This window comes from Camelina sativa, chromosome 19 (genome assembly GCF_030686135.1).
Source record: "Camelina sativa cultivar CO46 ecotype springtype chromosome 19, ASM3068613v1".
NCBI lineage: Eukaryota > Viridiplantae > Streptophyta > Magnoliopsida > Brassicales > Brassicaceae > Camelina > Camelina sativa.
Genome location: NC_141898.1, coordinates 17,870,097 through 18,014,275, shown reverse-complemented (window position 1 = coordinate 18,014,275; position 144,179 = coordinate 17,870,097). Strand labels below are relative to the sequence as shown.

At 34.7% G+C, this 144,179-nt stretch overlaps 13 protein-coding genes, 2 long non-coding RNA genes, 1 other non-coding gene and 4 pseudogenes across 17 annotated transcripts; 11 read left to right on the top strand and 9 right to left on the bottom strand.

Moving 5' to 3' along the window:
• Nucleotides 1-139, bottom strand: part of LOC104767994 (laccase-10-like) — a 9,312-nt pseudogene extending 9,173 nt beyond the window's left edge.
• Nucleotides 140-8,981: 8,842 nt separating this feature from the next.
• Nucleotides 8,982-10,557, top strand: LOC104766708 (uncharacterized). The gene is made up of 2 exons (XM_010490646.2): nt 8,982-9,320; nt 10,092-10,557. Exons 1-2 carry the CDS (start codon nt 9,069-9,071, stop codon nt 10,425-10,427), a joined length of 588 nt encoding a protein of 195 aa, XP_010488948.2. The 5' UTR covers nt 8,982-9,068; the 3' UTR covers nt 10,428-10,557.
• Nucleotides 10,558-18,950: 8,393 nt separating this feature from the next.
• Nucleotides 18,951-20,422, top strand: LOC104767995 (F-box protein At2g21930-like). The gene is made up of 2 exons (XM_010491948.2): nt 18,951-19,960; nt 20,056-20,422. The coding sequence occupies exons 1-2, from the start codon at nt 19,321-19,323 to the stop codon at nt 20,169-20,171; spliced, it is 756 nt and encodes a 251-aa protein (XP_010490250.2). The 5' UTR covers nt 18,951-19,320; the 3' UTR covers nt 20,172-20,422.
• Nucleotides 20,423-30,607: 10,185 nt separating this feature from the next.
• On the top strand, nt 30,608-32,776 carry LOC104766709 (reticulon-like protein B10). The gene is made up of 6 exons (XM_010490647.3): nt 30,608-30,828; nt 30,944-31,124; nt 31,336-31,480; nt 31,576-31,645; nt 31,793-31,965; nt 32,495-32,776. The coding sequence occupies exons 1-5, from the start codon at nt 30,789-30,791 to the stop codon at nt 31,963-31,965; spliced, it is 609 nt and encodes a 202-aa protein (XP_010488949.1). The 5' UTR covers nt 30,608-30,788; the 3' UTR covers nt 32,495-32,776.
• A 28-nt stretch (nt 32,777-32,804) lies between these two features.
• LOC104766710 (protein TIC 21, chloroplastic) lies at nt 32,805-34,772 on the bottom strand. The gene is made up of 4 exons (XM_010490648.2): nt 34,390-34,772; nt 33,857-34,114; nt 33,174-33,377; nt 32,805-33,062 (listed from the first exon to the last, which is right to left on the bottom strand). The coding sequence occupies exons 1-4, from the start codon at nt 34,702-34,704 to the stop codon at nt 32,949-32,951; spliced, it is 891 nt and encodes a 296-aa protein (XP_010488950.1). The 5' UTR covers nt 34,705-34,772; the 3' UTR covers nt 32,805-32,948.
• Nucleotides 34,773-36,964: 2,192 nt separating this feature from the next.
• LOC104766711 (receptor protein kinase-like protein At4g34220) lies at nt 36,965-39,610 on the top strand. Its single transcript, XM_010490649.3, has 2 exons — nt 36,965-38,754; nt 38,897-39,610. Exons 1-2 carry the CDS (start codon nt 37,059-37,061, stop codon nt 39,445-39,447), a joined length of 2,247 nt encoding a protein of 748 aa, XP_010488951.2. The 5' UTR covers nt 36,965-37,058; the 3' UTR covers nt 39,448-39,610.
• A 10,802-nt stretch (nt 39,611-50,412) lies between these two features.
• LOC104767997 (uncharacterized) lies at nt 50,413-53,298 on the top strand (annotated as a pseudogene).
• A 5,486-nt stretch (nt 53,299-58,784) lies between these two features.
• LOC147920738 (small nucleolar RNA R71) lies at nt 58,785-58,891 on the bottom strand. Its single transcript, XR_015591811.1, has one exon. It is a non-coding gene; the product is annotated as a small nucleolar RNA R71 (small nucleolar RNA).
• Nucleotides 58,892-70,673: 11,782 nt separating this feature from the next.
• Nucleotides 70,674-72,293, top strand: LOC104767998 (D-3-phosphoglycerate dehydrogenase 1, chloroplastic pseudogene; annotated as a pseudogene).
• A 217-nt stretch (nt 72,294-72,510) lies between these two features.
• On the top strand, nt 72,511-74,317 carry LOC104766712 (putative ADP-ribosylation factor At2g15310). The gene is made up of 5 exons (XM_010490650.3): nt 72,511-72,904; nt 73,219-73,289; nt 73,444-73,563; nt 73,654-73,772; nt 73,879-74,317. The coding sequence occupies exons 1-5, from the start codon at nt 72,757-72,759 to the stop codon at nt 74,039-74,041; spliced, it is 621 nt and encodes a 206-aa protein (XP_010488952.2). The 5' UTR covers nt 72,511-72,756; the 3' UTR covers nt 74,042-74,317.
• A 1,130-nt stretch (nt 74,318-75,447) lies between these two features.
• LOC147920737 (uncharacterized) lies at nt 75,448-75,789 on the top strand. The gene has a single exon (XM_087501204.1). The coding sequence runs from the start codon at nt 75,448-75,450 to the stop codon at nt 75,787-75,789; it is 342 nt and encodes a 113-aa protein (XP_087357330.1).
• Nucleotides 75,790-83,121: 7,332 nt separating this feature from the next.
• Nucleotides 83,122-84,116, bottom strand: LOC147920736 (uncharacterized). The gene is made up of 3 exons (XR_015591190.1): nt 83,855-84,116; nt 83,706-83,761; nt 83,122-83,615 (listed from the first exon to the last, which is right to left on the bottom strand). It is a non-coding gene; the product is annotated as an uncharacterized LOC147920736 (long non-coding RNA).
• Nucleotides 84,117-94,503: 10,387 nt separating this feature from the next.
• LOC104766714 (uncharacterized) lies at nt 94,504-95,897 on the bottom strand. Its single transcript, XM_010490651.3, has one exon. It carries the CDS (start codon nt 95,734-95,736, stop codon nt 94,567-94,569), a length of 1,170 nt encoding a protein of 389 aa, XP_010488953.2. The 5' UTR covers nt 95,737-95,897; the 3' UTR covers nt 94,504-94,566.
• Nucleotides 95,898-102,146: 6,249 nt separating this feature from the next.
• On the bottom strand, nt 102,147-104,510 carry LOC104767999 (uncharacterized). Its single transcript, XM_087501203.1, has one exon. It carries the CDS (start codon nt 104,508-104,510, stop codon nt 102,147-102,149), a length of 2,364 nt encoding a protein of 787 aa, XP_087357329.1.
• A 6,967-nt stretch (nt 104,511-111,477) lies between these two features.
• LOC104768000 (NAC domain-containing protein 1-like) lies at nt 111,478-112,591 on the top strand (annotated as a pseudogene).
• Nucleotides 112,592-119,770: 7,179 nt separating this feature from the next.
• LOC147920735 (uncharacterized) lies at nt 119,771-120,831 on the top strand. The gene is made up of 3 exons (XM_087501202.1): nt 119,771-120,360; nt 120,469-120,614; nt 120,725-120,831. The coding sequence occupies exons 1-3, from the start codon at nt 119,771-119,773 to the stop codon at nt 120,829-120,831; spliced, it is 843 nt and encodes a 280-aa protein (XP_087357328.1).
• A 611-nt stretch (nt 120,832-121,442) lies between these two features.
• Nucleotides 121,443-123,335, bottom strand: LOC104766716 (putative fucosyltransferase 10). Its single transcript, XM_010490652.3, has 2 exons — nt 123,145-123,335; nt 121,443-123,043 (listed from the first exon to the last, which is right to left on the bottom strand). The coding sequence occupies exons 1-2, from the start codon at nt 123,293-123,295 to the stop codon at nt 121,590-121,592; spliced, it is 1,605 nt and encodes a 534-aa protein (XP_010488954.2). The 5' UTR covers nt 123,296-123,335; the 3' UTR covers nt 121,443-121,589.
• Nucleotides 123,336-126,772: 3,437 nt separating this feature from the next.
• On the bottom strand, nt 126,773-127,293 carry LOC147920734 (uncharacterized). Its single transcript, XR_015590467.1, has 2 exons — nt 127,160-127,293; nt 126,773-127,063 (listed from the first exon to the last, which is right to left on the bottom strand). It is a non-coding gene; the product is annotated as an uncharacterized LOC147920734 (long non-coding RNA).
• Nucleotides 127,294-130,501: 3,208 nt separating this feature from the next.
• Nucleotides 130,502-132,503, bottom strand: LOC104766717 (putative fucosyltransferase 4). Of its 2 annotated transcripts, XM_087502528.1 has the most exons (3): nt 132,118-132,332; nt 131,603-132,016; nt 130,502-131,294 (listed from the first exon to the last, which is right to left on the bottom strand). In XM_087502528.1, the coding sequence occupies exons 1-3, from the start codon at nt 132,281-132,283 to the stop codon at nt 131,221-131,223; spliced, it is 654 nt and encodes a 217-aa protein (XP_087358654.1). In that variant the 5' UTR covers nt 132,284-132,332; the 3' UTR covers nt 130,502-131,220. The 2 variants fall into 2 exon arrangements, with proteins under 2 accessions (XP_087358654.1, XP_087358653.1); XM_087502527.1 differs by having other exon boundaries at nt 130,502-132,016; nt 132,118-132,503.
• A 3,376-nt stretch (nt 132,504-135,879) lies between these two features.
• Nucleotides 135,880-137,998, top strand: LOC109124654 (DNA-directed RNA polymerases II, IV and V subunit 3-like). The gene is made up of 3 exons (XM_010490657.3): nt 135,880-136,492; nt 136,713-136,950; nt 137,513-137,998. Exons 1-3 carry the CDS (start codon nt 136,044-136,046, stop codon nt 137,783-137,785), a joined length of 960 nt encoding a protein of 319 aa, XP_010488959.1. The 5' UTR covers nt 135,880-136,043; the 3' UTR covers nt 137,786-137,998.
• Nucleotides 137,999-144,179: the final 6,181 nt, after the last annotated feature.

The window sequence follows — 144,179 nt, the reverse complement described above, 5'->3', positions numbered from 1 at the left end:
CTATGGCCAAATGACTTGTCTTATATGGGTTCTATTCTTGCAGTAAGGAAGCACTAAGAAGTAAAGTTTACCGGACCATTGAACTACCTTGTACGAAAAGGTGGTCTTTGGATACAAAGTAAGAATCAGATGATGCCATAACAGAGCGCTTGATCTGTATTTTAGTCTTGATCAGTTATCAACCATTGACATTGTTAATTTAGATCCTAGTGTCTTGGAAATCCCTAAGGAACTGGTCGCTGCTTTCTCGTAGACTTCCATATGAGACTGAAGAAAGTGTTAGTTGATTAGATGTTGAAATGGTTTTTAGTTCTCTTTCTGCTTACCAAACTTGATGTCTGATTGTGATCCGTTTAAAAGGAGTGTTCATCTGACTTTGTGTTTTTGATTTGGCAGATTGAATCATTCCATACCTTTTGCTACCGTAGATGCTTTATCTGGTGTTCATCATGCTGAAGTACCGAGCTTTGGTGCGTGTTTACTTCTCAGATTGAATTTTGTATTTGGTATTTAAAGCTTCTTACTAAAGCTGCTGATATGTTAGTTTGATGAGTTAATTGTTTGATACATTTTTCAAACATAATTACGAGAATGATACATTCACTATTTATAATTAGAGAAACCCACATGTGACACTGTTAGTCTGTTTTTCCTTCCTTTTTTTACATTCAACAGTCTTATTAATTACATTTGCTGCCATTATACCTTTTTCTCCATATTTCTTGATTTCTCAAATAATTATTGATAAAATTTTTTTAGAAATCTTCTTAGATACACAAAAATCTATATTTTTTCTTTATAATTTGATATGAAATTTGTTTAATAATTTTTAAATATATTATATACATCTTTTGTATTCGTACACATTTTTAAGTGTACAGATGTGTGTACACATAATTAAGTGTACAGATGTCTGTACACCTTTTAAGTGTACAGATGTTTAGACACAAGTGTACAGATGTAATTTTTACAAAACCATTGCAGTACACACATTTGAAACCCTAATTATCAAACAAATTACATTTGTACACTTAATAATGTGTACAAACATCTATACACATTATAAGGTGTATAAACATTTGTACACTTAAAAAGTGCACGGATACAAAAATGTAAAAAATATTTAATATTGTTAAATAAAATCATCAAATAAAATGCATATCAAATTATAAAGAAAAAACATAGATTTTTTTATGTGGAAAAAATTTGGAAACAAAAGATATATTAATAAATATTTGAATAATTAGGAAAAGAGGAATGTGATGAAAAAACGAAAAAAAATAATCATATACAGAAAGAGAAAGAGAGAGAGAGAAATAAACGTAAAAAGAAAAAAAAATCCAAAAACAAGGAGACCCTTACTCGTAATTTTGTACATTTGAACCCAACCCCACATTTTGTCTATCTCACACCATTTGTATTACACAAACAGTACATATGGGGGATTTTTCTAATTTTAAATAGTAATTGTACTTTAAAACCTATTATGTTTCCGAAATGTATTGTTTTGATAAGAAACCCTAGTTTGATTTGGGGTAACTATATATTTTGTGCTCTATAGGATATATGCATCGATTAAAAGGCTTAATTCTGGATTAGTACTGTTGGAGATCAAAATGTGAGGTGTTTCCTACATCAAAGGAGATCTATAAGATGTTGGGGTGTAATGATGCAACGTCGAAACTCTTTGCTGCGTTCATGGAATTGGTGGTGAGAAACACAAAGACACTAGAGCGGATGGTGGTTGTATGGTAGTTACTTTAACGATGCACAGTGGTTTGAAGAGATGCTTCAGATGGTTGAAACGATTTATCACAACAATGTCTCCATTGTGCTCAAACGAAGCAATTGCTAAAAATATTTGCATCATTGTGTGTTGTTATTTAGTCTTTAGTATTCATACAACATTTTATAATATACTCATGTGTCTAAGTAACCAAAATTTACAATCAAAATCTCAAGCATTGAAATTATTGAAATAAGTGTACCAGACCAAACCAACTGATATGATGGATATGAAGTAAGAACCACTTGATGCAATCAACTAATCTACTTACACTTATACTTATATGCAGCAACAACTTGGTCTCATGATCGGCATTCTATTGTTAATCAATTGTTTAAACCATAATGTACAATGTTAGAAATACAAATAAGAAAACAACATTAACAACATTGATCTTCATCAAAACTATAGTTTCCAGTACGCAATTCGCGAAGAAGAGAGAGTACTCGCTTGGTGACGTTATCGAATAGGAATGATCGAACTGAGAGCAGTTGCGGAAGGTGCTGACTAAGACGCTGAGATGGCAAAATAAGTGCTGACTTCAATAGTTATATAAATAATTGGCAGCTAAATTATGTAAATCTTTGGTAGTCTAGTGGTAACAACCTCGAGATCGAGCGAAACCCTAGATTATGCATCCTCAATTCCAACTGTGCTGACTAAGACGCTGAGATGGCAAAATAAGTGCTGACCTCAATAGTTATATAAATAATTGGCAGTTAAATTTTGTAAATCTTTGATAGTCTAGTATCAACTATGTCCTTTATCTATTCACCTTCCGCAACCGCTATTTAAGTTTTCATTTAGTATTTAAGATATAAAATATAACCCGATAATTCATTTACAATGTCGCGAGTATTTCTAACCCAAATCTGAATCCCTGAATTTCAAGGTTATTTTTTTAATTGACCCGATTCGGAAATAATTCTGTACTTCTCTTTTATTAATATAGAGATGTAGACTCTACCCTTGTATGCATATAATTGAAAAGAAAAAAAAAAGAAAAAAAAAAAACAAGAAACCAGAACGAAATCAAACCAGCTTTCAATTAGACATAAAGTACGAGAGTATCATCAAATTAGGGAATGGCTAAGAAAAGCTTGATATATAACAAGTACTGGCTTTCAAAAAGCCTTACACATAACCAACAACCAAATGAGAGAACCAAACTATATAAGACGAATTCAAACGCATCTAGTTCCAAAAAAAACTAGACTTATTGACCAAACAACAATTAGAAAGTTATTATTGTGTAGATAGTTCCAACTTTTACTGAATAAGCTCTTCCGGATTGATGAAACTCACGGTTCCCAAGAAATACTGCACATCAACACAAACAGAAGTATAACGTTCATATGGATCGAATACGTCGGTGAAACTGTCGCATTGAGGACTTAGTATCTAACCAGAAAATCTCCTTCCCTCTTGGGCTTGTAGGAACGAGTCTGGGTTCCAGTTTAGCTTTCCCCAAGAAGGGCCATTCGCCCTTCTTTTTTTCTCGTCTCAGTGAAGGAGGCCGTTACGCGTCCTCGTGCGAAGACCACATCCCCGATACTCTTGCAAAAAGAGAGGTCTGTAATATGGTGGTAACTCATGAATAATAAAATAGTTATAGAGTCCCATCCTTGTTCATTCTTCATGATACAGATGTCGAATCGAGAGCCATCGGTTCTATTGGGAGATGAAGAACCGGAGATCGACCGAGATTGACGGTCGAGATGACAAACCCGAATATGGAAATCAAGAAGATATTATTCTAGAAGAATCTAAAACATATTACAAATAAATGTTAATATTGGCTTAGGAAGTTTAGCATTATCACAAATGTATAAATATATATAGTTTACATTTATCCTTATCTTAGTTTAGGAAACTTATATCTATATAAGAGAATATATCTTGTACAATTATGATTATGAGAGTCTAATATAATTCTTCCTTTTAACACATTATGTGTCTTTACTCATCAATTTATCAACGGATTTTAAATATGAATCGATGGGATTTGTTCTGTGATGGTGATTCTTAAGCCGATAACGTATGGCTCATCGCGTGTATCCATGGTGTTGAAGATTGATGGTGATGATGTTTCACCAAGTTTATCCTAATTATGGGTTTATTGCTTAAGCGAGCACAACCTAAGGAATTGAATCTATGACTGAGTATAAATGCCACGAAGATGACTCTACGGCCGAGTATAAACATTGTTGATGACCCTACGGCTGGGCATAAACATCGATGATGACTCGAAGGACGGGTATAAAGCTGTTATTTTGAAGATATGTCCAATCTCATCCGTGTTACCATGTATGAGCTTGCCGGGGATATTGGGAGATGAAGAATCAGAGATCGATGGTCGAGATGACAAACCCGAATATGGAAATCAAGAAGATATTATTCTAGAAGAATCTAGAACATATTAGATAAATGTTAATATTTGTTTAGGAAGTTTAGCACTATCACGAATGTATAAATATATATAGTTTACATTTATCCTTATCTTATTTTAGGAAACTCATATCTATATAAGAGAATGTATCTTACACAATTATGATTATATGACTCTAATATAATTCTCTTTAACACATTATGTGTCTTTACTCTCATCAATTTATCAGGTTCCCTCAGGAAGTGGTTGGCGAATGACAAGAGAGACATCACCATCATAATTCATCATCTGAATGGACATATGGTCCACTTCTGTGATTTGGTCTCCAAGGTAAATTGGAGAGAACACTTCACTTTCCAGATTTAAGCTCATCACAAAAAGCTCTCGGTTGACGTTCCAAGCCGCATAATAGATGACTCCATCTTTGCACATCCCTGATTTACTATTAATCGGCAAATGAGGATCCCCACAACTTATCCCTCTCCATGAGGGTGATTTTCCTTTAAGTGAGAAAACTTGAGGCATTACAAGAACTTCACGAAGTGTCTTCTCCACGTGCACACACAAGACCTTAATCTAGTGAGAAGATTTTAGGCATCCCAAGAAAAACGATGTATCTTTGCCGCGGAAGTTCTTTTGTAGCTCTGGTAACCTCAGAGACTTCCCCGTGAAGAAGTTACAAATTTGGACTAAGTCGTACTAAGCCTTACTAAGCTGTACTAAGCATTTTTTTTTTTTTTGGTGATTTTAGGAAACTTAAAATTGTGTTTTCAGTTTATATTGGTTAATAATTGAACTTTTTGTTCTTAAACCGGAGTTGTATGGTTCACTCAGGGTTCTTTTATTAATTACTTGCCATATATTATTCTCTTTATAATAAAACAGAAATACACAACATTGTTTTGTAGACTATATAATTTTAATAAGTTAGTTATAAATATGTTATAAATTAATTGATTACAAGTTAAATAGTGGGTGCAACTTTAATTTATTTCCAAAAATCATAAAGAAAATATTCTAAAAAATCATTTAATATCATCTAACTTGCCATATTAATTTTCTTTATTAAATTATTCATATATATTAAAATCTTTTGATATCTAACTTAACATATTAATTTGTTAATTATCATTATACTTCACCTCTCATTTTTATATATGAGTCTATTTTGTGAAACAAATAAATTATCATATTATTTATTATAATAAAAAAATAGTTTTATTTCCGAATATAAAATAAGTTGAATTTTTAAAAACAAGTATAAATTGTTCAATCTATAAAATATTCAAGCTTTAGTAATATTATTCTTTAAAAATAATATCTATTGAATTAAAAATTTTACTGAGTAACGAGTCAAAATTTGAATATTTAAATTCAATTTCATATTTTTTTGTTGAATTTTATAGTTTTATATAATATAATAAACTTTAAATAATTTATTTTGAAATCTTTTTAAAATATTGAAACTTGATATAAAAGTTAGAAACTATAAACACTTTAAATTGATTTGTTATAGAAATGACAATAATATGTCACTATAATTTGAAAGAATTAAAAAAAACCAAGTATATTAAAACAAAAAGTATAATAACTCGCTTTTTAAAAACCAAATTTACAAAATCATGTATTATAATGACATTCAAGTCATGATGTAGAATATGCATTGTTGAAATAACTTCACATACATAAACTAATACAACATATTAAAATTTTATTTTAAAATATAAAATATACAAAATTTTGTATAAAATAAAATTTAACCAGTGTTATAGCACATGTACTTATCTAAAATCATTAACAATATAAAACTTACAAAATATGTGTCTTTTTTCAAGCCATCATATTTAGCAAAAAATCTTTTTAAAACAATCACATAAATTATAATATATTTTATATAAAATTTATAATATAAATAAAATGAATTTCAACCCGTGCTCTAGCACGGGTCTTAATCTAGTATAGACTTTATACTAGAAGTCAAAAATGGGGATGCGTACGTACCACATAACATTTTTTCTTTGCTTGTCCTTGTATGTTATCTTATTATATAAAATTTAGTTTTCAATGTTATTAATTCATATAATCGTAACATTTTTCAGATTATATCCATAATATTTTCACACGTGTGAAAATAAATTTTATTTAAAAATTATAGGAAAAATACTAAAAATTCTAAAAATAAAAATATTGCAATTAATTTTTTTTTAAAGTATATAAAACCAAAAGTAATCTATTATATAACTAAATCTATTAGAAAATTTTTCTAATAAGAAAAATATGCTAAATTTAATTGCAATTATTATTTGTTATAAAGAGATTGTAAAACAATAAGTTTATACATCCATCCATATTTTCTTTTTACTTTATTTTTTACAGCATATTTCTTTTTACTTAAATTAAATGTCTCTCTCTTTTGTTTAAGCACCAATTTAAATTAAAACATGTGTTTTAAACAAAATTTTAATCTGATTTTTTTGAACAATAATTCAGGATACACTAACAAATTTCCCAAATATGGCAAAAAATGAAAATAAAATTAACATAAATATGGCATAATACCGGAACAAGGTGTCCCGAGGAGACATTTCCGATACGAAGAGTGGCTTCCCATAAGACCAGAGATGCGGAGAGAGTTATAGCATAATATTATTTAGAACATTTTTTCTAACCAATATAATTAAAAAATGCAGAATATGAATGGTCATAATATACTTAATAAACAGAAATCATGCATAAATATTTGATAAAATGAAGGGAAAAAAAAAACCTAGAAGATCTAATATATTGACAGATTAGTGAGAAATAAGTACATCTTTCAAAAGTGTCAAAAGAGTGTGACAAACAGAGTAAAATTTTCTGTAACATCCGTCTATATAATCATGATATGTATGTTTTGGATTTTCATACATTTTATCAAGAGTTGAGCGATAGTCTCTTCTTCTTCTTTTGTGAAGAGTTCTTGATTTAAAATAGCTTGTTATGATTATCTAATTAAAACAAAATCTGAGATTGCGTTGGAGTTCTTTTGTTGTTTTTTATTTCAATTTTGAGAAAAGAAAACAAAAAGCTATTTAGAACTTTGAATCAGAGAGTGAAAATGAGAGCAAGCAATTGGGGTTTGACCTCAAAGTCAAAACGGTTAATGATGCCAATTGTGATTCTCTTCTTGTGGGATCAGATTTGTGTTCAGTTTGTCTCGAGTCGTTAGTTAACAATAATGATGATCATCTAACATTTTTAATACTTAAATATGATCACAAGTTTCATTTTGGTAATCTCTTTTTTGTACACAAAATAATTTTATTTTATTTTCTGAAATTTTCATTTGAAAAAGGAAATAATTCATTAATGTGTAATATAAAATGCCTCCCTTTTTAGTTCGTTTGCAGAGCTCCTTAATTTCTCAAGTGTTGAAGATAGCTTTTTCGGCTTTTTGTTGTAAATAATACGTACTTTGAAAGAATTAATTTTCAGGGATTGTTATTTATGATGTGATATGTTAGGCCATTTTTTAAAAAAAAAATCTTTCATTTCTTTGTATGTTCGAACAATTATATACGGGTTTTAGACGACCTAAATTGTCTAAAGATATTTTAATTAGGATTATTTACCTAATCAGTGTAAGCTAGTTTGCAGCATAAGTTAATAGTACTTTTAATTTCATTTTATATCATAAATCATTCAGTATCACGAGTTTAATTAGTTTTGATGTTTTATGTGTTATTGTTTTTTCATAAAGACATCTAAAATTTTTTTGTGTTCACATGGTTTCTTTGTGTACGTATTGTATTGGATCAGCTTTCAATGGAAAGAGTTAATGCAATACCCAAACTGTAGGAAAATAGAACTAGGTCAATGGCGTTATTGCAAACGGTAGTGTTCGTTCGATCCCAGGTTTCAATGATGAGGATTGGATTATTGTAGAAGAAGAAGAAACTGATCCAGGATTCTTCACTGATTTGTTAACATTTGATTATGGTGTTAAACTAGATGAATGATGTCATTCAACAAAAACGATGCTTGTCTTAATTACAATTGACCTCATCTAAAATATTTAACATATCGTTTTTCTTTAATGCTAAAAGCCTAAAACCACATTTTCATGGATGTTTGGTTAACTAGGTCATGTGTAGAGTATTCTTTGTATCCTGTTTCGTGTATCTTGTAGACTTTATGAACGCTTAGGACAGCTCTATTCTTTCGGGTAATATTTACATCAACTGGGGCTTACATTTATACTCTTTACATATGTTCTACAGATGCAACGGTTCTCTGTTAGTTGATAATCAGAGGTTTATATGGTTTCTCGACGTCACAACTTAGAGTGACCATTCAACGACTAAGAGTTCAAATCTACAATTAGAATTTTTAAAAATCTAATGTATGTGAGCGTATAAACGTTTAGAAGATACATATAAGGGTTATATTGCATATTACTTTTGAATTCATATGATTAATCTGCATTTTTTTAGAAATAGAAGTTAGAAGTTGCCAAAAAATGGTATTTTGCGCAAAATCCTTTCTTTTACGACAAAAATTAGCTTTATAAGATTAATTCAAAATAGGCAATTCTGAAGAAGACATATCTTGGGGAAAATATTACATTTTCTTTTTCTTCTTTATTGATAAATAAAAATTCACTTATTTTTCCAAAAAAAAAGGAAAAATTATACATGTTTTTTTTCTCAATGACAAAAATAAACCATGGAGGGGAGATAAGTCCAATCCACCAACCCAAAAAAAAGAAGATAAAGTCCAGCCCAAGCCCAAAAAGCCCTTCTGATATACTCTTATAGACATTAAAAGCAAAATTATCTATCGTCCCCACGTGAAGTCGCAAACAAACAAACAAAAAAAATCCCCAAATTGTGACCGGAATTAGGGTTTTTGACGATGTCGTCCGGGAAGCCAAAGCAAGGCGACACACGATTGGTGGTTGCTGCCACGACGGCGTCGGCATTGATGGAAGCGAAGAAGGCAGATCACGGAGGATCTTCATCTATCGTTGAGTATAAACCGCCGGTGATGCTTGAAGACGAAGAAGATCTAGAAGTAAAGCTCAGACGAATCCTCGAGAACGTTCCTGTTCGCGTTAGCAATACTTCTGGAAGTTCCGCTGGTTCTGGTTCCGGTGATTTTCACCAGGTAATTCAATCTTAGCCCTGTATAGCTTAAATCGAAAAATTATGATTACTTCTGAAATCGAAGAAGGTATTGCGAACATGGCCTAGTCTTTTGGTTCTTAGGCGTACTTAGTTGTGTGTTTTGTAGCTATTCTCACTCAATTAGGATGAGTTTGTTGTTGGGATCTGAATTTTCTTAGTTATAAGAATTTGATAGAGCTATATATGGACTTTTGAGTATTATATGCGGGATGCTCATGTGAGAGTAGCTAAACACACAACTAACTACGGAATGAATTTAATTACTTGAATCGGCTGTGATAGATTTCAACTTCTAGGATCGAAAACTGTAAAAGTTAATTCAAAATTGTAGGTGGTTAAAGACGAATCCTGTTCTTTCGTAACTCAAAATGGCTGGATTCAATGCCTGGTCTTTTGTTCTCGGCATGGTTAGGTGTGGTTTTGAAGCTACCGTTGATTAATCAAGAGAAGTCCTTGTTGTCATAACAGGAATCTGAAATTTCTTAGTCGAAATGTGTGTTTCTGACTTTATATTCTTCACAATCTCTTTATGCCTTGTTAAAAGTTTGATAGAGCTTGAACTCCAGAGTATTTTTTGCGGGAGGCTCGTGTGGTTTAGTAAATCGGTGCTGATTATGTGAATTATATAGGTTATGGCTTGAGTACTTTCTGATGTTTGGCCCTAAATATTGATTAGCGTGTGTACATCCTTTGCATAATTTACTAGATATCTTGACTTGTGTGATAACGATGAATCACTCTCTTTTTACAGTACCGGCAAATGAGGCGAAGAGAACAAGACCGACTAACAAGGATGGATATTGACTACAGCAAGCGGTTAAAAATGGCTGAGTTTACTATAAGAAGAGAAGAGAAACTGAAAGCTGCAGAGGAAAAGACATCAAAGAAGCGTTTGAAACGCCAAAAGAAGAAGCAGAAAAAGCAGGAGAAGAAGATAAAACCAAACACTACAGCTGAGGAACAAGAAAGGCAACCTAGAGAAGAAGAAATATCATCTGACAATGGTGGCGATGAAGAAGAAGAAGAAGAGTCTGTGGTAGAACCTTTACGTCCGATGTTTAATATCAAATTCCAAGAGAACCGTTAATAGCTTTTCTAATTGTAAAACATGTTGCATGAATCCAAAACTATCTCTTTGCAAGATGAGTTTCTCTCTTTCCTTTTGTTTTCAATAATGTATTATGGGGAAAAAGAAATGGAGCAGGTTTGTTTAGTCAGTGTAACTAGATTTTAACCGCGTTCATATAATTTTATTATCATTTAATGAATGTTTTCCAAATAGAGCGATAACTAATTTATAAAGATTTTTGAAGAGTTTAACAAAATTATTAAAAATGAATAAGTGAAAGATTGTTAAAGATGGCTAGAGAGTTTTGTTGATTAGTTTTCTAAAATCTTGTAAAGTTTTCCAAACAATCCTTGTATTTTTCTGATACTTTCGATGACTTTATTTTGTAAAGAAAGTGTCTAAAATCATGAACAATAACATAATAATTGAATTCATTAACAATCATAGATTTTTTTGTTTTAATTGAATAACACAAAACTTTTAATGACTTTATAAAAGTTTGAATCCAATAACCCAATTTTTTTAAGATTTTAAATTACTTTTTACAAATCACAAACTAATAACACTAAACTTTAACAAACTTTAACAAAATCTTGATATAATAACAATAGATTCTACATAACTTTTAAAATCTTTAACACTTTTCTCTCAAAAACGGCTAAACCCGCCGAATGAGACAAAAACACGACTTAAAAGTATTCCCTAACCCAAAACGCAGCGTTTAACTTAAACTTGTTCGCACTTAACCGGCCTTGCATCGACCGATGCACTAACCGGGATTGCATTTTGCGGATGTTACAATTCTCCCCCACTGTAACACCCCCGACCCGTTCTAGGCCAAGAACAGACCGAGAGCATCATGTATAGGACGCCCGCAGCCGGCCGACCGAGGTTCCCGGAACGCATCCGATCGCCCAAGTCGTCCAACCGCAGATGTCCGTTCCTCACGAATCATGGCCTAAGGCTTTGCAACCCGTGCCGCGATGTGCGAGTTGTGATTAGTCCGGACTAGACTAATAAATATCAATGGGAGACACGGGGTTTTAAGAAAACATCGCTTTATTGATAATGTTAAATCGAGTAATACGTAATATATACAAAAACTACATCTTACAAAGGCAAGGAAATCTACACCGGTTGGCCTAACGTCCTTTACTACCCCTAAGGTCTCTCCCACTAAGGTTACCTGTAAAACAAATTGGGTAGAATCCTGAGTAATCTAACATTACTCAGTAAGTCCGTAATTCTAATGAACTAACCCAACCCAACCTCAAAATAACAATCAACAAGCAAACAGCGGAATAAACAATCAATCACGAAATAAAAAATATGCAATTCTTATCTCCTAAGTTGGGCCCCTATCGAATCCATGATATCCCAAGGCAATGCCTCACACCCCTAGACACAAAGTCTAAAAAGGATACACATCCTTTCATACTACATCGTCATGTGGCGTCCGGCCGGGCATGACCTGCTTCGAACCTTCGTAAGCCTTCACGTTACGGAGTTACACGCAACGCACAACAGAAGGCGGGATCCTCATGATTTGCCTAATGCAATCTACCTAAATGATACTAACTAACATGCAGGCAAGCAATAATATAACAATCGGATAACATAACCGCAACACGACTAAACGTCCAGCATCACGGTTATACCATCGCGACGCTATATCGACAATCACACAAGCAGCATAACAATAATGCAATACAAGCAATCACACAATGCAAGCAAAACAACCCAAGAATAATACCCCCTATTATTCTAAGTCTAAACTCCTAACCTCTCTCTAATTAAATAAATAAATAACTAAATAACTAAATAACTAAATAACTAATTAATTATTTAAATAAATAAATAACTAATTAATTAAATAAATTAAACCCTATCGCGGACTACCTTACGCGCTTCAGAAACATACCTTAGCCTAGCGACTAAGATTCCTAGACTCTCGACTAGACTCCCTCGGACTTCCCCCGGACTATCGCTCACACCCTCGTCCACTAAGGATTTTCTGTTTGGTTTTGGTATGAGGAACAAATGAAAGGGGGGGGTTTGGGGGTTTATATAGGTGCCCAAGGTCGGTGGTCGAAGCATGAGGTGGCGGATAGGCATCACCGTACGGCGACACATGTGCGGACACTAATCACCCTCCGGGCAGCGACACATGGCGAATAAGCTTGGGCGAGCTTATCTCTCTGTCCATCCTTATCCAATTCCTTCCTTATCCATTCACGTCAGTAGAGCTGCCTGCCTGGTAGCTAACGAACACGGACAGTACGGTACATGGGCGGACGCGTATGGCCATCGGCCAAAGACTGTACCACCGTACCAAAAATCTGATTTCTCCGTTCGTCTTCAATTTTCCTTCGACCAAAAGCTTTGTATTCGTCCTTAAATACTTAGGCTTAGCTCCAAAAATTAATTTCCCTTCGTCCTGATCGACTCTAGCATGATAGCCGTCCCTCGGCCATTGCGCATAAATTTTAGGCCCCGGGGAGGGGTATTACACCAACATAGATTCGTCCTCGAATTTCAAATATCCATCAGCCAAGGAATCCCGTGAGACCATCTCCACGGCCCGCACTCCTCCGACCGATCTATAGAAGGTCACCTCTAGGCGATAGACTCACGCTCCAGACATTATTTGCTCTCGACTTTTGGACTTTCCTTTTACCCATAGGTCTAAACCTTGAGTTTTTATTGGATCCTCATCAGACCTAAGTCTACATGCCATAAAGTTGACTCCTCATCGGGCCTAAGCCCGCATGCCATAATATATAAGGAAATCCAATATTTATCAACTTCATGTATTGTACAGACAATGCGACACATCCCTACCTATAAAAATATATTTTCATACATGGATTCTTAATGTTATAACAATGCAATGGGTAATAGACTGTTAGATGAATGTATACTTCAAAGGCATTAAGGACTTGTTCTATAGTTTTAACAGGATATTCTTCTAATTCTTCCTTCTTAGGTTTTCCCCAAAACAATTTCTTTTGCAAAGAATCCATAATCGTCAGTTGCAAGCCATCATTGGAAAGCCTAAGTTTGAAGTAATACTTTATACAATGAAAACACTAAGCAATAGTATACATAAAAGTAAATGATAAAAAAAAAAACTAACAGATGCCTTTGAAGTATACATTCATCTAACAGTCTATTACCCATTGCATTATTATAACATTAAGAATCCATGTATGAAAATATATTTTTATAGGTAGGGATGTGTCGCATTACACCAAGTGATTTCTTCAACTTCAAAAATTACTGGATTGATTATAACTTGTGAACAATCCCACAAATTTTGAACACTCCAGACATCTGTAATTATGGTTATACGAATCAAATATATAATAATTATTTGTAATAATGTTAATATGTAGTATAATGGAAAAAGAATTACCGTTGTAAAGATTGACTTTAGCAAACCTTAGTAAGCAGAAAACAATACTATCAGTAGACTCTTGGCAAGCTTGATTAATTATTTGGGCGTAGTTACCCCAAAGAGTACACAAAATACGTGTATCCCTATATAACAAAGTAGTATACAAAAAGATAAGTTGGTGTAATGCAACATTTGTTGTAATTATAATAAATAATATAAAACAGATTGTAAGATCATAAATATAAAACTTACTCAGAATTTCTCATGTGGAAGTCGATTTTGGTAGTTGGTTTGTTAGTTGTAGTTATTTTTTTAATTTCACCACAATCCACAATTTGACCAAAGAAATCTGAGATAAAACATTGTGAATAGATTAGAGGAAGAAATAGGATGTATCCTTATTAAATGTAATATGATATACGTACCAAATAAAAAACTTGAGTTTTGCTCCCCCGCTAGTACAGCATCATACTTAGCTAATGAATGAAACATATCATCAGATATATTATCAGATGGATTAACACTTGTCTGGATGTGAACCCAATCTTCCATTTCAATTCAGATAGCTTGACAGCTCCATAAGTAGGAGCTAAATTAATGTTGAAATTAGGTTCCAACTGCCTATTTTGAGTTTGTTCTCAAAGTTCATGATCTGGTCTTTTTTCACATTAGCAGCTATCTTATCACCCTATAAAATATTTAAATAAATTAAAGAATGGGTTAAATAAAAATATATGAGATCGATAAGAATTTTATTTAAGATTACTGACCGCAGAATCAACCAAAAACATCTCAATGGTTTCTCCGATTTTAACGTTGTATTGTCTCCACATATGCAAGATCTTGACCTGTAGAAGCCAGTTGGCTCTATAGGGTCTGAGAGACTTTAGAGGAGAAATGGGGAGAGGTGAGGCTAACATTTTGACTTGTTAAGCTATGGTTGTGTATGGAAATGTATCTCTTTGTAGAATGAATATGTTCTTATATAATATTTATGATAGTGTATCGAATACTCACACCGATAATTAAGGTGGTATTGGTTTAATGATCCGATAATGTCAAGAGGAATAAAGATCTCTCTACTAACAGAGTTTAAGGTATATTCAGTCTTTTGAGAGAATATCGGTTACCATATATTGTTAAAAATTAAAAGTAACATTATGGATATATGGTAATCAGTGGCGGAGCTAGGAATTCAATTCATCAGGGTCAAAATATAATTTAAGATGGTCAATTGTGTTATTAATTTTTTTATAGGGGCCAATTCTGCTATTTTATCAGGGTCAATTTGATTTTTTCTTAAAAATTCAACTAAATTTAAAATTTCACCAGGATCAATTGACTTACATGCTTCTACCCTAATTCCGCCCATGAATGTAACTCTAAATATTTCATTACTGTACGGTTTAGATATTTATGGAATTGATTTAATGGTAGTATATGTCGATCACGCTAAATACACAAAGAATGCGGGATTTTTTATTAGTTAGATCTCTAACAAATATGGTATATTTTAATAATTTATTTTACTTTTTTTCCTTTATTAGTGGAAAGTAGTTATCATTAATCAGCGTGTTTATGTTAGTATTGATTTAGCGTGTTTTAGTTTTTGGATATGGGCCGCATTACCCAATGATATATGTAAACAAATAGGTTTCAAATGAACGGTTATGATGTTTCTTACTTGAACGGTCAGGATCAAATTATAAGATCCGAAATAATAAAACGGGTCATACAGACCCGCGTCTTTATCCGTTTAGAGGAAGGGTGAAATTTCGTGTGTAATCTTTTATTAAATGGAATATTTGCTCATAATTCCAATGGCAGTCAGTTTAATTTCTTACAAAGCAAAGGTGAGTTAGTTAAACGACTTTTCTTTTAATAGTAGAGATTAAAGGAACTCTAACTTTTGTTGATATTTGTATAAAAAAGCTAAAAATAGTTTTTAAGAATCTATTTAGTATAAATTTCCGAATTTTGTTTGTACTATTATATATAGTTTTTTATTATTAGTGTTTAGTAGTGGTGAAACGTGTACCTTTTTAACTCTTCCACACCCGTCAAAAACCCGTCAAAAGGAGTTTTTTTATCAAGAAAACATAATATGGAAAAAGGTTTTCTTGTTTTATTATCAATGGTCATAAGGCTCTATATATACACAAAGATATATTCGTAAACAATATATGTAAATCTTCCTAATCAATATATGCAATAAAATTACATATTAAGTGATTAAGATTTCTTCTTGATTCCCAAGCTAAGAGATACGATTTGCTACAATCATATTGTAACGCCCGAACCGAGTTCCGGTTTTGGAGGTTGGTGTCGACCGACATAAAGGGAGTGTCGCTCGACACCATATGGTTTAAAAGGTTGCAGTTCTAGTTAATCTCTGGTTTAATGTGGTTTAACGGTTTTAGAGAACCCCGAAACATTTCCTGTAAAAGGAAAGCACTCTCTTCATGTGAGGGGTTCCTTCCAAGCCGTTTTCCTGCCCTATAGAAGAGAAGAGGTTTTTGGGTATCCTTGGAGGTTAGGGAGGTGAGGAGATGGTTTTGGGATGGGAATGAAGGATAGTGGCGATGATGTGGCGTGGAGGAGGACAAGGGAGCATTGGTGGTGGTTAGTTGTTGCTCCTTCCTCAGATTTCGTCTCTAAACCAAGGTAAGTGGTTGATGTTAGGCTTATATAGAGTTTTGGAATGATTGTGATGGATTTGTGATGGGTAATATGGATTGAGAATAATCCATGGGTTGTTTTCATTAAATGTTGCCTTGTGAGGCTATTTTGTTTGTGATTATTTGTATGGGAAGCGAGCATTGTGGAGAGTCAGGGTTTTGCGGCCAAAAGGGCTGAAGGACAAGCCTATATGTGGTTGCAGGCTTGGTGTCGTTCGGCACCATGGTGTTGTCGGTCGACACCAACACCCGCGTACGGACAGCGGGAACTGGTTCGAGATGGCTACTTCAGAGCAACGCTTGGAGGATGAAACGGAGTCCGATTTGGTTGAAATTTGGTAGGTAGCTTTATGGTGCTACAAGCTTCATATCCAACGGTGGGTTTGTGAAACGAACGGTTGGTTTGTGTTTTAGTTAAGTGTTTGTATTGTGGCCTGACAAAGACGGTTCTGTGGTAAGCACGCTTAACTGTGGAGTTCTCTCAAAACCCTTTACCGAAAAGATAAGTGCACTTTAATGACATAGATGGCCAAATCAATTCTTAAACTTCTCCTCATGTCCCTGAAACCGAGGTGTCACAGACCTGACCCTTATGTGCATCCCAAGCAGACCCGCTAAGAGGGAAAGCATGTAGTCTTGTTCTCTCGAATTGCTGATTGTAGAATTAAATTGTGGGTTCTGGAGGATGCTGTGAGACATGAATGGTCTATAGAATACCTTTTATACATATCTAATTATAAGTTGATATGGAAAGTTACTAATAGTAATTTTTTGAGTATTGTGCTTAATGATCTAAGGATCCTTTATACGTGTAACGGATCAGTAAATATAGCAAACCATCACAATTTCGAGTGAGCTAACTAAGTTTGAATTGGTAGCAAATTTATCTTTTAAACTAGTATGACTTGCATAAATTCTGTTTTTGGCGATTTAACAGATTTTTAATAACCGTTGAGAAAAAGTAGCATCAAAACTAGTATTTACTTCTTTCCAATGTTTTTCTGAACGACTAAGAAGTTAAGCTTGTTCAACTTCCCTCAAATTAGGGATCAGAGAATTTTATATGGTATCTCAAACATGTAACGTGGGAGATCACTTTAATTTGGTGTCAAACAAGGAAAATTTTATCTCCTATATATGATCGAAGAACACTTGGAGAAAATTTAGAATAGATACTGCTTGATCACGTTATAGAAATATCTCAAGGATTACATGTTAAAACCCTAGCTAGCGAGGTTCCTCTGCGTATTGAGGCAATGTGCATCCTTCATTCACAACCAAGACTTCGTGAAATCGTATGTGACCAAACCCTCGACTCGTATGCAAAGTTTCATATCATCCAATATGAGAGCTAGCAATTAAGAAACTTAAAAAGCATTTCTTCTTCTCATCGATTAAGCCTCAAAATCGAGGTGAATCCTCATCATCATCTTCCATAGCAACTAACCATATGAATAATCATTGTCAACCGTACACAACCCTTGCTCCATCTGTTCATGATTTGATTTGCTATGGACCTCCTTATAAACTCCTGATATATAACCCTATCACTAGACGATGACTTTTGCCTTTGCTTATATGATCTTTTCTCTTAGGATAGATACGTACATTACTTAGGTTATGTTCCCATCGATGGTGATTATAAACAGTTGTGTATAACCAAAGGAAAGGATCATCTAGCTCAGGAGCTTGACATTGGGAAATGGGAATAGGTAGCGGAGAACCATTAAAGATTGTCCTCCTCACTCTTGTGAATCTCTTGATATATGCATCAATGGTGTGTTACACTGTCAAGCTATTTTGGACACAAATCAAGCAGTCATGATCAGTTTTGATGTTAGGTCTAAAATTTTTGATGATGGAACTACCAAAAAATTCAAGGTTCACACACAAAGCTGATCACAAGCTACAAGGAAAAGATTGATATCATCTAGTTGTAGAATGGTGAAAGGAGGTTTCCGTTTTGCGGTGTGGGAATCATGTATTGAATTTTCAATTCTATTGTCTTACAAATGCAGGTGAGTTTGTTTTGGCACCAGAAACAACTTTTCATGAACCACCATTTTATGTCCTTGGCATAACTCCCACTTCAGATTGGTCTTGACATGGTGAAGTACATGCTCAGTCACACATTTTGATTCTATTTATTTTATTACATATTTAGACTTCCTTTCCATACAAGTTTATATTTCTTACCATGTAAATATTTATTTTTGTTGAATAATAAGTTTCACATTTTTAAAAAGGATTATGTAAAAGTAATCTCATTTGCATTATTTATAAGAAATTTTGGTATTTTTCTCAATTGTTTTATAAATATTTTTTTTACTGTCTTACAATAATCCGAATTGAGTTATCCCGCGTGTCAAATTTCCTACTGGTTTAATTAAAAGAAAGCAAAACGCGAGCCATTAGATATATCATACTTCATTTCCTTCTTCTCTTGGTTTAGAAGATAAGATTTGTGGAGTGAGAGCACTCAACACCGTTCGTTGGTATCACCGCCATGGAAAGACAAGAACAATAACAAGAGGCGAACAAGGAGATCTCCTGTGATGTGAGAAGCACAGACCCGATTCCAGATGATGCCATAGAGGAGATACTCAAAGCATCAAGTTTTGAAACCCTAGCAAGGTTTCGCTACATATCGAAGCAGTATGCATCCATGATTCGCAGCCGAGAGTTCATGAAATCGCACTTGATCAAGTCTTGTACTCGTCCTCTCAGAAGCCTCATCTTCACATTCATGGAGATGGACGGTTTGGGGAATCAATTCGTCTTCTCAGCCAGTTAACCTCAAAATCAAGGTGAATCATTTTCTTCAGCAACTTACCATATGAGTTGCCAAAATCAACTGCACACAACTTCTTCTGCTTCTGTTCATTGTTTGTTTTGCCATGGTAAGATGGAGATATATAACCCTAGCACTAGAAAATCCATTACTTTGCCTAATGAGAGTTCCGCGGATTACATTTACTTGGGTTATGATCCCATCGATGGTGATTACAAAGTGTTGTGTCTGGTAAAAGCACAAGACTTACGTGTTTTGACTGTGGGAAAGGATACTTTTTGGAGGAAGATTCAAGATTTTCCTCCACACTTTCGTTGTTCTCCTTATTCTCCTGATCTATCTCTAATTGGTGTTTTGTATTATGGAGTTTATCATCATCTCCCTGATGGGATTCTTCTCCACCCTGATCATTTGATTCTTGCGATTATGAGTTTTGATGTTAGGTCCGAAATATTTGATCTCATAAACCTACCAGAGTTACTAGACAATGTCATGCATCCAATTCTGACAACCTACGAGGGAAGGCTTGCATTCTTTTGCAATATAAGACATGGTGATTCTACCTTCATTTTGTGGGTTCTAGAGGATGATGTGAAACATGAATGGTCCAAACACTTGTACGTTCCACCTCCATTAGATGGCCATACTTATGATGATTTTCTTGCCTTTTGTTTTATTGATGGAGGTAAGCTTCTTTTTTCTTTGGCACTTGAAACGTTTATGTTTTGGTTACAAAAGATGTCATGGCTTAACTTTGACCCCATTCTCCCAATGATGCAGGTGAATTTGTTTTGGCACCCCGACCGTTTCGTAGTGAAGAACCATTTTATGCTGTCTATTATGATATCAAGAAAAATGCTGTTGGAAGAGTCTTCATAGAAGAAATATTCACATAACTGGATGAGGAGACACTTTATATGACGCAATCTATCTTCCCTGGTCAGATTGATAATCCCATGTTTCTCTAAGTTTGCTCGCTCTTATCTCCATTATTGAAATGTTTGTTCTTAATTAAGTTGTAATAATTAATTGGGAGATTTCATGATATTTTGTTTCTTTGTTTTTTTTTTTTTTTGGCAAAACTTTGTTTATGTATTCATACTCTCGGCATTGTCTCTGGTTTTGCTTAATTAGTGTTGCATCTTTTGAATGTTTATCTGCCTCTATGTATTGAACTTGTGTATTGCTGCCTCATCTCATTTAATTTCTTGGCCTCATGTAGTTTTCTTTTTCATCTATATGTCTTATTTGATAGAGAAAACTATGAGCTAAAAGTAAGGGGTTTCTCTTTAATATTGGTAGAGATATGAATATTAAAGAGAGGGTAGGTTCATACCGAATCTGTTAGATTTTGTAAGACAATTTTAAAAGGTAGATCGGACTTGGTAAAAGATCATTTACGGATGCTATTGGAAGTCGAGATGGGGGTGTTTGGTTCTATGGGTTCACTAGCTAGAATGACTCGATTTTGTGAAGAGGCGACGAAAACGTAAAGATGAGGAGGAGAAGATCTGAAAAAGATCGACTGAAAAGAGGAGGCTTACGGTGGTGGTTCTAGAGAGATGAGGGGGAGCGAGGTTTAGTTCATCCAATAATCTGTCATGCATTGCATATAAACATTTAAAGTGGAAAGCGCAGATCAGACTTGGTAAAATTATCATTTAGGGATGCTATTTATTGGAAGTTCCAGAATGGTGGTCTAATTGGTTCTATGGGTTCACGAGACACACACATGACTTTTTCAAGATTAGAATGACTCGATTTGGTGAAGAGACAAAAACGTTATGGTGGATGAGAAGATCGAAAAAAAGAGAAAGAAAAAAGAAGGGTTACGGTGGAGGAGAAGATCGAAAAAGAGAAGGGTTACAGTGGTAGTTCATGGTTCTAGAAAGATGAGGGGGCAAGGAGAAGGGTAGAGAGAGGTTTAGTCGGTCGAAATATGAGGAGAGCTTTAATATATATACGCACACACACAAAACGAGAGAAAGAGACAAATGAGGGTTTTGTTCACACATAAACAAAAACCGAGAGAAAGAGACAAACGAGGGTTTTGTTCACAGGTCAAGATTCACACAGTACTTACACATGCACATTTCATAGTCATATGTCATGCTTTCTTAAATATAAGATAATTAAAGGTATCTAATTAACTCTAAAACTAGATTTGGAGGCGCACATATATGTGCGGAGTATTTGATATTTAATATTAATTTATACTGTTAAAAGGGAAGCATTATTTATAAGGCAAAATAAAACTTGAGAATATATGACATAAAATGATCTTAAATAAATTGAAAAGCATACCAAATAATAAGGACATTGAAGTAATTTTGGCCCTCAAAAAGCGTGGATCCTTCTCTGACCTGGGTTTAATTAATTTGGGTTATGTATAATGTGTTCGGATTCAAATTAATTAATAATATAAACAAACAAAGTCTTTTTCACAATAAAAGCTCGGTATTTGAATTAGCGGTTACATAAGTGGCCCAAACGTGTAATATCCAATAACCTATTATCAAGATGCGTAATAAATACATTGGTCCAATAAATCTTTCCACACAGAACATAATTCTCTAAATAAAAAATATTAACTACTACTATATTTACTAAGATATTGTATACATTACAAAAAGAATAATAATAATAATGGAAAACAAATATAAATTTATGTCTTCATACTCACGCAAATTAAGCCTTTAATAATTATGTAAAATATAAAATTAGCAAAATTTCATATATCACTAATGTTGAAAAAGGGAAACTATCCATATGTCCGAGTCACACAAATTAAGGCAATTCTAAATATGAAATGATAACAAATTAGCAAAATTCTCGGATGCAATGTTTCCAAAACTAACAATAAAATATTACACCAAATAACTCCTACTTATCATTCTTATTTGCTCATTTACTCGCAAATTAATTGGAAACTGTACAACTATATATAATTCGTTTGGCGAATACAAGATATCGTAAAACAATATCAATGATAACCACTTTATACGGAAAATGGCTGCAAGTAATGGAATCACGAGTCTTGCTAACATAAAACCTTTCAAGACGAGTTGGAAGATCCAAGTGCAGATCGTTCATTCGTGGAGACAATATACGATTTACACTGGGGAAACCTTAGAAATGATTCTATCAGATGTTGAGGTGAGATTCTATTCATTTACTCTAATCTACTTATATTTGTTAAACCAATATATGATTATGTGACTAATAATATATTATTTGCTGACTATAGGGAACTCTAATCCGTGCCACTGTTAAAAAAAATCATGTCAACAAGTTCCATGAATGTGGTCTTTGAATTACTAAATATATATATACATGAAGAGTCCAAAGTTAGAATGTGGCCTTTGTTAAACCCATTCTAGCTATGGCCTTTGCAATGACGATTAATAAAAGTCAGGGACATTCGTTGAGCAATGTTGGTTTGTATTTACCCCGACCATGTTTTACACATGGCCAGCTCTATGTTGCTTTATCAAGAGTTACTTCTAAAAAAGGGCTTAAAGTGCTAATCGTTGCTAAAGATGGGAAACCACAAAAGAAAACCATGAATGTGGTGTTCAAAGAAGTTTTTCAAAACATATAGGTAATTTCTGGACACGGAGTAACTTATGTTACTTAGGTATGTATTTGTTGAAGTATAACACTAATTTGTAGAACTTATGGTTTACTTGATATTGCTTTAGCTTATTCTCGGTTGGCTGAATTACAGGTAGCTATTGGTGAAGGCGTGAGTGATGATTAAGGGTGGATTATGCCTCAAAGACGTGAAACCAAATAGTTTAAGTTGCTATACATTCTTTTAATATTTTTAAATCTCGGCAAACATTACACTATCTATCATGTCGAAATCTATATAGACTTTCAGTTGGGATCTATTATTTCGGAAGATTTGTCTAAAATTGGTTTTACGCAGTTTTATAAGGAAAGAATCTAGAATAAGAAATTTAATCCTACAAATGTCGCAGAGGCTTCAAGATTATTAATTTGAGAAACCTATTTGGATATTTCCTTAATCTAATTTGCTTCTTAAACAAATTCCACAAAATTTAAAGGGATAACGAACCTGATAAATGATGGCGAACTTTGCTTTGGGCGTTGATCGTGAACTACCCATCTCAATTTGGATCCATTAATCACTTGCAAGAAAAATTGATTTATAAAAGAAGAATGAAAACCTGATACAAATCAAAAACCCAGCTTAAATACAAATTGTGAAACTAAAATTGCTTACCTTGCACAATAATAACACACATAGTGTTGATCTCACTGGCTTCTAAGCAAATTATTGATGAGCTTCCATGTCGCTTGATATTTCAATTGATAAAAGTCGCTAAAGTCCCAACAATCGAGAACCAGAGAAGCTCCCAAAGAGAAACATGCTAAAATCTATTTGATTTTTATTTTTGAAAAAAACTAAGTGCAAGAGAAAACAAGATCAATTTGACTTCCACTGTCGCTTTATGTTTGTTTATGTGGAAGAAGAAGGTAAAAGCGCCTCTTACAGTCGGACTGTCACCAGAATTTGTTTCGGCTTTCTTTCTGTGAGTTTGTATGGAAAAATTAAAATGCTTCTCGATTACTTTGTTTTATTGGCAATTAGAAAGAGATTTTTTTGGGGGCTTAATCGAGCCCAACACATAATTGTTAACCCGTAACTTTTATGTATGAGTTAAAAAAATACAATAGATATAAATTATAGGATTTGTAGTGTAATTAATCCATTATATGTATCTTAATCTTTTCTCCAAAAAAAAAATTGTATCTTAATCCTATGCTCTATAAATTTCTACACTAACTCAGAGGATAATGGAGAGTACAATATGCATGTAATTTTCGAGTTCGAGTCGCTATAAATTGATACAAGCCGACTATTTAAATAGTATAGAAGATGGAGAAAGTTATGATTTTCCTCAAACGAACAAACTATATTACATCCACAACAAATTTTCTATACTACACTCACAACACATTTTCTACTCTCCTTTATTCTCTATAGACAAATTATAAACTTTGTCTAAATAATTATAAAGAATAACAGTTCTTTTCTTTAAAAAATTAACAACTTTGGTCTAAAGCAATAATATTTATATTACTGAAAAATATTATAAAAAAGAAAACTTAGATTTTTCAAACAATATTCGGATCTAGTATAAAGTTAAGTGGTAATACATAGGCTCCGACTGGTAACAGCGTATTTGGTTGTGCGGGACAAATGATTTAGTAGTGCGGTACGGTTCAACTCCGGTTCATGCAGGAGAAATATATTTGCGGAACAAGTGCGGTTAATACAAAATAAGCAGTACATAATAATGTTTGATTGGTAAAAATAAATTTGCGGTTCACAATAATATCATATATATATATATGTTAAAATACATACATATTGCTAAATCAATTATATTTACACATAATTTTGTATTTATTATAAAATACATATTACTGAAAATTCAGAATAGTTATAATAATTATTATTATAGATCTAATCTAATAAGCTATTGATTGTTTGTTTATATAATGAAATCTCATTTATTAGACCATCTCCAATGTATATCTCTATTTTTCCTCTAAAATAGAGTAACTCTATAATAGAGTAAGTGTTAGTGTAAAAAAATAGAGGTGAGAATAGAGTTGCTCTATATAGAGTAATATTTGGTCCAGATTGCTCTATATTGCTCTATAATAGATTTTTGACTCTAAAATAGAGTGGGGTTGGAGATGCCCTTAGTTATTTGCTTAGACTTAACTAAATTACATAACTACACATTAAGCTCATAGTTTTGATCTAATAATAATAATAAGTCAACTATAAAAAAAAAACACTTTCAAATAATAATGGATACATGAATGAAAAAAGAAAACTAACTTTTTTATAAGTGATATGAGAGAAATTGTGTATGATATTAATTTGTGTTTTATGTTTAAGTTTATTCACATATTTTATTATTATTAAATGTTTTTTCACACACTGGGTGCGTATTTGCTAAAACGCTGGGTATTGTCTACCTTGAAAAATTGAAGTGCGTTTTTGATCTTTTAGGTATAATTATGGTTGTCTACAATAACGCACACTGCACAATTTTTTTAATGAGGAAAAACGCAAATAAAAAAATGAAGTTGTGAATGGTGACTTATTAGTGGTTTTCTATTTTTTGTTTGAATTCCGCAAATAATGGTGTTACCATTCACTACCATAATTTGGTTGTAAAAATTATATGACATTAAGTGTGTATGTTCCAAACTTTTCCAACAGTATGATTAGGAGTGTTAAATTTATTTGGATTTAGTTTTAATTTGGGTTAGTTTTGTTTATAATAGGAGGTACAATAGCAAAATGAGTTTGTTGAATAATGACATTAAAGTAACCATAATTTGATTACAATACCTAAGATAAATATATTTTTGAAAATGAAGTACTTAAAAATAATAAATTTAATTATAAAAAGAAGTGAAGTGACCTTAGTGTAGTGGCCAAAGATAAGTCCTTAATGCACAAGACACCATCACACCAGAGATCGTCTCCCGCTCCCTACGAATGTAGAGATTAGGCTAATGGGCCGGCCTGTTGTGGCCCAATGGTTGACAAAAAAAAAGAAAAAAGAAGTTAAAACATAATATTTATGTTCATACTATTAAATTCGGGTCTGTGGACTTGTAACTCAAAACCAATTGCCAACAAGTGAATTGGCCCTAACCCCTTATATATTACTTACATCTCATCACATTTTCCAATGTTTGATCTTTCTCAACACGCCCCCTCAAGATAATGGATCTTCTAGCCATTAATCTCGACATAAACCAACATGCCCCTCGAGATAATGCCTTTTTTTAGCTATCTTGATGGAATTGAGTCTTCTATTGGGTCATCAATTAATGGGGTGATCGGGCCTCTATCCGGGCTAGATTAATTAACGGACCAGTATGTGTAGGCTCTGATACCATGTTAAATTCGGGTTTTACTGTGGGCTTCCAAATCAAAACCAATTGGCACGAATGGATTAGCCCTAACCCCTTATATATTAGTTAAGTCCCATCACATTTTCTAATGTAGAATCTTTCTCCACATATACCATTTAATATCTAATTTATCCTGACCTGCACGTTCATACATGGTAATGTTTGTAGACGTATTTGTTTAGTAGAGCATTCATAATCTCAATTTCGAGTGATCTAACCAATTTTGAATTTATATATACATTTTTTAAATACATTTTGGGTTTTACCTTTTTATTTGTACTTATTTAAAAATTTATTTACAAATAAACAATTTCTAAAAATAGCATTACTTCATATTTTGTTTCCTAAATATTTTACATTCTATTCGAACCAAAAAATTACAGCAAAATCAATATGAAAACAGACACTATGATATATTTAACAACACTTTTTATTGTGTTTTGAAGATATTCTATCTCTGAATCCTTTGCAAATAAAGAAAACAAAAATTTGATTCCTATTTTGTTTTCCAAAAACTGTGAGCTTTGATTTTTAATGTAAAAATAACTTCGATTCACATTTATTTAATTATTATAATTAATATATATATAAACTTATAAAATTTCAATATATTATGAATGTGTAAAATTAAAAAGTTTAAAATACTATATAATATGGTTATATAGTAGATGGGTTATAAAGAGAACATGTTAGAATTAATAAAATATCATTAAATTTGTGTTAACACGGATGAAATCCTTATTTTATTATTTGTTAACACTATTAATATTAGAATATTTGGCATATATATAAAATTAAATTGATTTAACTAAGATTTTGTAAAACAATTAAATCATTAGGAAAAATGTGAATTAATCATAGTGTATAAATAATTTATTATGTATTTAGATCTCCTATTTTTTGTTATAATAATTAAAAATCAAAACAGAATCACAAACGACCGAGAAATTTAGTTATTCTTGATAGATAAGGGAATATGTAATATTCACTTACCATCTATGTATCGCTAAGACTTGGAGAGCACTCTCCTATACTTGTATATATGCGTAATCTCTAATGAATAGAAGGGAAACTCACATTTACTGAGTAACATGGTATCAGAGCCTTTATTCTAAAAACCCTTAAAAAAATATCACCGTCTCCTTCTTTCTCGATCCCTCTTATCTCCCTTCTTCTTCTTCTTCCTTCTCTCATCTCTCTATTTTGTTTTTCTTCCCCGATCTTTCCAATGGCCCAACCACTCGACAAATTCTTCCCCGATCTTTCTTCTGTCTCTGCACCTTTTGAAATTATTCATTCCGATGTTTGGACCTCTCCAGTGTCCAGCGTCAGTGGGAACAAATACTATGTTATTTACCTTGATCATTTTACACATTTTCTTTGGGTTTTTCCTATTCGCAACAAATCCGATGTCTATTCCACGTTCTTAACTTTCATGGCTTATATTTCTAACCATTTTGGCCGCAGCATCAAATTTTTTCAATGCGATAATGGTGGTGAATACCAAAACCGGCAATTTCTCAATTACTTCTCTTCTCACGGCATCTCATCTCGGTTCTCCTGTCCTCACACTTCTCAACAAAACGGGAAGGCCGAGCGAACACTCCGAACATCAAACAACTCTGTTCGGTCGTTACTTTTCCAAGCAAACATGCCTAACACATATTGGGTGGAGGCACTTATGATGGCAGCTCATATCTTCAACATTCTTCCTTCCTCTGCCATCAACAATCAAATTCCATTCACTAAACTGTTCCACAAGCCGCCCACTTACGATCACCTTCAGGTATTCGGGTGTGTCTGTTACCCAAACCTCCTCTCAACTAATTCACACAAACTCGACGCTCGCTCCACTGTGTGTGTTTTCCTCGGCTACCCTTCCAATCATAAAGGCTATCGTTGTCTTGATCTTACTAGTCGCAAGGTAATTATCTCCTAACATGTTATTTTTGATGAATCAAGCTTTCCTTTTTCACACCCTTCTCCACCTCCAATCTCTACACCACCCGCCGAACAACCACTTACACAAACTATCTCCCCTATTCTCCGCCAACAAGCTTCTATCACCCCACAAACTACCGCTCCTCTACCAACTCTACCTCTCGCTCCGCCGGTGGCACCACCTCCCGCTCCGCCAGTAGCACCACTGCCTCCACAGGTCGTCACTCACTCTATGAGGACGCGTAGCAAAAGCGGAATCACAAAACATAGACAGCCCCTTTCACTTCATACTGAAACTCTCTCACCTCTTCCCACCTCTCACTTAAAAGCTTTAGAAGATCCTAACTGGACAGCGGCGATGCATGAGGAACATGGAGCTCAAATTAAAAAGAGGACGTGGTACTTGGTACCACGACCCCCTAACACTAACATTGTGCGCTCTATGTGGTTGTTTCGACATAAATTTGGTGCAGATGGGAAGCTCTCTCGCTACAAGGCTCGGTTGGTCGCAAATGGAAAATCACAAGAAATAGGCATCGATTGTGAGGAGACTTTCAGTCCTGTCGTCAAGCCAGCCACCATTCGTCTTGTCCTCGAGCTCTCTCTTTCTTGCAAGTGGCCTATCCATCAACTTGATGTCAAGAATGCATTCCTTAACGGCACACTCGAAGAGACGATTTACATGCACCAACCACTGGGTTTCCACGACCCGGACAAACCCGATCATGTTTGTTTACTCAAGCAGTCCCTCTACGGTCTCAAACAATCCCCACGCGCATGGAACCAACGCTTCACTCAATATGCTCGTAAAGTCGGTTTCGTGCAAAGCAAGGGAGACCCGTCCTTGTTCGTCTACAACAAACCACATGGAACCTTATATCTCCTCCTCTATGTCGATGACATTGGTCTCACCGCATCCTCCACTACGCTACTTACCGCCATCATCGCCTCCTTTCACAGCGAGTTCGAGATGAAGGACTCCGGTTAGCTTCACTACTTCCTCGGTATCGCCATCAAATGCAATACCTCTGGCTTCTTCCTCTCACAACAGAACTACGCTACGGACATCCTACACCGCGCCAACATGTCTAAATGCAATTCCTGCACCACGCCGGCAGACCCTCGTGCTTGCTTTGCCGCCGACGATAGCCCACCTATCTCCGACCCTACACTGTATCGAAGTCTCGCTGACGCCCTCCAGTACTTAACTTTTACACGCCCTGCTATCTCTTTCGCCGTCAAGCAAATCTGTCTATACATGCATGATCCCCGCGAATCTCATCTCAAAGCACTCAAACGAATCCTGGGCTACCTCAAGGGTACTCTTGATCACGGCCTCCAACTCTACCCGACACAACCTACAGGCCTCATCGCTTACACGGACGCCGACTGGGCTGGCTGTCCCTCTACTCGTCGTTCAACTTCCGGCTACTGCAATTTCCACGGTGACAACTTAATCTCTTGGTCCTTCAAACGTCAACACATTGTCTCCCGCTCAAGCGCCGAAGCTGAGTATCGCGGCGTGGCCAACGTCGTCGCTGAAACAACATGGCTTCACAACCTCCTCCTAGAATTACATTGTCCTCTCATGAAAGCAATTATTGTCTACTGTGACAATATCAGCGCCGTCTACCTCTCCACAAACCCTGTTCAACATCAACGCACAAAACATGTCGAGATCGACATTCACTTCGTTCGTGAACGTGTCGCCCTCGGAACAGTCCGTGTCCTTCACGTCCCCTCGTCACACCAATACGCGGATATCTTCACAAAGGGGCTTCCCACTCCATTGTTCAACGAGTTTCGTTCCAGTCTAAGCATTCTTCCGAACGATGCTACGACTACGGGGAAGTGATAGATAAGGGAATATATAATATTCACTTACCATGTATGTATCGCTAAGACTTAGAGAGCATTCTCCTATAGTTGTATATATTTGTAATTTATAATGAATAGAAAGAAACTCACATTTACTTAGTAACAATTCTTTTATTTGCAAAACATCCAATATTATTAAACAAATACAATATGAAATATATATAATAATAAAACTTATATTCGGTATACCGCATAAAGTTTGAGTAATATCTTTTCGAAACAAAAACTGATTTAAGTAATCATTTGTAACGTACTAATTTCATCTAAATATACGAGTGGGTTTAATTTAAAACCTACAGTAACTATAATGCCAAACCGCATTACAAATGATTATATATGATTACAATTGTATATAAAAAATAAAAAATAAACAGAAAAATCTAGAATCGAAATCGAACCATTAGTCGGATTGTCTATCACTATATACAAGAAAATAAATGGATATTTCCACAATAAGAAATGGAGACTGAAGCTGAATGAAAAAAATAAAGGCAAAAAGGTAAGTATATATAATCATAGTTGAGAATGGTTTAAAAGAAACATCACTTTTTACCTTACTTTTAAGGGACAATTAGATTTCACCTTAATCGTTAATTAAGAATGACTTAAAATTAATAAAACGATGTGCGAAGAAGGAAGAGACTCGAGGAGACAGTTTTGGGATTGGTGAGAAAGAGAGAAAGAGAGAAAGAGAGAGAGAGAGAGAGAGAGAGATCGCTCCAATGGAAGAATCTGTTCATCAATCTATTCGCTTTGGCTCAGGTTTCTCTCCACTGTTTTCATTCTTTATCGACTCCATTAACATGTAGATCTCCCCTTGAAATCGCACCGATTCCATTTCGATTTTTGAAAATTTTGTCTCAACTGATGGATGCAGTTGCGGATTTGATCATGCGGAAGAACCGACGCGGAGGGTATCTCCTACTCGGATCAACGACGCTTTTATGGTTCCTTTTCCAGAAATGTGGATACAGCTTTTTCCCCTTTGTTGTTAATACTCAGCTGCTCCTCGTCGTTATACTCTTCCTCTGGGCCAAATCTGCTATTCTCTTCAACAGGTAGCAGAATCTCACATTCGCTTCATCTACTCTAAGCTATGTTTTTTGGCTAAGTATGTAGAATTAGCTTGTTTTTGTGGGATATAGAGTGGAGAATTTCACATTTTGACATCATGTTGTAGATAAAGATATGGTTACAGGACAAGTAGGTAGAAAAGTTATGCATTAGTTGTGCTAAATCTGAATTGCTCTCTTTGCTTTGTTTGAGTAGACCTATGCCACAACTACCTAATCTTGAAATCTCTGAGGCATTTGTGTTTATGGTGGCTGATGGTCTACGAGTGTGGATTAATAATACCGTGCTCGCTGTTGCTCGTGAGATTTACGTGGGAAGAAACGCAAAGCAACTCTTTCGGGTCAGTAAACTGTTTTCCAAGTGATTTTGTTCTTTCGTTTCTTGATTCTTAGAGTGTAGCTTAGGAAATTGAAACAGTGATATTGCTATTGGCAGGTCAGTGTTGTGTTGTGGACAGTATCATTTGTTGGCAGTTTCTTAAACTTCCTCACAATTCTCTATCTCGGTGAGTAGATTTGTTTTCCTTTGTCCTTCATTATTGATTATGACCTATATAGCTAAGTATCTCTAGAAGAGAAAGGGTTTATGTTTTTGCAATCAAGACTGCTCAACTCACCTAATTTACTTTCTCTGTGTGATTTAATTTGGATAGGTGTTGTTCTCAGTCTGTTGATCCCCATTGTGTACGAGAGGTACCAGGATCACATTGATGATAAGCTATCTTTAACACATCGAATCATTCAAACGCAGTACAGGAAGATCGACGAAAGATTACTACAGAAGATTACTGCTAAGCCTTCAAATAAGATAAAGAAGATGCAATAGGCAAAGCTTACTGACCCTTGTTTAAGCATTTATCTGCTAGCCCTTTGATATATTTTTCAATTTCGTCACAGCTATGTTCCTTTGTTATGCCTAGCACATGACGATTGTAATTAGCCTGGGGGCTAGGTGTAATTTGCAATATAGACAGTTTTCCAGGAAAGAGATTGAAAGTTTAGACTGTAGAAGCTCAGTCAGTCAGCTTAAAAACAGAGCCTACATAGGGAAGTTGAGAGCTGAAGGTTTAAAAGAGAGTGAGAGGATACGTTTGGGGGCGCATTCTTGATTTTGGCATTGGTCGAGAGTTTAGAGCCCTCATTAAACAAGTTTTTCTTTGGTGAATTCAGTTAGAGGAGTTCACCGCTTACCATTCTATCAGCCAAATAGTGTATATTTACGACACAAGAGTGATATATGCATGAATGTTAAGTAGATTAGATAGACATCAATGGTATAAATATTTTGCATGATATGTGTGCTGACAGGTGGATATTTTTTAACGTCTAATATGTTTCCACTCTTTTTGTTGCAGGCAGTGAAATAAACAAGACATAATACGACTGAGTTGGGGATGTAAAACTGAGGTGCAACAGAGCAACGTAACAAGCTATGATGAGTATACCAGATGAGACTTGAGAGTTTGATTGTGGTTTTCACACTCGAATCAACCTTTAGTTGATAGAGACAATATGGATGAAGAAGTCCATGTCTATGTGTAACTTCAGGAACAAAACGTGGTTGGTTCTAATTGGAATATGGGACAGTTTTTTTTGGCAAACTATTGGTTATATAATGTGGAATTGTGATTTTATTAGTTATGTGTTGCAGTTATACGACCTGTCTACGTAAGTGATAATTTATCCGATAAATCACAGTTGTAACTCAGGAATGTTACCAATGGTTTCGTTCTGAAGTTTAAGAGGAAACAAGCCACAGATTTTAACGTTTTTATGATTACAAGAAGTGAGGCCACAAAAGGCAGAAACTCAAGCAACTTTAGGAGCCAAGACAGATTCCGAATTGGGCACTGTCACAGACCGCAACAGCTCCAACGAGCAAACAAGGCCTAGGAAATGAGAGAGTAAGGTGTTCGCCGATGCCTGCAAAAGCGGCTCTCAAGTCAAACAGTGAAACTTGCACAAATCATTTCTGCAAATATTTAAGTAAAAGCTTTATAAGAAAACAGCAATATATTAAAAGCTTTTGTTCACCTGAACTAGGAAGACATCAAGAGCAAGAACGGGGCTGTAACCCTGGGAGACTCCCTGGTAGAAAGGGTTAGCTGAGGTTGTTAAAGCCTTTGCAACTAAAAATCCAACCGTTGCTTGCATCCCGAGAAGTGCTGCCCCCATTCCCAAAAGATTTACCATAATCCCGCTCCTCAAACCTTTCACAACATCAGCACGAGGTGGAGCCTGAAACAATACAGCCTTTATTAAAAGTTGGATTTCTCGCTTTCATACACCCAACTACAAAACTGAGAAAACGGGACCCAAGAAGCAGTAGCAGCAATTGGGAGACCTTTTGCAGCTTGACTTGATCATACAACCAGCTTAAGAACTTAAACATGATCAAAGGTTCAACAGCTACCACTAAATATAAGGTTCACAGACTGGTTTTGAGAAACAAAGTTAACACAGTTTACACATATAAGAACCTACAAGTGCTATTGTATGGGCAATGGCTTCCACACAACGACACTCAGACCAAGAGAACTGAGTACTTCGACTAAAGACACATCGTAGGATCCTTACTGGTTCTACTTAGGTAATTCAATCTTTTTCACGTTAGTGTAGTCATTAGCAGTACATAAACCTTTAAAAGCATTATTTCCAGAGAGCATCAACCTTCAGTGAGTCGAATTGAACTACTATAAAGAGGGAGACATTGTTACCTTGGCAGGGTCAATGGCAGTTCGACGAAGCCTCTCTGAAAGCCGGATATACCCAAAAGACCAGAACACCGAGACAAACGAGGCAGCAATCCCACTTGCAGTAGCATAAAAGGTAGCAGGTGAAGTAGGTTTCCCTGTAACAACAATGGAGAAGGATAGAATCACAGCCGCCACAACGGTTGACACAAGCTGCCCCCAGAAACCAATACTCCCTAGCCTCTTGAAGTACCTTGACGTCTTCTCCAACCTCTTTGCTACCTGTGAAAAACCACTCATACTCATATAAAACTCTCTTTCACCCCAATACAGTTTTTACATTACAATTCTGAAAAACTCAAATCCAAATTGTTATCTACTTCCTAAAAACAAAAGCTGATTCAGGTGGAAGCTGTGAATTACGAGTTTTCATTTTCGATTTTCCCAGACATGATCGTCAGACTCTCATTCCACCACTCGATCTAGCTAACTTAGTCAAAAAGCAAGACGAGAAACTAAGATTCGAGCTGGAAAAAGCTAAAGAAAAGGAGAGAAACCTGAGCGAGCTTTGCCTTGTCGACCTCATTATCACCGGAAACGGAAGAAGGAGAAGTCGGAGAGGAAAATGCCACCGTGGATGGTGCGAAACTAGGTTTAGATCCTCCGATTTGGAAACCGTAGACGGACAGAGACGGTGGCGACTCGTGTGAAGAGACGGTGGCTTTCCTCTTCGGAGCCAAGAGAAGTGGATTGAAAAATGGTAGGGAGCGAGTAGAGAGGCGTTGGTTGTGGCACAAGTTCTGAAAACCTGGCCGTAGAGTGACGGCGGAGACGCCGGAGGAACTCACCGGCGGCAAGAGTAGTGACTGCATATTTTTTTTAGTTGAGAGTAAAAGTTGTGAATTGGTTGCTTTTTAGGCTTCGTTCTATCTTAATAGCTGCAATGGGCTTTTTGCTACCTAACGGCCTTTTAGAGAATATTTTTTTCTTTTTCTTTTCTTCTTTATTAGCGGTCCAACAGTATTTTATTTTCGTATTTCTTTTTTATCATTTGTAAAATAAAAAACTCAATCCTCAAAAATACTATTAAAATATATTTTTGTCTCAAAATATCATCACTAGTTTTTTTTCCCTACAAATATCACTGATATATAAATCTTATATAATAAATCTATGACCGCAAACCCAAAATACTAAACAAAATTATAAATAATTAACTTTTTCCGATTATTTTTAAGGTGTGTGCAAGTTTATCTGTTTTTGCAAGTTTTCTAGTGGTGAAGGTTAAGAAATTTGAATAATCAAAGTTTTTCTTTTAAATGATAAATTTTAAATTTTCTATTTGATTATCTGTTTTTGCAAGTTTTCTCTACCAAATTATCATAGTCTCTAACACTTTTTCATTACTTTTATTTTCTTGTAATAATTTTATCTGAAAAAATGATTTTCACCTATACAAAATATAGCCAAACACATGACCATAGAGCTAAACTATCTATCAATATTTACATGGAAAATTGATTTTGCATCATACCATGCAAAAACAAGCATAAGTTATCTGACCATAAAAATCTTTTAGTTTTTTCTTGATTTGATATGACAATTTCCCTTTGCAACGATTGATATCAAAATTAGTGCAGAAAACAAAACTAATAAAGAAAGTATATATTTCTTGCAAATCTTATTTTTTATCACATTATCTTTTGCCACTCATGTAAACATTAAAAAGAATATTTATCTAACATAAAGAACTATATCAAATATATACTTCTTCTCGGCATGTCCTATTTTCTTTTACTTTAATATCTAATAAACAATCCAGTGAAAACATGTAAGTCTAACTGAATCTTCAAATTTATTAGGATACATCAAAAAAAAAACATCACACTAGATAAATTTGAAAATGTGGTAAAATTGGAATAAGTTCAAAATATCTTAAAAATCAAACATGCAAAATCTAAATATCCTTAAAAATCAGATTTGTTTTACATACTAATGGCTTTTTGTTTGCTGAAAATTTATTATTTATTTGCTGAAAATTCACCATGAACCTACTTCTGGGATTTCTTGATATGTGTCACACCATTATGAAAACCTTGTTAGTGGGGGAGTAGAAAAAAAAAATGGGAGAAAATATCTTCGATTTAGATCAAGGTTTTGGAAGATTTCGATTGAAGTTATGTTGATGTACCTCACCGGTTGTAGATACTAATCATGTTTAATATGGTGTTGAATGTGATGTGAGTATGGAATGTCCATTTCAGCTCATTGTTAATTTTCTCTACCCATCCCTTTTGTAAAACAACAATATTCAAAAAACCACTTAAATAAAAATAAGAAATTTTGTAATATATCACTAGTTTTTTTTTAATGTCATTGTTAAAATATGTTATTTTTTCTAAACTACCACAAAAACTAAAACTAAACTTTAAACTTTCAAAACTAAACTCTATATAATAAATTTTAAACTCTAAACCCAAAACACTAAACAAAAATGTAAAAATGATTGAAAATTTTTCATTTCTAAAGGTAACGTTAAGTGGCTTTGTTTCACTTACTACAATTTTGGATTAGATACATTCAGTTGTACAAAAACATATAAATAATAACAAACTTTTAATAGTTTAGGTCAAAGGTGTTCGTTTTTTTTTTAAAGGCTTTTCAACTACAATAGAATAGAATAGTTTTTTTTTTTTTTTGACAACTACAATAGAATAGTTTATTAATAGTGAATTTATGCAAATTATCCAAATAATATTTTCTTGTTTTATTTCAACTTTAAAATAACAGTGTCACGAAGGAGAAACAATCGTAATGTACGCAAGTTTTAAATTCAAATTTTCGAATCTATATTCTTTTTTCTGCTAAGAAGAAACAAAAAATAAAGATTATTATACAAAATTTTGCGGACATTTTTACGAACTTCGAAAAAAGACAAAGAACTAAATGAGAAATATCTACGACAAAAAGAATAAAAGAATAACCTGTTGACAAAAATTAAAAATAAATAAATGACCAACCCCTCTTTTTATCTCTTATACAACCTCACCCTCTCTAAAGCAGAACCTCATAGTTTTGCTTTGCTCCAATATCTTATAAATTTGGTGAACAGAACAATCATTACTTGCAGTGGTTCACCCTCTCTCTCTCTCTATCTCTCTGTCTCTCTATCATAAGAACTCATAAGCATTACTCACAGAAAAGAGAAAACCTAAGAACTCAAACCATGACTTCCATCAGAAGCAACCTCCTCTTCCATCTTCTTCTTCTTCTCCCTTCACTACTCCAAGCTCTTAACACTGATGGTGTTGCTTTACTCTCTTTCAAATATTCCATCCTCAATGACCCTCTCTCAGTTCTACGCAACTGGAACTACGACGATGAAACACCATGCTCTTGGACCGGTGTTGCCTGTACAGAGCTTGTGAGTCCCAAAACCCCAGGTTTGCTTAGAGTGACAAGCTTGGTTCTTCCCAATAAACAGCTCCTAGGTTCTGTCTCTCCCGACTTGTTTTCGATACTACATCTAAGGATATTGGACCTCTCCAACAATTTCTTCCATGGGTCACTGCCGGATTCAGTGTCTAACGCCACTGAGCTTCGTGTTCTGTCTCTTGGGAACAACAAGGTTTCTGGTGAAGTGCCTAATCTTATCAGCAAAGTGGCTAGTCTCCAGCTCTTGAATCTCTCTGCTAACGCCTTCACCGGCAAAATCCCTTCCAATCTCCCACTTCTCAAGAATCTTACAGTCATTTCCTTGGCAAAGAACTCCTTTTCAGGCAATATTCCAAGTGGGTTTGAAGCAGTACAGGTTCTAGACATCTCCTCAAATCTTCTAGAAGGATCTCTTCCTCCAGATTTCGAGGGAACGAGTTTACATTACCTCAACCTATCACACAATCAAATCTCCGGCGTGATTTCTCCAGCTTTCACCGTGAAATTTCCAGCAAGCACCATCCTCGATCTCTCCTTCAACAATCTAACAGGACCAATCCCTGGTACACCAACATTGCTTAACCAAAAGACTGAGTCCTTCTCTGGTAATACAGGCTTGTGTGGGCAACCATTAAAGACTCCTTGTTCAATCCCTTCTACTCTATCAGACCCACAAAATATCTCTGAAACTACTTCACCAGCAATAGCAGTAATGCCCAGAACTCCAACACCAACAACTCCATCGGTAGAATCAACAAATCAAACACCCGAAAGCAAACTAAAACCAAGCACAATCGTCGGCATTACACTTGCAGATATAGCTGGTCTAGCTATCATAGCTATGTTCATCCTCTACATATACCAGCTCAAGAAACGAAGAAGCTCCAAAGAATACAGCACTTTCAGCGTCTTACAAAAATGTCTGGAGAAAAACGATACATTACCAGTCAAGAAATCGAAACAAAACACCATCGTCGCCGCCTCAGAGATCACGAAATCTCCAGCTACAAAAACTGGATGTGGCTCATGGATAGTTCGTGGGTACGACAAGACAACGTCTGCATCATCCGAGAGCGACGTAGAGAACCAGCTGCAAGACAAGAAACCCATTGAGGCATTTAATCGAACAAGTGGTGGGCGAGCAAAAGGCAACACTGAAACAAAACTAGTGACGGTCGATGGAGAGACTCAGCTAAAGCTAGATACTTTACTAAAGGCATCAGCTTACGTACTTGGTACAAGCAGAAGCGGCGGGATCGTGTACAAAGCCGTGTTAGAGAACGGCTCAGCTTTTGCGGTGCGGCGGATCGGAGCGGAGTGTTGTACGGTGACGAAGTTTAAAGAATTCGAAAAGGAGGTTCACTGTATCGCTAAACTTCGTCACCCAAATCTCGTTAGGGTTCGTGGTTTCGTCTGGGGTAACGAAGAGAAGCTTCTCATCTCCGACTATGTCCCAAATGGGACTCTACCTCTCTCCTCCATCTCCGGTAAGTTTTCAATTTACTCATAACCGGCGTACGTTATACTACATGATGCTACCATACGCTTAATATGCGTATTTCAGTAACAACCAAGTTCGAAACTCAAGATTTTGGTTTTGACATTTATTTTTGTTTGATTCGAAAACAGCTAAATCAGGCTTGTCTTCACAGAACCCTCTCTCGTTTGAGGCACGGCTCAAGATAGCAAGGGGCATAGCTAGAGGAATTGCTTATATACACGACAAGAAGCATGTGCACGGCAACATCAAGCCCAATAATATTCTCTTAGATTCCGAGTTTGAGCCTGTAATTACTGATATGGGACTTGATCGTCTTATGACTCCGGCTCATTCATTCACGTCTGGACCAATGTCTACCTCACAACATCATCCACCAGAGTGGTCGGCTAGCCAGAAACCAAATCCTAAATGGGATGTTTATTCCTTTGGTGTGATACTGTTGGAGCTTCTCACAGGCAAAGTTTTTGCGGTTGATCGTGATCTTGTTCGTGATTATGAGACCGATGAGAAAACTTGGTTTTTGAGGTTGGTTGATGGGACAATTACCGTTGAGGTGGCTCGCCGCGAAGATGAGGCGGTCGCTTGCTTTAAGTTAGGCTATGGTTGTGTCTCTTCCTTGCCTCAAAAGCGACCGTCTATGAAGGATGTGGTGCAAGTGCTAGAAAAAATGTTTGTTTAATTGTTTACTTTATTAAAATTTAGAAAGATTGCATAATTTTTGTTGCAATCAAATGGATCACTTTTCATCTTTTAAATTGTTGTTTACTTTCTTTTTTCTTTTTAATTTGTTTTTGGATAAAGTATCATGTATAAGTGAAATCATAAGTGCAAATATTGTCTCATGAGAAGCTCACAAACCTCATGTAATTAGTTTTTTTTAGTAAGTTATTCATGAAAAAATACAACAAACAAAGCTGCTGATCGTTTTGGCTAAATAACCTTGTTGATACTACAAACTTAGTATCTTATTTTTATGTCCCCTCTCTTGCATTGTAAACATCCTCCATAATGACCACTCCTCTTTTTCTTAATAAAAGGAAGCTGTTAAAAAAAAACAACTCTTTTTACTTTTATTGTTATCGTAAAGATCCTCATATGTTGCTTTTATTAACCAAATTTGTTCGGACTATAATTAAACAATCTATATTTTGCATAGGCTTTCCAACCAAAATATAATAGGGGTCAATATACTCAATGCATGATTATTCGGAATCTTTACAATAACAATACAAATTTCTATTTTTGTTATATGGGGTATTTAACTTCAAATTTTAAGGGAATCTATAAAAATAAAATAAAAAACATCATATATTATTCAATCATGAATTTTTTTAAAATCTAATATTATTAAACTAATGATATGAAAAACTGATTTAAAATCCACTGAAAACGTTTTGGATATTTGAATTTTAATGATTTTAAAGGATTCTTAAATATTTGAAATTTTTTGTTAAAAATACAGAAATCCGAATCTCATGGATTTATGTGAGATTTGTTAGAACCTTTCAATAAATCTTATCAACTTCACTAAAATCATCAAAATCATACAAAAACTCATCAAAACTCAAATCATTTAAGATATTAAAACCAATACACCACATGGTTTAGGAATTACTTTATTTTAAAATCTTCATATTAATGATGAATTTATAATTAAAAAAACGAATTTCTGTATTTATATTTTTTACAACAATATTATTTATAATATCAACGAGTAGAAAGAATTGATTTCTTATAAATCGATTGTTTTATGTTTTGTTTAGTTTTATTTATTTTTCTATTAAAATAATCAGAATAATCTTTCCAATTCGAGTTTATAATTCCTTAACATGTGATGCATTATTTCCGTTAAATATTTTGATGATAATGGAAGGTATTTTTATATAATGAAAAATAATTAGATTTATTGCCTTACTAAATTTTAAATCTTCATTGTATCTATGGATTGTTTATTAAATCTTATCGAAAGAGAGAGTCTACGAACTTAAGTCTTGAACTTAGTTTTTTTTTACATCATATATCTAAGTAGCATTAAAGAAAGCAATAGACGCTAATTAAGATGGTGATCCAACTCATAGCGCCAAAAATGCCTAAACGGAATCAACTTTGTTCAGATTTTGTTCATATCATTGGTATGTACTTGTATGTTTGGATTCACTAATGTTTACTAATTATAATGGTTCTGAGTTCTAACCTATGTGTTTTGGAACAAAAGGAAAATTCATTGGATTTTGTGCACAATTTTTTTTTTAAGATAATGTTAATTAGAAGTTTTATTTTTACGTCTTAGTTTTATTTTTCGTAAATCATTTACAGTTTTCATTTATACTAGCACAACTATCCCATTGTTGCAAGTTTGTCTAATATTCTTCCTTAAAAACTTTTGCTGTTTTGCTTTCTTTGTATTTCTTTAGAACTTAGGTCTTTGAATTTCATTTATTTTTCAAGAAGAAAAATAAATTAATAGAAATAATTATCCACATAGAATTTTAAGTAACCAATCAAGTAACTAATTGTCTATTACTGTGTACTTTTCTTTTCATTTTAAACAATGTTGTCCACATAGAATTTTAAGTAACCAATCAAGATAACGCCATCTCAATAATTAACATTATTAAATAATAATAATCCTTTTTATTATTTTTGGAATATCTATTAATAATTATTAGTCTTATTTATTCAAATATCTTTATCTTTTCTCATATTTTAACATTAAAATACTTATATGAATATTTTATTGTTTGGATTATTTAGTATTTATAAGTTGTGGTTACAATTATTCTTAAAGTATAGAAATCATAAATTAGCTAATCAAGTTTAAGTAAGTTAAAAATACAAAAAATACTCCTACAATTTTTCATAGTCTATTTCTATTATTATTTTTGTTCAAGAAAGAAACATTTTACACATTGTAGAGGTAGTTTGGAAAAAAAAATTATATATTTTATTTTTGGAATATTGAGAATATAAGTGTACACATTGTAGAGGTAATTTGTTTTTATATATTATATTTTGGAAATATTTTGATTTTATTATATTTTGGGAATATAATTGTAAGCAATGTAGAGGTAATTATGGGAGTTCATTATATATGTTACGGTCTCCAAGTTCATTTGAAAGTTTGTAGTTGGTTTAAAATTCATTTTTTTGTTTGATGTTTATACTTTATACTTTTATTTTGGATTGTTGAGATTTTGAAGTCAATCTATCTTAAAGTTTGCATTTCCCTTCTCTTCACTTCTTCACTTCATTCGTTGTTTCGTTCCACCTCTTTTTAGTTTTACTCATTAAAATACAAATTCTACTATACAAGATAAGGCCTGCGTTATTATAATGCGGGTAAAAAATTAAAACAGTTATTAAGAATAATTAAGTAGTAATATAAATATTTTTAGATTTTATCTTGTAACATTTTAATATTGAATACGAACCTCTTATATTTCATTTTAATACTCTCTCAGTTCCATTATGTAAGAGTTTTCAGGTTTCTTTTTCTCTATTTTATCATATTTTCTCAAATTTCTATGTACAATATTTATTAATATAACAATTTATGACTATTTGAACTATGCAGTATATTTTTCTATTGGATGAAGTTTTATAAATGACATAATATTTATTGTTTATTAATCTTTGTACTTTTACACAAAAATTCTTATAGGATAGGGAGTACCATTTAAATATCTATACCATCATAATAAACCATAATTTAAGTTTAATTACACATTTCATCTTAATGCATAAAACAAATTTTTTATATTAAACACAATTAATACATCATATCAAATCTATATCTTACTAATAATTGAAAATACAAATAAAAAGTAACAAAATATAATTCGCAAAAAAACGGAATCAATATTATTTAAGATATAATTGTTATGTTGTTATCTCATAAGTACTAATTTTACCTCATGTCTTAATCAATTTTAAATGAGTGAAATTTATAAAATAAAAAAATATATAAAGATATGGAAACATTCTCATCAAATTCATTCCTATAAATTATAATTTATTGTGAATTATCTTATGTTTTAACATATACATTACAAAAGTACATGTGTTGAAATTATAAAATCAAACATTAAAAAAATTACTAATATTCTTCAATGATTTTTTTAAATGATACATATTAATATTTGATTTTTTTTTTGTCAACCATTAGGCCATAACTGGCCAGCCCATTAGCCAAATTCCTACATTCGTAGAAAGCAGGACTCGATCCATGGTGTGATGGTGCCTTCTACAAATGGACTTACCTCCTGCCACTGCACTAAGCTCACTTCACTATTTGAAATTTTTTTTATTCTAAAATAATTTTCATTGTTATAAATTTAGTTTAGTAATCTTATTTAACTATCAATTTCATCATAAAATCATAATTCACTTCTTCATGGATTAAAGTTAAAATTTTAATTACAAAAATTATATGAGCATCATATGAAATCATATGTATATTGGTTAGCATTTTCAATTGAATAATAAAAATAATCAGTAAAAAAATCAGTTAACATGAAGTGACCTTAGTGCAATGGCAGGAGGTAAGTTTATTGTAGAAAGCATCATCACACCAAAGGATCGAGTTCCGCTTCCTACAAATAATGTAGGAATTTGGCTAATGGACGGCCAGTTGTGGCCCAATGGTTGAAAAAAAAAATGTGGTTTAGTTCGGTTTAGGCTTTGGTTCAATAATTAACATCACACAACATTAACAACACGAGACAAAAGCTTGGCCATTACTTCTCTACAACTTTTCTCTACGGGTCTATTCAGCGGTTCCACGAGACGGTTCAGGTCACGATGGTTTGGTCCTCATGGCTCAACAATTACACAACAACAAAGCAACAAATCCATCAACACATAATCAGAAACTTATTCAGAAAGTTACAAAATAAATCTAGGGTTTCCTTATCCTTAATGGCAACGCCGATGGACTACGACTGCTCCAGTGCAGCGGCTATCAACCGGTGATGTGTAGAAACATCTTACGGTGGGGAATGACCATTAGTGGTGAACTACATCCATCGTACAGAGGCGGAGAGGAAACCATGGCAACAACGGAGGAGATCAAAGTGGTTAGCTCCATCAACAACAATGGTGGACTCGACGATGGCTCCGACATGAGACGACAACTACAACACCAAGACGGATGGACAACACAGTGGTGACTACAACTTGACAGCGACAATGATGACGGTGAGCTCCGACGTAGAGAGACTGAGAGAGGCATATGACTAGGGTTCACAAATTCTCTCCTTTATTGTAAACATTAAAGCGGCGATATATGTTTACACGAGCATTCACCTACAAAAACAAAACCCTTTTGTCGATTTGTGACTTATCTTTGCGTGGCCCATAATGGACTACAACTTAATAACAAAACTGGCCCAATTATTAAATTGGGGTGTTATAGAAAGTTTTGTCGTGACATCCCGATTTCAGAGACTTGTGAAAAGGTTTTTGACCACCTATGACACAAAATTGCACTTATCTTTTCAGTCAAGGGTTCTAAGAGAACTCCAGAGTTAAAGCTTGCTTAAACTGAAGTAGTCTCACGATGGATGACCTTCCGAAAAGTGATTGTCGGAACTATGCCAGTGAGGATAAAATACAAAGAAAGATCATGTGGTAATTTGTTGGGATGGTAAACAAGCCTTTAAAACCTTCCGGATGGAGCAAACCGACCGTTGGATATGGATGGGTTCACGAGCTGGAAGTGGACATGAAGCCTACTAATAGGCGGCGGTCGGGACGTTACACTTGTTCCAGTATTGGTGAAGCAAATCACTAAATGATTTCAATCCGGTGGTGAGAAATCTCTCTTCTTCGAAACCAAAACCAATACAAGTATACTCATTTTGTGATATATTCAGGTCTCACTTGTTGAGTTAGATTCGCTCTTGATGATGGAACATGACGTAATGACTGTAAAAGATGGTAAAACACACAGACTATTCCTTTTGATTAAATGCAAGAGTTGAGTTTAGGTGAAGTTTGTAATTTGGTGATGTTTGTTCCTTTATTATAGGGTGAATGAAAGTTTTGAAAAGCTTTTTTTTTTTTTTTTTTTTCTGAATATTGTGTTTCACATCTCCAAGTTTTAGAAAATCTGAGTATTATTTTCTTTTAATTTATTAATCGATATTGATCCACTCATATTCCTTAAAATTTGAAATGTTTCATTTATTGATTTATTTATCTAACTTTTGTTTGGTGTTGTTTTCCATCTTCCAAATCTTCGATCATCTCTTCCATGTATTCATCTAGGTAATTGATTGTGATTTCTAACTTTCACATATCTATTTTTTTAGTCAATTTGATTGGTTGTAGTCTCTTTTCAAAAACGCGGTCAAGGTAGCCGATTATACGAAGAATAGGCGCTAGATGGCAAGGAACTGCTAGGATTATAGTAAAATCGGTTCAAAAATTGGAAATTTAGAAAAATTGATTTTTGGAGTTTTGAAGATAGAAATCAATAGATATTTGATTGATCTAGTATATAAAGCAATAAACAATAGTAAAGAACAAATGAAATGATGAAAAGTGAGGGGAAAAAAATGACGGCAGATTATAGGGTTGGAGATCTCGGTTTTCAGAGGTTAAAGACAAAGACATATTCGTCATTTAGTATTTCATTAAATAGAAATTATTTAAAAAAGGGTAAAACAAGGTTGGTGGGATCGAACTTGGGTCAAGGAGATATAACCTTCAGATTAGAACCACTAGACTACACTATAAAGACTGTACAGATACACATATATAGTATATTATAATCATTTATCGATAAAAACCCCTAAAACTAGTCTCCTATTAATTCTCGTATAATCTCCGACTGATTCTGCGTTAGGCGATTCCTCACCGTCCGACTAACGCCTAACGATTTTTAAAACATATGTTGTAGCTATGGACTCTCTCAGCATGCTTCTCTTATTACTTTTTGTACTTTTTGTAAATTTTGATAGAATAATGATTTAAAATTTACTTTATGCATGTGAATATCTTTCAGAATAGATGATCTTACTAGATTCAGCAAACCTATACTCATATATCTTGTTAATTTTGTTCTCTTATTGTCATTGAATCAATTTTTGTATTTACAGCAAAATTATTATTTGATTAATATGGTTGATTCAAGTAAGGCATTATTTCGGAATTTCATGTTATACAGTTAAAGATTACAATAAAGTTTTCATTGGAAATATGAATTAACAATGTTAGTCATTGCAAGTTTTCACTTTCTCGTGCATTGACGCACGGGTCAATATCCTAGTATCTTAATAGTGTTTCTATATCTAGCTATATACTTACGTTATTGGAACCATAATAAATGATATATATGTTAATTACCTTTTGAAAAAAAAATATATAGATAAAAGTAATTATAAATAGTGAAAATATTTATCATTTAAAAAGTATTCGTAAGAAAGATATCTTTATCTTTTTTAATAATATATTCAGAACATAAATTAGTCAGATTCACAATATATCATTTTAAAGAAAATCAAGACTAAACGGCATATGTAATTTAATTAAAATTAGTCATATAATTCAACTTAAATCAGTGATAATATATGATACTTATATAAAATGGATCTCGAAAACATGTATGATTCTTTGTTTAAAGTTTATTTAGATTTTTTTTTTGATAAATAGTTGATATGGATATTTCATGAGTTGTTATATATATGATACTAGATAAGGACCTGTTCGATGTGCATGTTTTAAGTTTTGTAAATAAAGTTAAAATTTAACAAAAATATATTAAAATTTATTTTACGTTACTTATAAGTTTTATTTTTGTTATAATATACTGATTTATATCCATTTACAAATTTTTTATGTATGTTATCATTAAAAGCGTATTTTTTACACCTAAATATATTGTATCTTACAAATATATTCTTTATCACCATCTATAAAATGTATGTATGAACACATTAAACCAACTATTATATGTCTTTTTTACTTTCACTTTTGCATAGTTTTTTTAATTACTAAAATTATTGGCTCAAAAACATTTCGAGTAAAAAATATATTACATAATATACTAATCAATAATGTATCATCACAACAGTATATGACCAACCATGGAGAGAACCTCAGCTCTGCCCTCCTTCCTTATGGAAAGAACTTTGCGTCCAACCTCCTCTACCATGGAGAGAACCTTGGCTCCACCTTCCTCCCTTGGGAAGATAACCTTGCGTCTAACCTTCTCCACTTTCCTCCCTTGGGGAGATAACCTTGCGTCCAACCTCCTCCACCAAAAAGATAACCTCGGCTCTGTCCTCCTCATGTGTCGAGAGAACATGTTCACGTCTTTCAGCTATCTAAAAATGGTTTGCTCCGAAAACCAATGAAACTAAAGATCATTTTCTAACATCACATCTACTCCCCACATCTACTCCTGGTCCACCCATATCTGACGGCCGGTTTGTTACGTCTGGGAAGCTTTAAGTACTTGTTTACTTACCGATCCTACAAATTACCATATGATTTTCCCTATGTTTTGTCCTCACTCTCACAGTTCCGACAATCACTTCCCGAAAAGTCACCCATCCTGAAACTACTCCAGCTCAAGCACGCTTAACTCTGGAGTTCTCTCAGGACCCTTGATCGAAAAGATAAGTGCACTTTGGTGATATAAGTGACCAAATCAATTATTTTAAACATATCCGCAAACCAGGGTGTCACAGTCTCAGAACTCCTATGGATCTATCAACAACACAATCTATCTATCTATGTTTGTTGTAAGCTTAAGTATGATTAGCCTATTTTATCAAATCATTAGGTTGATGATCTTCTACTCCTTATCTCTCTTTGGGATTGAATGAACTGTAACAATTATGTTTGCACAAAAAAAGGTCTATGGCCAACCAATCAAGGTAGATAAATTAAAAAAAAAAATATTTGACATAAATAAAAAATAATATAAAATTATAAGCAGAATAATATATGAATCACAAATAATTCAAACGTGAAAAGATAAATTAAATAAAACAATCTAACTACATTAAATTTCAAAATATAGTATTAGAAAAGGAATACGCATATATAAATCTTTTTTTGGGCCACATATTAATCTTACCTATTCCGAACTGAAAAAGAGAAAGTAATATTTATCTTTCCATTAAAGAGAAAGAGAGAAAGTAATAAAAAAAAAATTATCTTTCCATTAAAAAAGTTTTACCAATAGAACAAAGTTGAAAGTGATATTTCTGAATAAATTATTTTGCTAGATGAAAAATATGAGAAGATCTATGTTTATATAGAAGTGAGTATTTATAAAATTTAGAATTAATAATTAACTGTATATTTTCTTTATGAAAAATTTAATAGGATGGATTTGAGATTACAACAATCTTATGAAATATTTTCTGAAAAATTTACCTTTCCTTATAATTATTTTAAAAAAACTTTTATTTTTTTGTAATATTTTTATAATTATCTTTTTACATTACTTATATTGTTTAAAACAAAATATATTTTTTTTTGGTTGTAATCTCAAATCTCTCTTACTAAATATTAACTTTTACACATGTCAAAGTTTTGTTAATGACTAACTTTTAAAACTCAACTTTATATAATAAGATGATACGTTATATGAGTATATTAATGGGACGCTTCAAGCTTGCAAAACTGGACCCCTAACTTGAGTCAGTTGCAATGTTAGACCCCTCTTTCTCTCTCCAACATTTGCCACTTTCTCCCTATTAAATCCTCGGCCATTCATTGTATTCACAAAAATGTCATTATTTCTGATTTATTTGAATTTCTTGCGAAAATATTTATTACATCCATATCCTCATCTTCTTCTCTTATTTACGGTTGTGTCACCACCATCAAATTTCCAACAACCACGAACAACTAAATTTGAAGCTCTTAATGCTTCAACAACCCGAATTTGTGAGCTTAAATAACACCCAATGCTATGAGAATTTCATTGTCTTCCATCTCCTCTCCATTTTAATCCAAAATAATTTGAAAGTTTTTTCATCCTATTATATGTCGTGATCGATTAAATTGGTGTTGGGTTTCTTCAGTGGTGAGTAAAGACGACGTCCTCGGTGCTTGACATTGCGAAACAACCACCGTAAGGTTATTTTCCAGTAGATTTCGTGATTTTCCTTGTGTTTTTTTGTCGAAATTAGACTTTATTTGTTAGTCCAACCGTCATAATATCATGTAAAATCTACTATGTGATCAGTTTTGCAATTTAAAATTTATCGAGTTTCGAGCCTGTAGACTGAAATTTCAGTGTCATTCATTTCATTTGAAAACAAAAAAAATATGGTTTAGACTGCATTATAATATTTCTGTCGGATACTTGTTTGCAGTCTACTAAGGTGTGTTTTTGCAGTTGACCAAATTCTTGACTTTTTAGTTATGACTGCCGGACAAAGTCTTCAAGCGATAATAAAAGAGTAGACTTCTATAGTGGCTATTTTTGGGGTTGACCAAAATATAAAAGCATTGACCGTAATATTATTGAAATTAAATTAATTAGTTGACTGCAAAAGAAGTCTACTAATTAAATAAATTAAAATGTTGGTCAACCCCAAAAATGACCACGGCAGAATGCAAATGAAGTCAACGTTTCTGGAGACTTCGTACGTAGTCTACTTGGGAAAAGTCAAACTTGGTCAATTGCAAAACTAACCACAACGAAGTTTACTTTTTCTAGTTGACGGATAGATGAAGTCTACTTGTTAGCTAGAAGTCTACTACAAAGTCAATGGTTTGGTTAATTGCAAAAATAACCATAGTAGACTGTGATCGAAGTTAACTTGTTGAAACTTTCTAAGAAGTCTACTCTGTTATATGTTTTTAATTGCAAAACTGATCAAAAAATTAACAAAGGAAGACAACAAAAAAAGTCAACTATCCTAGTAGACTTCGTACGTTGTATGCTTTATTAAAATATAATTACAAAAATAGACCACACAATATAGACTTCAAGGTGAAGTATCTTCATAGAGACTACTTGATGTCTACACGGTTGATATCAACATGAAATCTTCATAATTTGAAAGCCTATTTATTGCAAATTGGTGAATAATTTTTAAGATTTTCTTGTTGTACTTTTGGATATATGTTATGTACTTGCCTCTGTATGTTTTTGACATGATTATATATTATACATATTGAGAAATCAAGTTTTTGGTTTTTATAGGCTGTTAGGTTATCAGATTAGACTTATTTTGGAAGTCAAAATGTTGGAGTTATCTGTGAAGTCTGTATAATTGAAATAGTCTTTAATAAGAAATTTATAAAGATTTTTTTTGATTTTTTAGTGCGTTTCTTTTATATCGGTTATGTACTTGACTCAGTATATATCTTTTTATGATAATATATTATACTTTTGGATCAATCATGTTTTTGGTTTTCTTAGGCAATTAGGTTATTGAGTTAAGACTTCTACGGATAGTCAACTATATAATGAGTATTTAACTTGCTGCTTACTCTTTCAGGTAAATGGCGCAAATACCTGTTGTTTTCAGAGTATGGCTGACGAGAAATGGGTATTGGCATTTTGACATGGATGGACACAAAGGTGGGAGAATGTTTTTTTTGCGGACACGGTTGTACATAAGCTGAGCTTGTTGAAATGGCTGTAGAAGATTAACTGATTGACAAAGAAACAGAGATGGTTCAGTTATCGTATCCCTCAACAGAGATGATGCTTCAACAATTGCCCCAAGATACCCCTCCTGTCTATGTCACAAATGATAGATCAGTTCAGAACTTGATAGATTTTAGTAGTAGGAACGTTGTTCGCCTTTGCGTCTCTACGCGATGCATGGATGGATAGCCAGTTAAAGAATGTGTTAATGATATAAAGAACTCTCGTTCTGTTGACGATGGGGAGCCAACAGATGAATTTGGTAACGATGTAGATCCATGTGCCGAAGAGTGTGCAGAAGAATGTGCATAAGCTTTCCATGAAACTGATCATACAGATGAGAAGCCGAAAGATGTTGATGACATGGATTTTGATTACAGTGAGTACGAGAAATTGGAAGATGAAGATGACGATAGAGATTGAGATGACCTGGATGTAGATGTTGAAGAAGGGAAACCGTTTTTTGGAGGTATTCATGGACAGTTAAATAATCCTTGGATAGACCAACTGAAAGTAGGTCAATGCTTTGCATGCAAAGATGATGTCATAACTGAGGTGCGTTTGACCGCTGTTATGTTAAAATTCTCTTTCAAAATTAAGAAGTCCACAAATTCTCGGTTGGTGGCAATATGCTTTGTGCCAGTATGCACATGAAGAGTCATGGCAACTGTGAAGAATGATCCAAACACTTTTTGGGTCACCAAATATCTGAACGTGCATACATGTTCTAATGTGGACCGCGTAGCTAACCGTAAGCGTTGCACCTCAAAATATATGGGGAGGCTTTTTATAGACCGGGTAGGAAGAGTAGATGGTGTTGTCCCACAACATATCGAATATTCAATGTGGACAATGTTCGGCATTACTTTGGATTACACAACTTCGTACAGGGCTTTACAATATGCCCAAGAATATGTGAGAGGAAGCGCCGAATCTGGATATGCGAATTGCCTTATTGTCTTAGGAAAATAGAGCAGTCAAACCCAGGAAGTGTCGTTGACCTTGTTGTTGATGACGAGCATAGGTTTAAGTACATTTTCATATCTTTCGATGCTTCAATATGTGGTTTCAATTACGTGAGGCGAGTTATTGTGGTTGATGGGACCCATCTCACCGGCAAGTATGAAGGTGTATTGTTAGTCGCTTGCGCACAGGATGGTAACTTTCAGATATTTCCGTTGGCTTTTGGAATTGTCGACTCAGAGTGTGATGCTTCATGGGTTTGGTTTTTCCTTAAATTAAGTGAGTGTATCTTGGATGAATATTCATTGGTAGTAGTTTCGGATAGGCACAGCTCAATAGCTAAAGCATGTCGCAATGTTATCCCATGGGCAACAAGAGGGATATGTTACTACCATCTCCAACAAAACATAATTTCTAATTTCAATGGGAAGCAACTGATGTACTTGGTGAAAGGGGCAGCATATGCACATACACATGATGATTACAACCGCTACATGGCTTCACTTACTAACGTAAATCCGGCTCTTGTAGCCTACTTAAATGAGGCAGATCCAGCTTTATGGTCTCGAGTTTACTGTCCAGGAGATATATACAACAACATCAAGACTAGCAACATTGCGGAATCTATCAACTCCACGCTAAAGAAAGCCAAAGGTTATCCGATCGCATATCTCATTGGGTTTATTATGAAAAAGTTAGGTAGGTGGTATTGAAAAAGGCGAGAGGATGCGCTAAGTCTGACAACCACTTTTAGTCGGGGTGTTGAGTTCTTATTGGCCGTAATAGAGCATTACACATATATGATGACGGTCGAACGCATTGATGGTTGGCTTTTCCACGTTAATGGTGGGCAACATGACTGTTTGGTTGACTTGGAAGCAAAATCTTGTTCATGCGGGGTGTTTGGTGTTGAGAAAATACCATGTTCACATGCAATTAAGGCTGCCAAGTCAAGTGGATGGCATATGTCTACCGTGGTCGACGCTTACTATAGAAAAGATTATGTATATGCATCGTACGCGACTAACATCATGACCAATGTCGATCATGATCCGATTGGGCCAAATATCCAATGTATACCTCCCATACCGAACGGAAGCCTGGTAGGCAAAAGAAGTCTCATTGGCTTACATGGCTAGAACTATCACGTAAAAAGGGGACCAAGCCGAGGAAGTCTCAGAAGCCATATGCTTGTTCAAAATGCAGGCAGCCTAGACATACTCTACCTCATTGTGTAAGTAACATTGCCACTTGATACATTTTTAATGTTTTGTGTATGATCATCGGTTACACTAACAAGTATTTGTTCAGGTTGTTGAAGACGGCGAGTAGAAGTTAACTTCATCGTGAAGTCATTTGGAATTTCCGTAGCAATAATTTGTCTTTTTATTATTTTCTGGATTGTACCACGTGTTCAAGTCGACATAATTAAAGACTATTAACTATCATTTACTCCTAAGGCCATTTTATTTTCTTCTCTTCTTCATCAACTATCATTAGCTAGAGAATGATGAGTGAAATTTCGGGGTCAGTTTCTGATACAAATTCGCAAATACAAATTACTGGTCCAATCTGCAATTACTGCGGTAGTTCGACGAGACTTGTGAAATCATGGACAGATGCAAATCCGGGAAGAAATTTCTTCAGATGCACTGTTCATGGGTTTTCCCATTGGTCAGACTTGGTCAGACGAAGGACCGTCAGGTGGTTGGCAAAAGCGGAGCTTATTGGAGGCGAGGGATGAGATCCGTCGGCAGAAGGAAGAAATCAAGGTACTTATAAAATCTATAAGAGGAATGAATGACCAAGTTGTTAATAGTTTGGTGAACTCTGGATTGGTTAACAAATATGAGGAAGATAAGATGAAGTTTGAATGTGATGTTATGGCAGCTAATGAAAGGGTTCATTGTTGTCATGGCCATGTGTCTTGGGATGTGTGTGAAGTAGATTGCAGTATAAGTCTCTTGGTTAACTTCAATCAGATGTCTACTAAGCTTTCACTGTACGCTACTTGTATTTTTTTTATTATGTTTTTTCCAAGGGCTGCTACGCTCTTTCACCCTGTTTTAAGCTTAACGTTTGAAGTCATATATATGTAACGAGAACTGCCAAAAAATATCAATATCCCACATAAAACTGGTAGACAACAAGCACAATCATCCTTATACATTAGAGTTTATTAAGGAGAATCCCACAAAAAAATATCAAGATCCCCCCCCCCCCCATCATCAGAGTTTAATCAGAAGGATCCCACCCACAAAATATAAAGATCCCCCAATAGAAATAAAAAATCATCCTAATAAGTCATGCATAATTAAAAAAGAGTTTAAGTTTTTGAAACAAAGTTCATAGTTAGTCACGGATTGGGGGAGGATCGTAGAGTCCAAAGTCTTTGGTGTAGTTCTGCTCATTTGGTCCACGACATTCAATCTCATGATATAAGTCATAAGCCAGCTTCTCCCTTATATATGGGATGTTTGCGTCGCACAAAGCAGAAAGAAATGTTATTCCGAGGGCATGGCATTCTATGTATTTCAGAGTATAAACACCACAGTCACCTGGCTTCCTGTTCGGAGGCACTCCCTTTATAACCCATTCATGAGTGAACTTCTCGTACGAATACATTTGCTTATGGTTATAGCTGGCTAACTCCCACAACACGTAAGGAACCATCACGACAATAGGCTCCACGGCAGTTGCAAGCTCGTCGTCGTTGGTGACACTTGGGATGCTGTCCGAGACGACGATGTGTCTCATTGGAATCGAGATCCACATAGCAACCCAGTGCGTCGACTTGACGTTTAATGGCGCGTATAAGTCGTCCACTTCCAGACCCCACTGTTTGTTAGACTGAGCATACGGTGGATACTCACCTGCGTGGTAGCTGAAGGCACCGGTCGGTAGAAGTTTTCCAGATCCATTAGCATTCGGCTCAGATTTGACAAAATCAAAGTACTTCGATGTCCACGGATGGGTGAACATAGCGTCTAGGAAGGCAACTCTACTCAATTTAAACCTCTCAGGATGCTATGTGTATCGATGTCTCAACAGATTCAAACCAGCATCCATGTGCTAGATAATCACATGGGTTTAAAAACGAAGTTAAATAATATTGAAGAATGTCAACTAAATCTTACAAGAAGTTTTGCAGTTCGTACCACCAAAGACAACATTGGGATTTGTCTGGAGCCTTAGTCTTGAACGTCCTGTGGGTCAATAATGGTATGGAAACATATAAGTTACCAGAGTTTCGAAACATAGAATTTTTGAAACATAACATTAAAGGTTGTTAACTTACGGATCTTTCTTTAAGAAATCATGCAAAACCTTCTTCATGTCCTTGTCTGCTCTTTCAAAAGGGTTGTATGCTGACGTAGCTGACTTATCACCCAAATTAGTCATGATAGTCTTGGCTGTATTATCACCCACGAAGGGAGAACGCTGACTTGAAGTCAACCTCTTAACCCTTTCAGCCTTGCCATGTGCCGCAATCCTAACCGCTACAATCCTCGGTTCTTGTTTCTTTGCTCTAGCAGACAAGTCAGCTGCTGTTGGGATTTCTGTGCGAATATACAGTGGTGGGTCTGAATCAGTGTCAGATGATTGACCTGGAGACTTCTGCAAATTTTGATTTAAAAGTTACATGATCATTGATGAAAACAAATAATATTAAAGTAGAACCATATGTTTAAAAGTCTCGAATAAAACAAAGACAACACGATTACAGAAGTCTACTTCACATCAGGAAGTCTACTTGATACACTAGTTATTGTTTGTGAAATTGACAACTTCTGGAAGTCTACTTCTTCTTCGCCTTGTACCTGGTATTGTGATTGTGAGGAATTGTAGTAGGAATTTGTAAGTTTTCAGAGCTAACCATATCCGTTTTTTTAGTGACTAGCTCTTCATTTTTCCCAGTATAGTCCTGCTAGGCCTCCGACTCTTCATTTTTCCCAGTAGCTTCCTGCAAGGCCTTCTGTTCCTTTGATAAAGGAAAAGCGTCTGACTTACCAGTTACATCTCCCTTCATTTTTGTAAGATCCGAAGCCAGGTTTTCAATCTTCTCATTCAGCATGTCAAACCTCAAATCGCAACTGCTGAATCCGTCCTTAATCTCTTGAAGCAGAGCTGCTCCCCACATGTCAAGCTCTTCTTTCATAGAATCCAAGAGATTGAATTCCAAGGCAGTTGAAGTACCTGGACAGTGCCTCTTCCCACTTGGTTCACCAAATTTACCGGCTCTCTTCTTCTCACCCTTTTCCTCAACCTTCACCTTCGCATTGTTGGATTCATAAATACCTTCTGTCTCCCACAAACCTCTCCCCCACTTCCATGGACCAAAATCCCCATTGAATGCTCTCAAAATGTTATCAATTTTGTCATCTGCTTCATCCTCTTCCCACACAGGGCTAATCATGCCACCAATGGTTTTGAAGTGATTGAAACGAGTCTACAATTGATATAAAACAGCATAGTTGTTCAAATCTAACACAATAGTGGTTAACAATGTTGTTAATAAACAAATCTAAGACAGTAGATAAACTATAGACAAATCTAAGATATGCGTAGATGTTTTAGAATGCCCTCTTTGACATATTTTCTACCGCGAGAACCGCGATAAGCAAGCAACGGTGGAGTTGGTTTATTAGGCAACGGGTCCCCAATTTCTTTGGCAAAATCCAGCATAGATTCGTACACACATATCTGCAGGAGTTTGACAAATCCTTCTATGGTGTAACTCTTTTTTATGTCCTTCTCCTTCACAGACTGAATCAGGTTCTTGAAAGCAACTCTTCCCCAGGGATAATCAAGAAATGCATCTAAATCCATGACTAGTGATGTTCATATATTTTACCATGTTTTCCCTTAGTTTATTCACATCTTTTGCATCTTTTGCTAGCCATTTTCATCATTATTGTGTAGCTTTAGGACTAATCATGCATTAGAGTTTAGTTGCATTGCATTTGCATCTTTTCATGCATAAACAGGTGATTTTGGAGCTTAAGGAGCACGGAAACAATCCTGAGGAGAAGTGAAGCAATCTTGAAGGGAAAGCAAGAGAGTTAAGGCTGAAGAACCAAGGTCCAGAGTCCAACTCGACCAAGCACTCGACCGAGTGGGTAGAAGCACTCGACCGAGTGGGTAGATGGACTCGACCGAGTGGAGTGTGCACGAGAGAAGCCAGCTCGACCATGGACTCGACCGAGCACTGGTCGAGTTGACCGAGCCGTTGACTACTTTGACTTTTTCTATTTTTAGGGCTTCCACCTCCTCACCTATATAAGGCCTTGTACCTGCAGCCACCAGAGTGTGCAACTTTTTAGATATTCCCAAAACCTAGTTTTTACCTTTTTTAGTTTTATTCCTTTTGCATTTTTATTTTTAAGATCTTGTACTTCCTTATGAAAGAAGACTAGATTCTTATATTTTGTTGGTTCTATAACTTTCAAGATATTGAGAATTTGAGTTTCATCCTTTCATCAATATTGAAGATCTTTATTTAATCTTTCTAATAATGCAAGTTTCAATATTTTCTGGGTTTTTGACTTTGATCACCATGTATTGTTGTGAGTAGTTTCCTTAGGATCTTGAGGATGGGTTAGGATGGATTGATCTTGTGGTTTGTGTGACTTGGTCAAGCTTGATTGTTGTAGATCTCTTCTAGGGTAGATGATCTTAATGCTGATTCTATATCTGAGAGGGTAGAGTCTGATTTCAAGCTTCTTAGCATCACACCAATGTTTAGGAAGCATAGATAAGGCTAGATCTAGAGCTTACCATTAGGCTTGCTAAGAGATTAGAGGTCTTGTTTGGTTTGAGATGTATTGCTTAATGCCTGCTTGTGTAGATTCTTTACTGTGTGAGAACAAGTCTAGAATTGCATAGGTTTGATTGTTTCTTGACCATGAGAGTGGGAGAAACTTGTCTTAGATTAATATGTCTAGAGGTTAGCTCAAAGTTTGCTTGAGATTTGTTGACCAAGTTAGATAACCACAATGATTAGTCCATCCCATGAATCCATCCTCAGGACCTTCTTTGTTTATTGAAATCTTAGTCTTAATCCTATTGCTTGCTTGTTGTTTGATTGGATTTAGCATTACTCTGTTTTTATTGCATTGCTCTGTTTCTGCGTCTAGTCTAGCTCGACCACCCACTCGACCTGCACTCGGTCGAGTGCTGCTCGAGTTCATCCCCAGAACTCTGTGTCTATGATTTGTGTTTGTCTTGTTTCATTCCTGTTTCATTCCAGTTGCATACATTTAGTTTTCAGTTCATTAATTATCTTGCATTAGTTCATTAGTAGTAGTCTCTGTTTCTGTTCTTGCTTTATCACTGTTTCAATCATTCAGTTTCATTTGCATTCTAGTTGTTAGTTCTTGTAGTTTATTTTCTGCATTTTACATTTTCTTCCTAGGATTGTTAGTGACAAACAATCTTTACATTTGTCTTAACTTAGATTCATATGCATATCTTAATTGTTCACAAACACTCATTTAGGATTGATACCTCTTGTACTGCAATAGCATAAGGGGAATTGAAACACCCATCCATCATTCCATTCATATCTCACCATTGCATACATCATCATTCACACCACAAAATAAACTTGTTTCAATTTGGCGCCGTTGCCCATTTGAGTGTGTTTTTGTGACATTTAGGATCCATATTAGTCTAAGATTAAGTTCTTTTATACGCTTGTGAGGTTGCTGTACTCGAATCTTCTGTTTCTGGGTTGAAGTTCCATTTCAGGTACCACTCGACCAGTCACTCGACCACCACTCGACCGAGTCGTGATCGAGCACCTGCTCGAGCCAGAAGCCGGATCTCTATAACCATCATTTTCCAGTCGACTTGACCTCCTACTTGAGCCTGTGCTCAGTCGCTTGCCTAGCAAAAATCGTTTGTGTCTGTTAATGCACACAAGGTCTAAAGGAAAGGACAATCTTCTTAGGCCTATTGACAACATCAACAAAAAGACCAAGTGTTTAGGAGCTAAGCAAAGGAGAGTTGTTCAGCAACAACAAGAGGTTATAGTAGCTATGGATCAACAGGATCAGGTTCAGAGACCAAGGAACATTGGTGCTGGAGATGCACCCAACACTCACAACCAAAGAGCTGGCATTGTGCCACCAACTGTTGCCAACAACAACTTTGAGATCAAGAGTGGATTGATCTCAATGATTCAGGCCAATAAATTCCATGGATTGCCTATGGAGGATCCACTAGATCATCTTGATGAGTTTGATAGAATCTGTGGTCTTACCAAGATCAATGGAGTAAGTGAAGATGGTTTCAAGCTGAGGTTGTTCCCTTTCTCACTTGGGGACAAGGCTCATTTATGGGAAAAGACTCTCCCTACTGGTGCAATCACTACTTGGGATGCATGCAAGAAGGCTTTCTTGGCCAAGTTTTTCTCCAATGCTAGGACAGCAAGACTAAGGAATGAGATCTCTGGATTTGCTCAAAGGAGTAATGAAAGCTTTTGTGAAGCTTGGGAGAGATTCAAGGGATACCAAACTCAATGTCCTCATCATGGTTTCAGTGTGGAGTCTTTGTTGAGCACATTGTATAGAGGAGTGCTTCCCAAGTTCATAATGCTTCTTGATACAGCCTCCAATGGAAACTTCCTCAACAAGAATGTGGAAGAAGGCTGGGAGTTAGTAGAGAACCTTGCACAGTATGATGGGAACTACAATGAGGACTATGACAGAACCATAAGGTCATCATCAACTGATCAAGAAGACAAGTACAAGAAGGATCTGAAAATGGTGAATGAAAAGCTTGATAGGATCTTGCTAAGTCAGCAAAAGTCTATTCACTTTGTTAGTGAAGAGGAGCCTCCAGTTCAAGAGGGAGAGAATGAGTTTGCTGAGTTATGCTATATGCAAAACCAAGGAGGCTTCAAGGGTTATAACCAAGGAGGGTTTAGGAACAATAATCTGTCCTATAGGAGCACAAATGTGGCCAATCCACAAGATCAAGTCTACCCTCCTCAACAGCCTCAACAGCACCAACACTATGTCCCCAAACAACAGCAACAGGTGTTCCAGCCCCAGTTGTGTCCCCCACCAGGGTTTCAGACTAACCAAGGCCAGGAACAAGACCTTAGAGCCATGGTACAACAGCTGTTGATTGGTCAAACACAAGGGAAGATAGAGGAAGCCAAACAGTTTGCTGAGCTAAACCAAAGGCTCACATCTCAATACAATGATCTGAATATGAAGTTTGAGGGTCTGAATTCCAGAGTTAAGTACATGGAGAGTAACATAGCCTCTTCTTCAGCTCCAAAACCCAACCAACTCCCTGGAAAAGCTGTCCAAAATCCAAGGGAGTTCACAGCCAAAGCCATTCAAGTTCATGAGGAAGAAGCCACTGAGGACAGTGCAGTTCAAGTTTGGGGGAATTCATTAGTTACTGAAGCCCCAAGTGATGTTTGTAACAAGCAATTGGAGCTCGCACCTGAACTCGACCATGGACTCGAGCAGCCACTCGACCGAGTGTGTACTCGAGTGGTCGATCGAGCTGGACAGTCCGAGGCTGTCAAGCCTGCTAAGTACACTCCTCCTGCTTACAAGCCACCTCTTCCATTCCCAGGACGTTTCAAAGCACAAAAGATTAAGGAGCTTAGGGAAATCATTGAGAGAAAGGAGATGATGGCTAAGCAACAAGAAGAAGAGAGGGTTTTAAAGGAAAAAGCTGTGGTTGAGGAAGTGTTGGCCATACAAGAGATCACCATTGCTTACCAAGAAGAAGAGAGAGGACCTGCCTTGGAACAGTATGATCCATATCCTCTCTACAAAGACTTTTTGCTTGATTTGTCAAAGAAGAAGGCTGAAGCTCAAGATGAGAAAGATCTTGAGGACCTTGGAGGAGTTATCATTCCAATCAAGCTTAAGGATCCAGGTCCATTCTATCTGCCTTGCACACTTAGCTATCTTCACTACAACCAATGCCTTTGTGATTTGGGAGCTTCAACAAGTGTCATGCCATATTCCATAGCTCAAAAGCTTGGGAGAACTGACTTCAAATCTACTAAACTCCATGTGTGCCTAGCTGATGGGACAAATAGAGAGGTAGTTGGGAGGTTAGAGAATGTCCCAATCAAGATAGGAAGAGCAAGGATCCACACTGACTTTGTGGTGATAGAGATGGACAAGGAGCCTGAAGATCCAATCTTACTAGGGAGGCCATTCTTAGCTACTGTTGGAGCAGTTATTGATGTCAAGGAAGGTCTTGTGACCTTGAACATTGCTGAAGATGTAGTTATGAAGTTCAATATCTACAATCCAACCAACCTTCCCACCATTGATGACCAGCCTTTTACTATCAAGGACAAAGGTGGTCAAGAAGGGTTAAGTGATAAGGCAACTCCAAAAGCTGAGCTTCCACTTCAAGAGGATTCTATGGAAAAGCTTAAGAGGTCAGTTCAAGAGTTGACTAGTATGGTTGAGGATCTTCAAGTAAAGCTGAACAAGAGGTCTTTGAGGAAAGCAAGACCAAGGCTCAAAATCAAGAAGAAATATGGTTTGTGTGCTAGGGGTGAGGTGATCAAGGATCAACTTCACAGTGACCAAGAGGTTCCAGGGAGGATTTTAACACCTCCTTGGTATCTAGATCAAGTCTAAGAAGGAAATCAAAGTCAAGCTTAGTGACTTTAAACAAGCTCACTAGGGAGGAAGTCCCTAAGGTATCCTTTGTAAATATGGTTTAATTTGTTAGTAGTTTTGATGTGTTTTCTTTTATGTTTTTGTTGGACAGGCTTTTTATTAAGAATGTAGTTGGGTAAGAAGAGATTTGGACTTGGGCAAGGAGGTTCGCAAGCCCACTCGACCAGGCCTCGAGAGATACTCGATCGAGCTGGGTAAGGATTAAGGCCCATTTGGTTTCCAAAGCTTCTAGAACGATCGAGTGGAGGGAGAAAAGGAAGAAAAATTTTGAAATTTCAAATTGGTCAAGGAGCTCGACCATGTGCTGGTCGAGTGTGGGGTCGAGTGGTAGCTGAAAAGCAGGTCAAAGATTCCCATTTCAAATTTGAATGGTATGGACGCTCCACCCTTGTCTCCTTGTCCCCTTAGCTTCTCTATATACTCCTAGCACGAGATCATACCTCTCACACTCTCTCATTTGCTCAAAATATCTAAATTCAAGCTTTAAAGTCTCTCTCAAGTTCATCTTTTGCTCAAAGCTTAGTTCTTTCTAGTTTTTGGGTCACTAACCTATTAAGTTTAAGCTTTGAGTTTATTCCTCTCAGTTTTTGTTCAAAAATGTCTTCCAAGATCACTAAGAAGTCCAAGCAAGCAGCTGCAATCTCTAAGGGTCGTCATGATGTTGATTTAGAATCAATAGAGGATGTTGGAAGGTCCACTCGACGTCCCACTCGAGCATGCACTCGACCGAGTGGCCGTCCGAGTGACCGACCGAACCAGCGTGCGAGTTCCAGAAACTCAGCTGTTGAGGAAGATCCTGAGAGAACTGAATCAGAGGAGGAAAGGGAGCCAACACTCAGTGAGTTTATGAGGAGAGCAAGGGCCAAAGGAAAGAGGCCAGCTGTTGAGGTTGAACAAGAGGAGAGTGAAAGTGAGAGTGAGGAAGAAGAAAGTGAGGAAGAAGAACTAATGGATGATGGAGAAGCTGAGTCTTGTGGATTGTCAAAGAAGCAGCTTTATGATGCTTTCATGAGGATGGAATTCTTGGGAACCAGATATCCACATAAGGAGACCATGGAGAAGCTTGTCATTGATGAAGATGTGGAGTGTCTCTTTGAGAAGAGCAGCCTTACCAAGTTCATGGGGCTTTGTATGGAGGGGTATAGAGAGGAAAGCTGTGAGTTCCTAGCCACTGTCAAGCTGCACACATATGTGAGGAAGGATGCTGTAGTAGGAGCTGGTCACATTTCTTTCACAATCAAAGGGAAGAAGCATGAGCTCTCAATGAAGAAGCTGGCTGATGTGTTTGGTTTTGAGGTTGGGAGCAATAGGAGCTTGATGGTTCCAAGAGAAGAACTGTATGCTGTGTGGGAAACCATTGGGGATAACAAGCTCTACTCATCCTCCAACTCCAAGAGCTCAAGGATTAGGAGCCCAGTCTTGAGGTACTACCACAAAGCTCTTGCCAACACCTTCTTTGCTAGGAAGGAAACTGCAAACATCAATGAGGGAGAGCTAAAGATGATTGACTTGGCTCTCAATGGAGTTCTTCTTCAAGCAAGGAATGGAACCATCATCCTTGGTAGCACTGTGGAGACTGATCTTGCAATGGTGCTGATAGACCATATGATATATTTGAGAAGTTGGGTAGGCAAGCTTGAGAACAAGGGATCAAGAGGAGCACTTACCATTGGAGGCATCATTACTCCAATTCTTCAAGCTGCTAACATTCCACTTAGAGGAGAAGGGGTCTCACCAAGATGGATTGATTCCAGCTACCTAACCTCTACACTCATCCTAGCCAAGGAGATGCATCAAGGAAACCATATCTTTAACTTTGAGCTGCCAACAGTTGGGAAGAAACAAGTAATCCTACCAAACAAAGAGCTCACTACCATTCAAGAAGGAGCCAACATTAATTTTTGGCCAGCTGATGAGTACTTATTTGATGGAGTAGTACATCCTAGAGTTGATGCAGTTGGAGATGTAGAGATGGGTGATGGAGAGGAGCAGTTCTACTTTGAGAACTATGAGCCCAATCCAAGGGATAGTAGAGGAGTGAGGGAGCATAGCAAGAGGTTGACATTGCTGCAAAAGTGGAACAAATGGCATGGGAAGAGGTTTGACAAGCTCAAGAAGAAGGTGACCAACATGGCTAAGTCCATTAGAGGCTTGAAGAAGGAAGTTGCTGACTTGAAGAGTGGAAACTCTTCACCAACTCCATCAAGCCCTTTGAGGAGGAGTGGCTCAACTAGAGCACTTTCAAGAGTTGCAAACCCTGTGGAACCAGCTAGAGCTTCAATGTATGAGCCAAATCAGAGGAAGAGGAGCTCAAGTACCCGAGAACAACAGTTTTCGAGGCACTCGACCGGGTCACTCGAGCACCCACTCGACCGAGCACCTTGGAGCCACTCGACCGAGTTCCAGCCTAGACCACCATTTGACTTCCCACCTCCAGCTGCTTATCCAGGCTATCCAGGTTACCCCCCATACCACCCCAATACTTTATGGATCCAGCCCTATACCATCAGTACCAGCAGTACCAGACTCAAGATACGGAGACTCGCGGTCCAGCTCGACCCCCCCACTCGGACATGCACTCGACCGAGTCACGGTCGATTGGCATTGTCGAGCTGCCCCAATCACCTTCCTCTAGTCACCAGCAGGATCCCAGCTACACCTTTGATAGTATGCAGGAGAATGTGGACAGCTTCTTCTCCAATCCTTGAGGTAACATTATCACCTTACCATTGTATATACCATAGCATTTCATATGTTGTGTTTTGTTTTAAGTCTTGAATCCTCAAGCAAATTTCTTTCACACAAGGGACTGTGTGATTTAAGTTTGGGGGAGGGTTTGAGATAGCATTTGATGTTGTGTTTTGTTTTCTTATTTCAAATTTTTAGCATAATCATGTTAATACTTGCATAGCATCTAAGGCATAGAAAAACCCTAAAAATTTGAAACTTTTTGCAAAAATCTTTATAAAAAAAAGAGTGTTCATGTAGTTTGCACTGCACATTAGGATCTTGTTTAGCATGTTTCATGTAGGATTGTATAGTACTTGCATTAGGGATCTATGATGAGTATTCCCTTATTAGCTTGTTTATTCACTAGACTAGGATCAATGCCCAAGTTAATAGTACTTTGATGCTAGTTGAGTGGTTAGAATAAGATTGAACCAAGCCTTGAATTCCTACATTGCATTTGGTCTAAATTGAAGCATGTTGAGATTTGAAACCATTTCCTATTTATAAGAACCTAATATTGACTTTCAATTATCAATGTGTGCAATGCTTTAAACTCATGGATACCATATACATATTTGGATCATCTTCTTCCTTTTTACCACTCTTGTTGATCCAAGTAGCTGATTTCCTCATTAAGAATCAGTTCCCCTACCCCTAAACCAAACCTTCTTTCAAGCCATGTTTATTCTTGTGAGTGTGAGGCCTATTTTTGGGATTGAGCTTGGTAGAAAGTGTTAGGTTTGAACTGACAAGAGTAAAGCCTTGTGTAGTTCTAGTTTGCATTTTTCAAACTAGATAGGACTAGGTGGTTCACTTGTTGGGTTTGGGACTTGGCTATTATGAAAAGAAAAGAGGAAAAAGAGAAAGAAAAGGTTAGAGTCTTTAGGAGGGGAATGTGTTTAAGAAAATTTAAAGTCTAGTGAAAGAATGGGAAGAATAAGGTTGTTTAAAGATGGTTCTAGTTAAAGAAAAGAAAAGAAAGGAAAGTGAAGTTTAGCAAAAAGCTTATATGTCTTAAGAATAAGAAGAAAAGAGAACCATAGCAATAAGAAAGAATCCCCCATTCCACTAGAAAGATCAAATAAGAAACCTCTCCTAAGACTTTAAAACCAAAAGAGAAAAGGGTGAAAAAGAAGAAATGAAGTTAAAGGGTAGCACTAGGACCAATTGGGTTTAGATTGATAGGATAAACACTTTGGGTGCCTTTGGGTAGACAAGGTTTTATTCTTGTATGTGTCTAAGTGTTCTTACCTTTAGCATTCTTCTAAAGCTCAATCCATTTTTTATGAGAGAACCTTGATATTGATAAGCCCTACTCTAAAAAGAGACCATCGTTGTCTCTAAACCTTTAACTGCCAAGCCAAATGAGTTTAAGCATTCCATAGAATTGATTCATGTTCTTGATTAATGAATGTTAAATGAAATGGTTGATTTGAATGCATGTGGATGTCTAAGGCTCAAATCAGTGAAGGTTGTGATATGCTTGTCTAAAGTCTTTAAGTATAGCTCATTCAACTTGCATCATAGTACTAGTAACTTGGACATTGATTCTAGATAGTCTATTTGCAAGCTTTACGAGCTGAGATCCCATTTTCAAACCTCATCTACCTTCTTATGTCTTGTTTATTTGCTTGAGGGCAAGCAAAGACTAAGTTTGGGGGTGTTGATGTTCATATATTTTACCATGTTTTCCCTTAGTTTATTCACATCTTTTGCATCTTTTGCTAGCCATTTTCATCATTATTGTGTAGCTTTAGGACTAATCATGCATTAGAGTTTAGTTGCATTGCATTTGCATCTTTTCATGCATAAACAGGTGATTTTGGAGCTTAAGGAGCACGGAAACAATCCTGAGGAGAAATGAAGCAATCTTGAAGGGAAAGCAAGAGAGTTAAGGCTGAAGAACCAAGGTCCAGAGTCCAACTCGACCAAGCACTCGACCGAGTGGGTAGAAGCACTCGACCGAGTGGGTAGATGGACTCGACCGAGTGGAGTGTGCACGAGAGAAGCCAGCTCGACCATGGACTCGACCGAGCACTGGTCGAGTTGACCGAGCCGTTGACTACTTTGACTTTTTCTATTTTTAGGGCTTCCACCTCCTCACCTATATAAGGTCTTGTACCTGCAGCCACCAGAGTGTGCAACTTTTTAGATATTCCCAAAACCTAGTTTTTACCTTTTTTAGTTTTATTCCTTTTGCATTTTTATTTTTAAGATCTTGTACTTCCTTATGAAAGAAGACTAGATTCTTATATTTTGTTGGTTCTATAACTTTCAAGATATTGAGAATTTGAGTTTCATCCTTTCATCAATATTGAAGATCTTTGTTTAATCTTTCTATTAATGCAAGTTTCAATATTTTCTGGGTTTTTGACTTTGATCACCATGTATTGTTGTGAGTAGTTTCCTTAGGATCTTGAGGATGGGTTAGGATGGATTGATCTTGTGGTTTGTGTGACTTGGTCAAGCTTGATTGTTGTAGATCTCTTCTAGGGTAGATGATCTTAATGCTGATTCTATATCTGAGAGGGTAGAGTCTGATTTCAAGCTTCTTAGCATCACACCAATGTTTAGGAAGCATAGATAAGGCTAGATCTAGAGCTTACCATTAGGCTTGCTAAGAGATTAGAGGTCTTGTTTGGTTTGAGATGTATTGCTTAATGCCTGCTTGTGTAGATTCTTTACTGTGTGAGAACAAGTCTAGAATTGCATAGGTTTGATTGTTTCTTGACCATGAGAGTGGGAGAAACTTGTCTTAGATTAATATGTCTAGAGGTTAGCTCAAAGTTTGCTTGAGATTTGTTGACCAAGTTAGATAACCACAATGATTAGTCCATCCCATGAATCCATCCTCAGGACCTTCTTTGTTTATTGAAATCTTAGTCTTAATCCTATTGCTTGCTTGTTGTTTGATTGGATTTAGCATTACTCTGTTTTTATTGCATTGCTCTGTTTCTGCGTCTAGTCTAGCTCGACCACCCACTCGACCTGCACTCGGTCGAGTGCTGCTCGAGTTCATCCCCAGAACTCTGTGTCTATGATTTGTGTTTGTCTTGTTTCATTCCTGTTTCATTCCAGTTGCATACATTTAGTTTTCAGTTCATTAATTATCTTGCATTAGTTCATTAGTAGTAGTCTCTGTTTCTGTTCTTGCTTTATCACTGTTTCAATCATTCAGTTTCATTTGCATTCTAGTTGTTAGTTCTTGTAGTTTATTTTCTGCATTTTACATTTTCTTCCTAGGATTGTTAGTGACAAACAATCTTTACATTTGTCTTAACTTAGATTCATATGCATATCTTAATTGTTCACAAACACTCATTTAGGATTGATACCTCTTGTACTGCAATAGCATAAGGGGAATTGAAACACCCATCCATCATTCCATTCATATCTCACCATTGCATACATCATCATTCACACCACAAAATAAACTTGTTTCAACTAGCCTAGCCATATTTAGACGGGTGGGCGTTGAGGGTTTCCTAGCTTCTATATACCCATCGCAGATGGCTAAATAATCCAACCTAATACGATCTACTCTATCCCAATCATGAGCGTTCTTACATGCTGCAACTGGAATGAACTGGCTCCAAGCTTCTCCCAAAACTCTTCCATCTCGTCTGAAAGTTCAACATGTTGCTGCTCCAAGGACTCGACATCTTCACGGTTAAGTCCAGTGATGGCTTCAAACTCATTCAAAGAAAATCTTAATGGGTTAGATCCAACCAGACTCCATATCTCGTACTTTTTGTTGCAGACTATCTGAAAGTTGAGCATATAGTGAACCAGTCTGGAAGCCCATTCGAATTGGAGATGGTTGAACTGTAACAAGACACCCAGTCGAGATTGATAAATCTCATCCCATTCATCCGGCTCAAGAGCTTCGTACAGTTCATCAAAGAGCTTTGTGTCGTTGCTGTAATAGTCGATGCTTTTACATGGAAATTGCTCCTCACCTTTCGTGTAAAACCTCTGAGGAAATTATGGATTGTTCGCCTCCTCCATTCTGCAAGATAAGATTAGGTTTGGCGGGAAATTAGAACAAGAGAGATTGAGATGGAAGAAGACAAATACAATAAGTCTACAATCGAATTGAAAAAGAATGTTAAAATCGAATTGAAAAAGAAGTCAACCTTCCGTATAATCGAAGAGGAAACGGCAGCGAAGATGAAGATGAAGCGGCTGGGTTGAAGAATACAGAGTTCGTCGAGATCTGGTACAAATAAGTTAAACAAAGTAAGTAAAATGACAATCCGAAAAATAGAGATTTAAGTTTAACACGAAAATAAATAGGAAAATCAACTGTTAGTTAGTGATAAGCGAAAGAGAAAAGCGGAAGAGTAAAGTTGACAAGAATATGAGCAAGACGGAATTAGAGATAACTATAGTTGCTATATCAGTTTTTAAGTTGTATAAAATTATAATAATTATAATAATCCCGGTTTTATATAACCAAAACCGTTTTATTCGAAACAGTACCGGAAAATTATATAGAAACCGATTAAAACCGGATCCTGCTTATCGGTAAACCAATTCCCGCTTATCGGTAAATTAAACATATATATATTACCGCCAACTAACGTCAAATCAATTTAAACCTTGTAATGATTATGTTGACGACTTCTCTGGCAGACTTCTCCACGGAGAACTGAACCGTCAGCAAATCCATCAAACCAAATTAATATTTGTACTGATTATGCTGAAGACTTATCAAGAAGACTTCAGCAGTTAGAAAACTAAAACGTACGTTAATCTGCAAATCTATCTAATCAACCAAATTAATACATCGTTAACAACGATGAACGAGTTTCTATGGTATAGGGACAAAAGTTGCGGGTGAATCAAGAATTATACACTTATAAGCATGAAGTGAAGTGATATAGAGACTTTCTAAGAATTATCCAACCGTGAATGATAAAATTCTACACTTATAAGTTAAATAAAACGACGTGATATAGAGAAAGTTTCTATTACCCAACCGTGAACAGTCTCCAATTCCTCGTGGATGTGATGATTTAGATTGACCGATACAGGCACTGAAAGACTTTCAATCACCAATTCTCCGTCGTGAAGATGAACTACGTACTATTTTTAAAGAGAACCGAAGTGATTTACTGATAACGTTTTTGGTTGCAGTTTTACAATAATCACAAGGCCGAGGGCTTGGTTTATATATACGAGATGAAGCGGTTACAATGAACAGTTACATATAATTAAATAATAATGCAAACTGTCGCGTCGTAAATCATTAACGAGTAGACTTCATCGCCTGACTTCTTTACACAGATTAACGAGTATACTTCATAATCTAAAATTTAATACAATATGTAAACGGTTGAAGTCTACCGAATAAGTCAACTACTGAAGTCAACGAAGTCGTCCAACTATTACAAAGACTGAAGCAAGTTCACAGATTACAGACATAGATACGCCATTCAAACAAACAGACACGATAAAGAAATGTTCACAGGTTTTAGAACTTAATTGAAAGATCTACGAAACCAAAGAGATTAATACAACAATAAGGATCATACCGGCGATGAAGACATTCTCGGCCATCCCGCGTACACGACGAACTGATAGACGTAATTCCTTCATCTGATCTTTCACCTTGTCTAGCTCCTGCTGAACCCATAGCATATCCTCATTTTCCTGGATGGCTGTAATAGAATCCCTTTGGTCAGCAAGTCCACCTCTCATTGCTTGAAGTTATTGCATAATAGCCTCATCCCACCATTTCATAATATGGCCATCTCCATCCTATACAAAGAAATAAATATACCATAAGAATATTATCTATACTCAGATAATAATTATACCAAACGAATAAACCACCACACAATCTAACAACCTCATGGTTATTGCATCCAAAGAAAATCCTTCCAGGATTGTCGGCTGTAGTAGAACATTTCATAACGGTTTCCCTTCCGCAGAAATATTTGTCAATAATTCCAACTGTCTCGGGTGGACCTTCACTCCATACTTGCAAAGAACTAGAAAATGGCTGAGTGTAGCTGTGTAACTCCATATTTCTGTGCAAAATGAACAAAAAACGATGAGAACATATATATTTCCAAACAAAATTAGCTAAAGCGTTACAAAATCAAATCGCCGACAATAAATTATGAGAATACTTATCTGAGATGTCCTTGAGCTTCGAAGACGATAAATGATGAGAATACAATCTGAATTTTCGAGAGCAACAATATTGGAATTTTTGAGAGAGGAATTTTGGAGAGAGAGATATCACATAAAAAACTAGGGTTGACTTACAAAAAGAAGTATATATATCGTTAAATTATCCGGTTAGGTTAAAATCAAGGAATCAGTACGCATTCGGTTAGGTTCAGCTATCGGTTTGGTTAAATTATTGGTGAAATTAGGATAATATAATATTAATGGTTGATGGCTAACAAAATCAACCACCAATAGTCTACAGAGAAGTCTACTTAAGCAAATCCTAAATCAAATAATTTTAACCTAATCAACCTTTCCTCTATTAATTTTACTGGTTTATATGTAAATTTATTTTAATTCAATGCAGGAAGTCTATGTGGTTATTATTTGGTCAATAGATTTATCAAATTATTTTTTCTAATTTTTTTATTTAAAATATAAACTATAATTAAGGAGTAGACATCTTTTTATATCTTCTAGTTGACGTCAATTTGTAATCCACCTTAAGGAAATCAGTTGTAGACTTCCTCCGGGTTACATCTGTCATTTCGGCTTTTTATTTAGTCGTAAGGGAGTCAACTGTAATTTCAGTACTCTTAATGGTCATGTTTCTCAAATATCGAATATGTGGTCTACTATTGCATTCAAAACCAAATAAAGGTCTTCAAAATGCAATTGTCCCTATATTAATTCATTCAACCAAAGAAAACCTTATTTTATATTATACAGTTTAAAAACCGCATAATGCTTTGTAAAGAGATAAAAAGCATGGTATAAAATCTAAGAATCCAACTTAAAGTATAAGGTTAGGACCTATACTCCAACTTGAAGCAAAATTGGACAATCCGTGTAAGAAAATATGATTAGCAATCGAGTTTGAATATAATTATGTCGAAGACGACGATCCCACATCGGCTGATAATTCGGGTTACTCACTAAAAAAAGCCATCACTGATAAGAGATGACACGAATTACCTGGAGTCATGAAGTTCAAGTGACCCGATCCTTTCCCACCTCACCGCCCTCCAAAAGCTACGGATTGATAAAATATCCAACTTAAGAAAAGAATTAGCAGAAGATTCAAGATTCCTTTTGATTAACCTATAAGCATCTACTTTATTAACGATTACATAAAAATATAAAAAATGACATATCAATCTATCATATAATAAAGTAGAGAGCCACCCAAAACTTTCTCTCATAAGACTGCCAAGTAACTGAAAAATCACCACTGCCCAAAACAAGATTAAGAAAAGGCCATTTTTTTTTCTTAACCTCTGATATATGTTGAAAATTATGGATTTCATTTTGATAATATATAAACACTTAACAAGATTATAAGAATTTATTTTCGTTCTATTGTTGGAATCAGTTGAAATAATTGTGGAAGATAAAATATATTTTTAGTTATTGACTCATAAAAATAAATCCTTAAAACATATTTTAATATAATATTTTGTTTTACAATTTTTTTTCTCTCTTTTATCTTACATATTTTTTTGTATCATTTTATCTTGCATTTTTTTTGTGCCCCCTTTATCTTACACTATTATTTTTTTTGTGCCCCTTTTATCATATAAATTTTTTTTTACATACAAAAAAAAGTATTTGCCTCTTTGATCTTTGAACCCGAGGGTCCCACTGCTTGTCCCCCAGTTGAGCCGGCACTGAACCTGGTCAGATTCCACAGCGAAACAGAGAGGCCTGAGAATCTCAGAGGAACGTATTTTCCTTGACGGTTCACCAGAGAGCCCACTCGAGACCATCACGGTTCAGCTAGGCAACGTCGAGTCCAAATTCGCGAGCGCCTTATCTGAGACTGGAGACGTCAAAGTTGAAGGATGAGTTAAAGATGGGGTCCCCCATTTGACAAAAGTGGGGTGTTTTGACGTAGATGTGAGTCTTGAAGGAAATATAATATTGTGTAGGCAGGTAGATGTAGATCAGCCTGGCATGATAGGAACTGTTGGAAACATCTTGGGAGAATCGAATGTTAATGTCAGTTTCATGAGTGTTGGGAGAATCGCGCCGAGGAAGCAAGCGGTTATGGCGATTGGTGTTGATGAAATGCCGAGCAAAGAGACTTTGAAGAAAATTGGAGAGATTCCGGCCGTTGAGGACTCGATGAAAGAATGGCTTTTGCTTTATTTCTTTTGGTGTTTTCTACAGTTTTGATAGTGTCAACGTAGCTTAGTAATAAGAGAGAGTGAGATGAAAAAATAAGGTCTGCCTCAGAATTTGACCTTTGAGGCTGTTCATGTTTCAACTTCTGTTTTATTATTTTTTTTTGGTAGGAACTTATGTTTTATTATAATTGCTTTCACTTAGAACAAGTTTTAACCGAAAAAAAAAATATGATTATAATATTTTTTTGTTCCATTTTACATCTTTATGCAATTCTAATTTCGTGTCTTTTCCTATGTACCTGTAATAATATTCCATATTTGCTGGTGATGTACTCAAGGAATAAGATTCTGATATATATGCTTCTCGAATGAGAAAGACATAACACAGAGAATCTGACCAGTCTTGCTCTGTGTCCCTAATGAGCTTTTGAGTTTGGAAAAGGACACACACCACACCATTCTTGGCTTCCTTTTGGAATTTATTCGTTTCCAGCCTTTCTTCGAAATGGGATTTGCCTTTACAATCTGCAAATCAAACTTTCAGTTATTTTTTTATACAATTTTTCACATGTGTGTAATACTCTTCACAGATCTCATATAAACCCCAAGCTTATTCCTTACCAGAACATAAGCTTGAACAACCATAAATTTGTGTTTGTTTCACTACATCTCATATTTCCCTTGAGTTTTGTTTGTTCTACATGGGGGCTAAATTTTCACGTATAGCGAAAAGGTTTCTTCCTAAAAGCAAAGTGAGAATTTTGATGGTGGGTCTTGATGGTTCAGGGAAAACTACCATCCTTTACAAGCTCAAGCTTGGAGAGGTTGTGACAACAGTGCCTACTATAGGTATGTGAGATGAGCTTTTTATTTTCTCTTACTCTTTATTGCTATTGAGGGATTGATTAGCAAGTTGTTGATTCAGTCTATCGATCTATTAAGGATTATGGACTATCAGCTCAGACTATATATAATACTTTGTGTTTTTTGTTTATGGATCTTAGCTTATTTGTAGATAGTTACTTTTTCCCTTTGATTGTGATTGCACTTGTTAGGAAGAAAATTCTTAATAGCTTGATAATTCTCATGTAGATGTTGTATCTGCGTCAGGATCATCAGGGTTAACCATTTTATTCGTTTTTGGTTATTTTATCATTTTCCAGGGTTCAACCTGGAGACCGTAGAATACAAAGGCATCAATTTCACTGTATGGGATATAGGAGGCCAAGAGAAGGTAAACTCCATGTCAAATTCATATTGATTCTACTGTCTCACTTCTCTACAAGTGCATATAAACACATATTTCTCTCTTGCCTCTCAAGGCTTGACCTGTCTGTCTTATGGGATCTAAATAATTTTATTTAAAAGTATGTTGGGTTTCTCAACAGATTCGCAAACTGTGGAGACACTATTTTCAGAACGCGCAGGGGCTCATCTTTGTGGTGGACAGTAGTGACAATGAAAGGATGTCAGAAGCTCGAAACGAGCTTCATCGCATACTAACCGATGTAAAATCATATGAAGTTTAAAATGTTACTTACTAGTAGTCTCTCCTTTTTTATATGCTAACAACTTTGACAACAACAAAAAATACACAGAATGAACTAGAAGGTGCATGTGTACTCGTCTTTGCGAACAAGCAAGATTCAAGAAATGCTTTACCAGTAGCCGAGGTTGCAAACAAACTTGGTCTGCACAGCCTATCCAAACGTTGTTGGTAATAATTAAAACGTCTTAATTCTCATGTTCGTTAGTCGTTACATATAAATATTTAGAGGTTTAGAGTATAAATAGAAGGTTTTGTGTACTTTTGATTGGTGTAGGCTTATACAAGGAACCTCAGCCATCTCAGGGCAAGGCTTATACGAAGGACTCGAATGGCTATCCACAACAATCCCGAGCAAACCCGAACGGTCTACTTCGGTTGGTGGTAGTTTCCGGAATAATTCCTATGAGAGGAAGCTAGTACGAGGCCTGAGGTATTAGAAGGCTTTGAATACAAAAACTCTGTATACAGTCGTCGGAGCGTGCCAAATATGAGAAGTGTATTTTTGTGTACTATATAGCTTGTTTGGTACGAAACTGATGCGTACGAGTAAACAAAATAGCTGGCTTATGCGTTTTTTGTATTTGTATTTGTATTATGGCGTTTTGTTTTCCATGTTTCTCAATGAGAATCATACATGACTATTATACTCATAATATCGAGTGAATTAATAAGGTTTTTTGGGTATCGTACGTTACGTACACCCTTTATATGAATTCGTTTCCTCCTTCATACTTTAGAATTACATCTTTTAATAGATACACTGATTGAACGAAATAGTCAATATGAAAAGAATACTGAAAATTGACTCGAATTTTTTTCTAGAGATATATAATAGTCTATAGACGTTTTAAACGGTTCTATGCTACCCTCCCTCATTGGTTAATCCACGAAGGTGTTTTTAAATATAATAACGATAGTCTTCTAATTTATCATTATATTTTTGTGACACATATCATTCTCATTAATTAAAATTTAATATTTTAACATTTTTTAGATTTTATTTTATTTGTAAATGTAAATATAATCTTCTAATTTTTTTATTAGAATATAACACAAATATTTATCTAATACTTTATATATTACTCAAGTCACTTTCTATCTTTTCAATATAAAAACATGTTGTCATATTATTCGATAAATCAAGGTTGGCATGTTACTGTTTCATATGTCTAGAATTTTCAAACATTTTGGAAGTTAGGTATCCCAGGTTCGAGAAACTGAGAATTTGATTATTTTCAACAGCCGCCGCTCACATGTATGGTGTCTTGCGGACGATTGTGGTTGTTGTTTTTGACATCAATCATAGAAATTGATTGGTATTATGTTTAATGTTTTTAATCACTCTAAAACTGAAAACATAGCTCGAACAGTTGTAATAAATGGCAACAATGAATAATGATATGTTTATTTTTTTATATACAAAACATTAATAAAAAAAAATAATATCTTATATAAATAAAATAGACAGCCACTCCAAAAATTTCTCTTAGAAACTGCCATGTAAGCAACCGAGAAGGGGCTACCTGTCCAAATCTATAGATATAATTAGAGAGTTCTCTCTCCATTTAAGGTATTTTTCTTTTCTTTTTTGTATTAAGAGATTCTATTCAAAATGTTACAATAATAACTAAATTGGAAAACAAATTATCTTTTCTTTGTCGGAAAAATTCAGTTCTCTCTCGTGATTACCTCGGGATTTCATGCGGATCTTTGGTGGATATTCCCCAAATTTTTTCAGATCTCTACGGATTTTTTCAAAAAGGTTGGAAGCGCCGTCGCTATTGGCTCAGCTCTTGTTCGCCAAAAGTGGGTTTAACCAAGTTTAGGTATCTTCTTGTTGCTAATGGCGGATAATTTAAACTTGGCGATGGATGCACTGGCTATCGCAGATGATAGCCCAATGATTTTAACAGAGGAAAGTGTTTTTAGTGCCGTAGTAGAGAGTCGATTAAGTGTTCTGGGGAGGCTGTTGAATCTGGAGAGCCAGAGTATGGCAGAGATGATAATGAAGATGTCATGCGTATGGGGAGTCTACGATCGAGTCATAGGGATTGCATTGTCTAAAGATAAGTTTCAATTCATCTTTCAGTATGAGAGTGATTTGGAGAGGGTTCTGAAGACACGGTTCTGGACTTTAGATGAATGGGGAATGCTTTGGAGAGATGGGTTGAGAGACCACCGGTGAGCTTCTTCTCTACCTTTCCAGTTTGGATTCGTTTGAGTAACATTTCTGTGAATTTTCTCACTACCAAAACAATCCAAGCTATTGCTTAGAGGATTGGATATGTGAAAGAGATTGATTTTGATCATGAGAAATCTCAAAACAATGCTTTTGTTCGGGTTAAGGAGGATTGGATATGTGAAAGAGATTGCTTTTGATCCTGAGAAATCTCAATACAATGTTTTTGTTCGGGTTAAGGTGGTGTTTGATGTGTCTAATTCATTGATTAAAGCAAAATCTCTACAACTCCCCAAGGGGGATACTGCTATGGTGGAGATTGAATATTAGAGGGTCTGAAAAGATGTTTTCACTGCTTGCGGCTCACTCACGATAAACAATATTGTCCCTTCCTACGTCATAAGGTGAAGGAGAAGAGAATGTCTAATCAGAGTGTAGAGTCAGGTCAAGATATTAGGAGCTCAACCCGCAATAATGGATACCCAACGGATTTGGTGAATGTTATCTTCCCTCTCTTACAACAATCCGTTCTACCAAGGTTCACACCTCGCTCTAATGTTGTGATTCCCAACGTACTAACAGAGATGAAGAAGTATTTAATGTCTGGTGATCCTTCTCTTATAGAACAGAGAGAACAAATGTTGAAGGCGACGGTAGAGAGCATTTCTCATGATTCTCATGCTTATAACTCATTTTAATGCCTGGAGGCTCCCCCAACATTGACGCAAAGCCTTGATAAGTGTAAGGGACTGGTGGTTGAGTATCAGAATAAGAGTATGGGGGTGGTCTCAACCCCAACTGAATGAATGTAAGGTGCCAGTGAGGAGGATGATGGTCCTACAAGGAAGCACTATCCTGTACAATAGGGCGTTGGTGTGATTATGGAGTTTATATCTCCATCTCCCCTCCATCAGGATATCATTAAGAAGGATGCATCAAGAAATGTAGGTTCTAAAAGTTTCAATGTGGGGCACTCAGAGGGTAATATGGATGGTAAGGGTTTTAAGAAGGGTTCAAACAGTCAAAGTCATCTTTGTGGAGGAGGAGATAGACAACCGTGTGAAGAAATTCTCAGAGTGAATCAGTTGGAACATCCAAAGATGTGTGTGAATCAGTACAAGGATGGAGGTTTTCAAAAACAAAAGGCATAAGAGAAGAATGAAGTATCTTCCAAGTTATTAAAAAGAGATGGGATTCTACAATAACATCATGGAAAAGGAGGTGTGGGTATGTTTGATAGTAATCCATCTTTGCGACTTAATAAGAAGGATCAAGCGAGTCTGAGTATTCGAAACAAGCAACAAACGGGTTTCGTGGTTTGCCAGAAACCACCCAATTCTCAATGAGTATAACCAGTTGGAACTGCCAAGGAATGGAGAGCACCTCGGCAGTTCGACGTCTAAGGAAAATGCCTCATGAACATCTTCCAGACTTTTTGTTCCTCCTGGCTACTAAAAATTTCCGTGATCACGTTTTGGGAGCGAAAGAGTGGTTGGGATATGATACAGTTCACATTATGGACCCAGTTGGCTTGAGTGGGGGAGTAGCTTTGTTCTGGAAGGAAACATATAAAGTGGAGGTCTTACAATCAGTTGCAAGGGTGATTGATACACGAATTTCTCAAGGATCGTTAGAGTTCTATGTTACCTCTGTCTATGGAGACCCTGCCAGATATTTGAGAGCTGAGGTTTGGGAAAGATTTACAAAGATTGGTGTTCATAGAGATGAAGTTTGGCTATTAACAGGACATTTCAATGAAATAATGGATAACTCTAAGAAGATGGGGGGGGGGGGGGGGGGGGCAAGAAGACCTGAGTAGTCTTTCAATCCATTGAGGACTATGGAAAGGAGTTGCAGGGTGAAAGAGATTCCAAGTTTTGGAAATAGATTCTCTTGGGGTGGAAAAAGAGAGAATGTGTGGGTCTAATGTAGACTAGACATGAGTTTTGGTAATGTAGAATGGTTTACCTTGTTTCCACGAGCAAAAACAGAGTATCTAAAGTTTATGGGATCTGACCATAGGCCTATCATCATGAGGATAGTGGGGGAGGATTCAAGGTTCAAAGAAATGTTCTGTTTTGATAAACGTTAGCCTTGCAAACCTGAAACGACTGAGATCGTCAAGCAACACTAGAGGACAAATTCTTCAGGTGCAAGCGGATCAGTGACAGGTAGATTGACACGCTGTTGGAGAGCATTTTCTACAAGGAAACGCACAAATCCTACAAACTTTAATGCCTTGATACAACAACTTAGGCGAGATTTGGAAGCGGAATCTTCTAAGAGGTTTCCGGAATTTCAAAGACTGTAGAGAATCAAGTGGGATTTCGCTGCAGCTTTTAGGGAGGAGGAATGTACTGGAAACAGAAAAGTAGACAATCTTGGTTACATTCAGGTGACAAGAATACGTCTTATTTCCATGGATGCGTGAAGTACAAGAGGTTGAAAAGCAAAGTGATCTCGTTGTTAGACAAACATGGTAACAAGGCTTTTGAGGAAGGTTCTAAGGGTAGCATTGCAGCTGAGTATTTTATTGAAATGTTTACGTCTTCAAACCCAGATAGTTTTAAGGAATTGGTTGAAGGTATGGCGCCACAAGTTACTGTGGAAATGAATAGACAGCTGACACCTGCAGTATCTGAGGTCGAAATCAAACAAGGTGCTTTTAGTGTGAAAGGGGATAAAGCCCCTAGTGTGGATGGATGGACTGATGTTTTTTTCAAGTGGTATTGGGATATCATTGGTCAGGATATCATAAAGGAAGTACATGAGTTTTTCACTCATGGTAGTCTTCCTCAGGATTAGAACCATACACAAATTTGCCTTATCCCAAAAAAGGTGAATGCAAACGCCATTGCTGATATGCGGTCAATAAGCTTGTGCTCTTTGTTGTATAAGACAGTCTCTAAAATTTTATGCTCTAGATTAAAACGATGTCTCCCACAATTGTTCTCCGAAACTCAAGGTGCTTTCATGTCAGGTAGAATCATTTATGATAACATATTGATAGCCCAAGAGATTGTGCATGCATTGCGGACTAATGCTAAGTTCAATGAGGAGTTTATGGCAATCAAGACAGATATATCTAATGCGTATGATCGTGTTGAGTGGGATTTCCTAGAATGTATTCATGAAGATGGGATTTTATGGTGTCTGGATTCAGTGGTTAATGTCTTGTGTAAAACCAGTCTCATTCACAATTCTCATTAATGGATGTACCCATTTTTTAATTTGAACCAGGTCACGGAATCCGTTAGGGAGACCCGCTTTTACCGTTTCTTTTTATCCTTTGTGCGAAGGCTAATATGATTCTCCCAAGAAATTGGCACCTTCGAGTTGGTAGATAGAGACACTTTGATTCTAAAGACGATGAAGCCTCAAGAATAAGGATGGTGGAATGAATGGTCGCACAATGGTTGCGAAAGACTCTTGATATACCGGTTTGATCTTTCAGCCTCGCACCAAAAAGATCAGATCTCTCAGTCTCGCACCAAGAAGATCGGTTTTGTTGACTGTTGGAATCTGAAACAACCCGACCGTTTTTTTTTAATAACCTAAGATCTAGTGATCCCATACTCAATAGCAACCTACCCCAAATCAATAACAACAACGGATAACAAATAATTTATTAACCATTAAAGAAATATCAAATACCAATCCAATAACAATCCATCACATAAAACAATCATAAACCAGCAATTCTAACATCCGTTCTAGACTACTAAGTTCCATTCTAGCATCCTACCAAGACACAAAGCACAGAACCGAGCCTCTAAAACATCCTCCTCTTAATAGCCTGGATTCCACGATCACACTTTGCCTTTACCTGCACTGCAAATACAAATTGAGATGCATGAGTATTTAAAAACACTCAGTGAGACAATCCTCCCATCTACTGGGCTATACACACAAGAAATAGAGATACTCTAACCATCAAACAGCAATCAACAAACAAACCAGACATCTGCATCGACCGACAACAACCCATGCATCGACCGACACCAACCGGATACACATTGACTAACACAAGCTTGCATCAACCGACACTCACACTGCATCGACCGACGCATGCTTGACATTGCACGAAATCCCTAGTTGCATTGACCGACACCTCCACATGACATCGACCAAACTGAAACAACCCGGCCCGTTTTTTTTTAATAACCTAAGATCTAGTGATCCCATACTCACTAGGAACCTACCCCAAACAATTACAACAGTGGATAACAAATAATTCATTAGCCATTCAAGAAATATCAAATACCAATCCAATAACAATCCAGAACATAAAACAATCATAAACCCGCAATTCTAACATCCGTTCTAAACTACTAAGTTCCACTCTAGCATCCTACCAAGAGACAAAGCAAACAACCGAGCCTTTAGAACATCCTCCTCTTCATAGCCTGGATTCCACGATCACACTTTGCCTTTACCTGCACCGCAAACACAAATTGAGATGCATGAGTATTTAATAAACACTCTATGAGGCAATCCTCCCATCTACTGGGTTATACACACAAGCAATAGAGATACTCTAACCATCAAACGACAATCAACAAACAAAACAGACATCTGCATTGACCGACACCAACCGGGTCCGCATCGACCTACGCATGCTCGACATTGCACGAAATCCCTAGTTGCATCGATCAACACCTTCACATGGCATCGACCGATGCTCCTAGGTCAAACCACGCTGTCCTCTCATTGCATCGACCGACACACAAAGTGCATCGATCGATGTACATGTCGAGCATCGTTTTTCCCCAAAGCTTCTCGCCGGATCTCCGTCCCTGAACCACCAATAACACAAAACCAGTGCCACAAAAAGCTTCCCAAAGCCTCTTGTGACTCAACAACGTTCTAAACAAGCCATATAACACATAAACAAGCAGATCAGAGAAGTCTCAAGCTTAGATAAGCCATGGTCATGCACTCACCTTTGTCAAGAAGATTATGAACCTCAAACAAGAAGATACACGCTCCTAGGAAGCTTCTACAACGATCCCAGCTACAGATCTCTACAGGGACAGCCTTAAATCTCCAAGAACTCTCAATAACACTCACAAAACTCTTTCTCTCTTTCTTTTTCTATAGAAACGGCCAAACTCGGCCAAATCCTCGAGTTTCTGCTTTTATAAGCGATTTCATGGTTTTCCTAACCCCAAAACGCAACGTTTAACTTAAACTCATCCGCGAGAACCAACATTGCATAGACCGATGCACATAGTGCATCGACCGATGCATCCCCTAAACCGAGATTCTGGTTCGCGTATGTTACAGAATCACACCAAGTAGTCGGTTTTGATTGGTGGAATCACACTAAGCAATTGGTTTTGTTCACAAAGAACATAAGAGAATCACTCTAAAAAAAAAGGTTTTATAAAAATTTGGTTGTTTATTTCATTGCTCGTACATGAGTTATATAGGAAAAGAAACTGGTAATAAAGCCAAATATTAACTATTCTTGAAACTAAAAGACAATAAAGATAGATGGTTGAATGAAGACCTAATTCTTATTGTTTCCTTCCCAAGGTGAAGAGAATCACTCTATTCTCGTCAGTCCTCTTTGACCATAAGATAAAGTGATTATTTTGGGCTTTCTTGGACTTCAATTAGGTTCAAAGTGGGCTGGACTTGATAGACATCATCCCCAATATAATTTATCTTGCTTTCTTCGGCCAAAAGCTCTTGTGTTAGCCCATTAAGTGCCTCTTTGATCTTTTATCTCTGTTTTGACTCCTTTGTCCAATTTGCTGATGAGAAACAACATGGCCTGTATTATTTCTTCATCTTGGACTTAGTAGAAAACAACTTCTAGTTTCCAAACATAATTCTGAAAGCATCTAAACCAATTGGACCTAAAACTCTTCAAGTGAACAACTATATAGACCTTTTTTGGCAAACAGATCGTATCCTTGTATTCCGTGAGCCAAATCTTCTGTTCTTGAGCTTGTTGGAAACATAAGAGATTCATTAACATCCTCCAAGTGGTTTCGTATCAAAAAAAATTCTGAGTTGGACTGTGTAACAATAACTTTGTCTTAGATGTGAAACTGGGACTAGGATAGATCCACTGACTTGAAATATCCATATCTTTCAAGTATGAACTGATTTGAATGATATTCCATTTCTTAGTAGTTCTAGGATGAATAAAGATTTCAGAATAGTTTGGTTCATAGCTTGAATCCTTCTTGATTGGTCAGAATCCTGCGTTGAATGCTCGTAAGTCCAAATCACGTAGCCATGAGTTCACCTGATTTGTAAAATGATTAACTCCTTCATTTGAACTCTGATTGGACTGATTCCACCTCGATATATGCTCTAGATAAGGTAAAAATGTATCCCCAATAGTCAATTGGCTGGAAGAATTGATCTTTAATTTCGTTCATGTTGAATAAGACTCAAGGGTCGTCTTAAATGGTTTCATGATCATATCAGAGGCATTATTGATCATGCAACAAAGACAGGATCAGGGACACTTGACTGGTTTCAGATTTAATGAATCTTGTCCATCGGTTCAACATGTGCTTTTGCAGATGACAGCCTATTCATCTGTAGTGTGAAGAAGGAGGAATGTGAGGAGCTTTTCGCAGTGGGCAGTGGGATGTGAATAAGGTGAAGGAGCTGTTCCCACCGTCTGATGCATCGCAGATTTTGACGATAAAAATAGTGGAGGATCAGGAGGATTGATTTATATATGCAATATCCTTTTAGTAACTAAATAATTATTCTATGTTGAGTTTTGTCTCTCACCTTATTGGTGCATCAGAAATTTGTTTTTAATCTTAATCCTTTATTTATATATATAACACCTCACTATCCTAATTTTTTTAATTTTAATAATCTAAATTGTACAATTAATTCATTGAGCCAACATATTTGTTATCAGCAATTTCCCCATAAATAGCTAACACCTCACTAAACACCATCATATATCAAATCTCTCGTAAAATATCTATTTTAGATTTAGCATATTTTACAAGAAACTAATACATTTCCAATTCTTATCTTTAGTTATATCTTTATAACCTACTATTTTATTTTTGTATATTTTATTATATTGTTTATGCTCTTAGAAGCTCCCAACTGATTCCCAATATCATTTTTTCAATTTTAATGAATAATATTAATTAATGTTATTTAATTTTTAATTAGTCACATAACTTCTGACTTGTATTTTAATTATCTTTAGAACATAGAAATATTCCTGCATAATTTTTTCTATCTTGAATTATCTCTAAAAATAAACTTATTGTTTTTTTTTTATGATGATGGTGAAAATTTTGAACTATTTTTGTTGTGCAAGCATTTATTTTCAAAGAAGATTGCATGAAAGAAAAAGACAATTCTGAATCTCTATTATAAAAAATCTGAAAATATAAACAGATTTAAAAAAGAAAGAATTCAAATAGCCACAACTAAAGAATTAAAAAAATCAAGCAAAAATCAAATGAAAATGTTGCAAACAAAACATCACCCTAGTTATTTGGTATTGTAAGCATCACCACCTAAGGCTATTGAAAATGCAAAACCTAAGCCATCTCAACATAGAAGCTATTATTTTCTTATCGGCCAGTTCTTTTACTCCTTCAAGATTGACTGACCTATGGATCATTATCAAATTATCTCCAAGATCAAATAATTTTTGTTCTAAGCTGACTTGTCGACCATAACCAATCACCTTAGTTCTCCCATTATAATTGTTATTCCTCAAGAGCTTCTTGATACCATCAGCAACGTCTTTTGCAGAGCAGTCACTTGGGATACCTCAAAAATCTCACAACACAAGAATGTTTGCAGTTGAATAATCTGATAAGTTCAAAACCCTAGAAAATAAAAACTCTTGTTAATGTTTTAAATGGACAAAAAAAAAAAAAAAAAAAAAAGAATTGTTGGTTCAAATAGATTAGTTGTACCTTAGTGGTAGTGTACTGAGAGGCGAGAACTCTACCAACACTTGGTACTACTGCATCTGTAAAATATAGAAACTTCAAATTCAAATTTAATAAGCAAAATTTCAACAAAAAAAAATAATAATAAGAAGAGACATGGATTAGAGACTTACAAGACACGATGATGAGACAGATGAAAAAGAAAAGAAACAAGCTGGATCGGAGCAAAACCATCCCAGGCTTCATTCCGATGCATTTGTTTGATTTTTTCATTATTTCCTTGATTGCATCTAAATTGTTCGTAATTCATTTGAATATAACCTGAACCAAAATTCACATTCTAGAAAAACATGTAAACTAACAAAACACATCACAAAACAAAGAATGTAGATAATTAAAGCCAAAGGCGACTAAAAATGTACACATCACCGATCCTTCGAAACCTGAAAACGATTGTTATCAATATTACTTTATCAATTAATCTTGACGTATAACTAATTCTGTAATCATTAGATGATGGATAAGGGTCTTACCAACCTTGCTGGTGAGCAAAAAACGTATCATATGATATGAGTGGAACTAAAGAATTCGTTATTATAGTATATAAAAGTTAGGCGCAATAAAATGGGAGAACCAAGAAACAGCTGTTTCGGGGAGAAACCGGTGATTATGATAGTGACAATTTTGGTTGGTACCAATACCACAAAAATAATCAAATAACAGCTGCCTTCTTCTTTCATGTGCATATCTTACAAAATAGATTTCGGTGTTTTCTAATACTTTATTAACTTATTCCGTTCAGGCAAATTTTCCTTATAGTATAAGCAAATAAGCAATACACGTAGTCTTTCTAAAATGTTTTTGCTGCCATTTAAAAAGTGATATAGCTTTAACGAACAGTAGTTGTCATTTGAATTAAAATACCATGCCGTTTCATGTATATTGATATCGATGCTTATTTAATATAAGCTTTGTAACGGGCGGTCCATAATTAGTCCGAATATACAAAATACGATAAATTATGGGAAAACCAGAATAGTATTTATAGAGAGAGTCAGAGAATCTCAAGATGGTGAAGGTCAGGGGAGGACTTGGTTATCCACATTTATGTTAATAAAATCAATTTGTTTGTTGCCATCTGCCGAATAACAAGTTAGGTGTGGATTGGGTTTGAGGACTTTAAAGATATTCCCAGTCTCCTTATCATTTGGATAATGTTTTCTCTGTATTATTAAGATGGATATTTTGAGATTTTTTTTTGTTTAGTAAAACTGAAGTATTTTTTATTTTCTATGCAAATTAATATTTCATTTTCTAATTTGTCTATATCGAGTAAATACAGTAAATATTCAAATCTTGGTTATATCAATGAATTTAATTGATAAAGTAAGGTTATATTTTGGTACTGCAAATAATTTTTCAAAGTATGTGAAAATATCAAAATATAAGAGCATCTCTAATATATTTCCTCATTTTTTCTTTTACTCTAACATGAAGTAACTATATTTTAGATTTGTATCTTTCTCCAAGCCAACTCCAAAAATCTCTAAGTGTAGAGAAAAAAATTCTCTATTTTTTGCAGTTGAAACTAGAGCAAGGTTGGAGGTATTTGACTATAAAATAGAATATGGAGTAAGGTTGGTCTGGTTGATGATATAGATAGGCTTATAGCCAAAAAAACGCTCTCTTCTCTCTCCTCGGTAGAGTTCGCCCTAGCCGTCATTTCCGCGTCGACAGAAGTGCTTCCTCCCTCCGGCGCCGGTGTAGCTTCGGCTCGCCGGCGTCGGATCTTGTCCTCGCCTTGCTGCTCCATTACTCTCCCGTCAAATCCAAGTTTTCGCTCCAAGATCTCGTTCAAGCCACACTTCCGGTGTGTCCTCCGGCGATACTTCCGCCGTGGACTGTTTTTTCCTCTCATTTCTGTTGGCCAAGATTTTTTCTGGTGCGACCTCTGCTGCTTTTGGTTCCTTAGTGGATCTATTGGTTCTCTGGTCCAACCAAAGAGTCAGCATGTCCTGCTCCTTTCCCCTCGACATCACCTGCTTCCTCACCACCCGGAGCGTTGGATACTTCTCCTTCTCCTCCATGCCTGCATCGGATACTTCTCCGGCGGGTTCCGGTGGCTTTCAATCTAGAACCACTGATGTTGGTACAGATTTCGTCCAAGTTGGACGTTGTTTGATCACCGGCTCTGTTTCCGGTGCTTCTCGAGGTTGCCCTCAACCTTTTGCCATATGTGTTGGCTCAAAAATTGTCTTAAAGTCACAGTGTTTGGTGACTCCCCCTCTACCATTTGATGCTAATGTGTTTAAAGCATTTTCTCTCATGGGTTTGCTTGTGTCTCTATCTTTGCTTTATGCTTGCCATTGTTTTTTAATTTTCAAGATTGCTATTCGGATGTGTCCAGTATGATATCCTCCTGTAATCTTTCTAGTTTGAACGAAGATCTTTGGTGCACAAAAAAAAAGAAAAAAAAAAAAAAAAAAAAAGTAAGGTCGGTCTAAATCTCTATGAAATGGAAGTAGTATAAAATAAACATATATGTTATTGGCTAAAAATATTATTTACAATCAACTCGATAGCTAACACATCACTAAATTTACAAACGAAATGAATCAAAACAAAACAATTAATAGACATCATATTTGATTAACAATAACAACTAATAAACCAATATTTGTCACGCTATAATTTAATAAATAAAAAACTAAAATCAAGACTACACAACCCAATTCAGCATTTTAAAAACATAAGGATTTGGAAATAAGAGATGGTACAAGGCAAACATCAAAACCAAATCAAATAATTTTTTTTGGTGTTTTCTTATTCAATAATTTATTTATCTTATGGTATGTTTTAAAATATTAAGCAAACATATTTTATTCTTACTATAGCTTATGTTTACAAGGTATTGAAAGGATATTTAAGAATGAAAATGTTTATATCTCACGTTGTATAGTGTTTTGATATTGCCTAGAGACAACAATTCTCGAGAAATTTGAGATTGTATTACAATGTTTGATATTTAGTTTTCAAAAATGATGGAATTAGATCTACATAATTACGTGAGGATATAATCAATTGTTGATGTTTTGTGGGATTTTTCCGATATGATAAAGTCACAGATTAAATCATAATTCACAAATCCAACGTTGCAAAAAAACAAAATATTCAATATTCGTCTCAATTATTAAATTTTGGTGAATAGTTTATTTTTCTTTTGATGATAAAATTTTTATTGAACAAAAATGTATTAGATTAAAAATAAGTCGATAAAATAATATAAAAATTTATACACGGATTATAAATATGACTAGTTATGTTCTAAAGATCGTCTAGTTATGTTCTAAAGATAATATGACTAGTCAAAGTGGATCATATGTTTAAATTTAGGTTTTTTTTGATACTTTTGAAAAAAAAATTCTTAAATTTTGGTTTCCGACTCATGATACTTTTAATTTAATTTAATAAAAACATCAAAAATGTATATAATGATCCTAATTAAAACTACTTTTGTGTTTGAGTGATTTTATGAATTATATTGTGCCGAGATTTTCCGTATGTTAACTTTAGAATGGTATATCTGTAATTATAAAAGAAACGAAAATAGGACTTCTGGTCTAGAGTGTCCAGCAGTTCAAATAAACTAGAGTTTATGCGATTGGGATTGGGTAAAAGATGATCCACGGTCTAGAATGTCCATTGGCTTACATACGAATTTAATCGTGTTTTTGTGCTACTGAGACATAACATGGTCTGTTTTAAAAATCCCCGCCTAGCACCAATTACGTTCCATAAAATCGTTAGGCTCACCCTCTCCGCCTCGATTAATGACTAATCCCCGTCTAGTATCGATTATCCAATTATATCGTCTAATCCGCTTAATATTCACGCTTAATTTTGTATATACCGATTATTTTTGGAGCCAAATATAAATCAAATATATATTTTTGTTATTTAAACATTTAAATTAAGAGTTTATGATGTTTTACAATAACTAATATACAAACTTTAAATTAAAATCATAATTTTTTTCTTAAAATTACGTTTTTATGTAATCACCGTAGTTTTAAGGACAATACTATAGCTCTATATTTTATTTGATATTTTTCTTTTCACATAAACAGAATTATGCATATATTTAGTACTATATATTTTTAATTTACTATTAATTTAATAAAATAACCTTAAAACTAGTCCCCGGTTAATCTCTGTTTAATCTCCGATTTTCTTGCTAGGCGCTAGGCCCACTCCGACCACTCGACTAGCGCCTAGCGGTTTCAGTTTAGTGGGACTTGTCACATCACAATGTGCATTATAGAGATGCACATTGTACTGGAGTGAAAAATCGTAGGTGGAGTATAAATGTATATTATCATATGTACAAGATTGGAAATATTTCTTATTACTATTGAGTTTATAAGCTTGTTGAATTTAAGAATGAATGATCCAGACTTATTAAGTATAATATCACACGTCCATGTATTCAGGTAATAATGATCGTAGCCTCGATGTTGGAGAGAAGTAGAGCACCTGATGTAGTGGTCTAGTACCATTCCAATGTCATCTTTCTTTTTTTAACTTAATTTTTTTTTTCTCTTCTTTTTTGGTGTGGTCGATGACGTTTTTCCCTTTTTCTTTTCTCGACTATTGAATTTTGAGTTTATAAAGAATGAACATTTGGTTTAGTTATTGTCTGCTCAAATGATACCAAGTATACGTAGAGCTAAGCTAGTCAACTAAGGATTGCAATACTAGCTTAACCGGGACGGTGCATAATCGATGTGTTATGAAATATGTCTTTTCTTGTGAAAGATAATACAACGTCTTCATCTTTTTTATTCATTCATAATTGGAAGTAAAGTGCCCATATATCTTGAATGTTACCGCATTTTTACATAATACGTTGCAACTATGAGCCTACATTTTAGTGTTAGTGATTTTTTACAAGTAGATAAAAGGGAACAGAGTTAATCACCTTACATTTTTGAATAATATTAGATTATAGAGTAGACTTCACCCTGATCCACCTCCTCCACCACCATGACTCTTGTTCTTTAGACAATGGTATATACATATTTTGCAACTTTTGAGAAAGTTTGATGATGAGATGTTTTTGAATTCGATATTGTTTGAGCCTACCTAGTCGAACAAGAGGAGGTTGCTCGCCCAAAAGAAGACGCTCTCAATCAGGCACATGGGATTGAAGAGACTGTGAAATATCTTTTAGCAAACGGTGCATCTATTCCTGACAATCTGATTGCCGAAATCAAGGCGAAGCGAGAAAAAGCGTTTTCTGAAGTCGACGCACTGGATGTCATAAAGTTAGGAGAAGGCGATCTCACCATGTCCCCAGATCAGCTCGACTTTGGAATACTTCACCACGGGACTATAGCCCCAGATTCCGTTCGACACCAACATGGTTCCAATGCTGAGATCTTCCAAGCCGACTTGTCCGACCCTCCAGAAATCTAACAGTTGTTCTTTGGTTACAACGTTGAGAACTTTTATGTTTTCCTTTTTCTACCCCCTTTTTTTTTGTTAAAACCTTATGATGACAATGCCCGTTTTGTGGCCGGTTCCTTAGTAAATTCACCTTCTTGGAAAACTTCCGTTTATCTTTGCATGGAAAATTTCCTCTTGTTTTTAGAGACAAAAGTGGTTATTTTCCAATTTTACAATTGGAAAATATTCCACTAGGATCAGTATAAATATACTAGCCTTGTCCCTCAACTGATCGTAATTTTTGTTGGATCAAAAAATTTCAAGATGCCAAGCTCTGTAGGCAGTGCTGATCATGAAGTCGAAGTCGGACACGATGTCCCAACGTTCTCGAACTCAGAAGCCATTGAAAGAGGGATGTCCTATTACCCAAATATCTGAACTCCGTGGATGTGGATGTTTTGTGTTAAGCCAGAAACGAGGTCGGATTTGGAGACCTTCTTGTCTCTCATCGAAGAACGTCATACCAAATATCATAATCGGCTTGCCGCGACAGAGCAGTCGCGGAACGAACTGCTGTTTAAACTTAAACTGCTCAAATCCCATCCTTGGTTTTGGATTGAAACTGGACTGGACAGGGTGGCGAATATGCCGTCGTGCTTGATAGAGTATTGTAACGAATGCTATCATTCAGCGAACTCCTCCCCAAGTGAACCGAGTTTCTCCTTAAGTGGCGAATTCATGCCCTTCAAAGTGAAGCCGTTCTATATGAACAAACGTGCCAACAATGTAAAGGCCACTGCAGCTTACGCCTTCGTTTGCCAGGTAATGCTTTCTAATTTTACCCGTATTATTCTCCTCTGAATTTCAATGTTAACGGACGACCTTATGTGCAGATGGAATCCGTGCATCGGGAGCAATGTAACAAACTTTACTATCACCGTATGAAGAAGAATGAGATTGACGATCGTCTAACCGTGCTGAAAACCGAGATCGCTACCCTAAAGGCGAAGAGAAAAAGAAGCATGATCATCTTGACGAGGCTCAACAGAAGATCAGGGCACTAGAATCTCGTCCTGATGAATGGGAGAAAACAGGACTTCAGCTGCTATGGCCCATCCCGGAGCGTCTTAAGACATATACTCAAAAGATCGCAGCAGGACTTGCTTTGAGCTCCGACTAGCTAATATACTTGTAACTGGCGATTTAAGCCATTCGGTTTTACCTATATTAATAAAGTTGCATTTGGACGAATTATGTTTGCAATAAATTTTTCACTCTATTTGGAAATTTACACGAGGCGGGACGTCTCCCGGCTTATTCTGAGTAATTTTAATGAGGGTAATTTAACCCGAGCGTCCATGCGCTTAGGCGAAGGGCAAAGTACAGGACTTCGGCTTATCTTCTCTATTCCAGTTCGGAAGTCGGAAGACGAAATTTAGCACTCTGGGTTCGGCTTATACCCATCCGAACTGGAATTTTACAAAACAATTCAACAGAATTCTCTGGGTTCGGTTTATCTCTCATAAGAGAGCTATCGAAACAATTCAAAAAGAATTCTCTAGGTTCGATTTATCTCGTTTTGGAGAGTTACGCAAATCGATCATCTGGCCAGGATGTCGATCCATTTGATTCTGAACTCGGTAACTATAGTATATATATATATTTTTTGCTCGTTCCTGAGGCATAATCGCCTCATTAAATGCGCACGCGGTTTCACAATGCAATCTGATTGGCGAGGGAGTCTTGGGACGCAGCGCATATCCCCCTATGATCTGATTGGTGCGAGATTTGCGGGACACAGCATTTATCTCCCCCCTTCTTACTATAAATAGGAGGAAAGGAAGTATGCTGAGCACCAAACATCCAAACTTCAGAAAGAAAAATTGCAAAGCATGCCTACTACGACTCGGTCCGCATGGTTAAGGCGAGCTCGAGAGATGACTGCTTCCAGCGTCAGTGGATTCGATCCAGAAGCGTCGAACATTGCCCTCCCTCTCGAAGAGACGGTTCCGTCTCCATCTCGTTAGCTCGTTGCAGAAATCGAGGAGGATCCATTGCAGAAAGAGATCCGCATCTACCGAGCTCGCTGTCAAAGGATGAGCTCGTACATCAGGGCCTTTCGTCTGAAATATGATCTTATCTTCTAGCTTTGCCGTCTAGAAGGAACCATCTCGGTAGATGTGGCTTAGCTCGTCAAGTAGAAGCCGTCGACGATGAGCTCGTCAAGCACCGCTGCTTTGTGCAGGAGCAGATTCCTCGGGGATAACGGTTTCATCCTGCGGAGGCCGAAGTGTGTCATTGGGAGTAGACCCCTCATGTTCAGGGTCTTAGGCAAGCTGACTGTCGTCGAAGTTCTCAATATCGACGAACTCGTTTCCCGTTTGCTCGAGCTCGAGATTAATGACAGGCTCGTTGTTCGGAGTTATGGATTGAAGTATATCGGCCTTACGACTGTGGTCCCTGGAGCCTTGGATGATTGACCCAGCTCCTTTGCGAAACTTGAAAACTTGGTTTTGGCCTTGCCCATAGCTTCTTCAACTCGACGTCGAGAGACGCAATCCCAACTATGATCACTTCTTGCAAGGAGTGCGTCCTTCACCAGTTGAAATTTAGGAGCTAGGTTCCGAGAAGAAGTGGGGCGAGCTGCAAAATCAAGAAAAATTAAGATCAGGTTAGAAAACGAGTGTCCGATCTTACAAAACAAAAAAACGAGGCAGTACCGGGCAAATTGTTCCACACTCTTCGACGACCGCATCTCGGATTTTCGAAGGAACGATCGTCAACTCGGAAGAAGAAATAACGAGTTGCCCATTTTTTGAAATTACTAACTTTCTCCCCGCGGAGAAAGTTATGTGCCGGCTTTGCGTTTACCATCCACGAGGGGCTCCCTTGAGAATTCTTGAAATTCGTCAACAGCTCAAAGCATTCAACTCCGAGATACACTCCGGCCTCGGCTGCGAAAGTGAGAGCGGCAACGAAGTTGCAAATACTACCGGGAGAGAGTTGACAAATTAGGATTTGTCGCCGGTGGGTATATCGAGTAAGCAGGCTTGGAAGAGGGAACCATAACCGGCACATAGAGAAGAAACCCTCATATCAACAAATGAACCCTTTAGGCGGGTTCCAAGGGCGCTGGTGTTCTCCAGGGATGATAATGTAAACACCGCAATCTTTCAAACCGCACGAATTCAGCATGGTACAAACAGTATCGACGGTGCTCAGCGTCTTCTCACCCCCAATATGACCTTGGTGATCGCGACAAGGAAGGATGTCCTCAATCATGATCCCGTCTAACACGGGTAGAGACTCCTCTCCACTCAGATCGTCCGAGGGCAGATCGGAAATTGATACAGTGTTGTCGTGGTTCTCGCGTTTCTCCTTGTTGGTTGAGAAAGGAATTTCTAAGGCAGGAATTCCGTCCGACCTGGGCCTTGACAAACATTCAGCATTTTCTTCTGATCTGTTGAGCAGTTCGCCTCGGTCCGATCTGATGGATTTGGCAAGTTTTCCTTTGGAATTCTTGCGGATCAGAGGATAGCTTTCTGTATGGGATGAGGAAACCATGGCCGGGGTGCTGAATATTGCAGGTCGCCGAAGAGTGTAGAGGAAGGTTTGCGAAAAATAACACTAAAATAAAATGAAAAGGGAGAGAGAACGGAGCAAATACCTTCGGTGGTTTGGCGAAAAGTGAAAATATAGAGCAGAGTCGGGTATTTATAGAAGCAAGTGGCGGCAACCCTACGCAGAATCATAATGACCTACTCTATCCTACGTGATGTTTCAGCTTCCGAGTTGACAGAAGCGATGCGTCTGACACGTGCCGTCCTAACAATGGTTGGCGAAGCGGCGCGACGATCCGGGTAATTAGATACGATTTTCCATACGGATTAAATCGGATATTCTCTTCCTATAGTTTGAACATTCGAATTAACATCTGAATGTCCCGAACTGGGGGGGACTAATTGTTGGTGCAGGAATTAGCACCCCTAACATACCGATCTAAACCCGATTAAGGAAACCGGTTATCTAAACCAGGAGTTCGACCCTGGAGAAGATTCAACTCTTTAAGGAAGGCCCAATAGCATTGAGAAGCCTAGTTCAGAGGCGAGGAACCGACTTCTCAAATCGCCTAGTGGCCGACCTAACAAGAAACAAGAACTTTCCAAATCATGGTCGAGCTGATTAGGAAAGTTGATATATTCTGTAAATCTAAGAAAACTTATAAATAGAGGAGAATCCCTCCATTGTAATGATCGAGCAATAAATACAAAAAATCCTAATTCTTCATTGTTCTTGAGAAAAACCCTAACTTGTTTTCCAAGAGATTTCAATCCCCTTTTGTTTGTTAGCTTTAATCCGATTTCTTAGAAAGAAAGTGTTATTGAATTTGTTTCTCCCATTAAACAAATTTATTGTGTGAAACTCAGTTTCTACAAATATAGAGTTATTTGCTAGAGATGTTTTTGGACTAAAATTATGATTAACAAAGATTTACGAAAAAAAAAACGTGAACAGTGATATTTATACAAATCCACCCAAATTCTTTTAAAAAAAGAAATTAAAATTATCAAACAACTTTAAAAATAATTTTTATGACTTAATGACGTTTTGTACTGCGATTATTCAAGAAAATTTACCAACTAAAAAAATCTACAGAATGCATGTTGTATAAAATAAAAATTGTGTTTTTCTTAAAAATTCAAAATAAAAATTCTTATGTAAATAAGTAGGTAATTCTAAATTTGCTTATTTTCATTTTGAACTTTTGTTATTTTCTCTATAGAAAAAATAAAATCATACACTTTTCCAGTAGTATTCCAAACTTTCACGTCTTTTAAGTTTTAACAGTATTAATATACCTATATTTTCTTTTTCTTTTTTTATCAAAAAAACCTATATTTTCTTTTTCCAAATATTACTTTTATATATTATAATTATTTTAAAAAAATATTTACAAATATAGGTATATATTGATAATATAATTCCTGTCATTTTGCAAAATGTATCTAAACAACATAATATTTTTAACTAATTTCATTATACGAGTTTTAATTATAGAAATTATCATTCGACGAGTTTTTTATTCTGTGATTTATGGATATGAGCCGTAACAAATTCTGTTTTAGTTGTAAACATAAATTTGTACAATGCTGTCATAAACAAAGAAAATAATTGTACAAGGTATCAAAACAAGGCCATTATTATTCTTTAATGATGTAGCGTCCAAATCATCAATATTTGATACCCCATTTTAATATTTACCAACGCAGTCATCATTTTTTATACAATTTTTAAAAATAGTTTGTGTAAGTTTGAAGCATTTTCATTTTCTGCTCACATATGAAGATCTCGATAACGACTGGTGGTTCTCCAAGACTAAACAAGAAGAGTTAATGCATAAATTATATATTACAAGAAGTAGTCGCCGACACCGACAAAACTAAGACTTTGGTTTTCCACCATAAGCTTGCTTACAAATGTAAAATGGTTTCTGCGATGGAGCGCACATCTTAGCTTTCCCTGGACATCCCTGTAGACAATTATTCCCCAAACTTCCCATTACTTCTGCGTCCGATCTCACAAATCTCGCCGGAGCTTTTCCCGTCAAGAAGTTCCCGTCTAAGTAAAGCCTTCTCAACGTCTTGCTCCGTTCGTACTCAGACGGTATACCACCGTGAAGCATGTTGTATCTCATAGAAAGTGAGGAGAGTCTCGGGTACGCCGCGAAACTCGCCGGAGCGGTTCCTCTGATTTGGTTGTAACCTAGCTCTACAGCTACGAGGTTGTTTTCTCCGGCGAATTTTGGAGGGAGGACTTCGATGCCTGTGAGAGTGTTGTTAGCTAGATCTACTTGTTGGACTGATTCGAGGAGGAAGAACCAAGCTCCGAGTGTTCCGGTGAATAAGTTATCGGCGAGCTCGACGATTTCGAGCTGAGTTGACTCGGTGAACGATTCTTTTGATATGGGCCCTGATAAGGTGTTGGCCTTTAAAGCTAAGTCGATGAGGTTTTTGGGAAGCTTTGGGATGGCTCCGGTGAGCTTGTTGTAGCTAAGGTCGAGCTGTCGGAGGTTTGAGAGCGAGTTCATCGTTTTTGGAAGTGACCCGGTGAGTGAGTTGTGAGAGATGTCAATGGACTCGAGTGAGTTGAGTCGAGTCACTGAGTCGGGTATGGATCCGGAAAACGAGTTGGATCGGAGAACCAGGGTTTTGAGGCTGAGGAGGGAGGAGATGGAGGATGGGATTAGGCCGTAGAAGTTGTTCTCGGCGAGATCGAGCGTGAGGAGCTCCGTGAGGCCGAAGATAAGCGGCGTTAGAAGACCCGTGTAACCGGCCGGGTCGAGAGTTAGTTGGGTCACACGTGTGGAGTCAGACGAGCAAGTGATGCCGCAAGTGAAATGCGTTCGACGTGGTGAAGCACAAGGGTCGGAGACAGTAAAGTCCCAGCTTGCGAGACAAGACCACGGGGGGATTGAGTTTGGTTTCACGGTGGCTTTGAAGGCTTTTAGTGCTGACACGTCGGATGGTGACGTCAGAGCATCGGTGGAGGTGAAGGGGAAGATGAGAAGAAGAAGAAGAAGAAGAAGGCATGAGGAAATAAACAAAGTCATTGTTTGAAAAAGTGTGAATGAATGATGTCAAGACTTAAAAAGAGTGTTAAACCTATACATATATATATATATAAGTAAACTTTTTTCGATTCTTCTTCCTCCACATCACGGTCCACTTAACCAATGTTATATATATATTTTTATAAAATATTTTCAATATTCATTTGTTACATATTTATTATTTATAATAAATAATAATAATAAATAAATAGAAAAATAAATTAAGTAAAATTTATTAAATTTTAAAATAGTAAAAATAATAATATAAATTTTAGTAAATAATAAAAATAATAACTATATAAAATAAATTAAATAACATAAATGAAAATGTTAAAATAGTTTCAAATTTTAACCAAAAAAAATAATATTCCAAAATTTAGAATCTGTTAATGAGTTTTGGAAATGGAAGTAAGATTTTAGTGCATGTGGTAGAGTAGAAAAACACTTTATATGATTGTATTTATAAAATTCTAAACATAAAAATAAAATTGAAGTGAAATATTAGTTTCTAAAAAATATATATACAAAGATTCATTATTAAATTTCACTTAAAGAAAAATAAAAGATTAATTACTTAACTCAACTTAAAAATTTTAATATAAAATGAAGATATTGTAAGGGTCACATTTTTTTAGGAAAACTACAAAAAGACTTTTGAAAAATAATCTTCAACAATATATATGTTGTATATCAGTTAGTAATGTAAGTTTAGTGTTTATATAGATTTATATTTAAAAGTTTGAATGATTATATTTAAGCTTAAGAATTTATATTAATAAAAAAAATTAATTAAAATTTTGATACAAATTCTAGTCTTCTATATAAAGGTAGACTACGTGGTGGAGGTCGGCTTTGCCTTTTGGTCGCCTCTCTCCATACGAACAAGGTTCAATGCTTAAGCCAAAATCAAATGTGATACGAATAATTATTAGAAATAAACGGCCTAACTAACACATTCTTACCCAATTATGTTTTGGTAGAGTTTTTTTCTCTATATTTTTAGTTTAGGTGTTGCTTAATCTCTTGGCCTTGTAAATTTAACCAAGCAGCGACTGTCGCTGGTCTCTCACCAGTAAATTGTGGCTGGTGTTAACTCTAAGTTGAAAAGCAAATAATTTTTAAGTTGTTGAATTGGATCTCTAGCGACACACTAAGTAAGAGTTTAAGTAGTCAAATGTTTTTGCCACATCCTGTGATCTTTGTTGTAAGTCATTTTTTTGTTTTGTTTTAAAGATTATGTTCTTGGTCCTTGGAGATGGAGTTGGTGTGTCAGCGACAAACAATAATAAGACAAGAGTCGTCTGACTATGTATATGAATACGAATAAAGACACACTACTCTTTGGACTAAACCAAAATAGCCTTTGCTATTACCATTTACCATTAATGTAGTACATACAATTTGTAAGCAAACGATCATTATTCATTTACCATTACTAAATAATTATTAATATTTGGTGAATAATAATAAAAATACTAAAATAGGATAAGACCAAAAAACTTGGACTTTCGAATGATTGGGGGGGGGGGGACATGGTTGGAAAGCACTTACAAAAGCTGCGTTCTTATTTATTTGTTTTCAGGTTCTTTACTTCTTTTCTTTTCAATAAATAATTGTACTTAGACCATACATATTTGAATGACAAAGATTCAGCATTATATATGTTTTCTCCAAAAATCCAAATGCAATCTAAACCAGCAATCTTTAAGTTTCATATGAAATACCTTACCAATAAAACTATAGGCACTTAGACTTTTGATTCATTTAAATCACGTAAAATTTTAAAAGTAGGGGTAAGTGTTCGGTTATTTGGTTCGGTTCCTTGATTCCAACATTAGGATAACAGGATCTATTAGAGAACCAAAAACATTTTGGTTGGGGTAGTTTTTGGTTTGGATTGGATAATTTGTAAGGGAATCAAAAGTAACCGAACTATATTCGAGTTCAGTTCGGTTCAAGTAATTGTATGCAAAATAACCAAACTGTCTGAAAAACTGAACCATCATCCAAAAATCAGTTTGTAATTATGCCAATGCTAAACCTATTTGAACGTTCAAAGTTTTAAGTATAAAAAAGTTCCAAGTTCCAAATCCAAATTAAAAAGTCTAAAGTTATGCAAACCATGGAAAACAACAAAACACAAATCCATACTAATATATAACTAGGTAACAACCCGCATATAGTGCGGGATAAATCGGTTTAAAGAAAATTATTATAAGTAAAATTACTATCTTAAAACTAATATATATTTGTGTCAAACATAATATGTAACTAAAGTTTTTTATTTATTTATTCAAAGCTGTATTTTTTCGTGTAAAAGATTGTGAAATCTTTGAATGTGTAAGAAGTTTTATGGTAGAGAATATATTGATAAAATGTTACTATTTATTGCAACATGTCTTTTGTGTGATTTAAAAAGCAAATTCATATATTTTTATGTTTTATTTTGTAGTCATAACAATCGGATTCTAAACTAAATTTTCTAAAGATAATATAATTTATTGATTTAATATTTTTGGGCTATTTAAATCTTTTGAGTTAGTTGGGTTGTTAATATTTTCTATAAATGACAGATTATTACCAAAAACCATTATGAAAAAATTAATAAATTCCAAAATCTTCGTGTAAGAATACATTTCACTCGTGAAATATGTGGAAGTGATAAAGAAAATATTGATAAAATATTACCATTTAGGGCAATATATATTTTTGTGTGTTTTAAAAATCATATTTATCCTTATGGTTTATCGAGTAACTAGAAATTTTTTTCATAATCTAATAATCACTCATTTTAAATATATTATGATTTTTTTGGGTACTAATTTTATTTATAATGATAAGGGTTATTGTCTCTTTCTTTTTTAATAGCACATATATGAATATACAATTAGAGCATATATTCCTATTCGGTTATTAAAAGTTCCATTTCAATGAATAATCACACTAAATGTTGAGATTAATTAGTTTACATACTTAGATATATATATATATATATATATATAATCACACATCATGATATCTCCTAATTTGTTGTCATTTTTATATTTATTTATGAATATAAATAAATCTATTTTTATTGGGAATTAAGTTTCTTTTAATGAGTTAGAGATAATTCAAGGGTAATATACTTCTTTTTATATCAATTATAAGAACTATTGAAAGCTTGTTATTTAAATTATTATGGTAATAATACTAACATTATAAAATAACATTTTGTTTTATATGATTATGTTAATAAGTTATATGTTTAATAAGTTATATGTTATTTATTTTTATTAACTATATATTAATTGATATTTTTATAGCCTTTTTAGAATATTTTACTTAGACTTGTATAGTTGTAAGTAAATTTTAGTGAAATTTTGCTTTGAAATAGTATCTAATATTTAATTATTTTTAATATGTGATATTTAAATTTGTGTGAGAAATGATGCCATATCTAATTATTATTCAGTTAATTGTTTTTTTTTTAAATATATATAATGGTATGTTAATGTAATTAAGTAGAAAATTTAAGGGTATTTTGCTAAAAGTTGCACAAAGCTCTCTGGCGGCGACACATCAGCTTTTTCGAGAGTGTGCTTATCTATTAATATATAAGGGATAGTGTACAAGTTCCAAATCCATATTAAAGAGAGTAAAGAAACAAGGTACATTCTATTTTGATCAAAAAAAAAAACAAAACAAGGTACATTCTACAAGATTCTTCAAATCCTTGATCTTGTCCACTATGAGCGTGTTCTTTTTAACAGTTGCGATCAGCGATGACCACAGAAAAGTACACTATTACGATTAAAGATAACAATTCCAGCAATACACAGAAACTACTGATAGGTAAGCACGGCTGATTAAAAGCGGATGCTAAAACTTTTAGCTACTGCAAAGCATACCCGAACTAAATAAGGTAGACTAATGGGCAAATGGTCCAAAGGACCGTGATTTTTTTTAAAAGATCCATAACGAAATTATCCATATTTTTCTAAAAAAATGTAATTCGGTCCAAAATTCTCTTATAAAAAGTCCCATAATTTTCTAAATGCTATTCTTTTATATAAAGGACCCATATAGTTAACAAAACAAAAATAGATTAAAATTTTATCTACAAAAAATAGTCCAAACTTCACATAAAAATTCAAAAAAAGGCTCCCAATTTTTATTTTCAAAAAAGTCAAAAAGTTTTTTTTTCCAAAGGAGTAGATTAATGTTGGGCCGGGATTGTATCGCAGCTCATTTTTTCTGTCGATGCGTCAAAGACTAGAATATTAAAAGAGCTTCACAAGCCACCCCAAGAGAGTGGGGTCAAATGTAATACTGATGGAGTATTGAGTGGAGAAGATACACCAAGTGGTACGAGGTGGGTCCTTCAAAACGAAACTGGAGATGTTTTATGGATGGGAGCACGGGCTATTCGATGTGCAAGGTCAGTGATGGAAGTAGAGTTGGAAACAATGTGGGGGGAGAGGTTAATTTGTTGAATAGTGAGGAGATTTGGCCAGCATTTGCTCCACTGCTTCAGGATATAAAAGGTCTGCTCTCTTCCTTCCATGAGTTCGAGATTGTGTATGTTTCAAGAGTTTGTAATAATGTGGCAGATCGGATAGCAAGAGAATCTCTTTCTCTCAAAAATTATGATCCTAAGTTATATTCGATAATGCCTTAATGGGTTAAGTAATTTGTAATAGCGGATAAACACAGTGTAATGTGAGTAAGAAAACTATTCACTGTTTGAATATTAAAAGGTAAAGTAAAAATAGTGATTGCAATGACACAAGCGATTAAAACCGATTTGCTCATTTCTGTTTGATTAATTGTGACTTCTTTTTATGGTACTTAATGACTTTTGAGAAATACCCTAAAATAGCACTAAAACAAGTTTTATGGACAACTATAGCATACATTCTATAAATTTCCAAAAATAGCACTATTTTAATGTAATATTTAAAATTAATTTTTAGAATTTTTTTTAGGTTTGGGTTCTCAATTTCACATTTAAGGTATAGTTTTGAGGGGTACGGTTTAATATTTTGAATTTAAGATTTAATTTTGAAAAATTAATTGGTGTTATTTTTGGAATTTTAGAGATATTGTGCTAAGTTTGGAAAAAAACTTATTTTGGTGTTATATTTGAGAATCTCCCGTTTTCTTTTGGGGTGGAAAAATATTTATACTAGTGTCTTAATCAGATGCAGTCAAACAATATAAATCTTAATTACTACAGCCGATAAAGTCAGATGCAGTCAAACAATAAAATGTTTACTAGTGTTAATCAGATGCAGTCAAACAATTAAGATCTTAAAAGCACTTTGTATTAGGGAAGAATTTTTATTAGACTCTCTATATTACTTCTTGTACAAGTATTTTCATGTATTGGGTTTAGAAAAGTTTACATTATATTGGTGTTAGCAATTTAGCATTATGTTAATGTTATCACTATATAAATATATGTAATGATCTCATATAAGACAAGATAATAAAGACGTTTCCCTTAATCCCTCTTCTCTAGTTTTTACTCTCTCGGATGCAACATATGATGTTTCCATAGTCAAGACATCCTTATCTATCTCTAAGATTGAGTATCTTCCACAAACCTTCCATAAACACATCGTAATCAGTCCCCATTAGAACATTTGGATCTCCAACAACTTCCTTCAAAATATAACTCTAACGCTCATTGCTTGCATCCTTGATTTCCTTATCTTTAGCCAAAGCCATAATTATCAGATGTTGATTCCATTTTATCTGAAAAATCATGAATCACCATGATTTTCTTGACTACTGTTAGAAGATGACTGAGATTGAGACTGGGACTGTTTGCCCTTCTTTTTTTTTTTTTTTTTCGTTTTCTCAAATTACCACTGTAGTCCCTAACAGTTACGCATTACAACCTTTATAGAAAATGTAAGATTCTTGGTGTCCTCACTATCTTTTCCATAAAGCTGTTCAAAACAAAGATTTTCAAACTGCATTTTTTCCTATTTGTATATGTTTCAAGTCTAACACGATCAAAAATAGAGGAGTAAATAATGTTACCATATTAAGACCAGTGCCGGCTTGAGCATTATAGAGACCCCGGGGCAAAAAATAGAACAGAACATCTATTACACATAAAAAAAAGTTGTTCACAAAAGGATAACAAAAAATAAAAGAACGTTTACAAAAAGAAAGCAACAACAATGTTATTTTGCAATTTTTCCTCCAATAGATGTAAATAAACAGTCATACAAAAAAGATAAATTTCCAGTGTGCTCTCCTTTCCTTGCTTTTTTTGTAACTTTGTGCTCTCCTCTGCTTCTAGCTGGCCTTGTAAGCTTGTTTTATCCTTTCCATCTCCATATATATAAACTTTCACATCCTTTCACACTTGAAAAAAAAAACAGAAGCCAATACTCATTCTTGAAAGATATAAAGGATCACAAAATCCTATTTTTACGAGTTTTAGTCGATGCAAAATCATGAATAATAGTTTCCGTATCAATGCTCTCCAATATGTTCTTTTCGATGCACAAAATAGCTAAACCATTCAACCTTTCTTGAGACATTGAAGATCTTAGATAATTTTTCAATAATTTTAGTTTTGAAAAGTTTCTCTCCGCTGAAGCGACTGTCACCGGTATAGTTAACATGATTCTATATGCAATTGAAACATTTGGATAACAACCAATATCTTCAACAAACTCAAGAACTTCAGTAGGTTCCATTGACACATCAGGTAAAGTCGTTTGAAGCACTCTCAATTCTGAAAAAAGATCATCTGAATCAACATCCGACGAGTTACCATGAGAAAAAGTTTTGCATAAGTTACAGCAATGCTCTTGTAAATCACTATCATGTAATGTCTTTAACTTTTTCGAATCAAATAAGAAACCAAAAACACTTTCAAAAGTTTTCATTTGATCAAATCTGGTCTTCACCGAAGTGATTGCCATGTCCACCACAACCAAAAAGTAATTGACTCTAAATGCATCTTCACTAGATTGTATTTCCTCATCCAAACCAATTTCATCAAACTGTTTTTTTCTGAAAACACGACGCTTCTGTGGAAATATAGGATCTACATCCATATCACGAGCAATAGTTTGAGCTATACTCAAACTAGAACTAAACCCTTCATGTCTATACTTCTCAAAAAACAAACACACACCTTGCAATTGTTTTAAAGCATTATCAATGCAAAATGATTTAGACTGTAAATTCTTACTCACTGAGTTAATGGCAAACAAAATATCATACCAAATAACAATGCCAAGGATAAATTCAAAATTATCAAATGCCATGATCAAACTTTCAGCATCACTCTTTGTCATAGCATCATCACAAGATTCATATAATTCCAATAAAGCTGATATTATAATTACAGTAAAGCAAGGAACATGATCAAGCAAAATTTTCCATCTCTTAGAAGAACTAGAAAATAATGCATATATGCGTTGCACAATTCCAAAGAAAGAAATAGCTTTTACACATGAATGAGCCATATCACTAACCATAAGATTCAGACTATGACAAGCACATGGCATATACAAAGCTTTTGGATTTACATCAAGTAATCGCTTTTGAACACCTTGATGTTTTCCTTTCATGTTAGAACCATTATCATAACCTTGACCTCTAATATTCTCAAAATCAAGAGTAAGAGACTTTAAAGCATCTAGTAACTTATCAAAGAGACCTAAACCAGTGGTGTCATCCACCTTTAGAAACTCTAAGAAGTACTCTTCTACACTTGCTTTTCTGTTTGATATTTTCACACATCGAATTATCAAAGTCATTTGCATTTGATGGCTCACATCCGGTGTGCAATCAAGAATGACAGAAAAGTACCTAGACTCTTTAATGGTTTTAACGATGGAAAGCTGAACATTATGAGCCAAAAGAGAGATAAACTCATTTTGAATATTATGACCAAGATAACGACAATGAATTTCATGACTATGAATGCGTCTAATATGATCTTGGATTATCAAATCAAATTCTGCAATCATTTCAATAGCACCTAAGAAATTACCATTGTTATCTTTGTAAAGTTTTTCATTTTTTCCACGAAAAGCTAGATTTCTTTTAGCAAGAAATTTTACAACAGCAATTATTCTTGCTAAGACAAACCTCCAACGTTCTTTCTCTTTAGCAATTTCATTCTGTAGTGGTTTATCAATTGTGAGATTCTTCTCAAATCTAACTTTCAGCTCTTTCCAAGTTTTCATGTTATTCATATGCTCTACACTTTTCTCATGATCTTTAAGTCTCTCACTAAGATGCTTCCAGTCATTATAACCATCATTAGCTAAAGCAAGAATATTTGAACAATTTCTAGATTTAAACAATTTGCAACAAAAGAAATAAACCTTGTTCACATGTTTGGAGTAAACCAACCAATTTCTGTCACTAGTTTCCCCATTACGCAGCTTTCTAGAATAATAATTATATGAGAAACGCCTCTTGTTTGCATCTAAAGGAAACACAAGATTCAATTCTCTTTGAGGTCCTTTTTCAACTAACACATCTCTCATTTTATTATCAAGGTTTTCCCAATACCTTGGATCAAAAATATCAACACGAGAATTTGGGTTTTCACAAACATTTAAACTTTCAACATTAGATGCATTAACCCCATTATCATGCTCACTCAAGTGACTACTATCATCGGGATTATTTATACCACCAGCACCAGATTCTGAATTTTCATTAGCACTTGCTCTTGTCACAAATTTATCTAAAGAGCCTCTTAGTGATTGAACAAACGATTCATCTTGTTTTTTTTTTTTCTTTTCTGACATCCCGGTTTCTGTCCTGGCATGATGCAATCTTAACTAGATGCAAAGAAAAAAGAAGAATAGCACATGGATTTTGGGGCTGGGCTATTGGGGAATGAATCTGATTATATGAATGCTAAAAGAACAAATGAACAAATATAAACCTGAAAAAAACAGTTGTTAGTGATTAGCGAGTTCCAATTTTAGAAATTAGAATACAAAATACTAGTTTAGAAAAAAGCAGAGCAAGAATCAAATAGAACATTACTCAAAAACTTGTTGTCTGCTGCTTAACGGCTAGTCGGCTATGGAGATCGCTTGTTGGAAAAAAGAAACTTGTGTGTTGTGGTCATGTGAATGGGGTGGGAAGATGAAAAGCTCCGTACGTAAACATAAAAGACAAAGATCACCGATTCCTTATTTCCACCAATCACCGTAAATCCTATAAATAACAAAACCAATTTGGCCCAATAATTTAATTTTGATTTTGGCCCATTAACTCATCAAACTTGGATTCCCCCTAATTTGGTGGACCCGGGAGCAGTCGCACCGGTTGTCCTCCCATTTAAGCCGGCACTGATTAAGACATTAAAAGAAATACAGAGTGAGAGAACTATCTTTATCTCTGTTTTTTTTTTTGTGTGTTATTTGAAATTTTATTGCAACAGTAGAAAAATAATTACAATATTTTGAGTTTTAGAAGATCAAACAATCTATCTTAACATTTTTAGAGTACATTTTTGTGTTATCCTCTCTTATCTTGGTATCCAAACAAGTCTTAACTAAATTCTCTACAATCCTTACAATCAAACACTATCATTTCCTTATTTGATAATATTAATTTCCTAAAATATATCTATCTAATTTAAATCAATATGTTAGATTAAAATATAATTCTCCTTTCATTTTTATTTAATCTTATATTTAATTATTTTAATTACTATTTAATACATAAAGTTAATAAAATTTTAGATTTTTTTTTAGCATATAATGTGATTTAAATTTTTATAAACGGATATATATATTAAAAATTGTCTTAGGATATTTGTAATCAAACAAGTATATCCACATATAGAGCTCGGAATACATTTTTGGAGTACAATATGGTGCCATCACTTTTTGCCAACTTCGGGTCGGGTTTTTAACTAAAATTATAACCGATTCAATTATCCGAATCCTCCTTAAGATTACCGAATATTTTGGGTCGGTTTTTAATCCATAGCGTACTTATTTACATCCAATTAATGCCAATTAATTCCCATTGTATCTTAGGAAAGATCTAATTTGCATGCCGAATTTTTAGGGCCGAGTTTGACAAAAAGAATTGATAACCCAGATTAAGTAATCACATTCTCTTAATCACATCCTTATAATATAGCAACTAATTCAAGATGAATACATCTTAGGAAATATCTAATTTGCGTTTAATAAACGATTACATATTTGGTAAGATCTTATCAGCTTTAAATGTACACTATTAATCCAATAATATCAGTTGAGAATCATAATAAGAATATGCCAGATCATTAATTCCTAAATCATAACTAACAAATCGTAAGATGTATACTCTCAATTTACGAATCAAGAGTTTCTACAAAACTCTACCTACAACTGTTAACAGTATATATATATATATATATGCAATTCACCATCGACTACAAGCACCTCTAAACTATTACAATATCGTATCAACAAAATAATAGACCCGTGGTGTACCACGGGATAAAACCTAGTGGCAATTAAAAGGCATAAAGCTAGATTCAGAGTTTAAGAACTTAAAACCGAAATGAAAAAGTGTAATTAAGAAGGCTGAGATCAGTTAGTCTAATCTTTCTTCATTCCATTCCATCTGTGATGAAGCCTTGAAGAAAATCACTATCGTCGGGTTCTTCATCTCCATTGAGTGAATCTGGCTTCATTAATTCAGCCAAGAAATCTTTAAAATCTTATGGGAGCTCATCAAATTCATCAAAGTTATCATCGACCAATTCACCTCCCAAACAGGGAATCTGGTTCGCGAATGTTACAATAATGGTCACTATGATAAATAGAAATTCATGGGAGTTTGCCTATTATGGTTTTTATGGAAATCAAGAAATAATTTTATTTTCAACTCTATAAAGAAAGATCCTTGCCCTTTGGTTTCACGGGCACAAGCCGATGTCCAGGAATGGATCACCCAAATAAGTCAGAATGATACCCAACCAAATATATCTTCCAATCAAGAAAGAACTCAAGAATGGAAACGACCAGAATTTCCTTATGTTAAATGCAACTATGATGCGGCTTTCGATCATATCACTCGTAAGATAACAGGTGGTTGGATTATTCGACACACAATGTGTGTTTCTTTAGGATGGGGTTCCAGCATTCTGCCCAATGCTAACTCATCCTTAAAAGCTGAGAGTATGGCCTTACTTGCTGCGCTTTAACAGCATGGATAAGAGGATTAACTTCTGTTTATTTTCAACGAGATTGTGAACAACTCACAAAGATCTTAAAGGGACTAACACATGCCATATCGGTTGATGGTTTATAATCACTATATCACCTTTTGGGCCAGCCGATTTCAGAGAGTTGAATTTGGTTTTACTAGAAGAAATTGTAATAAGGTTGCTCATTTGTTAGCTAAACACGAATGCTTAACATCTGCCTTTTATTCCTTTTGTTTTTCACCGCAAAATTGGCTTACTGTAAAATTGTATCAAGACTATATGTTTTGATCAATATGATTATCTTTTTAGACGAAAAAAAGACAAAAAAAAATATGGTGAAGTAAGCTTTGAAAGGTTTTTTTTAATAACATACTAGATTCGGACCCGCACGTACGTGCGGGGTTGATTTCAAAAATTAAGGTTATTATTAAGTTTGCAATATATTATGTATATGCGGGATAATGTTTATAAACATATTTTTAATGAATATTAGTAACATTTATAATCTAAACTCATATCAGTATAGTATTTGATATGTTTTTGGTTTTTGGACGAAAAGAATGATTATATATGTTTTGTCTTTAGACGAAAAGTATAAACAACTACAATTAAAAAAATAAGATGAAAATAGAATGTTTATATCTGAACAGAAAAACCGTCACGTCCCATATACGCCATGTTTAATAACACACAAATTAAATTAAATTAAACAAAAATGTGAATTTACAATTTAAAAATGATTTTAAAAAACACATTAATAAAATTTTGATTTTTTATACCACACATATATACACATATATACCTACGCTACATGTGTGGATGGTTACACAAATCTACTATACAATTAAATTGATTAGAATCAATCACTTGAGAAGTATGTTCTTCATAATTAGTCCTTTGACAATACTCCTTCAAGTTTCACCTTACATGTTTTCTCTTTCACACCATATTTAGTAACAACATTTGTTTTTTTTACCGCGTGCAAACATATATATACATATAAATATTAAAATCATGTGTGACAAAAAAATAATAAAATCATTTATATATTGGTATTTCCACGTATTTTTTTGGTAGGAGCTATCTCAACGTATCTATAATGGTATCTTCATGTATAATTAATAATATATAAAATAAAAATAAACATCTATCAAACTGGGGTTTTATGGTAATAAATTTAAATGATTGTATATGTTTAGATACAGATTTAGAACCCATTCTCTTAGCCACATTAATCACGATCCGAATAGGAATCTCTCTGGTTAACCAATTGATCTTTTTTTTTATATATTTTTTTCCCTAAAACTAAATCCAATGAAATGTAATAATCTCAAAATCTATGCCTAGATAGTGAAAAATACCTCTCTTTTAATATTTGTGTTTAAGCCTAGAATAATATTTATTTAAAGAAATCTAGCTTGTCACTAATTCAGTCTGAATCTCTTACCTAATTTTTTTATCTGTTGAACAAAAATGTATAATCTTAAATGGGTATTAAAACCAAAGTTATAAGTTACATGGGATAGGAAGGGTTCTCTGTCCCAAAATAGCCATACCACAATTTTCTTACTATTTTTTCATAGAGTGATCTTCTTACTTATAAACCTGCACTTATGTATTACAAACATAATAATAATTTTAGCTTTAAAATCAATTCCGCACGTATTTAATTTAGTTTGGAATAAATAAATAAAAAAACACAAAGTTTCATTCATAGAATAATTGTTTTATACTGCTAACATGGTTTTTGGCACCTTAAATGTCGTCTTGTACACTTGGAGGCAAAGTAATAAGAACCAAAATCCATGTCAATCGGATAGGTTGTACACATGCAGATCTTATACTTCCCCTCCTAAAAGAAACATTTAAACATGCTATTAGTTTGCATGATCCTTCTATAAAATATAAGTAATAGAAATATATTTGACGTAATATCCATACATTGGTCATTACTTTAGTTGCTTCCAAAACTTCTGAAATGGTTCTGCGAGGAAAAAGGCTAACATACTTTCTTGAATTATCAAGGATGTGATAGTCCATCCTTCGGTAACCTAAAACATAAGTAGTAAACATAGTTTAGTCATAACTAAATATAATACTTGCCAACAAAACATAATTTTTAAAAATCAAGTAACTTACAGAGACACATCGGGTAAATTCAATCATCTCTATGGCTTCCCCTTTTCTGATTTTCTATGTGTGCATTATTTTCACTTGAACCTCCAACATGTTTTAAAAGGTTTGGTCATAGCAAGACTTGTGAGTAGCATTTGCAACTATTGTGATTTCAAAAGTGTATGCTTTTGTGAATGGTTTTAATAGTGGGGTGCTATGTTAAACTTTTAGGATGTTTCTATATTTATAGCCTTATGTAACTACTCGATGAAAGGAATATGCCGGATCCGGTGCAATATTCCTAAACAATAGTAACGTATTACATTCGAATTGCCAAAAAAAAACTTGGATTTAGATATATTTTGTTAAGATTGCGAAATTATTATTATGATAAATTTTGGAATTATCATTAATTACTTTGTTTTTTTAAAAACTGCAGGTGAAAGATATGCTCGAAGTATTTTGTTTTAACGCTTACTCATAATTGTTATGGTAGGTGCTAATGTTCAGGGGTATAGATTTTATTATGATTCATTAGATTATTCATTAATAGAGGATATTCTAAGATTAAATTTTCCTAATTGTAACAATATAATAAGGGAAACATTAAAGTTTGACGTGCTAATTAGATGGGTAGATTTGTTTAGATATTGGCATATACAAACGAATATCATGTAACCATATTGTTTGCTTCCGAATTTGATGTGTTAATAACGTATTAAATGTTTGTTTGCTCCATACACTTAAATATGAATCTGTTTGGCTCCGATTTTTTTGCTAAAATATCACATATAATATTTGTTTGGCTACAAAATTCCTTATTAATTGTGTCTGTTTGGCTTCAAGAATTATAGATATCCTTATTCCGATTTAAATGGCATTTGAAGTAATAATCTCTTAATCTATGTCTACTTATTAAAAATGCTTCCCTTTTAATAGTATAGACTAAATTAAGACCCGTGCTAGAGCACGGGTTGAAATTAATTTTATTTATATTGTAATTTTTATATAAAATATAATTTATGTGATTGTATTTAAAAGTTTTTTTAGATAAAACATTATGCAATAAAATCATATGCTAAATAAGATGGGTTGAAAAAAGACATATATTTTGTAAGTTTTATATTGTTAATCATTCTACATCAGTACGCGTGCTATAGCACTGATTAAATTTTATTTTATACAAAAGTTTGTATATTTTATATTTTAATTTTAATATGTTGTATTAGTTTATGTATGTGAAGTTATTTCAACAATGTATATTCTACATCATGACTTGAATGTCATTATAAGACATAATTTTGTAAATTTGGTTTTTAAAAAGCGAGTTATTATATTATGAGTAATTTAATATATTGTTATACTTTTTGTTTTAATATACTTGGTTTCTTGAAATTCTTTCATATTATAGTGACATATTATTGACATTGCTATAACAAATCAATTTCGAGTGTTTATAGTTTCTAACTTTTATATCAAGTTTCAATATTTTAAAAATATTTTAAATTAAATCATTTAAAGTTTATTATTTTACATAAATTATAAAATTCAACAAAAAAATATGAAACTGAATTTAAATATTCAAATTTTGACTCTTACTCAGTAATTTTTTTTAATTCAATAGATATTATTTTTAAAGAATAATATAACTAAACCTTGAATATTTTATAGATTGAACTGTTTTTAAAAATTCAACTTATAGTATATCCAGAAATAAAACTATTTTTAATTATAATAAATAATATGATAATTTATTTGTTTCACAAAATATACTCATATATAAAAATGAGAGGTGAAGTATAATGATAAATAACAAATTAATATGTTAAGTTAGATATCAATTTTTTTTAATATAGATGAATAATTTAATAAAGAAAATAAATATGGTAAGGTAGATGATATCGAATGATTTTTTAGAATATTCTCTTTAAGATTTTCGGAAATAAATTAAAGTTACAACTACTATTTAACTTGTAACCAATTAATCTATAACCTATTTGTAACCAACTTATTAAAATTATATAGTCTACAAAACAATGTTGTGTACTTCCGTTTTATTATAAAGGAGATAATACAATGAAAAATTTCTCTGTCCCTCAATTTTAAAATATATCTAGATGAATATCTTAATTTTAATAAATTAAAAATAAGTCTACCACCGTAGTCTTAACTTATATAATAGACATAATGTAATCTTAAATCTCTAAGGATCACAATTTTTTTTTGTTTGGTTTTTCGTTGTGAAATAACACGAAACCTTTCTCATTCCACAGATCTTAAGATTTAAGATTGAAATATATCTAGATGTATATCTTAATTATAATTAATTGAAAATATATCCGCCGTCACGACACCCTATATAAAAAGAGACATATATAATGTAAAGCTTATAGCTTTAAGGTACCACTATTTGTTTTTCGTTAACGCTCTAGACTTTCTTGATGTCGATGCCTTCAAGGAACAAGCGCAAAGAGAGATCATCGCTGGAACCGGAACCGCAAACGCAACCACCATCATAGATTGCCTCTTCTTCTTCTTCTTCTTCGGCTGCTCATAACTTACCTTACGTTTTACCTCCAGGCTTCAAGTTTACACCAAGCGATGAGGAACTCTTTATTAACTACTTGAAACCTTTCTCACCAGACAGGAAATATTATTACCCACCGTTTAATATTCCTATCCATCACGTCAATATTTACAAGTCCAACCCATATCAACTTTCAGGTTTGTCTACTTTGATATATCTTTCTTTTAGTTTTTAGGTTTTATATATTCATTCATATATGTAATTATATATTTCTATCTTGTTTTCTTTAACTAGTTGAATTCGAGAAGGGTAACGATGAAGAGTGGTTCTTTGTAACGGAGAGAAACAAGATAGGTAAAAATGGGAAAAAGCAGAACCGTGGTGATGACAGTGGAGGATACTGGAATGCAACCGTAGGTGCCAAGCAGATTTACGCTGGACAAGACGACGTCGGCTACGTGACCGCACTTGAATACTGCGTTGGGAGACCACCAAACGGCGTAAAGACGGATTGGTTAATGCATGAATACTGGTTTGAGTCGTCTTCTGATGATAACGACAAGGTATGTATGTGTTTCTTGGGTCCCAAGTTATTGAGATTTTTTCACTTTTGGATTTTATTTTTGATTTTTGTTTCGATTGTTGTGTGTGTGCAGGTGGATTATGCTTTGTGCAAGATTTATCTGACTCCGTCGGCAGTAAAAAGGATGAAAGCAGAGAAAAAAGAGAAGCTGAAGAAAGGAAAAGGCGTATCAAAAGAGGAGGTTAAGCAGCTGGATTTGCAGCATCAACAGGACCAGTCGCAGCTCCAGCAGCCTCATGATTCTTTACTCCCAGCACAGCAACATGAGCCGCAGCCACAGCCACCTGTGATCCCAGACGATGATAACTTTGATGACTTTGATGAGCTCCCAGAAGATTTTAAAGATTTCTTGGCTCAATTAATGAAGCCAGATTCACTCGATGGAGATGAGCAACCCGACGATAGTGATTTTCTTCAAGGCTTCATCACAGATGGAATGGAATGATGAAAGATTACACTAACTGAGATTTGCATACTTTTTTAGTGGTGTTTATTTATGAGAGAGAGAATATTTTCCTTTTGTCTTAATTGCTAATTGCTCTGTTCTTGATTGAAAATGTTCTAATCGTCTTACTATAACGTACACAGTTTATTCCACATTTTCTTGTTGTCTTACACTTCAAAGTTCAAACATACACTAATATATTATAGATACATATAAAGATATATTGTGGTGAAATTGTAATCTTCGAAGCTAATAAAAAGGCTAGGAAGGTGAGTGTTCGATTAAGTACTCCCTTTTGTGTTTCATGAGGGGGTGAATAGGATCAGAGTTAAGTTTAGACTTGTATTGTTGATGACGAAGTCCTAGCTAGTTTGATAAATAAATATATATATATATATATATATATATCTGTCATTGGTAGAATGATTGAGAACAAAAAGATTGACCAGATATCTTAGAGTGTAACAACAAAAATAAATGTTTCTCCTCATTGTAAAACGAAAATATGGAAATACGAATTACTTTTTTATATAGAGATTGTGAACCAATCAAATTAGTAGAACATAAATACGAAATCCTTGGTCAAAACTCCAAACATATTAAGTTTCCTAACTTGATTGGTTAACACGTAAAAGTCTTTGAGTTTGAGTCATCCTTATATGTATCTCCATAAATAGTTAAATACCAAACTAATCACAAAGCAAACTCACAAATCGCTCTCTTTCAAGTTCACAGAAGAAGGTTCTCCTAGTTTTTCTAGCGTTTGCATGTCTCTTCTCGTCTTCTGCACAGGTGTGGAGCTGGAGTACGGCAACGAATGGGAATGGGGTCTGACGGCTCTAGCAGCTCTAGCTCAGGTCCTAGTTCAAACCCTGGCGAAATTAAGTTTATTAGAGAAATTAAGTTTCAACCAAAAATTAATTTCTCATAGTGTAATACTTGTAACAACCAAAATTTAATTATAACGTATAAATAGACTAGTGCTTTAGGTTATGTTCGATCCTTGCAGTGTCGGTCCGGTAATTACAAATGCCCTACGCAAAACTTAAAAACATGCGCTTTTTATATATTACCACAAAAAAATAACCAATTGTATATAAGACTTTATGTTAATATTTTGTAATTTTATTAACACAAACCAAAGCTAACGCATTAGATTTAATGAAAGAGTTTATCCTTTAGTTTAATAAAGCAAACAATTAACCTCAAAAGAAAAAAAAATCAATATCAAAACCAAAACTAACAATTAACCTCAAAAAATATGATTTTCACTTATATTAAAGCCTACATATTTGTAAAAGCCTTTAGACATATATTAAATATTTATAAAAATTTTACAAAAAAATGCCCCTAAATTTTTTGATGTCCTAATCAATTGTTTCAGTTAATTGTCCTATGGACCGGGCCTGGATCCTTAAACTCATAACTAGTTCTTTTTTAATATTTTTTTTAGGGTGTTTTGAAACTATCTTATTGTTCTATAATCTATGATTTTTTCATAAAATAGTCAAATTTTGATAATTTTCCAATATTGGATATGCATAATTTTCATTTCCTTTAATCGTATAGGCCGATCAAATAGAACAATTAATGTCACTAATCATAAATTTGAATATAACTTATCGTTGGTTCAAGTGAATTCATCTATAATTTCTGTTATTTTGACAATAACATAGTATTTTGTTTGGTGATAAGAAAAAAAAAAAAGATCTCTATTATTTATCGTAGAAAAAAGATCTTTGTAAATATTAAATTTTCAAGTCTATAACTACAAAATTTATAGCATACAAAACACTGATTTGTTTTATAATACAAGCTTGTCTGGTGGCGCATGGATTGCAAGGAATGACCAAGGACAAGTTCTTTACCATGCCAGAGATGCGTTACTGACTACAGATGATAGGGTCCTGGCGGCGATGCGTTTTATCCTCTGGTCTCATGAAGCGTTATTTATCCTTCAGGTCACGAGAGTGGAGGTTGCTATGGATAGTGCTGCGGCTATGGATGCAATTAATAATCCTAGGGAATGGCCACGATATTGTTTAGTACTGGGTGACATCTCTGTAGCTCTATCGAAGTTTTCCTCATGGAAATGCTATCAAGTTGCATCTTCTGCAAATAAGGTGGCTGCAGCTATTGCAAAGAGTATTATAAGAGATGGAAGGTTTCAGTCCTACCTCATACTTGGAGGACCTTCTTGGCTTCATGATCAAGTGAGTGCTGAATCAGGTTAATTGTTTTCCTCACACTCTTTTTTTCTTTCTAGTGTACTCTATTTCGATTCTTTTGCGTTCTATCAGATGACAAAAAAAAAACACTGATTTCCTTTAGATTTAATTCATTTAATTAATTTTTTTTAAAATAAACAAGTAAAGCAAAACTTTCAATGAATTAATAATTATTAATGTGTACTGGAAATTAATATTTATCATCTATAGATAAATTAATATAACTATAAATTAATAAAATATCATGATCTCATCAATACTGGTTTGGAAGCAAATCAAATGGCCCCTTGTTACCCATCCATTAGTTGCCTTTGTTTATTATAATCTATATATAATAGCAATCCGAATAAATGCCACCAAAAGTTGTATTTTTTCAATCGTACATTTTGGATAATTTTCTAAAAGAATTCTGTAGAAAATTTAAATTGTGTGTTTTACAAAAAGTTGCAATTGTTCATTTTAAAGTTTTTTTGACTGTTCATTATAGAGTTGTGTTTATTCGAATATTCATATTTTTTGAAATCTGTATATATATTTGCATATTTGAACTGTTTTCATTTTTTTGCCATGATAGAAAATAATATAAAGTCTCAATCTCAACAGTTTATATAACTTTCTAAATTATTCTCTAGGATTCATTTTTAAAAGTAAAGAATTCTTCCAATTCTTGATTTAACAAAATATTTTTGGAATGATGAATCTAATTTACAACTTTTATTTAATTTTAAATATAATAATTTAATGAAAATACCTAGAGTTTTTTTTCCAACAGTTAGATGGATTAAATAGTGAGTTTTTTGAATTTGAATTTTTAATATGGTAATAAAGATGTCTTCTATTTAAAAGTAGTCTATATAGATTAGTAGGTATAATCAAGTGCAGGCAGTTGCGATTTTTCGTAATACCTTTTAGTAAAATTTAAATGGTTGTATCTGTTCATTGTAGAGTTATGTTTTTTTACTATATTTTATTTATATTTTTTTATCATAACTTTTTGTTATAATAGGTGTGTGACGCCATTGACATGTGTCTATTTAAATAGTCAATTCTTTTGAACTCTCTTTATATTTGTCTCTTTATCAATAACTAACAAGTTCGTTGAAACAAATTTATTATTTTATATTGAATCTTAATAAATGAATATTAATATCTAATATTCAACATTATATCTAACTAAAATTTTAGAAATGATTATAGCAATATAAAAAATTAATAAAACTTAATATAGAATTTATAGTTGCGTCAATTAATCGTAAAATAATTTTTTTTTTATTTTAAAAACTGAATAAGTGTTAACAACAGTTACGACTTTTTGTAGTATTTTTTTGTGAAAATTTGTTTTTATTTGTTTTTTTTTTAATAAACTCAAACAGTTGTATCTGTTCATTGTACAATTGTGTCTTTTCATTATCTTTTATTCATATTTTCTCATCACAACTTTTCATTGTAATAGGTGTGTCTATTTAAATAGTAAGTCTTTTGAACTTTCTATATATTTGTCTCTTCATTAATAACTAACAAATCATTGCTCGTGGAAGCAGATTTTCTGTTTTATGTTGAATCTAAATAATTTAAATATTAATATCTAATATTCAGCGTTATTCTATAATCTAACTGAAATTTTAGAAATGATTATAGCAATATAGAAATTTAATAAAACTTACTTTAGAATTTACAGTTGAGTCTATTTATAGTAAGTTTTTGTTAAAAACTATTTTAATATTCTAAATTATTTAATAGAAAATAGTATTTTGTTTTTAAAAATTGTGTATTTTAATTTTAATTTTTCTTTGATACAGTTTCACTCATTGTTAAATACATTTGTAATTATAATTATTTAATAGAAAATTACAATTACTCATTACAACCATTAGTTCAATATTCTCAGTTAGGATCACTTTAGCATAACTCTTCATAAAATATCTTATATATATTTATAATATTTTAAACAATATTTTTTTTAAAGTTGCGTCTATTCAACATAATATTTTATGTTTAATGTTTATGTATTCAAACTATACTTGAAACAACCCGACCCGTTTTTTTAATAATAATAATATAATCATAATTAAGCATCCCATAATACTTAATTAAACCATCAAACAACCAACCATCATTAAACCAGCAATAACCAATAAGCACAGCGGAAAACAAACCAATAGAACAAAACCAATATATCATTACTACAACGACATTGCTAACCATTCTATCCAACAACCTAACATAACTCTAACCAAGTTTCCAACATAAAAAATATATCCAACAACACACAAACAAGACCCTAGATCATCCTCCTCCTCATCGCCATGATTCCACGTCACATACCTTCACACCACAAACAACAATTGAGATGCGTAATTATTATCATAAATACTTAGTGAGGCAATCCTCCCATCTACTGGGCTATACACACAAGCAACTGAGATTCCAATGTTTAACAAACAACAAACAAACACAACAAACCAGGAAACCACGCAACAGACAAGTTGGTGTCGATCGACACTAGCCCAATATGGTGTCGATCGACACGCCGATAATCGAATCTCCATTTCCAAATCGCCTCCAATTCATCCCAAACTCTCCCAAACGCTTCAGGAACCTAAGGAAACATGAAACCAACCAAACCACGCAAGCAAAACACCACAAACAACAAAGAACAGCCAAAACAAAAGAGATCTCAGGCTTAGATCAGCCATAGTCAAGCACTCTTTTGCAGGAAGATTTGATTGAGAAACGGTGGAAACAACACCTCAAGAAGCTTCTCCTTCGTTCCAGCAACATTACTCCCTTCCACAGCCTCAGATCTCACCGAAAACACCAAGAACAATCCCAAAATCTCTCAAAACACTCTCAAACGCTTTCTCTCCTTTTTCTCTCTTTCTCTTCTCTCTAACGGCGACAAAAACACTCTCTAACCCTCAATTTGTCTCTTCTTCACTTATATATTCGGTTTAGACAAACCAATTAAACCAAACCATCCCAAAATCGCGAATTAAAATAATCTGGTCAAACCAGAAAACGCTGGTGTCAATTGACACACCCCTGGTGTCGATCGACATCCGTCCCCAAACTTCACTATTTGGTTCACGGATATTACAATACTATTACATTTAAATGATTTTTTGATGTATAATTTTATATTTAAAATTTTTTTTTTTTTTTTAAATACTTTCCGGCAATATCGCGGGGTTCTAAGTGAAATATGTATAAGTAACACTGAGGAAAGTATGTAATTATAAATTAGTCTAGTAAAGATTGGACAATTAATTTAAAAGTGTTTCTCATCTTAATATGTAACGAGATATTATATAATTATTCTTCTAGCTACACTCTGAATTTTATTATTTAGGTTACTATATATGTATTCGGTATAGTTCCTTCATGGGATTGAGTACTGATATAAAAGTTTTTAGAGATTCTCAGATTCCACGGATAATTGTCATAAAATCCGTTACTAAAGAATCTTATAAAAGTAATCGTCATAAATATAAAATTTGCAAACATATCCGATCCATTCATGAGGAAGTTGCAAGAGAAAGTAAATTTGACTATGGATTTATTAATTACTATTTTTTAAGTAACCACACCAAAAATTAATGACAATTAATAGATTTCCCATCTTACTTGTAAAGTTGAAATGAAAGCATAGAGAATCAACTGAAAAGATCGGGGAACGTCATGTTAGTGTAGCGCATTCTCAACCAAGGATACATGAACCATATCCATGTCGTTCGACCACCAATGGTTGACTACAAAGCGATCTGGTTTTTTCACGCAACTCCAAAATACGCTTTCCTCACCTGGTTGGTTATAAAAAACAGAGTCGCGACAGGCGAAAAAATGCAGCTATGGAATCCACAAGCTAACACAAACTGCATCTCTGCAGTCACCCGCTGGAGACAAGAGAGCATCTCTTTTTCAGTGTTCTTAATTCTTATTCACAGTTGGTGTGAGAAGGGTTAATCAAAAAGCTTCTCATGGACAAGCAGACTAACCACTGGAAAGATGTCTTCACTCTTCTTGCTGGTAATGTTCTTGATAACACGCACAAATTAATTCTGGGATATGCTCTTCAAACCACCATCTACTCAATTTGGAGAGAAAGAAATGGGAGAAGGCATGGTGAATCCCCTTCGACGACGGACCAACTGATCAAGCTAATTGATAAGATTATACGCAACCATCTCAGTACAATCAACGGAGGCAAAGACACTACCATTCAAGTCTGATTTGCAATCACATTTTATTGAATGAGATTTTTCTAAAGTTTTTTCCCACACAAACTTTGTAAAACGTTTATTTTTCTTTTGAATATAATTTAATTTTGAATATAATTTAACATTAAATTAAAAAAAAAAGTGTAGCACATTCTTTCAAACATCAAACTGCGGGAAGAAATATAAGCTGGCATTTCCAGCCCTTCAAGCAGAGCTTCACACATAGATATACTATTGAAGGCATTAAAAGCCGCCTTAGATGCCAACGAGTATGCCTTGGAGCTCACAAACCCTTAGCTTCCGTGATTGCTTTAGTTGATATTTCATATTCTTTCACGCAAGACCCATATGGGATCTTGAGCTTCGGATCAGTTGAGGTTGTTTCCAAGCCTCTAATCATCTCTAGCTTCTTAGATCCCAATAATTCCGTCTTTTCATAGACCATATTGAAAAGACTTTGCAGGTCAAGGGTGAAAGTTTTTGGGTCAGAGGTTAGCCAAGAGACACAAAAAAGTTCTTGTAAATTGTCGGTTTCGAACAGAGTTAGTTAATCAATGCGTTTGTGACTTTGTCATTCAGAGAAAAAGATGAAGCCAAAGGGGTGATTGATAGAATAACGAGAAAAGGAAGAACTAAAAATCAGTGCTCTCTAGTTTAACCAACTTCTGGCTCTCTGCTTTTCGTTTGCCGAAAAGGTGCCTGCAGGAGATCGATAGCCTTTTCTCGGCTTTCTTATGGTCAGGTCCGGACCTAAACTCAAAAAGGCCAAAATCCCTTGGCTTGATGTGTGTAAACCAAAGCATGAGGGAGGCTTGGGGCTTCGTCATCTGCAGGATACGAATACAGTATGCATTTTGAAGCTTATTTGGCGTCTTGTGTCTGCAAGTAACTCCCTTTGGGTCAGCTGGGTTCGACGGAACTTGATCCGAACTGGTTCCTTCTGGTCAGTCAATGAGAGGAGTGTTGGTGGCTCATGGATGTGGCGGAAGATTCTGAAGTATCGTGATCTTGCTGCGACTTTACATAGAAAGGAGATAACAACAAGCACTGAAACATCTTTCTGGTTTGATGTTTGGAGCCCACTTGGTCAGCTGTTTGCTCAACTTGGGAACCGGGGTAGTATTGATATGGGGATCCCACAGCAGAGTACTGTGGCAGAGGCACTTTCGCATCGGAGACGTAGGCACTGTGTTGACATCCTGAATCAGATAGAGGATGTGCTCGAATCTATCCGTCAATCAGTGCAACACCAAGGTAGTGATCGTTCACTCTGGAAACAGAAGAACAGTACTTTCAAGAATAACTTCTTCTCATATGATACCTGGTGCTTGATAAGGCAACCAAACTCGCCCTGTGACTGGTCTGCAGGAGTTTGGTTTACCCACTCAACACCTAAATTCTACTTTATCACCTGGCTTGCTTTCCATAATAGGCTCTCTACTGGTGATTCAGTGGAACGCTGCTACGACTGGAGCTTGTGTCCTCTGTCAGGGACATGGGGAAACAAGAGAACACCTTTTTTTCTCCTGCTCTTACTCCTCAAACGTGTGGTGTTCTCTGGTTCAGAGTTTGCTGGGGGTTCGGTTCACCACTTCCTGGGCAACTTTGGCCTCTCTGCTTCTTGATACTTCTACTCCACGACTTCACCTCTTTATCCTGCGGTATGTCTTTCAGTCTGCTATTCACAGCCTTTGGCGAGAACGAAATGCTCGAAGACACGGCGAAGCTCCAACTCCGTCCTCCACTCTTTACAGTTTCATCGCCAAGAATGTTCGCAATAGATAGGTCACGCTGACAAACTCCTCCGGCTATGAGGGTGGTTTTCAGCTTTGGTTTCAAAATCATCCTCTTTCATCCAGTTCAGGCTCTTAATGTTGTTTTACTGGTTTAAAATGTTGGTTTAAAATGTTGCTTTAAGTTGTAAAACTCCATTGGACCACTGTTTTTTTTGTGAATATAATTTAACATTCGTAAAAAAAAAAAAAAAAACCCATTATTATTGTGTTTGATGTGCATTCTTAGATGTGGGAAGTGCTTACACTTATAAGAGATTCTTTTTTCTTTTTTTATGATGACAAAGAAAAAAACAGATTTTTCTCCCAAAATAGAATTGAATATTCATATTATTAAGTAAAAATACCACCTTAAACGAAGCCCACAATTTATATTTTAAAATAGCCAAATGTTTAATAACAAAAGTAGAAAATCGCTTAGAATTTTTTCTAAACTAATAAAGCAGCTATCACTCTATCTCGGTGTGGTTAATTGTTGACTCAGTTTAAAGTGTGAAAGAACGAGCGTACAGTATTTATTTTTTAACAAATATGTACTCAAAGCTAGTTGTGTTTGTGTACTCTGTACTTTCCTCGCCAAGAGTTAAAGGCTACTCTATGTGAAATAAGTAAATGTGAATTGCTACTTACTATTTATATATATAAACCATACAAAGCTTGTAATACAGAGGATACAATTGTAACAGTAAAGAAATATAGCTTTTCTCCTTTGATTATAAACTCATTAATCCAATAAAATCAGATGTGTGATAAAAAAGAACTAAAAATCATCATGTAGCTTAAGCCCTCCATACATAATATCCTCACAATGCCTAACAAAAGGAAGAATCATCCCCGAGTTAGTTCTCCAGTCGGCTTCACATCCATGAGACGGGGGAGTAAGGAAACATGGCTCCATCGATGTAGATCGAAGACACGGCGGATCAGGAGTTGTGAAATTTGTTGGCTGGTAAAGTAACCATGGCTTTAATCCTCCAAGACTATAAGAAACATATCCAAACGTAGACCTTGCGCTTGTGACAATGTTATCGGTTGAGCTCAAAAGATACATCTCAGCAAGCGCCTTTTGGTCGTGGATCTTCGTGTCTGTTTGCTGAACTCTTTCTCCACTTGGCTGATACACTTCAACGATCTCTCCTGTCGAACTTGGTTGCTTCCAATACATTTTCGTTAAGTTTTCAGAGTACTCTGGATAGAGAGATGTGACAAGGACAGCTTTAAGTTTCGGGGTTTTTGATATATTGACTTTTGATTCTTCTTGTGTATCCAGTTCAGGCAACAGTTTCTCTCTTTGCGTACATGCTACGATCTGGTCCATGACGTGTTTGAAATATCCAGCAGGGTCTCCGAAAACCCGTATTTGAATCCCAAGTCGCTCGTCTGCTTTGGATAAATGATCATTGTAGTACGTAGTGACCGTATCCCAAACTTGATTTGTCGGGTGAAAAAGATACCGAGCCAAATGGTGAAAGACGGATTCTTTCTGTGGGAACAGCTTAACTAGTTCGGTTTGGAAAGTTGGATTAAACCATAAAGATGGAACAAAGTAAACATTGGCTTGAACAATCAACCAAGGGACTTTGTTGATCAAATCTTGATCCTTTTGGCAGAAGAACATCTTATCACTCTCTCTTGAATCATGGAGTATATGCAAATATAAATGTGCCGGGATTGAACTCGAGTTGATGGAATGATTGTTCACCATTGTTCCGTAACAACGAGGGTATTCCTTGTTGTAGCCATAAACATAAGGATATTGCATCAAATTGAAGTCAAGAGGAAGCAACCATGAAGTACCTGGGAATGGCTCGCATAAGAGATCACTAACATCCTTGCGGTTGTCAACAAGAATGATTCTCTCTGTCAAGAGAGCGTAGAGGAACACAGAAGCAAGAGTAAGTATTCTGTTTCCAAGCCCGTAACCTGCGACCCATACAATGTATCTACATTCACCATTTTCTTTGCTTGCATAGTTCTCATCACGACTAAGACTCTCTGTTGCGTCTTTGTATGCTTTTGTGTCTGGACCGCAACGTCTGTGAAGCATCTCATAGCTTCTAAGCTTAGAGACCAGATATTCAGAAGGCTTGTATGGGGAAGGCTTGCGGTACAAGGAAGTTTTCTGATACCTACTCAAGCACGAACCTTCATCGAAATTCGCTGTTAAAAGCCCTCCTATCAGTGTATCCCTCGGTGTTTCAGATTCCTTTGCATCTATTAGAAGAAAATGGATATATAGAGTCAGAATGATGACTTTTAAGTCAGAAAAAAAAAAAAAAACAAACAAACAAACGATGGATGATTTTATTTCTTACCGTTGGTTGTAGCATCAAGAAGTTGGTTGTTGAAGTTCTTTGAGAATGGTAGTATAATTAGTAAGCAACTAAAGACTACTAATATCAGAACTTTCGTCTTCAACCTCAATGCCTTGAAAACTTTGCCGTAGATCTTAACTTTGTGATACATGTTGGCTTTAGTTTGATCGGCTGTAATTATGAGATGATGCAAAAAGAGTTTACAACTCTTATGTAGTAGCTTGATTACAACATCTATTGCCAATCATAGAGATCAATTAAATAAGACAATATTTTAATGTGTCATTGTTTTTTTTTTTCTTTTGATCAATCAATGTGTCATTGTTAAGTTGTGACTATCAACGAACTTTGAACGTGATTCTACAATTTTTTATTGTAAAAATGTCTAGATTCCAAATTGTGATTTTGTATTTATGTATTTGATAGTTAAAGAATAAATTGCTAATGAAAGAGCTGTTGTGAATTATTAACGGGAGTTACAATGTCGAAATCTTGGAATATAAACAACTAGGGATTGTCTGGTACATTGTGCAAACTTGAATTTATATAGTGAAAATGTAAAAATATATACTGAAGAATGAATATATAAAATTCATGTTTATTGCTTAAACGATTTACCATAATCAAAGTCCTAAATTTAATTAACCAACGGTCAAAAAAATTACAAAACAATTGCACATAAGTCTTGAGACAATCAGAAATGGCATATGAACTTCAAAAGATCTAACAAAACTATGGTGCGGGTCTTGATTTATATATAATAGGTTCACTAAATGTGTACATGAAAGTAGCATCGAAGTCGCAAGTGATAGAGACGACTAACATAAAAGACTACTTACGAACATAAAAGCGCGCAATTCATACGTGTTCATAGGTAATAATTATATTTTTATATTCCCTCTGTTTTAATATATGATTAGGTACTAACCCGCAGAAAACCGCGGTCTGAACTTTTTGTTTGATGAATATTTTTAATAATTTATTTTGTTATTACTTTATTTATAAAGGTTTATGATTAAAAATTTGGTTTGCTTATATTAAAATTTTTGTATTTTAAAAATGTTGATTAAAAACCTTTCAATAAAACATTTGCATGTAATGAATAAAATTGTTTAAACTTTTGTCAATTAAACGCAATCCTTGCTGTAGTTGTGAAGTAAGTAAAAAGATATAACTAACATGTAAAAAGAGCAACTAAATATAGTTAGTGAACGTTCCGAAAAACCTCTTTGAAAAAAATATTCATTGTTCTTTTCTGTGGCTTCCTTTCTTGTTTGTAATAAGCACCTTCAAGCATGAAATATATTCAAATCTCAATTTAGTTTTATTTTCCTAAAGATGGTGGCTAAAAATATATATTTTTTTAAATATATGAGATACTATATCTATATCTTTTATTTTTTATTTATTGGTTTTTAAAATCTAAGCCGTTAACCTGAACTGTTATATATTTTATTTTTAAAATCTAAGCCGTTAACCTGGAAAAGTTTTTTTGATAAAACTTGTAGTTATATAGATTTTATTTGATTAGATTTTTAAAATCTTAGCTGTTATTTTTTTTTAAGTACGAATTAATTTTGATTCTAATAGATTTTTTTTTTACTTTTCTACAACTTATTTTGTTTTATGTGTCCCCAATTTTCGTTTTTAATAAATTATATTTATTTAATTAATTAATTAATCTTAATTAAGTTTTTCTAATGGCAATTGAATGTAATTTTTTACACATTTTAATGTTAGTTTCATATTTGTACTTTTCAATTAATATAGTAGGATGTTTTATGTAAAAACATGCAGATTAAGAAATGATTATTTAAAAATATTAAACAGAACATTCTATATTATGAAATAAAATAACTTTTCTAAAACATCATATATTATAATATTACAAAAAGAGGATATAGAAAAATAATCTTCATTGATTTGGTGGCGATATATTTTTTCTCTCTAAATAAGTCATAATTTTGACAAAAATTCAATCATTGATGGTTGCCCCTGCATCTAATAATTATTTAAGTTGACGCACTAGAGAAATATATATCAAATGGGGTGTTATGGACCATGATTTGTGAACATTTAGAAAAAAAAAAAAAAAAACATGTATAGAGGTCAATATTTGAAAAGAAAATATTCTCTTAAACAGGACCCTAAAACATATGTATTCAAACCGGGTGGAATCATCTCTAACATATAATCCATCTAATGAATAATCAACAAAGCATGTACTAGATTTAAGCTAGTATTTTGTAAATAGAATCATTTTGTAAACAGGATGTTGAAACCATTGGATGTTGTAGGCTGAAAGTTGTAGATGCACTTTGTATCTCAACAACCAAGATCAATGTACACCCAAAATAATATATATCATATCTTATATTTATATACTAACATCATACTATCTCACTTTTTTTATCTTACATCTAACCAGTTTCTATTCTTCGGGAGAGATGGTTCCCCCTGGTTTGAACCATGTCGTTTTTAGCGCATGTTATTTATTTAAAATCTCTTGAACGACATTACTCTTACAAATGCTTAAATGTTCAAAATTTGATGTTCTATGTCCTACAAATTTTTAAAATTTTGATTACTAAGGAAATGGGCTTCCACAGTTCCACTAGCTTGAAAATGTTTCGGAAAACCTTTAATAAATCAATGCAATTGATCTTCATATTAATTAAGGTTCCCCACGCGATGCATGAGAATTTTTGGTATTTATTGTATAATTGAATTTGTGATGTATGATTTGAATAATTTAATTCATTTGGTGTATATAAATTCAAATGACGGATAATAAAAATATTTTCAATATGATCATTAATAATCATTAAAAATATCTTATATGAAATTAGAAAAAGTCTCACGCGATGTATGGGTAAAATGAACGTAGTAAAATATAAAGTATTCTAAATTAATATATATTGACAAGTATATAATCCTCTATATAACAAAACGGAAGTACACAACCTCTTTTTGTAGACTATATAATTTTTATAGTTAGTTACAAAATAGGTTATACGTTAAATATAGGTTGGTTATAAAAAAACGTTATAGATTAATTGGTCAATTCATGGGCTATATGAATATATTTAAGAATATTCCAATGATTTATACAATTCTCTAAATAAAATCTATAACTGTTAGGCATAAAAATATATTCTTAGACGTAAAAAGGAATAAAATTTTGGTAATTTATCACACTTAATTGTGATTTCCGAGATCTTATTGTGCAACTGGAAATAAAATCTTATCTAAGCACGGTCATATTAAAAAACTTTTACTAAACATGTTTAAAAATTAAAATAAAAACAAACAACAAATATAATCATTTCTCATACATAAAATTAAAAAATTAACAATATAAAACTTACAAAATATGTATTTTTTCAAGCCATTATATTTAGCATATGATTTTATTGCATAATGTTTTATCAAAAAAAACTTTTAAAAATAATCATATAAATGATATTTTATTCTAAAATTCTAATATAAATAAAAAGAATTTCAACCCGTGCTCTAGCACGGGTCCTAATCTAGTTATTTTAATATACATTTAATAATAAGTAGCATAGATATTGTGACTAAGATATAGGTATTCATTGTAATTTAAAAATCTATTAGGTCTAATGAATTATGATCTAAAATTAATATTTTATATTAAAAATTTATCAAATGGATAAAAAAAAATTGCAATACTGATATACGAAATAGGAATTCTAAACAACATTTACCAACTCCAAAACATGAAGAAAAATTAGAAACGAAAGGTAAAAAAGATTTGACACACCTTGTGTCTCTTCTAAAAGTGATAATGTGTCATGTGCCTAAAACCTTCTTCATCTCTTTCTAAATAAAAACCACATTTCACATGTTTGCTTCTACATATGCTCCAAAATTTGGCTCAACTTATTTGTTTCAAAGCCTACAAAAATCACATAAAGGGAAAATTTAAATAAAAATTGATATAACGAAATTTAGAAAATTATGTGAGATGTTGAAGATGATGTTTGATGAAGACTTTTTCTTGTTATTTATAGAGAAATTTGTGGTATCATTAGTATCATGAGAGGGTTTTCAGTTTTTTTTTGGTCAAACATCATGAGAGTTATGGTTACATTTCTAAGATTAAATATACTATAGGTTTTGTTTGTGTTTTTTCTTCTTTTTCGTAAAACATAAATTGTATTGCATTTAATATATTAAAGTGTATTCATATGATTAAAACAAATTAATTTTTTGAAACATCATGGGAGTTACATTTTAAAGAATTAATATACGATAAATTGTGATAATGATTATTATTAAAGAAAAATAAAATATCATATTTTTTATTATCTTAAAATTATTTAAGAAAAAAAGTAATTGACCTTTTGGTTTTAGAAATCTATATCAAAAAATTATTCTTAAATTCCTAATTTTTATTTTAAAAAATAAAATGTTATGGTAATTATATAATATATTGATAAATGATACCTCATAAGTTTTAATTACAAAATATGCTTTCCAATAAATAATAAATTGTAGGGTAATTAATACATTAATGTGTATTAAAATGATGATTGTTGTTTTCTGGAAAACATTATGGGAGTTACATTTAAAAAATTAATATACAATAAATTGTGATTATGATTATAATTAATGAAAAATAAAATATCATATTACAGATTTTAAAGAAATATTGAAGATGTTTATCCTTTATTTAAATATAGATTTTTTTTTTTTTAAATAAGGAACAAAATTCACTCTGTTGATTAGATGTTTAAAGATAGAAAAGAGTATAAAAAATGTAAAGAGGTTTCTTTATAGAAATATTGTCAATATAATCAAAAATATTGTCTTTTCTATCTGCACTCAAAGATGTTTATATATATATATATATATCATTTTATTATCTTCGAAAGGGATACCGTTACATAGGAGAGCTCAAATATTGGAAGGTGTTGAAAGTACATAGAAAAACATTGCAAAGTCATAAGATCAGGTAGCAGTTTTAAGGAACTTGAAAGTGGGTGAACCATAAGCAGAGGTAAGCATCCTGAGGAGGATGATTTGGCGAAGGATTATCCATTTCAGAGCAATCTAGCCACAACAGTCTTCTCCGGAGCAGCAGTTGTATTTCCCTTTGTAGGTGATTCTCATATTCTAAAGAGGATGTGTGAAGCCGATAATTGTGTTTTTTCCATAGGGTGTAGAGCAGAGCGTGAAACTAGTTTGTAAATTGAATTAAGCCTCCGATTTGTGGTGGCATTCTTAATCTAATTTAGGAAACTATTGAAATCTGAGTCTGCTTGAGGGACGAATTGAGCGAAAAAATCTTGGGAAGAGATTCTTGGAGTAGGAGCAAACGAAGAATAAGTGGTCTCTTGATTTAATACCTGTCTGACATAGAAGGCATGAAGGTGGGACAAGAAGACTCCACCGGTGTGACAACCCGTCCCGCGGACTCCACTAGCCCACCGCTAGTTGCCCCAACAGACCGTCCGTGGACCCCACTAGCCTACCGCTAGCCGCCCAAACGGACTCCAAGCTGGCCCTGCAGGGCATCGATCCTAACCCATCACTGTGGATATCCAAATCCACCAGTAGGTTATTGGTGACAGCTTGTCCTGTGGGAAGGTTGTTAAAGGGTGAGGACCAGGGTTCGAGGAACGCCTGGCGCACCAATAACCTACTGGTGTATTTGGATATCCACAGTGATGGGTTAGGGTCGATGCCCTGCAGGGCCAGCTTGGAGTCCGTTTGGGCGGCTAGCGGTAGGCTAGTGGGGTCTACGGACGGACCGTTGGGGCACCTAGAGGTGGGCTAATGGGGTCCGCGGGACGGGTTGTCACATAAAAATCGATTTTTATTGTAACAACCCGTCCCGCGGTCCATTGGGGCAGCTAGCGGGGAGTAAGTGGGGTCCGCGGGACGGGTTGTCACAACCGGGATAAGGCTATCTCTTGTAGTGAGCCTATCTTGTACAGTTAACCAAGTCATAAATGACATCTTTAAACCAGACTTAGGAGGACCAGGAAACAGAGGGGCCCAGATGGGTGCAAATACCTCCATGTTCTCATTGAGGAAAATGTCCCTTGTGCTTGATCTGGAGAAAGCTTCCATTGGAAAGTATCATTACCTATGTTAGGAGTAGGCAATGGTTGAGAATGCAGGCATGCTCTAAGAAGCTGTACTAGAGGATGTCTTCCTCTAGGGATTGACCAAGTATCATTATTGGCTGCATCACTAACCAAAGCCAGATAACCAATACCAGTAACCCTTGGACCCAACTCGCCAACAATATGGGAAAGCGGTCCTAGTTCGGTCCAATTATCATGCCAAAAGAGAGCTTGATTCCCTGAAACGACATTACAATGTACGAAAGGTCTTGCCAGAGTTCTAAGCTTTGTCGGCCGCCTCCATATCCAACTCCCTGAGGCAGTAAAATCAGCTTCCCAGAAACTCTTATCCTTATTTAGATGCATGTAGACCCACGAAACCCAAAGGGAGCCTGCTTGTGAAAATAAAAGCCAAATCAGCTTGAGTACGAAAATCTTGTTCCAATCTACCAACCTCTTAAGGCCTAAGCCCCCTGAAGATTTAGAAGAACAAACTACCTCCCAGGATACCTTTGCACCCCGAGCAGTAGAAGCAATGCCATTCCACAAAAATGCATTACAAATTGTTCTAGCTTCTCCAAGCATTTGGTAGGTAACAAGAAAATTAAAGCCCAAAAAATTATTTTGCTGTTGATAACTGAGTGGAGTAGCTGAAGTCTACCAGCAAAAAGACAAGTGTCTATTTGTCCAAGATGATATGCGACCTTTAACCTTGTCTATTAACAGTTGATAATCTGAGGCAGTTAACTTATGCATGAGCAGGGAAACTCCTAGGTATCGGACTGGTAAGGAACCATATAAGTGAGGTTGTGTATGGCTGCTAACTAACTGATAATATCTCTGTTGTTGCCATCAAGGTAGATGTTTGTTGCATCTTTCTTAAGAGTATTTAGTATACCCATATAAAAATAGGAAAATATGTGCAATAACTTTGACTCCAGCTATTTGCGTTACCTCTTGTGTTATGTCGGACCCTTTCAACTTAAATGATGTCAAAAACAAATTTACCCTATTACTGTTCCAAAACTTCTACATTGACAAAGAAAAATTATCCCTTCGAAACCTAGAAAAGAAACTATCAAAAGAACGAAACACATGCAAAAGGAAGGACACAACTTAGGATTCCAAACCTCACGAGGAGTTAAGCTAGATCGGAACCTTATTGATTCTGACTGATATATAAGTAAATAATAACCAAACGAACCTCGTAAACGTGTTTAACAACTAATTCTTTCTATGTGGTAACATGATAAAAGAAAAAATAAATAAAAATGATGATATTTCTCCTATGTTTTAATAACTCAATAATCCAATGAAAGAAAATGTGATAAACAATATCTATAATTCATCATAAACCTTAAGCCCGTATATATCCTCACAATGCCTAACATAAGGAACAATTTTTCCCGAGTCAGTTCCCCACTCGGCTTCACATCCATGAGACGGAGGAGTAAGGAAACAAGGCTCCATCGACGTGGATCGAACACAAGGCGGATCAGGAACTGTGCGATCATTTGGCATATAAAGTAACCATGGCTTTAATCCTCCAAGACTATAAGCAACATATCCAAATGTAGACCTTGCGCTTGTAACAATGTTATCGGTTAAGCTCAAAAGATACATCTCAGCAAGCGCCTTTTGGTCGTGGATCTTCGAGTCCGTTTGTTGATATCTTTCTCCACTTGGCTGATAAACTTTAATAATCTCTCCTGTCAAATTTGATCGCTCCGAAAACATGTTTTTTAGTTTTTTAGAGTACTCAGGAGACAAAGATGTGACAAGAACAGCTTTACGTTTTGGGATGTTCGATATATTGACTTTTGCTTCTTCTTGCGTAGGCAGTTCAGGCAAAAGTTTCTCTCTTTGTGTGCAAGATACGATCTGGTCCATGACGTTCTGGTAGTATCCACCTTGATCCCGAAAAACTCGTATTTGAATCCCGAGTCTTTCCTCAGCTTTGGATAAGTGAGCATGGTAGTACCTAGTTACGATACTCCAAACTTGATTTGTCGGGTGAAAAAGATACCGAGCCAAATGGTGAAAGACGGTTTCTTTCTGCGGAAACAGCTTAGTTAGTTCGGTTTGGAAAGTCGGATTAAACCATAAAGATGGAACAAAGTAAACATTGGCTCTAACAATCAACCAAGGGACTTTGTTGATCAAATCTTGATCCTTTTGGCAGAAGAACATCTTATCACTATCCCTTGAATCATGGAGGATATGGAGGTATAGATGCGGCGGGATTGAAGTAGAGTTGATGGCACGTTTTTCCGACATAGTTCCATAACAACGAGAGTATTCCTTGTTGTAGCGATAAGTATATTTCATCAATGGAAAGTCAAGAGGAAGCAACCATGAAGTACCTGGAAATGGCTCGCATAAAAGATCACCAAGATCCTTGCGGTTGTCAATAAGAATGATTCTATCTGTCAAGAGAGCGTAAAGGAAGACAGAAGCAAGAGTAAGCATTCTGTTTCCAAGCCCGTAATCAGCTATCCAAACAACGTATCTGCATTCACCAACTGATTCGTTTGCGTAGTTTTTATTATCGTGACTAAGGTTCTTTGTTGCTTTCTTGTAAGCTTTTGTGCCAGGACCGCAACGTTTGTGAAGCTTCTCGTAACTTCTAAGCTTAGGGACCAAATATTCAGAAGGCTTGTATGGAGAAGGCTTGCGATACCAGAAAGTTTTATGGTACCTACTCAAGCAAGAACCTTCATCGAAATCAGCGGTTAATAGCCCTCCTATCAGTTTGTCCCCTGATGTTTCGAATTCGTCTGAATATATTACAAGAATATGAAAAAAAATAAAGTCAAACGGAGGATTCTTTAATTTGAGTTAATAAATGAATGACAAAAGATGGATTAAAAATCTTTACCGTTGATTGAAGGATCAAGAAGTTGATTATTGAAATTGTTTGAGAATGATAGTAACATTACAGACAGAATTAGTAAGCAACTAAAGACGAAGACTGTTATCAGAATTTTCGTCTTCAACCCCGAAGCCTTAATAACTTCGCCGGAGATCTGAAACTTGTGATACATGTTGACTTTAGTTTTGATCGGTTAATAATTATGAAGATGGTTTCAAAAAAAGTTTACAACTCTAATATATAAGGGCTGATTACAACTCGTATGAATCATTAGATAAAACTTTGAATATTCTAAAAATGTGTCATTGTTAGTTGTGATCATATATCATCAACGAACTCCAAACGTGACTCTACTTTTTTTTAGTGTATGGAAAAGTCTTAAGTTCGAAATTGTGATATTTTGTACTTAAGAATTGACGAAGAAGTTTCCTTTGAAAGAGCTCTAGTGAATTATTAACAAGCGTTATAAAAAATGAATTGTCAGGCACGTTGTGAAGACTTAACTAATAAACAAAAATATGCAACATCTTTTTTAACAACATACATATTGAGAGTCATGCCCAATGAAAACATACAACCATGTGCGCAAGTGACTTTTAATCGTTACCATAGTCAACGTCCCAAACTGGATTAACCAACGGTGAAAAGATTCTAAAAACAAATACAAGTCGGCCACGAAACATCCTCCAAAAGGGCATATGTAAATGTAATGGTTTCAAAAGTCATACGACGTCGACTCTTAAGGTTCAAACTGAACTTTTAAGGTTCTAACAATAAAGTTTTGGTCCGGATTTTTATTATATTATGTAATAGGTTCATGAACGTAGTTTCAAAGTCACAAACGCGCAATTGATCTCGATGTCACACGCTTGATAAAAAAAAAGATCCATGTGTTAATGAGGATATACAAAATGGCATGACTGAATTGACTCAGTTTCAATCTAAGGTATTTTAGACCATTATTACAGGTGGTTGCTTTCTCCAAATTTTTTTAATAAAAACTAATTAAAAAATATAAATAGGAAAGAGAAAGAGAAGAAACTTTGCTGAAGTTACTGAGGAAAGAAACATTTCTCAGTATTTTTTTAACACATGTCAGTTTCTTATTAGTCATATATTAAAATATTAATTTTTTTTTCTTTGAGCAATCTTAAACACGTTCTCCACCGGTGATGCTCTTAGAAATCCTCAATCTTGTTTGGACATAATATTTGGATATGAGGATCCGAACCCTAACCGAATCAAACTATTTGATCTGGACACTATGAAATATCTGAACATATTATAAATTCTATATCCAATAAACTAAAATCGAACCATAAACTGAATATGTACTCGAATAATCTGAAATATAATTATATATATCCAAAAATGTTAATTATTTTTAGATTAAATATTATCCAGTTATCCAAAATTACAATTATATATCTAGATATATCAACTGTTGTACCGCCGAAGTAACTACAATAGCAAAAATAATTAAAAAAATGAAAAAACTTATTTGTCAAAAATTAACCAATTTTGTTTTTCTTCAAATTTAACAATTTTTTTGATATTTTTCGTACCCAAATCTGAATGGAACCAAACCAAAATTCTAAAATATCCAAAAGGATCTTAGAGGCAAAACGGAATCATCTGCCTGAATTATCCAGGCCTACTCTATATATTCTGCCAAAGTTCAACTTGCATAAATAAAGATGAGTCTTGTGAGTTGTGACCATGAATTTAATGTTCAAATATCACAATGGTTATTGTGACTGGACGACAATGATTCTGATCCATTCATATATAATACGATAATGATTTTTGTTTTTTATATAACCCACCATACATTAAAGTTAGAATAGTCGTATTAGTTAGAATTTTATTTCGCCCTGGGCGTTCGGAAAGAACAGGTTATACGGGTCGGGTTGTTCGGTTGGTGTAAAATTCGGGTTTCAGAAATTTTAGCCGAATAGAACTGAAATTAATTTCGGTTCAGTTCAAACGGTACACGGGTTATTCGGATCGGTTATCAAGTTTTAAAAATCTTCCGAGAACAATTGTGGACATGCAGAATTCGGTTTATTTATACCGAATTCACCTGTTTTTCACCTGATACAACATGAACATAAACAGAGTACAAAAACAACAAAATAGAAGACAAATGTTATTGCCTTACAGAGCATTACAGAGGATAAGCTAGTTTTTGATCGAGTTTTACATCTAGCAACCATTAGAGATCCAGAAGCTAATAAGCTAGCATATTATCATGCTTTCGGTGGCTTATTAGCTCTAGAGGCTGGTGACTTACGCTTATTCTCAGCTTGAGTTTGTTCTGCTTGTGTCACTTAAAGTTCAGGTGGATGTTCCATGTCGATGTGCTCTTCAGACATCTACAATATACACAAAGAAGAAAACATATTAGTATTTGTTAATCTCAAAACATTCAAACAAAACACCTAAATCTCAGAGACAATCGAAGTTTTAAAATAAACCCTAAACATATATGTAACAACCCGTCCCATAGACTCCACTAGCCTCATTGCTAGCTTGCCCCCATAGGCCCAAAGCTGGCCCTGCATGGCATCGATCCTAACCCCTCACCGTGGCAAATGGAACTATTCATCCAAATCCAGGTCAATTGGTGACAGCTTGTCTAGTGGGAAGGTTGTTAAAGGGTGGGGACCAGGGTTCGAGGAACGCCTGATGCACCGATAACCTACTGGTGGATTTGGATATCCACAGTGATGGGTTAGGATCGATGCCCTGCAGGGCCAGCTTGGAGTCCGTTTGGGCGGCTAGCGGTGGGCTAGTGGAGTCCACGGACGCTCTGTTGGGGCAGCTAGCGGTGGGCTAGTGGGGTCCGCGGGACGGGTTGTCACAATATATGACCCAAATTAATACAAATACGTAAGTAATGACCATAAACAAACCGCAGGACAACAAATAAACAACAGTATAATCGTTTATGAAGAAAGCCCCATATTGATTTTAAAATCCTAACCCTAAATGACCCAAATTGATACAAATACACCAACCTATGACCATAAACATACCGCAAGACAACAAATAAACAAATGAATAATCGTTTATGATGAAAGCCCCAAATTGATTTTAAAACCCTAAACCCTAAGTGACCCAAATCGATACCATAATATAACGTAAACCTAGAATAACATATCTAGAATAACAAATAATCGAAGGAAGAAGCGATTAGGAGAAAGAAGAAGAAGAAAAGCTTACGTTGCGGATTAGGGTTTGAATCCCAGAGAAAGGCGAGAGGCGAGATGATGAAGATGATGGTGAAGATGATGTCCAAGATGATGAAGCTTAAACGAAGATGGAAAAGAAAAGATTTGTTTGAGTGAAAGATCGGAGAAGATGAACGAAGATGTTTTTTTCTGTGTCGCCAACGAGAGGAGGCGGAGAACTCGAAGAAAAAAACAGAGAGAAATGAGCTTAGGAGGGTTTAGATAAACTTATATATATGAATGCCAATTCTCGGTTCCGATTACCGAACCGACCCGAAACCGAATCCGAATTTTGATTATAATTGTCCCGAACGGTTTGCTCCTCTATAACTCCCAATTGCCGAGAACCGAAAATGTCGGGTTCCTCAGTTCGGTTTGTCCGGTTTTCGCCGATGTCCCAGGGCGAATTTTATTCGTCGAGAAATACAAAAGCCAAAACGTATGAAAAAAGAAAATTGTGTATTACTCTACTAGTTGAACCATTCCAAAAAGTATAAGAGAAGTCCGAAATAGGCCGAATAAAAAATAATAAGTCAGGCCCATTTAGGCCCAAGTTAAACCATGTTTTATATATATTTCTTCACCACTTTCTCACACAAAATTGCTTTCTTCTCCGGCGAAGAAATTGAAAAATTCATTTCTCTAAAACCCTAAAAAAAGCTCCAAGAGTCGTCAGAAACCACCAAGCTTTTTCTAGCAATGGACGGTGCCACTTACCAAAGATTCCCAAAGGTCAAGATCCGTGAGCTTAAAGATGACTACGCAAAGTTCGAGCTCCGTGAAACCGACGTTTCAATGGCGAACGCTCTCCGTCGCGTTATGATCTCCGAAGTACCCACCGTTGCAATTGATCTCGTCGAAATCGAGGTTAACTCCTCTGTTCTCAACGACGAGTTCATCGCTCATCGATTAGGTCTCATTCCTCTCACCAGCGAGCGTGCTATGAGCATGCGGTTCTCTCGTGATTGTGATGCTTGTGATGGAGATGGACAGTGCGAGTTTTGCTCTGTTGAATTCAGGCTTAGTGCTAAGTGTGTTACTGACCAAACCCTAGATGTTACTAGCAGGGATCTCTACAGTGCTGATCCTACTGTTACTCCTGTTGATTTCACTGTCGATTCGGCTGTCTCTGATTCAAGCGAGTCAAAGTATGTACCTTTTTCTCATCATTGGTTCTTGTTTTGCTGATTAAAAGATTCTCCATTTTTGCCTTATGAATCGATTGGAATCTGACAATGCTATACAAAATTTGATATTGTTTAACCTTTGCATGACTCTTCTTGCTCTTGGCTGTTTGATCTTTTTGTGTGTGGGTGTGTTCTGCTTACTACTCTTTGTTAATGAAGGTTGTTTTTGTTTTGGTTTCAGGGGGATTATCATTGTGAAACTGCGCAGGGGACAAGAGTTAAGGCTTAGGGCGATAGCGAGGAAAGGAATCGGGAAAGATCATGCGAAATGGTCTCCTGCAGCTACTGTTACGTTTATGTATGAGCCTGACATTATTATCAATGAAGATATGATGGACACTTTGACAGAAGAGGAAAAGATCGACTTGATTGAGAGCAGCCCAACGAAAGTTCTTGGCATTGACCCAGTCACCAGACAGGTTAGTTTGGATGTTTGTGAAAGAATGACTTCTTAGCAAGTTTGTGGCTTTGAGACATCCATATATTTTGTTTCCTACTTGGTTTGCTACAATGCATTTGCAATATGTATATTGATATGGGTGTATGAATTTTCTCTAGGTGTTTTGTGCGTTTAGGTCATCTCTGTAGTTATCTTTCTGTTAGATAGCATTACTGAGCTCTTTAGTACCAAGTTAACTCATTGGTTGTGATATTTTTAGGAGATTAACTTCCGTCATCCGAATGAACCTATATAAGTGCTAGACTTTTTGTAACAAATTGATGCATCTTTTTATGTCTTTTCACTCATATAAAATGCCAATTGACTGTGGATGGGCATGAAGGTCAGGGAAAGAGGATAGAGAAAGGAGAAGATAGATTACATATGACTTCAAGAGAACATTACATATGATTATATGTTAAAGTACTTTGTCGTCGGAATTTTGTCTGTCATGTCTTGTTTAAATTTTCATAGCTGTCTTAGCCTATTATTGTCAGCTTTTGCTATCATTGCATTTGTATTTAATGTACTTTGATTCTTAGGTTGTGGTGGTTGATCCTGAAGCTTACACTTACGATGAAGAAGTGATCAAGAAAGCTGAAGCCATGGGGAAACCGGGACTGATTGAGATCCATCCAAAAGATGATAGTTTTGTATTCACTGTTGAATCCACAGGTGCAGTGAAGGCATCACAGCTGGTACTAAATGCCATAGACATCCTGAAGCAGAAGCTTGATGCAGTGCGTCTCTCAGATGACACTGTAGAAGCAGATGATCAGTTTGGTGAACTTGGCGCCCATATGCGTGGAGGATGAACTCGTGGTTAATTCAAGCTCTTTGTTTTACCCGGTTGTTTCGGGTTTGAGTTTCTTCTAGACCAGACTAATATATTAACCGTAGCGGCACTGTCTTGTTAGATAACAACATTGTGTGAAGTGGCAGTCTTCTGTTTGTCTCGGATCTGTTCCTGAATCTTGTTAAGCTGGGTTATTGTTAGTCGTTAGACTTGCTCGTAACGAAAAAAGAAATTGAATAGGGTTGAAACTATCAACGTTAAGACTTTAGGATTAAACTCAATAGAATGTGGAGAGCATTAGCAAATTGTATGGTAGTGTTCCAATTGACTAAGAACTGGTTTATATTCTCAAGTATGTTTAATTTATAAATTTTACATTCGTTCCGAAAAAAAAGAAATATCTAAACAAAATCAATTAATTTTAAGTTGTCTAATCGTAAATTTCATTATTTTAGAAAAATTTAATATCAAAAGATATAATTCGTATGGTTAAAGTTTTAAACTTTTGTAACTTAAATAAATTACATATATAGGTCTGAATTATTATTATATTCTTTTTGGTAGAAGAGAGGAAACAAATGTCTCCTCCTATTTAATTAAAACAAACTGAAAATTACAATCCAACATATCGTGGATTATATCATGACAGGAATCAAAATTATGAAAATCTAACTGCAAAGAGAACGATGAGCCTCCCTCTAAACATGAGAAATTAGGACTAACTAATTCTTTGAGAAAAGAGTTATGGCACAAACAAAGCAAAAAAGCTAGCGGATGAACATTGCTAATTCATGTTAGGTATGAGTTATAATCAAGCGTTTAAAGTGACTGATGTTAAAATAATTATTACTATTCACTTATGAAAATTTTAAAAAGTCTTCTAATGTACAGCGTTATTGAATTTATTATTTAGAAACAAACCTCCAAATTCATTGTTATTGACTTATTGGAAAATTTCAAGCACTGGATCTGAAATGACTTAAGGGTGTTTCAGAATATTTTATTAGGTAAAATTTACAACTACAAAGATTTAAATCTCATGGCTTTAAATGAAATTTACAACAAATTATCAACTTCCTTAAAATCATTCAAAATCATCATAAGGTAAAATTAAATCATCTAAATATAGAGTTGAATACACCCACCTCAATGTTTAATATTTTCAATAATATTACATTCGGCGTACCTTTTAAAGTCTTGGGTTCAATAACATTAAATAATTAGAAGCTTTTTTAAAACTTATGATTAAAATAACATGATATATTATTTTAATGCAAATCATTTTTCAAATATTTAATTAATTAAATACATCCCATATTGTTTTTGTGTGTTTTTATTGGTATTTAAAATATCCAAATGCAACTACGTTAAATAAGATTTTGCAACTATCACATTAAATCATCACTTGCAATGGTTTTTTTTTTCCATGTTTTGAAATCTTATCCAACAAACTATCCAAACCAAAATGAATCCAAACTAGTACCAAGCTCGCAAGTTCGAAAACAAACCATTCCTACAAATTTGGAACCATCAACATCCTTTTGATACTTTGAAACCTTGTCCTTCATCCATGTGAAGATTTCTAGTCCCAAAACGATATTGACAACTTCAAATTTGTAGTTAAAGTGTTGTTGCAACATCTTTTACCTACATTTCTTGTGTGTGTGTTTTTATTTTGTTTTATCATTTATGTTGAGGAACGAATGAGTCTTTCAGACACCATACATCTCTATTTATAATTCAATCAGGGATGACTACATCACTTTCAATCAATATAATCTTTTTAGATTTTTTTTCATCTATTTCAGTTCTGGACTCCATAAACTTAAAAGGAATAATATATAGGTGGAATCAATTCAGTGTAATACATTTTTATTAATATATTAATTATTTGTCTCTATATATTTATATATATGGAAAATAATCTACGTTTCATTTGTTTGAATTTCTTTTGTAAACAATGAAAATATTTCTTATCCATTCTAGCATGAAAATATAATCTTTTTTATTATATAAAATTTAGTTTACAAATTTAGTAACTCATATGAGTTCAATATGTGTCAAATTTATAGATAATATATTGACATGTGTCCAAAAATTCATAGTAAAATTTGGTTTCATATAGTCATTAACACATATCAAATATATTGATCAAAATTTGACATACGTCAATTATAGCGATCATATTTTGACACATGTCAATATTCTAACTTTGCTTCAAAGTAAATCATTAACATGAGCCTGACACATGTCAAATTTACCGATCAAATTTTTATACTTGTCAAATAATTTTCTTACGAAAAAAGTACTAATTAAAATTGAAATTTGGGTCAAACGCTTGTTTATAAGAAAGTTGGTGTTGTGAATTTTAATATATTACAATCTGGTTTATATTATGAAATAGATAGTTGAATTGTATTGCAAAATATAATGTATAAAGTTGAAAATCCAGTTTTAAACAAAAATTATCAGATTTATCTAAATACAAATATGTTGCTTAAAATTCAAATATCAATAATTATTATTATTATTATTTTTATTGCATTTGTGTATTTATGCGGACCCTTATCTAATAATATATAAAATTATATTATTTTTTTCAAAATTGCGGTAAACACATGAAAACATATTTTTATTTTTTTTTAATTAGATTTTTGAACATTAGTTATGGTAGAAACATCAGAATCTCCTAATCAAAATGTTTAGATAATTAAACAGAATTTGATTTACACTTGCAATCTAAAAATAATCGGGATATGTAAGATTTAACATGGAGTAACTATATTAGCCCGGAAGTAGTCCGATTAGACCGAGAATAATCATATAACTGATATTTTAAGAGAATATTGCATTTACACCCACTTTTCTACAAACTAATAACACTCACACGGTCACACCTACTTTGTTCTATTGGTATACTTTTACTATATAAAATGACCATATATCCTTTTTATCTTATTTTACCTTACTTTTATTTTTCCTTCTCATTTCTCTCTTTAAATTTCTATTTATTATCTCACTTTAATTATATTATTTTAAATATAACTTATATTATTTTAAATGTAACTTGTAGATTGACAATGTTTGTATTTTTCAATTCTTTTTTTTCACATAACAAAAAAAAATTATGAGTCCAATCGAAATCAAATATAATTGAGTTAGTATTCATAGCCAAATTAATAATTTCTAATTTCACCTCAATTAGTATTTTATTTTATTAATTAATAATCTAAATATGACGGAGAACAGCTTCGACTTTTAAATCTTAACATATATCTGATATCCATAGTTAAAAAAAAAATATAGTCATATCAATCATCCATGGTAGCTCATCCACCAAGCGATGTTGTGACAACCCGTCCCATGAACCCCACTAGCCCCCTGCTAGCTGCCCCAATGGACCGTCCGTGGACCCTGCTAGCCCCCCGCTAGCCGTCCAACAGACCCCAAGCTGGCCCTGCAGAGCATCGATCCTAACCCATCATTGTGGATATCCAAATACACCAGTAGGTTATTGGTGCGCCAGGCGTTCCTCGAACTCTGGTCCCCACCCTTTAACAACCTTCCCACATGACAAGTTGCCACCAATTGATCTACAGGTCAATTGGTGACAGCTTGTTCTGTGGGAAGGTTGTTAAAGGATGGGGACCAGGGTTCGAGGAACGACTGGCGCACCGATAACCTACTGGTGGATTTGGATGTCCACAGTGAGGGGTTAGGATCGATGCCCTGCAGGGCCAGCTTGGAGTCCGTTTGGGCGGTTAGCGGTGGGCTAGTGAGGTCCACGGGACGGGTTGTCACTGATGTCCATGTGGATTACGTTGTATGCTATGTGTGGTGAAGAGAAAATGTAGATATGAGCTAGTCTTACAAAGAAATTAATGACCAAGCATGTGTAGTATGCTTGGTGGATATGCTTTGAGATTAATGACCATGCATGTGTAGTATGTTTGTAGTGACACTTCTAACATTCCTAGTTCTAAATAAGAAAATAATGCAACAACGTTTGTATAAAAGATATAAGTCATTAATGTTACTTCACATGCTGAAGACATCCACAAAACCACATCCAACCAACCACATTACATACTCAAATTATGAATTTAATAGTCTAATCAAGTAAGTATCCACAATTTATCATCTACTTATCATAAAACAAATGTTAAGCTAAAATTGGATATTATATAACTTATTCATCTAAAGTATAGCAAAGTGCATCTTAAAATGTAGAAAAATATAATTATAATATTTTATGCAAAAAAATATACAAAATTTATTAATAATAACTAAATAAATGATAATAAAGAGAAAAGAATATGAGAAAGAGAGAGACAAGGGCAAAGATAAAAATAAAAAATAAAAGTAATTTCTAATATCTCTAAAAAAAGACAAGAGCAAAGTTGTCTGGAATTTATGTCAAACTTGCAAAAACCCTCTCAAAAGTACACCATGGTTGGAAAGTGAGTGTAAATGAAAACAAGTCTTGGAAAATAGGTATAATTTAAAGAGATTATTCATTAATCTAAGCAGATAATGGGGGTCTAGTGACTAATTGGAAGTAATGGGAGCTAGACAAAGGTTTTTATAACAAAGATTTCAACATACATAAGCTGGAAAAAAATAAAAACTTCTTCGGAAGCTAAAGCTCAGTTAAGTGAGACATAAGAAAAACAAAGAAGAAATGGAGCAATATTAGAAAAAACAATGGGATAGCTAAAGGATCAAAACACAAAAACTGATTTGCTGAAACGAAATCAAAACACCAACTTTCTTAAAAACAAGCCTTTTAACACAATTTTCAAATTTAATTAGTATTCCTTTTTTGTTAATAAAATATTTTAAATATTTTTGATAATTGTCAAAATCTTATCCGTAGACTTCACATGTGTCAGACTCATGTTAATGACTAATTTTAAAACTATATGATGACATGTATCAAAATCTGATTAATAAAGTTGACACATGTCAAATCCTAAATATATTTAACATGTGTTGCGATGATATCAATAAATAATATAAAACTAAATTTAACACGTATAAAAAAAATTTCAATAAATTTTACACATGTCACAATAATAAAGGTTACTAACTTTGTAAAATAGACGTTATATAATCAAATTTAATATTTTTATTAACAAGGTTAGAACTATACACATATATAATACCATTTATATTTTTAATTACTAATCTAATAAAATAGTTCAAAAACTAGCTTTTCATTAATCTTTATTTAATCTTTCATTTTCTTGTTAGGCGGGCTGGGCTTAAACTCGAGCATCTATCTAGCGTCTAACGATTGTTTGAACAAGAGTTGTAACTGAGAGTTTTATTATCAATCAACGAGATGATACACAAAAATTAGAAATATTTTTCGGTGGATACACTGAGGCACATAAAAGAGTTTTAAGTACTTTTACAGGCATCAATTTGGGAACCTTTCCTACTGGCTACCTTGGTTTGCCTCTCAATCCAACCAGAATCTCTTTTGCCACTTTGCAGCCCTTCCTTTAGAGAAACACCAACAAGATACACTCTTGGACTGGAAAATTCCTCTTCTTTGCCGAGAAATTAGATTAATCTCTTATATGGTTTATGGTATGGTAAACTTTTAGAGTAGCGTCTTTGTGCTACCGAAACACTTTTATGCCTAGGTGGATTCGTTGTGCTCTGCTTTCCTTTGAAATAATAAAACAGGAGGATGAGTAGCACAGAAGGATATTTGTATGCCAAAGGATGAAGGGGGACTTGTTGGAAGACTTTGAAAGTGTTTTTAGGCTGAAGGAAACATGAACTTTCTTTTCAAATTCAGATTCTCTATCACTCTATGGGTTGCCTGGCTAAAAAAGAATATCTTCGTGAGGAAAAGTTACTGGTTGACTCAAAAGGCCAACCGTTTTACAAAGACGATAAACCTTATGTTGCAGCAAAAATCAACTATGATTGAGTTTCTCAACTACCACATGGATTAATTATTCCTCATAATCTTTCGTATCAAGCAAAAGCCACCACTATCCTCAAGCTCCTATTTCAAACAGTGATCTATTATCTTTGGAGAGAGCTGAATTCGAAGGTCTTCTCTGCTGATCTTTCAACCACCGCAGCTCTTCACTCCGCCATTGATCGCACGATGAGGAATCAGCTCGTGTCTTTTCCGGGTCCTAACTTGCAACATTTTTCTCTTCTTTAAACTTATTTTAGTCGTGTATCTTTTTCCTTCACAAACTGGAACCTAGTGGGCCATGTATGGCCCATAACTAATATAGCTAACGAAGAGCTCAGACCATAAAAAGCACTCTCACTATCACTGTTATTAGTGTCACCGACACCTATATCTATCTTCCCTCACTCAGTATTCTCAAGCTTACTAGTTTACTAGTCACGTGCAGCACGTGGTAAAGAGAGCAAGAGTGCTG

What these genes read in the sequence shown, in the direction of transcription:
- LOC104766708 (XM_010490646.2), top strand. Translation starts at nt 9,069, where the DNA reads ATGTCGTCCGGGAAGCCAAAGCAAGGCGACACACGATTGGTGGTTGCT. An exon ending in GTTCCGGTGATTTTCACCAG is followed by an intron (nt 9,321 to 10,091) that starts GTAATTCAATCT and finishes CTCTTTTTACAG; the next exon opens with TACCGGCAAATGAGGCGAAG.
- LOC104767995 (XM_010491948.2), top strand. Translation starts at nt 19,321, where the DNA reads ATGAGTTGCCAAAATCAACTGCACACAACTTCTTCTGCTTCTGTTCAT. An exon ending in CTTTTGTTTTATTGATGGAG is followed by an intron (nt 19,961 to 20,055) that starts GTAAGCTTCTTT and finishes CCAATGATGCAG; the next exon opens with GTGAATTTGTTTTGGCACCC.
- LOC104766709 (XM_010490647.3), top strand. Translation starts at nt 30,789, where the DNA reads ATGGAAGAATCTGTTCATCAATCTATTCGCTTTGGCTCAG. An exon ending in ACGCAAAGCAACTCTTTCGG is followed by an intron (nt 31,481 to 31,575) that starts GTCAGTAAACTG and finishes TGCTATTGGCAG; the next exon opens with GTCAGTGTTGTGTTGTGGAC. An exon ending in CCTCACAATTCTCTATCTCG is followed by an intron (nt 31,646 to 31,792) that starts GTGAGTAGATTT and finishes TAATTTGGATAG; the next exon opens with GTGTTGTTCTCAGTCTGTTG.
- LOC104766710 (XM_010490648.2), bottom strand. Translation starts at nt 34,704, where the DNA reads ATGCAGTCACTACTCTTGCCGCCGGTGAGTTCCTCCGGCGTCTCCGCC. An exon ending in CTGCCATTGACCCTGCCAAG is followed by an intron (nt 33,378 to 33,856) that starts GTAACAATGTCT and finishes GTATTGTTTCAG; the next exon opens with GCTCCACCTCGTGCTGATGT. An exon ending in TTGATGTCTTCCTAGTTCAG is followed by an intron (nt 33,063 to 33,173) that starts GTGAACAAAAGC and finishes CCGCTTTTGCAG; the next exon opens with GCATCGGCGAACACCTTACT.
- LOC104766711 (XM_010490649.3), top strand. Translation starts at nt 37,059, where the DNA reads ATGACTTCCATCAGAAGCAACCTCCTCTTCCATCTTCTTCTTCTTCTC. An exon ending in ACCTCTCTCCTCCATCTCCG is followed by an intron (nt 38,755 to 38,896) that starts GTAAGTTTTCAA and finishes ATTCGAAAACAG; the next exon opens with CTAAATCAGGCTTGTCTTCA.
- LOC104766712 (XM_010490650.3), top strand. Translation starts at nt 72,757, where the DNA reads ATGGGGGCTAAATTTTCACGTATAGCGAAAAGGTTTCTTCCTAAAAGC. An exon ending in ATATAGGAGGCCAAGAGAAG is followed by an intron (nt 73,290 to 73,443) that starts GTAAACTCCATG and finishes GTTTCTCAACAG; the next exon opens with ATTCGCAAACTGTGGAGACA. An exon ending in AGCCTATCCAAACGTTGTTG is followed by an intron (nt 73,773 to 73,878) that starts GTAATAATTAAA and finishes TGATTGGTGTAG; the next exon opens with GCTTATACAAGGAACCTCAG.
- LOC147920737 (XM_087501204.1), top strand. Translation starts at nt 75,448, where the DNA reads ATGGCGGATAATTTAAACTTGGCGATGGATGCACTGGCTATCGCAGAT.
- LOC104766714 (XM_010490651.3), bottom strand. Translation starts at nt 95,736, where the DNA reads ATGACTTTGTTTATTTCCTCATGCCTTCTTCTTCTTCTTCTTCTTCTC.
- LOC104767999 (XM_087501203.1), bottom strand. Translation starts at nt 104,510, where the DNA reads ATGTCAGAAAAGAAAAAAAAAAAACAAGATGAATCGTTTGTTCAATCA.
- LOC147920735 (XM_087501202.1), top strand. Translation starts at nt 119,771, where the DNA reads ATGGTCAGGTCCGGACCTAAACTCAAAAAGGCCAAAATCCCTTGGCTT. An exon ending in TTCTTCTCATATGATACCTG is followed by an intron (nt 120,361 to 120,468) that starts GTGCTTGATAAG and finishes TTTCCATAATAG; the next exon opens with GCTCTCTACTGGTGATTCAG. An exon ending in TGGTTCAGAGTTTGCTGGGG is followed by an intron (nt 120,615 to 120,724) that starts GTTCGGTTCACC and finishes TGCTATTCACAG; the next exon opens with CCTTTGGCGAGAACGAAATG.
- LOC104766716 (XM_010490652.3), bottom strand. Translation starts at nt 123,295, where the DNA reads ATGTATCACAAAGTTAAGATCTACGGCAAAGTTTTCAAGGCATTGAGG. An exon ending in TCTTGATGCTACAACCAACG is followed by an intron (nt 123,044 to 123,144) that starts GTAAGAAATAAA and finishes TTCTTCTAATAG; the next exon opens with ATGCAAAGGAATCTGAAACA.
- LOC104766717 (XM_087502527.1), bottom strand. Translation starts at nt 132,283, where the DNA reads ATGTATCACAAGTTTCAGATCTCCGGCGAAGTTATTAAGGCTTCGGGG. An exon ending in TCTTGATCCTTCAATCAACG is followed by an intron (nt 132,017 to 132,117) that starts GTAAAGATTTTT and finishes TAATATATTCAG; the next exon opens with ACGAATTCGAAACATCAGGG.
- LOC109124654 (XM_010490657.3), top strand. Translation starts at nt 136,044, where the DNA reads ATGGACGGTGCCACTTACCAAAGATTCCCAAAGGTCAAGATCCGTGAG. An exon ending in TCTGATTCAAGCGAGTCAAA is followed by an intron (nt 136,493 to 136,712) that starts GTATGTACCTTT and finishes TTTTGGTTTCAG; the next exon opens with GGGGATTATCATTGTGAAAC. An exon ending in TTGACCCAGTCACCAGACAG is followed by an intron (nt 136,951 to 137,512) that starts GTTAGTTTGGAT and finishes TTTGATTCTTAG; the next exon opens with GTTGTGGTGGTTGATCCTGA.